The 125,375-nt window shown below is 38.3% G+C and overlaps 4 protein-coding genes across 6 annotated transcripts; all 4 read right to left on the bottom strand.

Annotated features, from left to right (window-relative positions):
* Nucleotides 1–23,735: 23,735 nt before the first annotated feature.
* On the bottom strand, nt 23,736–41,346 carry LOC310965421 (immunoglobulin-like and fibronectin type III domain-containing protein 1). The gene is made up of 25 exons (XM_083939009.1): nt 41,308–41,346; nt 41,115–41,197; nt 38,349–38,432; nt 35,041–35,163; nt 34,798–34,937; nt 34,003–34,102; nt 33,864–33,887; nt 33,461–33,506; nt 33,169–33,364; nt 32,469–32,582; nt 32,200–32,359; nt 31,797–32,069; nt 31,282–31,623; nt 30,434–30,558; nt 30,116–30,257; nt 29,729–30,022; nt 29,332–29,631; nt 28,553–28,729; nt 28,339–28,467; nt 27,870–28,178; nt 26,230–26,315; nt 25,948–26,140; nt 25,559–25,855; nt 24,737–25,063; nt 23,736–24,622 (listed from the first exon to the last, which is right to left on the bottom strand). The coding sequence occupies exons 3-25, from the start codon at nt 38,380–38,382 to the stop codon at nt 24,618–24,620; spliced, it is 3,936 nt and encodes a 1,311-aa protein (XP_083795135.1). The 5' UTR covers nt 38,383–38,432; nt 41,115–41,197; nt 41,308–41,346; the 3' UTR covers nt 23,736–24,617.
* Nucleotides 41,347–42,664: 1,318 nt separating this feature from the next.
* Nucleotides 42,665–64,208, bottom strand: igfn1.4 (immunoglobulin like and fibronectin type III domain containing 1, tandem duplicate 4). Of its 2 annotated transcripts, XM_083939010.1 has the most exons (25): nt 64,144–64,208; nt 58,171–58,261; nt 56,318–56,440; nt 55,817–55,956; nt 54,979–55,078; nt 54,622–54,703; nt 54,348–54,540; nt 54,046–54,159; nt 53,450–53,618; nt 53,003–53,275; nt 52,601–52,867; nt 52,183–52,242; nt 50,214–50,261; nt 50,060–50,122; nt 48,349–48,464; nt 47,289–47,430; nt 46,907–47,200; nt 46,439–46,741; nt 45,959–46,138; nt 45,741–45,869; nt 45,559–45,638; nt 45,208–45,400; nt 44,403–44,699; nt 43,060–43,386; nt 42,665–42,966 (listed from the first exon to the last, which is right to left on the bottom strand). In XM_083939010.1, exons 2-25 carry the CDS (start codon nt 58,214–58,216, stop codon nt 42,962–42,964), a joined length of 3,744 nt encoding a protein of 1,247 aa, XP_083795136.1. In that variant the 5' UTR covers nt 58,217–58,261; nt 64,144–64,208; the 3' UTR covers nt 42,665–42,961. The 2 variants fall into 2 exon arrangements, with proteins under 2 accessions (XP_083795136.1, XP_083795137.1); XM_083939011.1 differs by lacking the exons at nt 50,060–50,122; nt 50,214–50,261.
* A 4,529-nt stretch (nt 64,209–68,737) lies between these two features.
* On the bottom strand, nt 68,738–79,804 carry LOC310965581 (immunoglobulin-like and fibronectin type III domain-containing protein 1). The gene is made up of 24 exons (XM_083939268.1): nt 79,776–79,804; nt 77,121–77,192; nt 76,868–76,990; nt 76,635–76,771; nt 76,384–76,483; nt 76,256–76,297; nt 76,126–76,171; nt 75,849–76,032; nt 75,629–75,742; nt 75,323–75,485; nt 74,898–75,170; nt 74,133–74,786; nt 73,918–74,042; nt 73,656–73,797; nt 73,237–73,530; nt 72,832–73,128; nt 72,542–72,721; nt 72,289–72,417; nt 71,732–72,040; nt 71,553–71,638; nt 71,195–71,387; nt 70,539–70,835; nt 69,279–69,605; nt 68,738–69,173 (listed from the first exon to the last, which is right to left on the bottom strand). Exons 2-24 carry the CDS (start codon nt 77,170–77,172, stop codon nt 69,169–69,171), a joined length of 4,272 nt encoding a protein of 1,423 aa, XP_083795394.1. The 5' UTR covers nt 77,173–77,192; nt 79,776–79,804; the 3' UTR covers nt 68,738–69,168.
* Nucleotides 79,805–80,336: 532 nt separating this feature from the next.
* Nucleotides 80,337–109,629, bottom strand: igfn1.1 (immunoglobulin like and fibronectin type III domain containing 1, tandem duplicate 1). Of its 2 annotated transcripts, XM_083939266.1 has the most exons (25): nt 109,482–109,629; nt 106,185–106,271; nt 100,457–100,576; nt 99,407–99,549; nt 98,776–98,875; nt 98,588–98,635; nt 98,198–98,231; nt 97,459–97,642; nt 94,079–94,192; nt 93,800–93,968; nt 91,984–92,256; nt 90,906–91,820; nt 90,239–90,343; nt 86,792–86,916; nt 86,488–86,629; nt 86,005–86,298; nt 84,720–85,016; nt 84,099–84,278; nt 83,879–84,007; nt 83,475–83,783; nt 83,101–83,186; nt 82,816–83,008; nt 82,439–82,735; nt 81,794–82,120; nt 80,337–81,672 (listed from the first exon to the last, which is right to left on the bottom strand). In XM_083939266.1, the coding sequence occupies exons 2-25, from the start codon at nt 106,231–106,233 to the stop codon at nt 81,668–81,670; spliced, it is 4,638 nt and encodes a 1,545-aa protein (XP_083795392.1). In that variant the 5' UTR covers nt 106,234–106,271; nt 109,482–109,629; the 3' UTR covers nt 80,337–81,667. The 2 variants fall into 2 exon arrangements, with proteins under 2 accessions (XP_083795392.1, XP_083795393.1); XM_083939267.1 differs by lacking the exon at nt 90,239–90,343.
* Between the last annotated feature and the right edge of the window lie 15,746 nt (nt 109,630–125,375).

Genomic DNA, 125,375 nt, shown 5'->3' with positions numbered 1-125,375 from the left:
TTTGGCCCGGTACAGAAGGACAGTGTAAGTGCCCCCTTAGAGTGGGACAGTAGACTTCATGCTTGCTCTCCCTTTTGCTTGCATTTTTTGCTACTATCTGCTACTATTTGCTTCTCCTCAATAAGAAGCAAAGAGCAACAGCTACTGGATACTTACAAAACCAGTGGGATTATATTTCTTTTAGATAACAGAGGCATTTTTCAATATTTTTACGACTTCCTCAACGCTAGGCAGGGAGGCCTAGCATTCATGATAAGCCTGAGCCTGTGCTACAGTGCTACGTAAGATTACCACAAACTACTACAGAAGATTTTACTGTTGGAAACAAAAATGAATCGGTTAAAAGTATATATAGAAGTGAATGGATATTGTGGAAACAACACCACTCTAGCACTGACTGAAAACAGTGGACAGGGGCAGCCAGAACCCGGCTAACTAGCAATGATGAAGCTACGAGGAAACGGGAGCTCCCTGTACAGGGTAATAAATATACCAGCAATAATCCTCCCTGGAACACACTTGGTGCAAAGCCAAAGAGAAGACCACCTCCCTGTGACAAGGTGGAAAGGATAACTAAGAGGACCCAGCACCTCTGATCTGACCGGTTGGCCTGCGCTACCATCTCCATCCAGGCATAGCGCTTCATCAACTCCACTGCCACGTAGGACACAGCAGCGGACAACTGAGAAGAGGAAAAGTACCAAGAAACCTCCCCAGCAAGCAAGTGTTCAACTAAAAAACAGGTTTGCTCCACTGTTGCCGGACAATGGATCCCCCTCTGATTGCCTGAATAACCCACCATCACCATGCAGCAGGGTAAGACATGCTACCTTAAAACCACAGGGAAAGCTAACAAGAGGGCCTGAAAATCTGATTGTCGGTGACTTTTCTGTAAAAGATATGAAAAGCAATAATAACACCAAAGTACTCTGCTTTCCGAAGGATACGGTGTCCGGCTTGAACAAAAGAATCCTGGAAATTGTGGCTGCACACCCAAATGTGAAAAATATCATTCTGCACATTGGTTTTAATGAAATTGAAAAACAACAATCTAGGGAGCTGAGAGAACACTTCAATAAACTCTTTGTAACAGTCAGCGCTGTGAATGCTGAGGTCTTTGTCAGTGGTCCTCTACCCCCGATCAGGAGAGGAGCTGAGAGATTCAGTCGACTTTACTCGCTGAATAAGTTGCTCTCCAGCGCTTTTCTTGCTCGTTCAATGCATTTTATTGACAATTTTAACTTTTTCTGTGACCACAGGCATCTTTTTAAGGCAGACGGACTTTGTCGAAATAAGCTGGGAGCAAAGCTTTTCATGACCAACATGTCTTACTTCCTATGTCATCCATCTATCATCACTGCCAAGGACAAGAGACAAGAGGAACTAATGAAAAAGGAAGACACAACACAGCTTATCATGAACGTCGAAGGAGGACCGCCATTGCAAAAGGAGAGCGCTTACCATGAGAGACACCAGAGCAAAGAGGAGAGGTGTCCATTCCCCTCTACCGCCCCCTTATGCGCGTGAAGATCCCTCCCCCACACACCCCAAGCCTCCATCCAGGTCTCCATCCTTCTCCCTTCCTCAAGTATGCCTTTCTCCCCCCTTCTCTCCCTTGGAGTTCCGGGAGCTACCCCCACCCACTCCCCGCCCTACTCCAATTTAAACCCCACTTGACCGACCTCAGCGATCCCCCCTCAGCGTCATCTAAGTGGCACCCTCCATGAAGGCGTGCTTCACAAACCCTCAGCCCTACTTCGCCCCTCTCACGTCAACCCCCTCCACGCCCTCAACGTCCACCTTCAGTAGTTCGTTCCAGCTCTGACGCTGCTCACTCCTCCTCTCCCTCATGGCCACCCCTGCCCCGCCCTGACAGCAGTCCTGAATATTACTGATACAGAAAAGGGTTCAGCAGTAGACCACATTGTCAGCTGGGCCCAAGGCTGCCTACGTCAAAGCTTGGCACCTTCTACATTCCCGTTGTGACTACCAAGAGAGTGAACATTGGGAAACTTAGACACCCTGCTAACCTAAACAATCTCATTCCTATTCTCTCCAAATCAAAGTCAACATCAAAGCCTGTCAATAACACCATCAGGATTGGTCTGCTCAATGTTAGGTCTCTGAATAACAAATCCTTTTTAGTCAATGATTTTATTACCACTTCCAAACTTGATTTTATGTTTTTAACTGAAACATGGCTGGAGCAATATAACAGTGCAAGCATTCTGATTGAGACAGCACCCCCCAACTATAACTTTATTGATGTATGTAGATCTGGGAAAAAGGGGGGGAGGGGTTGCTGCTATATTTAAAAACATATTTCAGTGCCTAGTTATAATTGGTGGCTTTAATTTTCATATTGATGATTTGAATGACAAGGGTGCAAAGGAACTTTTTACTATTTTAGATACATTTGAACTGTCTCAACATGTGAAAGAGGCTACTCATTGTAAAGGACACACCCTGGACCTGATTATCACAAAAGGTCTCAATGTTTCTGATGTTCTTGTGACTGATCTTTCATTGTCTGATCACTTCTTTGTTTTCTTTAATATTTCTTTAATTCTGGAGACACAAACAGAATCAAAGAATGTCAAAAAGCGCTACATCAATGTACATGCTAATGTACTCTTTAAAAATGCCATCTCCTCGCTACCACTTCTAAACCCAAGCCATGCTGATGATCTTGTAAACAACTTTAATTCCAAAATTGTGAATATCATAGATGTCATTGCACCTGTTACAGTGAAAATGATTTCTGGTAAGCAAAAGGCACCCTGGAGAAAAGCTGCTGTTGTAACAGCCCAGAGAAGAGAGTGCAGGAAGGCTGAACAATCTGGCGAAATACAAAACTTCATATTCACCATGACATCTATAAAGAGAGCCTCCAGGCCTACAATTTACTCTTAAAAAGTGCTAGAGAAACATTCTTCTCCAATATCATAACTGTTGACAGACTGACCAACCCCCCGACACAAATACCAGCCGAACTCCATTCCACACAGAAATGCAATGAGTTTGCATTCTTTTATACTGATAAAATTGAAGGCATCAGACGTGCCATCAATATTTCAAACAAAAAAGTTGGATCACCACCCCGTTTAGGCCAAAATAACACAGCAATGATGGCAAGCTTTAATGCCATAGACTCTAAAACTCTAGTGGAAACAGTGACAGATCTAAAGCCATCCAACTGCTGTCTTGATGCTTTACCTACCAACTTCTTTAAGAATGTTTTTGACTTCCTATCAACAGACGTATTGCAAATAGTTAATAACTCTATACAATCGGACAATTTCCCAAAGGCCTTCAAAACTGCAGTCATTAAACCTCTTCTAAAAAAGCGGAGCCTAGATGCCTCTATTATCAACAGCTACAGACCAATTTCATATCTACCATTCATAAGTAAAATAATTGAGAAAGTTGTACTCCAACAACTAAATCACTTCTTGGCTTTTACTGGCTGCCACATCAACCTCCAGTCAGGATTTCGACCTTTTCATAGCACCGAGACGGCCCTTAGTAATAAATGACATCCGTCTTAACACAGACTCTGGCAAAACTTCAGTATTAATGCAATTGGACCTCAGTGCTGCATTTGACACTGTCGACCACTCAATACTTTTGGACAGGTTGGAAAACTGGGTGGGGCTCTCAGGCACAGTCTTAAACTGGTTCAAGTCATATCAAGGTAGGAACTATTTTGTTTCCATTGGCGACTTTGTATCTGAACAAACCAACGTAACATGTGGAGTACCCAAGGTTCAATCTTGGGGCCGACTTTATTTAACATCTATATGCTCCCACTAGGACAAATCATGCAAAATAATAACACTGACCACCATTGCTATGCCGATGACACCCAAATCGATGTAACGCTATCACCAAATGACTATCGCCCCATAGATCTTCTGTGCCAGTGCATTGAGGAAGTCAAACACTGGATGTGCCAAAATTTCCTTCATCTAAATGAGGATAAAGGTTATTATGGATTCTGATTTACATTTCGACAGTCACATCAAATCAGTAACAAAATCGGCCTACTATCACCTCAAAAATGTAACAAGACTTAGAGGGCTCATGTCAGCTCAAGACTTGTCACTGCCTTTATTACCAGTAGGCTAGACTACTGTAATGGTCTCCTTGCAGGTCTTCCCAAAAACACTGTCAGGCACCTACAGCTTGTTCAGAACGCTGCTGCTAGAGTTCTGACAAAGACCAAAAAATGTGAGCACATTACACCCGTTCTTAAATCATTACACTGGCTTCCTGTATGTCAGAGAATTGATTTCAAAATCCTCCTGCTCACATATAAATCACTACATGGTCTAGGGCCGAAGTATATCACTGATATGCTCCCACTACATAAGCCTTCTAGATCACTAAGATCCTCTGAATCAAGGGAAGGCATCTTTCAGTCATTATGCAACAAACAGCTGGAATAAACTTCCTGAAGATGTACGACTTTCACCCACTCTGACCACTTTTAAAACTAGACTGAAAACTTTTATGTTCACCTTAGCTTTCTGCTAAACCTTTGCACTTTTAACGTCCACAATGTTTTTATTATTGTCTATGTTTTTATTCTCTTTGTCTTTCTGTAATGCATTTTAAATCATGACATGTTGTGCTGTGAAGAACTTTGAGTCTGCCTTGTGTATGAAAAGTGCTATACAAATAAACTTGCCTTGCCTTGCCTTGCCTAGCAGGAATGACCAAATCATGTTCCTAGCTAGCTAGTTACCTGTCAGAACTGCTGGTTATGATGTAGATGCTAGATTAAACTACTGCGATATGTTGCTATGTTATGCTTTTTTTCCATAACAAGCAGCTGGATTAGCTAACACTAATTTGTGCATATAACATTATCTCTTAGCTACCATACATTCATAATAATTTAAATTATCTTTGGACTAGTGAATAATGTTGAGAATTTAACTCAAACAAAGTGTCTTAATGCACCAATGAATTTCCCAGTGACATGAAACCTTGGAAACATAAACATTAGAGGGAGAGCGTATTTACACGTAACTTGGATGTGTTATAGATATTTTATGCTATTGAGAAGTGTTAAATTATTTTCCAGATCATAATGGAATGAAGGGATCAATTTATCAACACAGTTCCGGTGACTAATAACATTAGCAAACAACAAACCTTGATCTTTTTTACCTTTGAAATTACTTCTGCGTAGTCCTCAAAGCAATTTCAGTCAAAAGCAACTGGACTGGTTGTTTGTCTAGGAAGATGTTTCACCTCTCATCCAAGAGGCTTCATCAGTTCGTGTACGCATCTGACCAGGCAGGGACTGGTCCAACTACAACGCTGCTGACACTTTCAACCTCAGCTGTTCAGCCTCAGTTCCATTAAGGTTGTTTTTCTTTATAGACGATTCTGTAGCCATAATCAACTCCACAACGGGTACCTCTTTTGGTGTCATGGCAAGCCCTTGGCTAAGACCTCCTTCTCTGGGTGGGTAAGATCTCTGTCCGACAAATTCTTAACCCATCTGTTTTGTGTTTCTTTCTGTGCTGGTGTGTCAGTTTTTTGCCTCCAAGTGAGTATTTCTGTGTTTTTGCCAATATCCCGGGATTGCAGATTGTGAAATTTCTTTGTTTGTCTTCCTTTGCTCTTGTTGTGCTGAGATAGTTGGGCTTTCTGGGTGAAATCCACAACTCTTTCCATGATAGAAACAGGTAGGATTGATGTCAGTTTCTGTAGTGAGAGGTCCGCTTTCTCTTTAAGTCCTTCAATGGGGAAATTGACCTGTCTTATTTGCTCACCGAGGAGTTGGTTTTGAGCCTTTTCTATAATTTTCTCCACTCTATGCCCTCTCAAAGTGGAATTCCGGCATTGGCTAGTTGGTGTAAGCCTTTGTTGTTTGCATCTCAGACTGAACGGTAGGTGGTTTCTGTAATCTGTAATTTTCCAAGCCAACCTTTCATGTTCCCACACCATTTTAAGGGTTGCCGACCCAAATTCTTGTGCAATAAGCCTGTGAATGTTCTTATTCGTCCAGGTCATCGTTATCCTCAAAACAATTTCAGTCAAAAGCAACTGGACTGGTTGTTTGTCTAGGAAGACGTTTCACCTCTCATCCAAGAGGCTTCATCAGTTCGTACGCATCTGACCAGGCTGGGACTGGTCCAACTAACTGGTGTGAGATCCAGGTATTTAACCTCTCACAAGGCAGATGATGTCACTGAAACCTTTTGTGCTCCAAGTGCCAACGCCCGTCGTTAGAGTGGCAGTCGTTGGTGGGAAGTTGGTTTCAACTTCGTTAGTGCTCTATTGAGTCTGAACGACAGTCATCCCGTGGCTGGGGTATCAGAGAAACTCAGGAGGATCTTCAACAAACACTGCATCCCTGTGTATTTCAAACCCAGTAACACACTCAGACAGAGACTAGTACATCCCAAGGACAGAACACCACACACCCACAAAAGCAATCTGGTTTATGCTGTCCAATGCAACAAGGAATGCAAAGATCTTTACATTGGAGAAACAAAACAACCACTGCATAAATGCATGGCCCAACACTCCGCTGTCCACTTACACCTCAAGGATAAAGCCCACTCATTTGATGACAACAATGTCCAAATCTTGGACAGAGAGGACAGATGGTTTGAAAGAGGAGTAAAAGAAGCCATCTATGTAAAAGTAGAGAAACCATCGCTAAACAGAGGAGGAGGGCTGAGACATAACTTATCTTCAATTTACAATGCTGCCCTTTCATCCCTTCCCAGGAGATTCAACAATATAACCTCAAAGAACAACTGTTCACAAATGGCCTCCTGTGACCCCAACGACTGTCGTTCAGAGCACTAACGAAGTCGAAACCAACTTCCCACCAACGACTGCCACTCTAACAACGGGCGTTGGCACTTGGAGCACAAAAGGTTTCAGTGACATCAACGGCCTTGTGAGAGGTTAAATACCTGGATCTCACACCAGTTAGTTGGACCAGTCCCAGCCTGGTCAGATGCGTACACAAACTGATGAAGCCTCTTGGATGAGAGGTGAAACGTCTTCCTAGACAAACAACCAGTCCAGTTGCTTTTGACTGAAATTGCTTTGAGGATAACGATGACCTGGACGAATGAGAACATTCACAGGCTTACTTCTGCGTAGCCTACTTGTAATTTTACTGTCCATAACTGAACTCAGTATGAGCAGAGCTTTCATTTGAGCCTAATATTAAAACTCTATGAAGATTTTGGAAAATTAACATTTTAAGAGCCAAATATTGGTGCCCATGAATTTCTTGGCCTTATATATGATGCAGCACTGTGGGCAAAACCATTAAAACGATAATTTCCAGCGTGGCTGACAGCATCCATTTTGCACACAGGGCTCTCACAAAATTTCCCCATATTTTTGTGAGGGGCACCCTGCCTCAATTTTTTTTCTTTAACGTTTATAGATGACAAATCAACAAACCTTCACAGAACTTCTATAGATGACCCAATTACAGTGTTCATCTCAACACAAAATATACACATTTCTGACCATGATTTATAACTTTGTGTCTGTCCTTGTCTCTCTCCATCTGTCCATCTTTTCTCTCTTTCTATCTCCCTTTCTTTCTCCCCAACCGGTCAAGACAGATATCCGTCCTCCAAAGAGCTGGGCCTGTCCGACGTTCCTGCCTGTTATAGGGAAGGTTTTCGTTGCCACCGTACTCTTTGGGGGAATTGGTGGGTCTATGTAAATTATAAATAAGCCATAGAGTGTGGTCTTTACCTTCTCTGTAAAGTGTCCTGAGATAACTTTTGTTATGATTTGGCACTATAAATAAAATTGGATTGAATTGAATTGGTTCAAACAGCTATTGATTATTTAGATTGTAGGTGCAACCGATGTAGGAACCCCGATGGGAAGTGCTCTTTTGTGAGTCCTTTGTGTCTGTTTTTCTGCTCAGCGTCACAGTAAGGGAGTGGGAGATAAGACATTTTTATACTTGTTTCAATATGAGATAAGATGTGTTTTACAACCTCAAACCCTCCTAGGGTAATTAAAACCCAGAACTTCAGGACGGAGGACCTTTTATCCTAAATCAAATCTGACCCCAATTTGAACTGGAGGGTCCGTCTCTGTTCTGGAGACAGATGGACGTTCAGTGAAGGAACAGGACTTTGTTTGAAAGTTTGAAAAACAGTTAAAGTTCGATGTTTCATTGCGACTGGCTGTTCAAAGACATTCTTGCAAATGTGTAACAGTATATGCATTATTTGTATCTTGTTGTGATTATGTTTATGTGGTTTCAGAAGTGCAAAGTCTCTGTCTAATTCCTGAAATATTCTGTGTTTTAATAATACTTCCCTTCACTCAGTAGGGTTATCTGTTAAAACTGCCTGCCCAAAGATTTTGGTTAAATTGGATATCAGAAAGATTAATAACGGAAAATCAACCAGAGATAGTTTAATCTTCCCTGTTAGAATTCTGGAATATAAAGCAGTTAATTCGCTCAGAACCAGAGGGTTGGGTTAGGCAAAGAGCCCCCCTTCTCACTCCTCCGGGGAGATAAAGGAAGACAGACGGAGGTGTCTCACTCTCTTCCCCTCTTCATCTTCCCTCTCTTCATTCTTTACTTCATCTTCTCTTCAACTTACTCTCTCTTCTCTGCCCCTCTTCTCCCCCCTTCTGCTTGCTGCGTTTTTGTTTTTGTTTTGTTTCTTTTGTTCAACTTTGTTATCCAAAAACTCGCAAGAGACGTTACTTTATATTTTGCATTCTTACTAAAGTATTTTCGTTTATTAATCTATTTTTATCGCAAAACTTTATACGTTTTCTATCTTTTATAAGTATATTAAAACCCCCTGTGCTGTCTTTACCTTTTTGTCCGGCCGGCAAATTGCATCAAACTCGCGACACCAGTCCACAGAACCGGTCAGAACCTATTTGTCAACCAACAAACAACAGCCAGAGACAAGCCACGTGCAGAGCTGCAGTCACCTGAAGAGCTGAATCCAAGCCGGGACGGGAGCAGACAAGCCCCACCGATCCAACTGCGCAGCTGACCCAATCTACAGACCAGAACTCAGGTCCACCAAACACCGGGACTCTGACCTACGGAACCTGCATCGGTACTGTAAGACTGTTATATCAATGGTGAAGTAAGGTTGGCCTTTTAATACAACTCCTGAAAACGTTGGTGATAATTAAATTCTAATCCGGGTTCTGTTGACAGGCTAATTAGAGCCAGTTTAGGTCCGTCAGTAATATTATAAAGCAGCGTTGTAGGTCTGAATCACTCTGGTCTTAAACTTTTTATATCCACATTTAACCCTTTTTCACTCATCTATTCAGTGTTGCACTATCCTGTATTCTCCTTGCTAGGTAGTCAAATAAATGTTTATAACTTCACGTCGTTGTGAGAATCTTCCCTTCTGTGCAGAACTTGATGGTCACTGATAAGGCTGTGGTACGAACTAACGTGTTCGAGACGAGACTGATAAAATTTAAACCATCAATTACGTTAAATAACTAACAGGTATTAAACCTTCACCAAAGTTTAATAAACACCCTGTCTTATTTTGGTGTGGTGCCCTACTTCAAGGTAAAATAAATCCTAAATTTTAACAAGTCGAGTTAATTCATAATTAATTCAGCGAATAATATACTCTAGCCCAGGGGTGCTCAATACGTCGATCGCAAAGGTAGTATTGGTAGATTGCGTGACATTAAAAAAAATTGACGTCAGCCTATCATCCATCCTGTCTTTTGATTGATATACAGGGCAGCCAGTCAGATGACATCTGAATTTTGTCTGACACTTAGGTCACTGCGCATGAGCAAACAACTGCGCTAAGTGCTAACTAACTAGTAAGCTTGTCAGCGAGTCACCGCCAGTTTTCAGCCTTCAGTTTTTAATCTTAAACCTAAGTAAGGGTATAAAAATGAGTGTGGAAGCTGGACCAAGTAAGAAGAAAAAAACGTATCACTTTCATATGGAATGGGAGGAGGACATGACATTTTCCAAGTGCGTTTGCCTCATCTGTCAGTCTACCATCGCAATACCAAAGAAGGGGAATGTGGAGCGGCATTTTCGGACTGTTCATGGAAAATACGACACCGACTTCCCGCCGAAAAGCGAGCTGAGAAAGAGATAAGTGAAGGAACTGAAATCCCAGTTGTCCGGACAGCAGTCATTTTTCACGCAACAAACTTCGAAAGCGAAAACCGCCACCGAAGCATCGTTCCGAGTGAGTCACATCATCGTTAATAACAAGAAGTCCTTCCAAGACGGAGAGATGGTAAAAGAGGCATTCGTTGAAGCCGCTGACTCATTGTTCCTAGACTTTAAAAATAAGGCAGAAATATTATCTTCGATCAAAGCTCTCCAGCTGTCGAGAAGTACAGTTACACAGCGCTGTGAAGCCATGCCGGAAGATTTAACCCAGCAACTTTGGAAGGACATCGGAGATTGCGAGTGTTTCTCACTGCAGTTGGACGAATCTACGGACGTGAGTGACACAGCCCAGATGTGCGTTTTCATTCGTATGGTGTTTAGTGATATCTCTACAAAAGAAGAGCTATTAACAGTACTGCCCATGAAAGAACAGACGCGAGGGGAGGACATATTTCAGGCTTTTAAAAACTTTGTCGGGAAAACTCAGCTCCCACTGTACAAATTGATGTCCATCACCACGGATGGAGCACCCGCAATGGTTGGCCGCTAAAATGGATTTATTGCAAAGTTCAGGCAGGACGATGCTTTCCCAGACTTCCTAAATTACCATTGCATAATCCACCAACAAGCGTTATGCGCTAAAATGCTCAACATGAAAGAGATCATGGATGTTGCAACGAAGATCGCCTGTTCTATTCGCGCCAGATCTCTTCGCGCCAGATCTCTTCAAAGAAGGCTATTCCGTGCACATCTGGAGAATGCTGACTGCGACCACTCTGAGTTGTTGCTACACACTGACTTCCGATGGCTTTGTCGAGGGAAATTCCTGCAAAGATTTCGAGAGCTTTGTCCGGAGATTAAGGAGTTTTTCCGTGTAGCTGGACATGCAGAATATACGCAACTAAATGACGGTCAGTGGCTGTTAGATTTGGCATTTTTAACCGATCTGACCAACATGTTGAATGACCTTAATCTAGAGCTGCAAGGAAAAGACAAAACCGTGATCAATATGATCAGCTCAGTTAATGCTTTCAAACGAAAAATGCAACATTTCTCCTCAAAGCTGCAGCACCATGATTTGGCAAACTTCCAGAACCTGGCGTCAGAGCTGGAGATGCAAGGGAAGGCCTGTGTGCAACTTGACAGTGCACGCTACACAGAGCAGATTGACAATTGTCTGTCAGAGTTTGACAAACGCTTTCAAGACTTTTCTTTGCTCGAGCCAATTGCTACATTCATGTGCTATCCTTTTCGGGAAGATGCTGAGGTTGATTCACTTGCATCAAAAATTGCATCACTGTTTCACCTGAACTCTTCTGGAGTGGAAGATGAGATTTTGACACTACAAGCCAACATTGAGCTGAAGTCTAGAGCTCATGGACAGTTCTGGAACTTACTCACAGAGGTAAAGTACCCCAACATGAGGAAATGTGCTACCTCAATGACAACATTATTCGGCTCCACTTATTTATGTGAGTCAGCTTTTTCCCACATGAAGATCATAAAGTCCAAGTACCGTTCTGCCATGACTGATGAACATTTGAAAGTGTGCTTGAGGCTGGCTGTCAGTAGTTACTGTCCGGACTATGCATCCCTGGCTGATTCAGTTCAGTGCAAGTCATCAGAGTAAACTCGGGTAATGACAAAAAATGTACATAGTTAATTGTGTTGTGTTGTGTTGTGCAATATTGGCTCATGCGGTTATGCCTGTACATCAACATACATTGTAGATATAAAGAATCCTCATTATATTTATAAATAAATATATGTTTTGCATTTTTGTAGTAGGTAGATCATTTTGACTTGATCATTTTATAAGTAGCTCGTATGCTGAAAAAGTGTGAGCACCCCTGCTCTAGCCATAATACGTGTAGGCTCACTTTCCTACACCAGCATCCCAAAGATGATTGTTCATTTCTGGATGAATGTGAAATTTCAGTTTGATTATGAGAAGGCCTAGGCCAAATCAAACAAAGGAAAAGACTAGGCTCGAAAGCCTGGTAGCCTTTGTCCCTGAGCCCATGGCCATGCAAATCTCCCCCAACAGGTCACACCCAAGTGTGAGTCTGTTAACCCTGAAATGAGGGAAACTCTGAGTTTTCCGTTTCACAAAGGGAGGTAAATTTAAACCAGAGATAGAAGGGTAATTCTAGCCTGTTTCACAGAGAGGTAACTTAACCTCTCGGTCAGTTGATAACATCCTCTATGAACCTAACCTGGTCGGGACCAGCTTTTTCTCAAAAAACCTTGAGTTTCTCTCTGTCTCATCCCTCTTTCAGCCACACACGGTATTTGATTTCCTCATTCATTCTGTCAGCAACCAAGTTTTGGCGTAGTATAGTTCTCCTATAGTTCCGTCTGTTTTTTGAGAAAATCATTGCAAACATCAGTCAGTAGGCCTACATTAGACATTATATTAGGTGGCGACTATTTCCACTACCATGGCATGTCCTTTTGATAATGATCCTGTGGATGAAGGTGCAGCATTACTGTGCAGATAATTAAATATTTGTCAGGAGATGATTATCAGGCCCGCATAGATGCTCTTGCATTTCCAGACAATTATCTTTTTGAGCGGTACCGTTTCACGTCACAGTCCATCATTTACGTACACAACCTCATCCGTCCTTACATTTCCAACATTACCAACCAAAGTCATGCTCTCACATCCCAGCAGATATTGTGTGTTGCGCTGCGTTTTTTGGCAAATGGGAGTTTTTTATACAACGTATAAAACAGCCACTTACGATAATATTTACTTTACAATGAATAACATGCTCAAAATGACATACCCCCATGAGATTGTGCCGAGGTTTTCCTGTTCAGTTCAGTTTATTTTCAGACATTTCAGACAAAGACATTTCATGACAAACAAAAAAATAAATGTATAAAGTCTGAAAAAATTCCTATATATATTATATATTATTCCTAAAAACTTAATTTAATTTACTTGTTCAATCTCTGTATCATTTTTAATTAAATTTGTTTCCACATTGATTGGACGATTTGCAAATATTATAAATTTTGTTTTCTTTAAGTTCAGAGTTAATTTATTTGAGTCGAACCAATGCTTCAATATTTTCAATTCATTTTCTACAACTTCAAATAATGCCTTTAAATCTCTACCACAACAAAGTATGTCTGTATCACCTGCAAATAATATAAAGTGCATTGTTTTTGAAACCAAACATAAATCATTAATGTAAATTATGAACAACAAAGGACTTAACACTGACCCCTGGGGGAGTCCACAGGTCACTGACATGGTCTCTGAGTCGGTGCCATCAAAGTGGACATATTGGGATCTGTTGCTCAAATAACTTTGGATCCAGGAAAGGGCCACACCCCTGATCCCATATCTATTAAGTTTTTTCAGCAAGAGATCATGGTTCACGGTGTGGAAAGCTTTGGAAAGATCCAGGAATAGACCAACAGCATATTGCTTATGTTCTATTGCATTTGTTATATTTTCAACTAGGTCCACCAAAGCTAAGGTTGTGGTTCAATCAGATCTAAAGCCATATTGCTGCTCACAGAGTATGTTATATTTTTCTAAATAATTATATAATCTTATATGGAAAAGGTTCTCCAATATTTTAGAAAATTTAGATAGTATGGAGATAGGTCTATAAATTATGAATGTGTGTATATCACCCTGTAAATCGGGATGACTTTTGCCATCTTCATCCTTTCTGGGAATATCCCTGTTTGCAGGGACAGGTTAAATAAAAAGGTGATTGGAATTATTACATAATCAATTATTTATTTTAATATTGACATGTCCAATCCATCAGAGTCTGATGACTTTTTACTTTTTAACTTTTTCACAATGGAAAGAATTTCATTTTCATCTGTAAGATGTAGGAATATACTGTTTTCCTGCCTTGGAAGTTTGCTGAGGATATCCTCCTCATTTTGGTAGTTTGGTATTTCTTTTTCTAAGGTAGAACCTATTTTACTAGAGTAGTTATTAAATTCATTAGCAAATTCGTTTGGCTGGGTGATCAATGTCCATAATTTATTTCAAAGTGAGAAGGGAAGTGGGACTCCTTATTTCCTCTTTTAATTAATTTCTTCAAAATGCTCCATGTATTTTTTATGTCATTTTTGCTTCTTTCCAAAATATCACTATAATAATCTGTTTTACATGCTCTCATGATGTTTGTTAGTTTGTTCTTATATGTTTTGTAGGTTCTCTCTGCTTCTTCAGTCCTTTTTTTAAGGAATTCTTTATACAGTTTGTTCTTTTTCTTACATGCCTTTTGAACACCCTTTGTTAACCATGGTTTTCCAGAAAATTCGTCAGTGATTACTTTACTAATTAGGGGACAATGTGTGTTATATAGAGTAAAAAATGAGTTCAAAAAGGCTTCATAAGCAGTATTTACATTATCTGAATATACATTGTCCCAGTTTTGTTCCAGTAGAGCATTCTTAAGTCTGTTAATTGCCTCAGTGTTTTTTTGTCTAGTCATTATAACCATTTTCTTTTCTTTATGGGATTTAGTAACCATTTCTATCTTTGTAAAGACTGGAAGGTGATCCGATATATCAGATATTAAAAGTCCACTTGTTATTTCATGTTCAATAATATTAGAAAATATGTTATCAATCAATGTTACACTGTTTCTTGTTATTTGAGATGGTCTCGTTATGGCGGGATATAAACTTAAACTATACATTGTATTTATAAACTCAGTAATTGACGGAAGTTCTAAAGGATTCAGTAAGTCAAGATTAAAGTCACCACATACAAGAAAAAAATTTCTTTCGCATAAACCCTCATATAGATCCATCATCGTTTCCCTAAATGTATCAATGCATGAACCAGGTTTTCTGTATATGCAGCTTACAAAGACATTCCTTGACTTTTCAAGCTCAATTTCTACAGTAACACATTCCATAACTTTATCAATGATTAAGCACTTGTTTCTTATTATTTTAGTTTTTAAGTTTTGGTCAATATATAAAGCTACACCCCCACCTTTTTGACTTGTCCTTCTTCTGAAAAACATGTTATATCCTTCTATCTGGAAGAAGGAACATTGTTCCTTGTCCATCCATGTCTCTGAAATTGCTATTGCAGAAAATGTGTGTTTTGATTGTTTCAAAAAGTCTAGAATTTTAGAGAAATTTGAGTTAAGACTTCTACAATTGAAATGAATAATAGAAAGTGAATCTTTTGTGGTTATGTGCTTCTCAAATTGCTCATGTGTATAATATTCACAATTGTTCTGTATTTTGGCAAGCACATTGTTCTCTGGGTCCAAATCATTCTGTATATCATGCGGTTTAAACTTCTGTGTAATCAAACCTTTTGAGTTGAAGATTTACATGACTAGAGTGATCTCTGTCCTTACTGTGTTTATGGTTGATTTAAGTCTGTCAGGATGCATCATAAAGCCAGTTCATTGTCACTTGTCCGTTTTTCTTTGGGTTCTTAAAGACTTTTTTATTTGTATTGTTCAAGCTCTTTGATATCTTTGATAACCATCACTCTGGCCTGTTCTGGAGATCCATTAAGCTTGATCAGGATTCTACAGTTCCGCGTCCAAGTGTCTTGTATCTTCTTCTATCTTCTCAGAATTCTTGCCTGTCTTGCAATTTCAGCATTTTTCCTGGTAAGGTGCTCATTCACATAAACACCTGTACCCTTCAATTTCCTGCCATTCCTTAGCACCTCCATTTTGTGCTTTCTATTGGCAAAACGAACGATAATATTTGGCTTTTTCCCATTTCTCTGTGGTACTGCGTGACATGCTGCAACATCTTTACTGTCAATAGAGATGTTTTTGCTCTCAAAAGACTTGATTACCTGGTGCTCCAGTGAAGACAAACCAGGACTTGTGGTGGGAATTGCCAAACTTTCTTCTCCTCTGTCCCCAGCTACAGCTTGTGCAAAGGTGCGTTGAATTTCAAGTCCTGAAATCAGAATCCATTCTAGAATATTGTTCCAGATCATCAATCCATTTTTCCAAATGCTCAATTCGCTTGTCCTTTTCTTGAATCAGACTTTTCAGTTGTCTGATCTCATCTGTAAGTCCCATCAAACATGCTTGCCTTTCTGAAACTTTTCCTGTGACAAAAACTGCAAGGACTTCTTTATGTCCTCGACATCTTCTGCCAATTTCTTGTTAGCCATTTTCAGATTGATTTTCCTTGGCTTTGTGTTTCCTTAGGCTGCTTCCTGGAAGTTTAGGCCCCAGGCTCAAGAGGTCACAATAAAGCAGTCATTTTCCAAAATGGTTGTACATCCAAACTCCTTATATCTTCAGATATTGGTAAATTACACTGAAAGTGGTGGATGCCAACCTATTTTTGAGATATTATTAGGATTGTGGAGCAGACTTGCAGTCATCAGCAGTTCTGTTAGGAGTCCCCCATGCCTATATGCTAGAGAATTAAATATTTGTCAGGAGATGATTATCAGGCCGCGCATAGATGCTCTTGCACTTCCAGACAATTATCTTTTTGAGCAGTACCGTTTCACGTCACAGTCCACCATTTACGTACACAACCTCATCGTCCTTACATTTCCAACATTACCAACCAAAGTCATGCTCTCACATCCCAGCAGATATTGTGTGTTGCACTGCATTTTTTTTGCAAATGGGAGTTTTTTATACAACGTATAAAACAGCCACTTACGATAATATTGACTTTACAATGAATAACATAACTCAAAATGACATACCCACATGAGATTGTGCAGAGGTTTTAACTATTTTAACAATGTTTTTATGTTTCATCTTAAGCTGCTGCCAAGTGTGCTTCTCCCCCGCGGGAATGCACCTAAATGAAATAAATGAATAGGCTATCACTCAAGCAGTTTCCCCTGTGATATTATTGTAATTGCAAAGGACTACATTTAAACTTACACACTGACCCGAGCAGCAATGTTTTCCCACGCCGTCCCCCTCTCTTCGGTGTTACTCTTTCGGCGAAAAACATGCTCAAACTCACTGTATGGGAGCATTAATATTTCCAGTTCCAGTGGTAGCGAAGCCCTCCTCTTCCCCCGTTGCCATGGTGACTCGTCGAATCAGGGCTCCCTTGATGTTGTCGGTTTATACTAACTCCAGGTGACTTAAGCGCGTGCACCACAAACTAATACAAATCAGCTGTTCTGGAACCTAAAATTCAGAGTTTCCTATCTCAGAGTAGATCAACTCAGAGTTCAGGGTTAGACTCAGAGTTTGTTGAAACGGACCCCTGATAAGAAAGAACACGCACACACCCACAAACACACTGCTTCACAACACAGCCCATGTGAAGCGAAAGATGTACAGATAAAGAATATTTCAGGAATAGTCAGTAATGTTAAAAGCGTGTATTTTGAACTGAAGAAAATTCAGCTTTTTAATTTTTAAGAGAAAGATTCTGACTTTGAATTCATGAACATTTTTATTGTGAAAATATGAAATTTTTGAATAGCCATACAGTCATGATAGATTTGTCGTGCTTGTTACTTTTTTGTTTTATTGTTTTGTTTGTTTTTTATTACGTTACTGAGTGAGAAAATGTTCTTCTAGATTATACTTGTTTTTTGTTGTTTTCCACATTATACTTGTTTTTAGCATAGAAAATAATGATTATGACTATACAAAACATGAGAAAATACTCAGTTTTTCTCTCTGAGCACCTGATGATTTCAAATTTGATAAGTTGGAAACTCACCCTCATGTCGACTACATCATTATATTACTAGAAGCTCTGGCATTTCACTTATCAGGAAAATAAGGTTTAAGAAAGAAAATAGCTAACCATGAGTGAATAAGTATCCCTCTGAAAGAAAATCCTCTGTGTTTTTTTTGACATTTTCTTTCCTCACCCAGGCAGGGTTTTCTATGTTTTTTATGATAGGTGTTTGTTATGCAGTACTCTTTGAATCCAAACAGTTTACATCAGTCAGCTGTTTCCTTTGTTAAAGGAAAGACGATAAAGCATTATTCCTGTCTGACAAGATCTTTTTGCATATCTCAATTTTGAAAATGTATTAATAAAGAAACTGATATATTCTAAGTGAGTTTATTCAGATATGCCTGTGAATGTTCTCATTTGTCCAGGTCATCGTTATCCCCAAAGAAATTTCAGTCAATAGCAACTGGACTTGGTTGTTTGTCTTGGAAGTCGTTTTACCTCTCATCCAAGAGGCTTTATCAGTTAATTGACGCATCTGACCAGGCTGGGACTGGTCCAACTACCTGGTGTGGAGATCCAGGTATTCAACCTTTGACAAGGCCGATGATGTCACTGGAATCTTACAGTTGTTGGAGTGACAGTCGTTGGTGGGAAGTTAATTTTGACTTCGTTAGTGCTCTACTGGGTTATAACGACAGTTGCTTGAGCCACAGGAGGCTTTTGTAGACAGTTGTTCTTTGTCAAGTCTCCCATGCCACCAACATTGCTGCAACAACCTGATCACGCAGATATATGTTGCGTAGGACCTCCAGAGGAAGTGCTGTTTAAGGAATTATTTGTGTCTGGTTGGTCTGCTTAGTGTCCCAGTAAGGGAGCCGTAGATAAAACCATTTTTATACTGGTTTTGATAGGAGATAAGGTGTTTTACAACCTCAACCCTCCTAGGGTAATAAAAAACCCAAAACTCCAGAATGAAGGACCCCTTTTAACCTATATCAATGTCAAATCTGACTGCAACTGGCTGTTCAAAGAAATTCTTGCAAGTGTGTAACAGTATATGCATTATTTGTATCTTGTTGTGATTATGTTTATGTGGTTTCAGAAGTGCAAAGTCTCTGTCTAACTCCGGAAATATTTTGTGTTTTAATAATAGGCCTGTCACTATATTCAGGAGAGTGTGATGATGTGTAGTATCTGTATCTGTTAAAACTGTCTGCCTAAAGATTTTGGTTAAATTAGATATCAGAAAGCTTAATAATGGAAAATCAACCAAAGATAGTTTAATCTCAGAATTAGAATTCCGGCGTAAAAAGCAGTTGATTCGCTCAGAGCCAAAGGGATAGGTTAAATCAAGACCCCACCTCTTCGTTCAACTGTGAGATAAAGGAACAGACAGAGGTGCCCTTAACTCTCTTCTACATCTCCTCTTCACCCCGGCTCTTTTGACCTCTCTCTCTTCACACCGCTCGCTCTCTGCACCTCCTCTCCTGCATCTCACCCATATCATATCACCCGATACCACAGATACAAGACATGTTAAACAAGGGAAGTTCCTGGTTTTTGGTATTGGACCAAGGAAAGGCCTACCACCAGGGCTTCCTGGAAAAGTCGAGTCGCCCCCTCACTGCATTTATTACACCATGGGGATTATAGTGGGTGAGAATCCCTTTTGGCTTGTCATCTGCTCCTGCGGAGTTCCAGTGATCGATGGAGGAATGTCTTCTGGGACTGCGTGATGAGGTTTGCTTGCTCTATTTGGACGACAACTTGGTTCACTCTCAGACATTTGAGGACCACTTGAGTGATCTGAGGAAAGTCCTGCAGTGTTACCGGAGCCACGGAGTAAAATTAATTAAGTGAGATTCCTGGGAAGGCTTGTTACAGACAGCGGTCATACAATGGACCCTGCAGACATTGCTCCTGTCCAAGCATTAAAACAGTGAAACCCCACCACAATAAAGGACGTGAGGAAGCTTCTGGTATTCATTTCATACTACCGCAACTATATTTCTAACTTTTCACGCATAGCAAAGCCTCTCTATGACCTCCTGTGCAAATATGACGGAAAAACACGACACAAAGGAGGTCAGTTACCATCATCGCACCCGATCGTGTGGTCAACACGGTGCTGAACACCAACAGGTACTCTGTCAACTAATTGATTGTCTCTCCCAGCCACCAGTGTTAGGATGTCCGGACTTTGAACAACCTTTCATCTTACAATGTGATGCATCACAGGAGGGGCTCGGAGCAGTGGTTTATCAGAGGCAACATGGAAAGCTGGTGGTGATTGCATACGGATCCAGGACCCTAACTGCCCCTGAGAAGAATTATCATCTCCACTCAGGCAAGTTGGAGTTTCTTGCCCTGAAGTGGGCCATTTGTGAGCGGTTTAGGGACTATCTCTACTATTCACCACCATTTGTAGCCTACACCGATAATAACCCACTCACATATGTGCTCACTACAGCCAAGCTGAATGCAACCACACACAGGTGGGTAGCTGAACTCGCTGACTTTCAGTTCTCCATCAAGTACCGACCTGGTAGGGCAAACAGGGACACGGATGGCCTTTCACGCATACCCTTGGATATGGAGCAGTACATGGAAGCCTGCACACAAGTAGTGGCACTGGAAGTAATGAACAGTGTCACTCAAGCTCTCACAGTTCAGCTGGAAAGCCGTGAGCCGTGGTTGTGTCCTTTGACCATTTCTACAGTGCTGGCTGAGGAAAGCAAAGAAGTGATGTCAGTGGCACAGATCTCTAAGACAGTGCTGAGAGATGCACAAGCAGAAGACCCTGTGATAGGAGAAGTGCTGAAGTATGTCATCGCTAATCACTGAGCTAAAGGTGGAAAACGGGCGAAATAAGGAAGTAGCTGTGCTGGTGAGAGAAAGACAGAAGCTACACATGGTGATGAGGGTTTACTGTACAGGAAGACCACCAGCCGTTCACAACTAATCCTGCCAAAGAAGTTCCATGAGCTAGTGTATAAAGAGCTGCATGAAGAGATGGGTCACCTGGGTGTTGAGTGGGTTTTGACACTCATCAGAGACCGTTTTTATTGGCCTCACATGCAGAGGGATGTCGAGAATTACATAACACGGGTGTGCAGCTGTCTAAAAAACAAACGTCCCAATAAGCCAACCAGAGCGCCCCTCACCAGCATTGTCACCACCTACGCGTTTGAGCTGGTTTCCATCGATTTCTTACATTTGGAGAAATGTAAGGGAGGGTATGAATATATCCTTGTGGTAATGGATCTCTTTACCCGGTTTGCTCAGGCCTACCCCTGCAGAAATAAAATGGCCAAAACCGCGGCTGAGAAGATATTTGGGGATTTTGTGTTGAGATTCGGCTTTCCCACAAACCTCCACCATGACCAAGCTAAGGAATTTGAAAATAAACTGTTAGCTTAGCTTCAGGAATTCAGTGGAGTTAAAGGTTCCAGGACCACTTGTACCACCCACAGGGGAATGGCCAGGTGGAGGGGTTCAATAGGACTCTGCTGAGCATGCTCAGAAACCTCCCAGAGACAGCTAAGATTGACTGGAAGGCTCGCATGAACGATGCTTACAGGGTGGCCTCAGAGACAGCCGGCAAAGAGAGCAGACGAGGAAAAAACCTCTATGACAGAAAGGTTTATGGTGCAGGGTTATCTCCTGGATGCAGAGTACTTGTCCGTAACCTCAATGAAAAGAGGGGAACTCGGAAGTTGAGATTGTTCTGGGAAGATCAGGTATTTGTGGTGACACAGCGAAAATATCAGGACAGTCCAGTGTATGGCCAGAAAACGGAAAAGGGCGTATTCGAGTCATGCATAGGAATCTCCTGCTGCCATGTGACTTCCTGCCTGTGGAGAAGATCAACATGTTCACGGAACCAAGGAAGTAAAAAAGGAAAAAGAGAAAAGGGCAAGACAAGCAACAAGAACACAGTTCAGGAATCATAGGATTGCAAGCGGAAGGCAGGGATTCAGTGGACAAAAAATCTGGGAGAGGATAATACAGAACAGCCGGAGGGCCAACAAGAAAAGGATACAGGCACACAAGAGGAAGACAATGACACACAAAGAGCTGAGGGAGAACATCAGTCTGCTGAGTCTGCGTGCAGTGACCAGGAAGATGACAACCAGTTACAGAAAATGTATCCTTTGAGACAGAGAAGACAGAGAGCAATTTGTACTTACGATAAGTTGGGGCTGCCTACCATGTCTTATGTATAGGTAACAATAGCGGCTAGATAGGCTAAATATGTGAGTCGAGTTAAAAGACAGTTAAATTCAAGTTGATGTTACTGTTCATTTGAAGAATTTAAGTAAAACTATTATACCGATGTGAATGGAATAAGGATATATGTTTGTGAATATGGACCAAAGTAAAACCACTGTGACTACACTCCACCACACTTTGTACTCGATAGGAAGTTATAGCTATGGTGAAGTGCCTTACTCAGAAAAGATGCAGATACCCATGCTAGTGATGGAAGTGGCAGTGGACTGTTATCGTGCACAATAACACCTGCTGCAAACATATGGCATGAATGGGGGATAAGTGCTATATGGGTTTCTCAAACAGTAATGCATCTTCAGGGACTGTCTGACTCCTACAGGGGCGTAACCTTTCTAAAGGCGAGGCTGCACTACAACATGGGACTTTTTGTATGTCAGTATGTCGGGACAACATACAATTTTTGAGGGGAGAGTGTGAGGACAATGAGTTCAGATGGTGGTTATAAAAGGGACACCCATATTTTTTTGTTATTACATATTAACATGTTATGTTATTTTATCTCAAACAATCACTGTGCTCTAGTTCTTTCATCAGGCAATACAGGGGTGTTGTAGCGTCTTTATGCCACAAGAGGGAGTATCCCCTTAAATGAGCAACTCAGTCAAGGGTAAACACAGCCGATGCACTCAGTGTATATTCTGAATCCGACTGGAAAGAAGCATAACTGTATTGCAATGTGTTTTCTCAGACTGTCCAGTAAAGCATGTGAATAAAGCCACGCTGTGTCTTTATTGACGTGTGCAGCATGTGGAAGGAGGAGGAGTCCATTATAATGATCTGCTCCTCTTCAGTGAAATATGCAGCCCTTGATCTATCCAAAACGTGAGTCAAATGATGCGATACACGCCCTTTTTACACACGCATTGAAAAAAGTGGAAACCCTGGCTTGACAAATGAACTCTTAAGTGAGCTCCATGGTACCGTTTTATCTCTGATTGCGAGTTTTTTATTTGTATCTTATTTCTATAGAAACCCTGAGAATGTTCAGTGGGCTTTGTAGTACACCCCTCGTTTTGCATTCCTATAGTCACTTTTTGGTCATTTTTGGTGTATACTTGTGGTCATTTAATAGCAGAAACATTTTATGAGTCAGGCCCCTGGGCCTGTGCCCGGTAGACCCATTCAGTAATCCATTCATGGTTTGCTTGTGTTTATTCGTAGTGAGGCATTATATTTGATGAGCTTGTATTGCCTGCCACTTATCTGCACTATAGTAAGGCTGTCCGATAAATGTAATGGAGCCAAAATGGCATTAAAATGCAGCGGAGTAGAAAACTAAAACACTCAAAACCTCAAAACTGTACCTATTGAAAGCATCTGAGTAAATTTACTTGTTTACTTTCCACTTCTGATTTACTTCTCATGCCAAGCAGCTTCTGGGAGCTGAATTATTATTTCCAAACCAGTTCATGGCCTTCAACCATTAATTATAAAAGCACCACAACTATAGCCTAAAGTCTGTAAAGTGTTGTTTTTTTTAATGGTGAAATGTGTCACAACAAAACTGTGATAACAACATAGCCAAGTTGAGAACAGAAAATACAAACATCAAGATGAAACAGTGCAGTCTCTTTTTAATCATGTAAGAGTTTACATGAACACACAAAGCCCTGTACTACTTACAGTAATCAAGAACAACATTAAAATGCTAAAAGCACATGTGCTGTGTGTACTCATGCATGAGATACAAACAAAACATTTCCCAATTAGTAAGTTAGCTTGCAAACTATCTTGTATGTGGCAGATACTTGCTTATTCATGTCAAAAACAGTAGCTAACGTAAAAACAGACTTTTATAAATGATTCATAAAATATGAAATATATCCAATGCGATACATACCACTTACATGTGGCTGTGATGGGACATTTTGGTGTTGCTTTTCAAACCACAGTGTAAAGGCAAAGTTGAGCATGCACAGAAGGGAGGGACTGAGAGTCTGCAGCGCGGAGAGCAGGAGTTTGTGTGAGGGCATATAAGTAAAACTGAGTGCGAGGGGTTATTATTGCATGTTAAAATGAATAATTGCAAATATCTTTGAGCACAGAATATATTTTTGCTTGCTCCAATGAAATTATGTTTTGCTTGCATATCATTTCTCTTCAAAATATAATTTATGTGCTTGCAAAATATATTTTTCTGTGCTCAAAATCTTGCATTGCTCTCGCATTGCATTGCTCAAATGTGGCACAAATATAATGCCATAAATAGGGGTGTAGTTGATAATTGTTTAGTCAACTCAGCTATAGGGTGAGACAAATAATGATCTAAATGTTTTCAATTGGTTTATTTCATATAATTTTATAATCATTGAACAGAACTGAAAATTGAAAACTTAAAATTTAACATTTGGCCTAATCTTCATGTGTAAATTGATACACAATGTAATATATATATATCTAATGTTCAATAGCATAACATTTTCCCAAAAGCCTTTTAAAGTTAAGTTTAACTTAAAATGAATTAGTTGTTAGTAATTTATGGTAACTGATTTAACACATAGTAAGACGTCTCTTGGTTCAGCTTCTGTCCAGCAGCTGCAGCTCTTCTTCACTCTGAAAAGAAACATATTCATATTGCAGTTTGTCATATTTTCATACTGCACATTAAAATGTCTGTCTCTTTACGGGGAAATGTACAATTCCTTAAATTTGAACAAGTGTTCATACCTCTGACATTCAGGTTCATTGAGGACTCCGCTGTCCCCAATTTGTTCTCTATGACGACTTTATATTCTCCGGTGTCTCTGGGTCCCACTCTTAGTATGAGCAAGGAGCAGACTCCACATACATTAGTGATGTGGTAGTTGGTGTTTGTGTTAAGGCTGATATTATTGCGGTACCATGTAACACGTGGCGCTGGATCGCCCTTAACTGCACAGCTCATGTAGCATTCGTAACCTTGTGGAGTTGTGCGCATCCTCAGGGGGACGATAAATGATGGAGTTGACTGGAAGTCAAATGATTTTGTCTCTGGCATGTTGACTTTGAACTTACCTGAAACAGAGAAATGCATAAAGTTTAGAGTTTAAAAGAATTGGAGCTGCTGGTCCTTAAACTTCTGTAACTTCTGTAACTTCTGAACATTTGTTCAGTGATCTCTCTGAAAAAGGGATTACCGAGAGAAATGATCTGTATCGACCACAACACTTTTCACAACCTTTTCTCTGACCAGAAATGCAAACAACTTAATAGGCTTCAGCATTGTTTTCATGATATTAAGTTAATTATAATAAGTTTTAAAAACCCCTGTAATTCATGCCATTTAAGGGTGCTAGTTTACACAAGGTCAGTACTTGAGGGCTTACTAGAGTTAATCCGTCCTGAGATCTGGTTCGATTAGCAATGGTTATACATTTTGGAATAGAACTGGTATCTGGAGGCAGCTTTTGCATGAAAAATAAATCCTCAGCATAGAAACCATGTTTGGATGTTGTACAGGAAAGTAAGAATTGATTCAGATGTCTTTGATATTGAATCGGCGGCACAAACCTTTTTCCTTTATGGTTCCAAACACAGGGGATTCAGAAGGTGTTGAAAGACCCATGTCATTTTTAGCAAATACCCTGAAGTTATACTCCCTTCCCGGCAAGATATTGACAACTGTGAACTTATTGTTGAAGAGGTTGTCTGCCACTGTCCTCCAAGTGCGTTTGAAGGAGTCCCGTTTGGATACCATGTAGTGTAGTCTGTCATCCCTCTTCTCATCTGGCGAGGGACTCCAGGACAGAGTCACTGTTCCTGGGATGTTCTGAACCAGCTCCAATGGACCTGGAGGCTTAGGATCATCTAAAACCAGATTTAGAGGCATAAAAACCTAGAGGTATGAGTTACAAAAGTGTGTCTTTCTATACAATAATTAGTACTTGCTACATATTCACCTGTGACTCTGATTTCAACATTGATGCTGGCCTGACCGACAATGTTTTTGACATTAATGGTATAGATGCCAGTGTCTGAGCGTTCAGATGTGGCGATTAACAGTTGAGAGCCTTTATCAGAGTTGGTAAGAGTTACATGTTTGGGCACCGGATTGCCATCTTTTAGCCAAGAGATGTCTGGCAGAGGGGAAGCCTGTAGACATTAAGAGAGATTATTTAAATAAGTTTGTTAATTAAATCAAATACATCCCCCGATTAGCAGGAAAACATCTGGTACAGTACCTCAAAGTTGATATTCAGACGGACTGTGTTTCCAGATCTTACCACCACAAAGGTCTTCATGTTGCGATCTTTAAACTTTGGTTTTACTGTGAGGGTAAATTTAAGAATACATGGTTTAGATTAGCTTATGCAATTTAAACAATATTTTCATTCTCTGCATTAAAAAAAAATGTAGCACTAGGGGAAAGGAAAAATATTCTGGATTCTGTCTCGAAAGATTGTCTCAATGCAGAAAAGTCATTTGTCAGAAAATGAAATTAATTATTTATTTTTATTATGACAATGTCAGGGCTCCAGACTGCGCTCCAATCAAAATTTGAGATTGTACGACTGAATTTCCCATCTAGTTGCCCATGTGCGACCAGATGTCTTGCCATATCAATATGTAAGTGGCCAAACAGCAACAGAGTGACAGATAAGACAGGGACAATACATAAGCACTATGACAGACACCAAAAACTACACATATTCACCAGAGGGTGGCGCTATAATTAAGTTGAACGTGTTTTTGCCTGTAACCTCCATATCCTACCATGCACATCCAAAATTCTTACATTCGGGCCACGCCCATATCCACCCAAAATTGGAAAAAATTAAAAACCTACTTATTCAAACTCCTCCTAGGCTAAGAGTCGAGTCACCACGAAACTTTGCAGGAATTATCCTCTAATTATCCTGATCAAAAGTTATCAAAAGAATTGAAATAGTCCAAAACATGTGTATTTTATGAAGAAACAACTTCCTGTATGTTGTAGTGATAACAGGAAGTATTGTACATCTTCACAATAATTAGTCTGAATAACATCAACATCATCTCGGACTGATAGTTCTCCCTGGAAACTTCAAAGAAAAAAAACAACTTTGTTTCTTCGCCCAGTGCAGCGAGTGAGGCAGCAGGTGACACACAGAGTGATCTGATCGGTCAATGTAGATACGTTCCTATGTTTAAAACACATATACAGCGGGAGAAAACTCGGGAGTGAGTCGATCGACTTAATAAAATGGAAATGTATCTGTTCTGCGAGATGAGCGAGTAACGGTCGTTACACTGCTTCTTCTCTCACCCCTGAGGGTCTCATCACACCCCTTATTCTGAATGTATGGTATATTCGTTAATATTGTACTGTCATAACAGCTATATGATGCATCTTCAAAAGTGCACAGTAAAAATTTTACACTGAATTTGAAATAGCACATTGTAATTTCTGCATCTATTATTGATTTACCATGTGTGCCCCTAAAATTTCTGGTTGCGCTTCTAAAATTTATGGTTGCGCCCCTAAAATTTTCAGTTGGGGGCCACAGTGCTCCAACTGAAAAAAGTTAGTCTGGAGCCCTGAATGTGCGATTATTTGAGTGCCTTAACGTTAAGAGTAATTAGTATGATGAATGAGCCACTGTTCACAAAACGAACAAACAAATGTGCACATTGATTAAACTGACAGAAAACTATGGAACTCAATGAAAAATAAAAATGAAAACTGTGTAAACTTGTTAACTGTTATGTCACATTCTCATTATCAAGATGAGCTATGATTACATAGTATTCAAATTACTCAAAATATAAGGTAAAAAAATGGTTAAGTTTAGTTCTTCATTTCAACATTTAGTTCTTCATTTTAACATTGTAATTTTCTTACCAGGAGGAGGCATGGCAATGAAGTAATTGTCAAAGCCTTGAGGCTCTCCATCCCCTCCATAATTGGTGGCAATTAATCTCACCCAGTAGGTGGCCATTGCCTTCAAGCCAAGCACTGTGTAGGAGGTTAGAGTTATTTGGACGGCATTACAGCGGGTCCATTCAAGGTTTTCTATTGGTCTGATCTCCACGTAGTAGCCTTGGGCTTCATCCTCTTCTCCTTTTATTTCTTTAGGTTTAGTCCAAGCCAGCGAAAAAGTGGTGTAACTCGATGATGTTAACTTCAGGTCTGTCACTTTGCCTGGGGGTTCTGAAATTACAGTATTAAGATTGGCTCAGCATTGTGGTGCTTTTATAATAATCAGAGTCAACAGACAACATTATGTTGAACAGCATGTCACTTCACCATGAAATATTACTCTGTGAAGACAACTGTGCTAGAATATAAGAATCCAATGTGACAGGCTTACTCATTGGATCTCTTGCGATAACTGTGTCACATGGAATACTAGGATCTCCAGCACCAGATAAGTTGATAGCAGACACCCTAAATTCATATGTTGCCCCTTCAAAAACATCATTCACTGCATACTTTGTATCTGTGAAAAAGGGAACATGGGGTTATCCTAACAGACTAGACATGTTAACACTTGGTTATTCTGTATATTCCTGCAGCTTGAATACCTGTAATAGGCCCTCCTTGGTTTACAAGGCTCCAGTAATTAGTGCCTTTCTTGTTCTTTTCCAAATTGTATCCCACTATTTTGGTTCCTCCAGTGTCACATGGAGGACACCATGACAGATTGATACAGTGTTTAAAGGCACTGACCACTTTTGGTGCTGCTGGGGATCCAGGATAACCTGTGGGGTAAAAAGCATGTCACACAATTACAGCATCGCATGCTTCTTTTTTACCAAATTAAATCTAACAGAGAGCTGAAACTGACGAGAGCTGAAAAATATTTGGCGAAGAAACTGAACATGAAGTACTGAAAAAGAGTATCTTAAATTTTAATGGACACACAATGGTGACCCCACTGTGTTTGTTCTAAAAAAAAAGAAATTTAAATTATGATCACCTCCACCAAAGGAGTTGGATGGCATCATGCTACTTCTGATTAATGTAAAACATTTCTCTTGTTTTATTATGGAAAGTTGTTCATAAGTTCAGGCAGAAGTAATTAAAGCCCTGAGGTATAGGATTTGAACATTTTGACCTCTTTTGGTATCAAAACTGACAATCCACAATAATCATAATAATAATAATCCACTTTTAGATATTTAATGGCCCAATGCAAATATTTGAGTATCTAGATTGAATTTTCAAATGATATATGATTTGTTTTAAATACATACAAATAAATGTAATGTTCACCTGCTTCTCAAGAAGTTAAGAGGTTTTCATCAGACCACAGCAAAAATAGCCCTTAAAAGTATAAACAGGGCTCCAACTAAAAACTTACGTAAAACACCAGCTGGTATGTCCTCTGTCTGCAGGTAGTCACTGATGCCCTCTGCGTTCTTGGCTCTGATACGGTAGCAGTACCTCCTCCCAGGGTTGACATCTGAATCTTTGTAACTTGGGTTGCTGCCAGGGATCTCACCGAGATTTAACCATTTATTGCGCCCTATTTGTTGGCGTTCTAGGATATAGTTTGTGACTTGGCATCCACCATTATCTTTTGGCGGTTTCCATTTGAACTCAACAGATGTTACAGCACTTTCCATAATGTCCACAGGTCCCTGTGGTGGTGTGGGTTTGTCTGTTGATCAAAGGAAAATGACTCATACTAACACTAAAAAGCTTTCATCTCCTTACTTAGAGTACAAAGGGGAACACATGGCAAACTTTAAACTCACCTAGTACGATAAGTTTGGAAATTGCTTCTGTCGTACCAAATTCATTTTTTATTTTTATTTTCACCTCTCCAGCATCTTTCCTTTGACAGTTAACAAGACGAAGTTTGCTTTCCGTAGCTGACGTTTCAATCTTCACATTGGGAGCGGGCAAAAGCTCATCATCATCCTTGTACCACTGTATTTTCATGGGTGCCCCACCTGAGAACGGCAGCTTCCATTCTGCATTTTCCCCTGCCTTTATAATGACTGGCTTTGTGAATTTTCCTAGCGCATCAGCGCCAATGTCTGGTGGATCTTCAACGTTAGAGAAAAAAGTTTTTGTCAAAAACCTAAAACCTTTTAACCCATGGGATAATTGATACCAAACCATGTTACTGTTATTCTGACCTTGAATGCTAAGTGTTGCTTCTGATTTACGGCCTTCAGCTTCAAAGCGATACACAGCTGCATCATCTTTTTTACAGCAATCAATTATCAACCTGTGACAGGCTCCATCTTTGATAATTGTTACCCCATCCTGATTAGTTAGCTTGACAGATAAAAAGATTCAGTGTTCATCAGATAAATATTTAGATTAATCAAGGTTTGCAATGCACTATACTATTTTTGACTATGCTTGATCTTTATGGTTTTGCAAGCTATTAAAACAACTATATGCATAGCAGTGTTACCAAACGCATAATTCTCCTTAATAAGTTAACTTACCAGCTTTCCATTTTTATACCAACGCCCCTCAGAGGCCTCACTGCTTAATTTGCAAGACAGCTCTGCCCGTTCACCAATATTAGCAGCAGTATCTGATAGTCCACTGACAAACTGAACACCATGATCTGCATCAGTAAGAACAAAGTAAAAATAATGTATTAGAAAGGACTTTTTTTAGTGTAGCATAAGCAGAAAAAATAATGATAGACATATGAGCATGCTGTTTTCTATAATCCACCATAAGCAATTAAACTCCTTTAGTTATATTCAGGGCAATTGTTTAATTGAACTTTTGGAAAGATTTTACAAAGGTCATTAAAAAATTATACCTTTTAATCTCGAATTGTTTAGATTATAATACAGAATTTTAACACTATGGTTTTACTATTATTATTCAGACCAAAATGGTCGGCTCTATATTAAAACATAGTTATTGTGTTTTGTTTTTTTTCTTAATAATTGGATCTGACCTGTGCCCACTCCACAAAGAACAATTTAAAAAACGTTTCTTTAATTGTATTGGCCAAATTTATCCCACACATCAAATTGGTGCATACTTTGGATACAGTTTTCTCCCTTTACTCACTTTGTTCTCTGGAGTGGAAAGCTTCCTTCTGTAACTGTCTCTCATATTTTACTCTAAGTTGGGACCAACCGTATTTGTAGTCAAACCTCCAGTGCAATATCTAGGATTAATTCTGAGACACTTAATAAATACAGAACCAGATAGCAAAGCTGACAAACAGCATGCAGTAGCAGAGATGCATTTTGACAACTGGAATATAAATCATATAAATCTCTGCAATATAGTGACATTATTCAGTCCTCACAGGATGAAATACTTTTACCTATAACAGTGTCGGGAACCAAAGGACTAGTTCGTACTCGCTTCTTTTTCTTATCATCTGCATCATCTCCTTTATTTTCATCATCTTCATCTGTCAGGAGATTCTTATTTGTGCCATCTGGATCACCCACATCTCCATCAGTCTTTCCCCCAGACCAATCACCAGAACCACCTCTTCCATCTCCTCCATTCTCTGCAGCGTCCCTTGCAGCCTGTGCTCGTCTGGCTGCCTCAAACTCGTCTCTCTGTTTTTGTAACTTGGCCTGCTGTTCCGATGCTAGTTTAATCAGGTCATCTTGATCCCCAGTTTGGGCGCCCTTGCGGCCTTTACCATTTGAATCAGCTGAGTTGCAGCACGCACAAAGAAGCAGGGAGAAGGAGTTGTTTACTTTTCTTACATTTTTTAAATGAGAAAATATTCAAGTGCTCAACTGTGTATCACACCATCAAGATTAGAATGACCTTTTATTTATTAATGTATATATCAATATATATGAAAAAGAAAACATTTCTTACCTTCCACTTTGAGAGAGGCACTGCTGGAGGTTATCCCAGCTATGGCATAATATACTCCATTATCTGCCATTTTGCAGTCTTTAACTTTCAATGTGTGAATTAACTTGTCCAGTGAGACAGTGATCTCATATTTCTCCCCATGTTCAACTGATGAATCCTGATTTGACCAGGTAATTCTGTTGAGGGGTATTGACAAGACGCACTGGAATATGGCGTCCTCACATTCAAAGGCCTTCACATCTTTAACATTGGCTATGAACTCCACAGCAGGCACTGCAATACCAGAAAGGGTGGATGTGGGTTAACTGGTGGATTAACTGACTTCTCATTCCGAAATGTGCCTTGAATTGTCTCGCTAGGACAATCATCCTGTTTTATTCCAGTTGCAGTAGGTACACCTTACCTTGAAAGTCAGTTGTTAGGACATTTGCCTCTTCAACATCAACCTGGTAAAATCCAGCATCTTCTGGCTTAGGATCTTTAATGCTGAAAACATATTTTGTCCCTGCTTTCTCAAGGCTATGCTTTGAATGTTCCTCATTGTATGGAACCAGTGTCCCATCCTTTTTAGAGAAAAGCAATTTGATTAGATTTTTTTTCATTTCTTCTTTATTATTATTTGAGCAGTGAATTGGCTTTAAATTCTGTAGCTTTGAATGTATATTAACTCACCTTATATAAGTTAATCGCACTGTTAGGATCCTGTAGTGTCATGTCGAGGCTAAATTCAGCTGTCCCGTTGGGTTTTACTTCTATTTGTTTCACATTTTCCACTTTCTCTACAACCTACAAAAGAAAGACCAAATATCCTGTGTATGTATCTGTAGATGTGGCTCTGATATTCACTGCCATGGAATATTTAACTTAAGCGGCCTTGAAAAGAGCCGGCTGTTTACTTTTTTAACTGCACTAGGCTAGTGAAGCATCAGGGAAAGCTCAAAACTTTAGAAAATACTTTAAATGTCCTTTTCAATGACCCCCTTAAATGTTGTTTTTCAGACCTCCAGTGGTGTAACTTCTCACCTTGCTACAGTGATGTACAAGTGTACTAAAGGACTCTTCTGTGACATTACTTTTGAGAGCCAAAGTCCCTCCCCTCCCCTCCCAAAACCTATGTATGTTAGTGAACACAGAGGCAGGTTATTTTTTGATCTTGTTTGAATTTTGTGTTGAGTTACTCTTTTACATCCGCAAAAAAACAAGAAAGCTATAACTGGTATTAGCCTCACAATATCCCAGCTTAAAAACTAGAAAATGTTATAAACTTTCACAGATCACGATGCAAGTTTTTGAGATTATTTAAAATCACATTGGCAGGTTTAAATGATCCAGAATACATGTGCAGTTGTCACAGCTGCATAAAGTACTGTACCTTCGCCTGCTCATCTGCCCTTTCCTTTTTCAACTGGTTGAGTCGCTTCAGCAACCAGCGAAAGTCAGTAACACCAAAGTCCGCACAGATTTTTTCATAGTCCCTCTTTGGTGCACTGATAAGCAGTTCCAACAGCTTAGGGTCTATTTCTCCTTCTTTTTTTGGTGGGAGTTGTTTTTTTCTGGTGACAACAACACTGAAAAGAGAAGAGCAGAGTGAAATGTATTTGAAGACCTACAGCATTTCATATTTTATTTTTTGTATAACAACTTTATTTCTGACTTGCACTTACGTTTTCTTAAGCATTTTTCTGAAATCTAGTGGTGCTTGTCCATTTGCTAAAAGACAATGAGATGTGAATTGGAAAAAAGAAAAATTAGATGAGTTGCAGTTTTTTTAAAGGACAAATAATGACATCATATTTGTTTAAATTCTAGATGTGGCTCTAACTAAACATTATAATGTATAAACAAAACATGCTGGATCAAATGAATTCATACATATTTGAATCTTTTTAATTACAGCATCTATACAGTATGTAGGTATTTTATTACCATGTTCAACACACAATATTCTTATTTTGTCTTATATCCAAATTCAAGAAAAAGGGAAAAAACACAAGAAATATTATGCATTGACTAATGATAGAAAGAGAAAACTCTCTGAAAAGTTTTTTTCATAATTCTGTTTGATACCTGTTTGGGATTTCTTGAAGCCAGCTGAAAAAAAACATGAACACAATAGCAAAACAAGAAATGATTAGTGAACATCAAAGCTCCAGTATATTAAGCTTTAAAAATTGATTGATTTACAATTAACATATGGTACATTTACCTTCAATAAATTTGAGAGTTGCTGTGCAAACAGCCTGTCCAAACTCATTGGTGGCAAAGCATTTGTAGGTGTCAGCTTGATCTAGTTTCGCATTAATAATCTGATAAAGCAATATTAACATAGTTAGATTACATCTTTAGTGCAGAATATCAGGTTCTGGCTCAGGAACAGGAACAATGAGCTTGAAGTGAAGGTATTTGATTGAGAACTAAGTACTTATCTTAAGTGTCCCTCATACTTGTAAATAATTATATTAGATTATAAATATTTAATGCAAACAAAGATTCTCTACAGTATACTATAGATAGGGCCAATTAAATGGTATACTCTTCTGGTGTCTGGTTTAAAATTGTAGTGAACGCCATATGGATGGATAAAAGGTCATTATGTGTATAATTTATTTATATTTTATTTAGCTAACATTAGATATATACACAACTTACAGCCATATCAAGCATTACAAAACATATTTATCTTTTGCATTGACGAATGTTAGTTGGCATTAGCGTAGCTGTGTTTGCAGTTTTCGCGAGATTTTGTTGCTGAGACAGACACTGGTCACAAAAGTTAATTTTCTCTTGATCCTTTCGTATGAAAAATTATATTTTAGTGTCAGAATATTCTGGATACACTGTATGCGGCTTGTAAAACAATGGTACAATATTTATGTTAGTAATTATTGGGCTAAGGGATGTTTTATAATTAGTAGGAGAGTGGGTTGTGATACTATAAGTGTAATATTAGTTTGTGTTTTGTGAAGATGTGAAGGATTTAATTTAGATACTGTTTTCTTACCTCAAGAATGTGCTCTTGAGATCTTCCATCATATCTGGTACTGTACAGTTCTGGGTCATCAACCTCACCGTTATTACGCCCCCATGTTACAGTTGGTGTCGGCTCTCCACTAACCATAGCTTTGAAAAATCCTTTTTTACCTGGAAAATCAAAATACAGGCAAACATATAACAGTGATACTGTTGTAGAAAGTGTTTGATAATAATCATCAAGTTTTACTTTTTGGGTTTATTTGTTATTTACCCTCTTGAGCAGTCAAAGACAATGGCTTCCGGGTGAAGTCAGGTGGTGACTTTCCTGCAGGCAGTATCTCAACATACTGCGTGATCATTACCCCAGGAACTCTGGACCTTTTCTTGATAGCCACTGTTAATTAGGATCAGAAAAGCTGTGTTAGACTTTTGAAGCACACAGGATCAAAAGAAAAAAGTGTTCAAAACAGTAATATTATATTTAATATCAATTATATCCAATATTTGTGAGGAAATAACACATATTTCTAATGTTTTTACTTTAGTTGCAGTAATGCTAGAATTTCACAAGAGGTCAGTATTTCCTTTCTCTCTGTCAACCACTGAGGCCACAACATCATGGCAAGAGACCTTTAATTTCTTAAATTTTGCTGATTGAGATGTATTGTAAAATAACACATACATTGCACACTGAAACTCTCTTAAATTATGTAATTTTGTCATTCATGTCTTTTAAATTTAATTTCCTTCCTATAAACGTTTTTGTATCTTTCTATTATTTAATGATAAATTACATCAATGATGACTGGCAGTGCCACAATCTCAACAGCACTAGCACCCTTGGAAGCATTAACAATTTTCTCCTGTGATGGTGGCGATTCAAAAAAAGAGAGATGGGTGATATATATTTCCAGCCGCATTCCTCTCTAGGATTTCAACTGGGTGACTCAGCACACAGCAATACTTTCATCCAACAGCTATTGAAATCGTTACTCCTCTTTGTGCACCAGCATCACACCTCATAATGACTCAGAGATGCTTCATTCACCCTGAGGCTTGAACCTTTAGCATGTCTTTACTGCTGTATAATGCAGATAGGTGAAACAGCTAATTACTGTGTGCAGAATCAAATGGGTCCCACAATTATTGTTGTAAAATCTGGCCCTAAGCCATGTGGAACTATTGTAGTCTTATGATTGTTTCATTTTGTCTTTCTAAACTTTGCAGGAGTTAACTGTGTGGACACCATACCAAAATGTAAATCACATTCAGATAATAAGAACAAAGGCTAGTGTTTTGATTTCCAAAGGGATGTTGCAGAATCTGATGAGTAAGTGGTTACTAACAAGTCAATTTTTTTAAATAAAAGATATTTAAACAAAATATCAGCAATGACCTTATTTCAACAGCTTTTCAAGCTCATCCATCCCAACAGTTGAGCACAATAGACATTTTAAGATTACAAATTCATATGCAGCCATGAAATGAAATCAGTCACTAGAAAGGTTTAATGTAGTCAGATTCAGTTTTAATAAGCCACACAATTAAACAAATTGATATAGAATCAAATCGAAAAGTAAGTCTGCATTTTGTGTACTTGTTACTGACCAGTGACCATTTTTTAAACATTTTAAGGACAGTTGAGTTTTCCACTAATTTTCAAATATAGATATTTCACTACAGTAGTTATACTGTAGTTATATCTACTTGTTTGATTTCCTAGATACCGGCGGTTAGAATATAATACGCTACAGTAAACACACACCTTGGAAGTTGAAATATATTTTGCTGGCAAACCTCCCTATGTCATACTTTTCCTGCACCAGTTTCTGCTGTAGTTGCAGTAGCATAAAATGAATTAAAGTACTTTGACAGCATAAGAATGCAGCAGCAAAGTGATATTTAAAGTCAAACCAGTTCCTCCTATTCTCTGAAAATAGATCACTGGCACCGACATACAGTTAATTCAAGGGTTGACTTATTATGTCACTACTTCCAATGTGAGTTACTTGTAGGTCACCCATTCGTCATCACTTCCCCACTGCAGCCCTTCTCCAGTTAGAGGACATATATTGAATATTCATCAAACTGTGTCATCTCTCAGGGATTGGTTTACGCTCTTACAGTATATCATCTGAATGCAGGCAGGTGTTTCCTCCTCAAGCATTGATTCATACATAATCCAAATCTGGTAGGACAGCAGTCTGTTGTTTGCCTCTGCAATCAGTACGGTGGGAAACTGTTACATTTGGACAACAGCAGACTTCAGGACATCTTTTTTCTCTTAAAATGTTATACTTCCAGACATTTTAAAATATGTAAAAATACTCCTTTTTTAACTTTTTACGTTGGAAAACTATATTACAGGCAGGTGGCCTGCTTGCAAAGGTCTTCAAGCTTGCAATCTTCAACTGTGGTTTCAGCTTCCTAAACCATCTGTCCGTCTTTTCTCTCTTATCTCTCCTTTTCTTCCTCCCCAACCGGTCAAGACGGATGTCCGTCCTCCAAAGAGCTGGGCCTCTCTGACGTTCCTGCCTGGTATAGGGAAGGTTTTCGTTGCCACCGTACTCTACGGGGGAATTGTTGGGTCTATTTTTTATCATAAATAAGTCATAGAGTGTGGTCTTTTACTAGTCTATAAAGTGTCCTGAGAAAACTTTAATTATGATTTGAATGACTATAAACAAAATTTAATTGAATTGAATTGAACCAATCAGGCTTAGATGAGGAGTCTGTTGTGCACTAAAACTGCTGACTAGCAGACTGTATCAGAATATGTACAGTAGTTAGCCCTTTTTTATTTGTTTAGGTCGTTGATCAGATTGTAAATGGCAGTGGCTGACAGCTATGACGGCAGTGTATTTTCTCTCTGTACTGACAGTCTGCTCTGCACTGCAGGTTTCAGATGTCGTTGCCGGTCTTGGGTCGAACCCATTCCCCTGTCAAATAGTGTTTCACATATTAGATGACGGTTGGTTTACGATTTGATACGTACCAACTATAGCATGCCCTGGATACGTTTGAATCTCAGATATCAGGGAAGTGCACAGACATCTCCTCCTTCAGGAGAGGAATGTGAAATTACCTCTCTAGTGACAAACTTTGTATGGATACAAATCAGCCAGGTCAAGATCAGTGATTTTTTCTCCTTGAAGGGAGGGTCCAAAGACAGAGGGTATTGTATTATGTACAGAAAGGTCCCTTGAGGGGAATTTGTAAAATTGGGCTATAAAATTGACTTGACTTAGTTTCTTTATTTTTCTTTTTCTTTATCTGTATTCCTCCTGTGCAGTCGCATTTTACCCACTTTAACAAATCCCTCCTGTAGGTGAACATGAAAAATGTATTTAAGGCTTTGGAAACTCAAAGAAAAGCTCATTCTAATTAGCTGAACAACCAAGTCATAACCTAAGTGTTAATGTGTTAACTGTATGCTCTTATATACATTATATACAAAATATATTTGAATAGGATTTTTGACTTTGTTGATAAGGTTTATGCTGATAACTGAAAACCCTCAATATTTCCATGTACAACAAACAAAACACACAAGAGAGTCCCTTATATTTCCCAACTTACCTGAGGCTGGGCCCTGGTACTTTTTTGAGCTCATTGCAGCGTTGGTTGAATGTTTGTCAACTCAGACTTTTGATCACTTTGTGACTAAAACACAAGGAAAAAGCTATGTCAGTATTCATGAAAAAGCTCTGTCAGTATTCATGAAGGAACAAACATGTAATATTGTTTACAGTTCTCACAAAGTTTACATTGAATCATAATGGAGAACAGTTCCATGTTATTAGGACTCTATTCTTTTTTTCTTTTGTCTAATTCTTTAGTTGTAGTGTTCGAGATTTGTAGGGTTCAATCATTATCTCTTGGACTTAAACATAACTTTGGACATAGCGTCACTAACTTTATGTTCTCCTAAATAGTAAGCTGCATCATTTGGATGGCAGTATGGGAAAGTCAACTGTTTTATTTGTACAAAATAACATTTAAATACAATTAATACATTTTATGAAATGATCACACAGGAAAAATAAGCTCTATTCATCTGCAGTGAAATGTTTGTGGATTTTTATATCATCAGATGGGCCACCGAGTGGTCTTTCTTAACCTGACCACAACGATCTCTTTAGATATTCCTGTCACTGTAAACTAAGTTTATAGCACTTTTCTAAACAAAGTAAAACAAAATAATCAAAACAATGAGATAAGACCAAAAATATATATATATATATATATATATATATATATATATATATATATATATATATTCACAACATCAAATGGGCATGGAATGAAAATTATTATAATCTCAGTGAATTGATTATCACTGAAGGTTCACAAAAAGTAAAAACAAACATCAAACAAAGATATTCAGTTTAAAATCATAGGAGTAATATATTCACATTTTATAATCTGGAATTGGTTAATGGACTACATATTTGTCTGGAAAATGGATTTGATGAAGAATGAATGATGAAAATATCTTTCTATTTGTTTAATAATTACAAACTAATTGTTTCAATTATAATTAAGGAATTTCATTCATTCATGTGCAGCTCCCTCCAGGGTTACAAATACACTCAAAGACACCTGATTCAACTTGACTATTCTGTAACTGCTGGGGTCGTGAGAATCAGCAGACCTAAAAATGGGGTCGAGGGCCAGAAAAGGTTGCAAAACCCTGGCTCAGAGGTTCTCCTCATGTGTCATCTACGTTACCGTATGACATCAGCCTGTCAAAGTGGGGGTTGCCTTGACTCCTGCGTGACTCGTGCAGACACTTTGAGACACGCTGGGACACAGTAAATGGGGAATGTGAAATTCCACCTAGTGGCTGACTCTGCCCAACTGCCTGTGGAGTCAAGTGGCTGTGCCAGCAATTTAACTGCTCAGGATCCAAACATAGACAGGAGCGGAATGTCTGGGAATCAAACTGTTAAGCCAACGCACATATCTGTAAATCTCTTTTATGCTACAGACTCCTAAACATTATGTTTTGCACAGTTAGGTGCCTGGTTGTTAACTACCAGCAAAAGATTAAAAGTAAACTTTAAACTCAAACTGCTTGTCCTTAGCGATCCTATGTGATTAGTTTTGTGTTGTAAGGTGAAAAAACTGCAACTTTGTACTCGATTTGATTGTTTTGAAAAAAAAGAACCTCTCCGGTCCTCTGCTTATAGGCAGTAAATTGGAGGTGACTTTGACCTTCTTTGAATGCCGCCCACAAGAGTGGATGGCAATGACCAAAAAAACTGTTAGTGTATATTCATTTTAATCTTAAAGTTAGTTATTTGAGTATCTTCATTGCTGAAAGGATTTTAATTTGAGCTTAATGGGTTTGTATCAAGATAAAGGCCCTAAGGCCTTCTCACATGGCCCTTTAATTTTACACTGAATAATGTGAAAAAGGATATCTGACCTTGAACATCTCAAAGCCAGCAAAAAAAAAAAAAAGAATGTACGGATTTTATGTGTCACACATCCTCTGTAGTGCAAAGTGATCATATTCTGCTCAATCATTTGTTAGTCATGGGGAGCCAGTTAGGGAGGTTGCATTCCTCGCTGAAATATGGCACACAATAAACATTAGTATTACAGGATGATCTCATGAGCTCCGTTATGGTTTTGTTTCCATTCACAGGGTATCAAAATCCTGTAAGTTCCACTGTTTTAATTCATGTAGTAGGCACCAAAAAGTAAAATTTTAGGGTTTACTTTTGTAGATCTCACTACTGTGTCTGTGGCAGTACAGTATGTTATATTTCGGTGGCTCTTGTTGTCATGGCCCAATCAGGCTAATATACCAGCTACCATAATTTTTAAACTAGATGTCTGCAGGTGATTAAAATAAACAATTTTAATAAAAAGAAACGGTTTTCTTATCTTTTCTTTTTGTCATGATTAGTACAATGTTGCAGCAGCAGAATCAAATTCTTTCACAGCCTATAAAACCAAGTTAATGCTTATCTATGACAAATTCTAGTCTAATCTTTATAGGAAGATGTACAAAAATGATTACATTTATAAACCTGCCTTATCACTTATAGTGCCATATATCTTAAAGTGAGCTAGAGCCATATATTAAACATTTATAGAACTAAATAAAGTACTGTCAGTCCTAATACTGGCCTCTCTTAACAAATGATGCCTTTATGTTGTCCCTTTTGTTTTAACAATCATATAACTGCCTTGACTTGTTCACTGAAACCGACCAGGGCGAAGGTATCAATCAGACCATATAAATGTGGTTGCTGCTTTTGTCTAGTAGATTAATTCAAAGTAAAATAATCAACACGGTTTTCCGAATTTCTTATTTTAAAAAATCGGACTTACTTTAACTTCTTGGTTGTCTACATTCAGTTGTCCGTCTTCAGCTTGAACTCTTCTCACTGTCCGATATTTCTAAGATGACACCCCTTTTTGTTTGGTGATAAAAGTTTGGAGCACATAGAAACCCATACATGGGTAAAATGTAGTTGCTAAAAACCATATTACAACAGTGGTAAAGGGTGGAGGTTCGTCTTACCCATCCCTATGAAAGCGATCACTCTGCAGTTCGTACTGGAAATACATTATGACTGTTCATTCAATCTGGTATTGGACATATCCTGTCAACAGTTTTCCACTATTACTGTTAATAATATAAAAACAACAGCTGCATTATATACCAATATCAAGATTCACATTCTGTCATATTTAAACTATGATGAATTAGTGATGGATATGACTGGTTGATAGTTGAGGTTTTATGATTTATGGCTCCACAATGGTCATGTACAGTGATTTCTCACAGTCAAGAGTCAAAGCATCTAACCCAAAGCTTTCGACTGGCAGCTTCACAAGGTCTTTCGTAATAGGATAACTGTACTATGGGCTTTATTGGCCAATAAACATTAACATGAGACATTTCATTTGGTAAAATAACCTCTGGTTGATATGAATGAATTGGCCTTTCCAATTAGCCTCCTAAAGTATCAACAGAAATTCTCACAGCATGCCTGTGGTTTTCGGTGAGTCATACTCGACCTGTGGTAGCATTATAAAAAGATAGTTGCTCATGGTTTGCACTGAGCTAGTTTTTGGGTTCACATTGTCAGAGGTTAAACAAGCATGACTTATTCCGACAGTTTGAATAGTCACCCCGACCTCATAAAAGAGACTGTGGCGCAAGAAAAGCCTGATGACATGATTCGAGAATAAAGAACAAATATCACCTCTGAGCTGACAAAGGGATAAGGTAAGCACTCTTACATAACGCAACAAAACAGCATTAAATGTTAAAGTAAGAACAGTTATGCATTATTTCACTCTTTTCAGTGAGTATTATGCCATCAAATAAAATAGGCATGTTGGCTGTATATCTTTAGTCAAAAGGTTATTTCCCTCAGTTTATATATATATCACATTATGTACAGCATGGACTTGATATGTGTTTGGTCTTGTAAGAACAGCATTGTAAAATACTGTTTGCAATGAGAATGTATGCATAACTGAATGTTTCCTTTTTATAAGCAGGTAAACACATAATCGTCTCCCTAAGCTCTTCCTTGGTTCCATGGTAACTTTACTGGATAATAACTAATTTAATGTTTGTGGCTAAGAATCTTGTTATAGACAATTTACTGGGGAGCTCAGCTCAGGTAGGTATGTATCAAAATGCAATAAAAATGGGCACACATCAGGGCTTAATGTGGTTCTGTGATATGCAAGTTAAGATATTAGAGCCATGCGCTACTAGAAATATGCCGTAAACATCTTTTCATTTAGCAAAAGCCACTGAACTTGTTAATGTCAGTTAAGTTGGTGAATAATATTTGCAAGTTTATTGATAAAGGCATAATTCAGTGACAAAACAAGACCAAAAAGAACACTGCATAGTTGTCATTTTTTTTATTTACTGCAGTTGCAATTGTACAATAGAAATTTAGACATTTGTCTTTGTACTATAGTTTGTCGCTTCACTTGCTCAATAGTTTTTATTTCTAATGACAGGGTAACAATTGTAAATCAGTCACATTTCAAATAAATTAAATACATTTGTATTTATACCCTTTTATATGCGTTTACCAGCACTTAACAAGCAATTTCACACACTTTCAAGTCAGTCTATTTTGTGAAAACAAAACGTTCCACTCCCTTATTGTCGAGAATATCTCAGACCGCATAGTCTTCATGCCATTTTAATCTGTGGAGAAAGAGCAAAAAAAAAGCAAAAATCATTACCTGAATAAACCAAAACAGGCAATTCTTAAACTTTCGACTCCAAGTTGAACCTTACCTCTAACAATAAGTTTAGTAGAACACTCTGCCTTTCCAAAAGAGTTGACTGCAACAACTTTGTAGTCACCGCTGTCTTTTGAGCGAACTCTAAGAATGTACATGGAGCACACGCCAAATGAGTTGGTGATGTAGTAGTTGTTGTCTGAGTTGATGCAGACGTCGTTCAGGTACCAGGAGACAGAGGGCGTAGGACATCCTCGGACAGCACACGTCATGTAGAGCTGGTAACCTTTCGGGGGTGAGTGGACTTTCAGTGGGACCAAGATGGATGGAGGCCTCTCAAAGCTGAGCGCTGATGAATTCACTCCATTTGAAGATATTGCAACTAGAAGAGAAAAAGGATTGAAAACATGTAGGTCAAATTGCACAATCATATCAAATTTTCTTGTATTACCTTGGCCAGAAATATTAGGGACTGCGCAATGGATCTGTCAGAGATGGAGTGATTATTTTGGTTGTTCTTTGGAGTTGGAAAAATATAAATTGGAAAATTGGAAAATGCACATAAACACAAGACTAATCCCATATCAGATGTGTTTTTTTAAATGCACATGCCACACATCAGAAACGCTCTTAGACTGTAGCTTCCAGGTATGAAAAAAAAAATGGCCAACGCAAAAGTGCCTTAAATCTGCCTTTTTTTTTGTATATATAATTTCCGGCAGGGGGCGACTCCATTTGTCTGTATACAAGTCAATAGTAAAATGACCAAACTTATCACTTGATTTGTTACCTCAGTACAGTAACACTTCCTAATGAGTTTATTGTCTTAATGGCTAGTTTCAAGTGTTCTTCAGTACAACATGAGGTTCATTTTGTAAGTTATGGTCCTATTTAGAGTAAAATAAATGATAAAGCATGGTGTGTTTTATGGCGGGACTAGCATGCGATTGAAAGTTCATCGTGATAGCGACAGGATAGGGGTTTAGTTATGGATATGTACAGCACTTTTACATTAACATAGCCTTAAATTTCTTTTTTGGGTGTTGTCAGTAATAAAGTCTCAGGACTTCGACCCTCTTATAGTGTGTTTTCACTTCATCTAAGTTAACTGTAACTGTAACATCAGCTATCATTGATATCAGCTATCACATAATGGAATCACATTTTACTCCAAAGACCAGAGTCGGCTTTCTTAAACATATTAACGCTAATCAACGATATAATACGGTTGGACAAGAAGATACTATATTCATTTTTTGGTACAGGATTCACAACGTTAAAGTAAAATGCAAAAGATTACACCTGAAATGGCCCGACCACCATGTGCAGTATATGGTTTGGTTTACTGTAATGGCAAAATCATAACATAACTGAAATGGAACAAATATAATAACCCACCTCTGTTGCTGTTGACGCCCCATGTAGGTGACTGAGATGGATCTGAGAGGCCCATATCATTCTTGGCGTAGACCCGGAAATGGTACTCTCTCCCTGGAAGGATGTTGTTGGCTGTGTATGTGTTACTGAAGAGACGGTCTGCTGCAGTCTTCCACACTCTGGTGCTGGAGTCATATTGGGACACCACATAGTATAGGCGGTCGTCGAGCTCCTGGTCCGGAGAAGGGACCCAAGATATCAACACTTTGCCGTGGACTGTTTGCTCCAGCTCCACTGGCCCTGGAATCTTGGGTTCATCTATTAAGAAATACAATAAGATGCAGAGTATGTTACTAAGAGATGACAAAATCAATTGCTCAACATTTGTTTACCCCTTTTTTTGTTAGCAATTTTCCTACATTTCTTTATAACGTTGCAGCTTTTAAACCTTTATTTAATCTTACCGTACTCAAGAGGCATTCAATTCCTTTTTCTGAGTTTTGTCATTCGACAGCCGCTACAGGTTAATCATATCCTATTACTGCATATTAGACAGTATAAATGATGTTTCACATTTCATTTAGAAGAGTTAATTGTTAATTAGAGTTTGACATTGGGTTGCCAGTTTATCGGTGTGTCACTGGCATTTAATTGGTTAAGTATTACCTGAATAATGTTGTGCAGTAATGATAAATATGATATAACTGGCTAGAGGGACAATTCAAGCATTTAAATCAATTCTTCATTTCCAACCATTTAAAGATCAGCCACCAGTTTAAGTTAAGTTTGCTTTTTCTTTTCTGCGCTTATCATAATTTGTCCTTACCTGTGACTCTAACCTCAATGTCAAATGAAGCCTCACCCACAGAGTTTTTGGCTTTGATGGTGTAAATGGCTGAATCAGAGCGCTTTGAAGAGGGAATAACAAGCTGAGACATTCCATCTGTATTGATGATATTAATCCACAGGGATATTGGCTCATCATCCTTCAGCCAAGTGATCTCAGGTGGAGGTTCAGCCTGGAGGTATCGATATCAGATTAATGAGACAATGTGTGAGGCATATGCAGTCATGTCACTCTGTAAACCCATCACTCAAGACTGGAAAAGATAGATTTAGGATGCACACCATGGAAGAACAGCTCAGTATACATCATCAGCTTTTAGGCTTTACATACCTCATAGCAAACTTTGACCCGTGCAGAATTCCCTGCTCTGACAACAATGAAGTCCTCTGGGTCTTTAAAACAAGGTCTCACTGAAAGAAACCACGTAAAACATTAAATGCAGTCTGGAATCAAACATTTGGATAACAAAGTTAAATAATAAATATGCACAACGGAAGAGGTGTAGTTCTTACTGTTGGGATTCTTTGCACACACCATTGCAGAAGGAGGGCTTAGATCTCCTGATCCAGACTCATTTATTGCTGAAACCCTGAACTCATACTCTGCTCCCTCACTGACATCTTTAACCGCATATTTCACATCTAAAAATGAAATGTATAGCATTGCAAGGAGAAAAAATAATGAAGTAAATTGTCTTTTAATTAAAACATAATATGTGTTTCTGACAAACCTTCAATAGGTTCATTAAGTGTGTTCAGGGCAATCCACTGATTTGTATCCTTCTTTCGTTTCTCCAGTTGGTACCCGATAATCGGTACCCCTCTGTCATCCTGTGGGGGGGTCCAGGTCAAGTTGATGCAGCTCTTAGAGGCGCTTAACACTGAGGGGGCACCAGGTGGACCGGAAAGTACTAAGGAAAGACAAGTAGTCTAATCATTTACTTACGCTCATTATTAATAATTAAAAAGTAATTAAAAACATGGCATACATTAAGGAAATCTACATGCTAGGATATTGCAAACTGTTCCTCTTGAAAATTGAGCAGTGATGAAAGGGGGGCTTTCTACAGTGACTAAACAGAGCCGGTGACGAACGATTTGAAGCAATCACTAAACTATCCAGGGGCATTTACATTTATTACAACCTGAGGGAGATTAACATGGGGTTTGCTGAGGAATGCTAAATGAAACTTCTTTTTTACGATGCTTACTCATTATGCCAGCCATAATGCTATCAGCTGTCTCCAGGGTGTCGCTGAGGCCCTCTGGGTTTTCTGCGTAGATGCGGTAGTTATATTTCTTTCCATGAGTCACATTCCTGTCTCTGTAGGAGGTTTTGTCAGCTGAGACATCCCCAAGTTTCGTCCACAGACATTGTCCTGCCTGCTGCCGTTCTGTAATATAATTGGTGACAGCGGAGCCGCCGTCATCTTTGGGGGGGTTCCATTTAATTTCAATCATAGATGAGGTAGTTTCAACAGTCTCCACTGGACCTTCCGGTGGGCCTGGACGATCTGTTTAAAAAGCATGGTGTTACGTTTCAAATGTTGTGATATAAATGTGATGCTTAGTAAGGTAAAAGTTGGTTTATGTTTGAACCTTGTGAATGTAAGGGTACACATACTCGAAATGTCATATTTTTATTTATCACTTTTCTCGTTAGATTACTTTTTTCGTACCAAGCACAATAAGCCTAGATGTGGCCTCCACAGCTCCAAACGGGTTTTTGAGTTGGATCTTTATTTCCCCTGTGTCTGTCCGCAGGCAGTCTCTGAGCAGCAGCCGGCTGTGATTGGGTTCCCTCACGATCTTGACTCCTCCTCCATCTTTGATCACCGTGCCTTCCTTGAACCAAGTGACGACCAAAGACTCTTGAGGAGGAAAGGGCATCTTGAAAGCAGCGTTCTGGCCCACTCTTACAATCACAGGTTTGGAGAACTTGTGGAGGTCGTCTGGGTCAAATTCAGGTACTCCTATAAAACACAAAGTGTAAATCAGTTTAATGCAAGAACTGTTGAGGCATTTAATATATATTCTACAAGAGAAGAGAATAAAATATACCTCCAACAGTGACCTTTCCTTGCGTACTCTGATCTCCTGAAACGAAACGATAAACTCCAGAGTCCTCATCTCTGCAGCTTTCAATTGTCAGCTTGTGAGAGGTTCCATCTTTGGTTATGGTGATCCCAGAACCTGAGTTCAACTATCAAATCAAATGTTAAAGGGAGAAGGTTACACCTTTCTGTGTTATATTATCAAATTTGCACGAAAATTTGTGACTTTACACTTCTTATGGAGGGTTTCCGCCAGCGCTGAATCGCCTCAAACGGCTGCAAAGCACCGGGAAGTACTACTAGCTTCCTTTTGGCGTTAACTAATTATGCTCTTCACATAGGATGCCCCCCAAATGAAGCCCAGCGAATTACTCGCCACCGGGAGTGATAGTGTCAGCATCTGGTCTATTTTTTCTGTCAGCTGTGAGTGAATCTTGCAAGAAAACATACTGATAAACTATCATAATTTATAAGAAAGACAAATTATATATGATATAAACGGTCTGTTAAGTTATAAAATATGCATCCCCTGCTGGCCACCCATTTGATTTTTCTGCCCCCCTCTTTACTGTTCTCCTAGACCAGGGGTCTGCAATCTGAGGCTTTTGGGCAGCATGCGGCTCGTCAGCTCCTTTTCAGTATCTCCCTGTAGCTTTGCAAAAAAATAACATGGGAATAAATAATGTGTTTTTTTGCACAGTGGACAATCTAAAAATGGCTCTTTTGAAAGTTAAGGTTGCAGACCCCTGTCCTAGACTTTCAGTTCTTTCAATTTTGTCATGATGAAATCTCAAAACCTGCTCATCCACTATATTTATTATAACCATGGGAGCACTGCTGTTTGTGAATGCTGACCAGTGCAGAGACATGTGCTCCCAGTGGAAACAGCCAGTGGCTAGTCACTCATGTCTAGACATATTGTGGTGCTTATAGCCCGATTTAAACCCCACTGTTAGTTTGTCATTTCTAATGCTGACAATGTAGGAAAGACAATATGTACTTAATTTTGCTTTGTAAAATCCATGTATTTAAAATATAATGTTAGTATGTTAATTCATGGGCTTTACCTGGTCTCCATCTTTGAACCAGGTGCCGTCACAGTCCAAGCCCATTGTCACCGTTAATTCAGCCGGATTTTCACGAAGAGCATATATATCAGAGAGCCCACAGGTAATTCCAGCCTCTGGGAAATATAGAACTTACTTACTTACACTTACTAAACGTTACTTTGCACTTTGAACTTTGCAAATTTATGTGCAGCAGGTTTCAATTCAGGACTTAATATATACTGAATAAAAGTGCACAAGAATAAATCATACTGTATGATTCTTATCTCTTCTCATTAATATACTTTTTGAGATGTAGTTAGTGAATAATGTTATAGTTGGGCTTTATATTAAAAAAAGGTTAATGTTTTACATGTTATGTTATATAATGTTATAAAGTTTGTTAATAATACCACTGCATAGTGGGGAATTGAAGGGAGCTGTACGGAACATTCAGAAAATTAAAGCTGCAGTCGGTAAGTCTGACAGATTGAGTTAACTCTGTCAAATTTTGAATGTTTAACCCTCACGCCGCTCCCCCTCTACCACCAAGCTTCTCCGCTCACTCTCATTGAGTGCTCGTCAGTGAGTATGCACTAGATTCCCATGAATGTGTCGCCTCTTCTGTCATTGATAAACGGCATGGAGTACATGCTACACAGTGGTAGGCTGGCTATCTTACTCATTCGCAATTGCTAATGTCATTTAGCGTATACCTAGCTTGAGGCGTATGCCTGTGATACTGTGACATGAGCGAGGGGGAATCTGTGGTGTGCACATGAACTGTGCCGGACAGTCAGCTCTCACAAAACCCTGTGCTGAGTGGACAGGATGATACGGGCGCGGTGGATTTTTGCAAAACAAACAGCTCTAGGTGCACATAGAGGGGTGTTTTTGATTTATGTTGTTCTATCAGTGCATAGTGTCGGTTTCAGTGAATATGATCAAAAAAAATTTGCCGACTGCACTTTTAATATAGCAACAAACAAATATTTTCTATGTTAAGATAAAGTGGAGTAATGGCATCCTGAGCAGAACATGAAGTCATTCTCCCTCTGTGTGTGTTATTATCAGAGTTTCTCTCTTGTTTGTTTTTATAGCCGGTATGGCTGAGCATGCATGTTAGGCATGTGGCTGAGAAAAAACGGTGGTATTTTATGTAATGAGCTGAGAGGCACTTAGAGGCAAACCTATCACACATTTTTTTCATTATGTTGCATACAGCTCCTTTAAGAGTGTAATCCCATTTAAACTACAACTACAACCAATGTTTGTACTTAATAAATGCGTGTGCATTCCAATAACTAATACAGTGCTTTGTTCAAATATAAGATAAGTGATAAACATAAGCTACAAAGCAAGATAAGGACATCAATACAATGACAGACAGCAAACATTAAGCTTGGCAAACGTTTACAGGCAGGACGTTCTAAGAAGACATGAACCGTTTGAACAGTGTGAGCTTTTGTATCAGTATTTTATTACAATAGTGTTTTCACATGCTAGTCATATGTCACCTTCTCATTTATGAATTGGAATTGGAATTATAACTATGGTTAATTTACAGAACAAAGGTGCTACAGAGAATATGATAATTTGATTGGATATTGATTTGTTAATTGTTAAACTGTACTGTTACTAATGCCAACAACGTTATTTTATTAGTCTTTTATTAGTCTTTTAACATCTGTGTTACTATTTTATTTCCAGTATTCAACATCTGGCATACCACCTCCTGCATCTGCAAGTGGTGAATCGAGCCTTTCACCACCAACGGTTTCCTCAGCTGAGTGGCCTAACAACAGCAATAACAACAGTAAGTAATTTAAACTTGATTTAGTAAATTACTCCCCCAATTTAATATCCTTCTCCATTGTCTCTCTTACCGCTTCCCACGTCTCCAGCTGGTGCTGTTGATGTTTTGTCTGAATGACCTATCGGCGATCACAGACAGCATGAAAACATTTTAGATTCGTAACTGTTTATCTGTGTTTTATAAATTTGATGACATGAAGGGGTCATAGTCTTGGAAATGTTTTAGTGCATTTTATACAAATCATGTATGCTTACAGGTTGAATAATTAGAATCTTTATTAAAAGTTATATATTTTTTAAAATAATACACCCAGAGGGCATTTTGAGGGGTACAGAATGAAAGTATTGCTTTTCCATGAAAAACATATATTCAGTCAGAATTAATATTGTTAAATGATTTTGACCGGTTTGACAATGACTTTCTGTCACGTTCTGTTTAAATTGTACCAGCCAATAGAGGCCAACATTGCGGGTTGCCAGGGTTGTCTGTTTTTTGGTGCAGCTACTGTAGGCTGGCACTGGGTGAAATGGAGTTTGCCAGTCCTGCAGCTGCTTCGGAGCCTCAGTGAAGGAGGCGTTATTTGTCCCAGCAGCCAAGTGACCAGAGACGGGCAAAGCCATAGTCAGTTTAGGCCAAGCATTCACTCCATGGACTGAGATAAAAGGAGTTCAATGGCATGCCGAAATGTCTGCATTTCTCCTTCTCCATATTCAACCTTTAAGATTACTCCTGACCATTTTCCAAAGCATGCAATAGTGTTGTAGTGTTTTTTTTTCTACATTCAAAAAACGCCATAGCGCTGTGAAGTGAGTGGAGTCTAGGTTTTCTCTATTGTTAATTTGCATTTGAAAGTTTTCTTTTAATGAAAACTTGTTTGGATCTCAGTACTCTCCTGGGTATTTTAGCTGCCAACTGTTAATGTTACAGCCCTTACTGTTGCTGTAATTGCTGCCAGAATCCTGCTGCTTTGCAGTCCAATAATATTGATATTTTTGAAAACACAGAGATGAAACATTATGAAATAGAATCAGCTCCACTCATTCTTTTACTTTATGTGGGTGGTTTGTGTGCTGTGCTGGCTATTTATCTTCTTCAAAACAGCAGTGGTTGAGGGTGGGATATGGTTTGAGACATCTCCATATTATCATATTCATATATTCTCAAAATGCTCAGTGAGGGAGAAGGTGCTAATGCATTTTCAGTACTTTGAACTTTATTTTGTTAAAAAAGCTGTACAAACAAGGATTGAAAGTATTTTCAAAAATGTTTGTGTTTAACAGACATAACTTCAGAGAGGTAATCTATGTAAAGATCATGTCTGTATTATTAAAGGTTCCAATCCTTCTGCCCATACAAAGACAGTAAAACTATGAGTTGAACATGAGACCAGACAATACTGAGAAGGATCAGCTAACACAGGCCTCTATCTCTGCAAGATAGTTTCCATAAAGCAGGAAACTTAATGAGTTATTTTAATGGAGGAAATCAGAATCATAAAATTTTAAAAACTACAGGATGCTTTGAAAAATAATGATTTGTCTTAAAATGGGCTAAAACATGCAGAGACACATATGGCGCCTAATGCAATTTCTTTGTAAATAACAGTCTCTAGAAGTAAATATGAAGTATGAAAGGTGTAGACAAACTGCATTTATTAATTTCCATGTTGCAATATTAAATAAATTGTGAGAGTATTTCAGGACAATATCAAGACTACAAAACTGACATTTAAACAGTCCACAAGGTACAGACCTCAGTACACAGCTGTCTAAGTAGTATCCGAAGAATATTGATTGTGGCAGTATCTCTTAACTAAATACTATCTAGCCAAACCGGACCTCAAAGAGGCATACAATCACATAATGACAAAAACAACATAAAATCAAGCCAAAATATTACAGTGACCTCAGCAGTGGTATAAACAACATTTCTGATTTATTATCAGAATAACTCATTGCTGATTCCAGTATATTTCAGAAAGCTGTCATATTCACTTCAGAATGCATGCTGAGGGTGTCACAAGCAATCAAGTTTCTTACCAGTTCTTACTACCTCCACAACGGGTGGATCTGCCACTGCTGCTGGTTCCTTTACGATTCCTATCGGAGATGACAACTAGTTAGGGGTTGCCAAATTGTAAGGATTATATGCAAATGGATCCAGCAAATGTTTGTTATTGTAATTATCACCTTGCCCCTAAACCATCACAGTTTCTGTATGATTTGAACTTAATTAAATACTAGCAATACTGCTATTGCCTATGCTACAATTTTTGTAATTAATGAAGATGACAAATTAATAACAACATAACCACATAGATAAATATTCATGTCAAGAATTACAGCTTTAATGATCACATTAATATAAACCTCAACTAAAATTCAGTTTCCGCTATGGCCTCCTTGTTTGTGAATTCTACAGCCTGTTTTATAAACCTAGCAGTGTGCTTGTTCTTACTCAGCTCAGGGTCTTTCAGTGCCTCAGGTTGAGCCTTTGTGAATGCAGGAGCTGGAGGGGATTCAGGTGGAGGTGGAGGTGGAGGTGCAGGTGCAGCTGCGGCTGCGGCTTCAGCTACTGCAGCTCTAATCTGTTCTTTCCTTTCCTCTCTCTCCTTCTCTAATTTTACTTGCTGCTCTTGGGCAACCTTCTGCAGATCCATCCCAGATCCTCCTGCCTTTGTTGTTTTCCTTGCCGTTTTTTTACCCTTTATTGCATCTTTATCAGCTGATTTGGGGGAAAAAAGAAGACACATTTGCTGTGAGTGCGCACCTTCAATGTCATATTATGATTTCTACACTATTACCATTAACCATTATTGAAAATTATATAATAATGTTTTGGTGGAGAATATTATCTTACCTTCAACAACAAGCCATGCATTGCACGATTTTATTCCTGCACAGGCAGAATAAATTCCTTTATCTACTATCATGCAGTCTTTGACCACCAGCCTGTGAATGAGCTTGTCTTCTGATACATGGATATCATGTTTATCCCCTTGTTCCAGCGGCAAATTCTTGCCAAACCACAAAATCTTGGAGAAGGGATTTGACAGGACACACTCAAAAACAGCATCTTCTCTCTCTATTGCCTTCACTTCCTGAATTTTCACCAAGAAATCCACCATGGGGACTGAAAAATAATAAGCAATGCAATTAGATTAAAATTGCTTGCATGAACGTTAATTATGAAACCGTATGTTATTTATTTTAATTGCAGCTATTTTGTGTTAGGCATTAATCACATTTTCTTCCTTTGCTTTAATTAGGGATACTAATTTGTAGTGTGCGCATTTATAAAACTTACTTTTAAAGGCAGTGGAGAACATATTCACGTCCTCTACGTCCAACTGATACAGTCCAGCATCGTCTGGCATAAGGTCTCTTAAACTGAAAATATACTTTTTTCCTATTTGTTTAAGGCTGTGCTTCATCTGATCCCCCAACTCCTTTGTATATGGAACCATTACACCATCCTGTGGGGGGAATTTACAATGTCATTTACTTTTTTTTGGATGCTTCAACTTGTGCCTGCAAAATATCAAGAAAATAGCCCAACTCTCATTTGGGTTAGAATGGAAAGCATCTTAGCAGGACTTCATCAAAACATTATCAGACTCATAGCCATAAGCTATTCTATACACTGTATGTTTGTGTTTTTAATCTCCATGCAAAATAATAAGGTATCTCTGAGGTATGACTTTAATAGTACAGTAGATGTGTCTACTGATGTTGATCCATCTTTCTGTGTTCCAGCACAAGATATCATGATGCACAAGTGCTGTCAAATATTCAATAAATGTGTAATCATAGTCCCTAGAGGATAATACCTGTTGATTTATTTCCTTTACTTATTATGTAGTAGGGCTGCTAGGAGAGTTATCATTTTGTTTTCACACTAACCTTGTACAGGAATATGGAGCTGCTTGGTTCAATAAGGTCCATATCAATCTCAAAGGATGCAGTACCATCTGCATTGACCTGAATAGGTTTCAGGTTAGAAATGCTTTTGACGAACTGGAAAAAAAACAGAATAAGAAGTATCAAGCAGAAAGCATGATTAATGTTATTAATGGTTACAGAAGTGCTTTCTGTTACTGGAGTGAACTTTTTAATTTTTTTTAAATTTTATGTATCTAAGCAGCTTCAAATGTAATAATAACAAAAGCAAACAAATCAAAATGCAAATATCACAAATGACAAACCTCAGCTTGTTCTTCCTGCCTTTCTTTCTTCATTTCATTCAGCTTCTTTAGCATCCAGCGGAAATCAGTGATTCCAAATTCTGCACAGATGCTCTCATAGTCTTTCTTGTCAGCACTAAGTAAGAGCTCCCAAAATTTAGGGTCAATCTCTCCCTCTTTTCTTTCAGGTTGTTCAGATTTTGGACGGATCTTACTGGAAATTAAAATTAGGAGAATTTAGCTGAAGACCCACAGAAATCAATGGAAAAGAGAAGCACATGCAACACAACCCCACCTCCTCCTTTTTAGTACAGTCTTAAAATTTCCATCGGCAGCTTCAGCTGCTTGTGGTTGGGCTTTGTTTTTTTTGTATCCAACTGAAAGTAAAAATAAGGGTACTCATATTATTAACACAGTCATAAAAATTAAACAGCATACAAGAGGCACTGCAGAGTGATAAGGACTGAAATGAATGTAATATACTGAACGGTATGAAGTAGTAAAGTGTCAAGTTTGGATCCAAGTGTACTTTATGTAAAATAGTTGAAGAGAGTTGGGAAAACACTTAAGTCTACATGCTGTATGGGATAGTGACTGAATGATATCACTTTAACTTTTTTTGTCAAATCCACACCAAGTATTTGGTCCTTACCTTCAATCACATTCAGAACAACTGTGACCGTGGCCTGTCCATATTCATTTGTGGCAAAGCATTTATAGGTATCAGCTTGATCTGGCTTTACATTTGGCATCTGCAAGATAAAAGACGTGACAACTATAATGGACTCAGTGGATGAAGTATTGCTTTGTCAATAAGTTTTATAGTATACTGCAGTATTTTCCACCATGTTTATCTTTATTTACCCTGCAGCCCTATCTGATCAGCTCAAGGAATGATTGTGGTATATCTATTTGTTTCCAAATAGTTACTACTCCACTACTTCCCAACATTCTTCCCTTGTACCGCCTTGGCAACAGCAGAGAAACCCACCAGTATAGTACCCCTGGATGGTATCCAATACATAGTGATAAAAAAGGTATGATTCCCTTTGTGACATCTTGTACACAACAGAACAGTTTGATTCAAAAACTCTAGAGCAGTCACAGGCTCTGCACACTGACTGATTGGTAGATGGCCTTTCCGATGTGTAATCGCATGGCTTTTATTTCACATTTCTAGTTTCAAACAGTAGTGACTTGACAGTTGATATGTGGGTGGACGTGTCCAGTCCATTTCATGAAACTGGCTTGATGTTGAGTGTGCTCCTCTCAGGGAGCCTGAAATCCCCATATTGTAGAGAAAATAATTGGCAAAGCAAACTGATGGATCAGAACACTAGATGGCATTGACATAATCAAATAGTGACTTATTTTTACCCCCTCTCTCTCTCCTCTCCTATTTATCTATTTTTTCTGCTATTTTTACAGCTTCTTTACATCAGCATGTTGCTGTATAGTATTACTGTGATTTGATAGCCATTATTACTTGCCTCAAATGTATGCTCATTGGAATTGGGATCGTATTTAGTCTGAAATCTTGCCATATCAGACACATCTCCATTATTTCTGCTCCATGTTACAGTCGGCTTTGGGTCTCCAGTGACAATCGCTTTAAAAAAAGCAAATTTGCCTGTAAGAAAAAAAAAAATGCAGACAACGTCACCTCATATTCCTTTTATGGGAAACACAAGAAACAGATACTGACATATTTATTTAAATATTTCTGTGTTCTTTGGTATGATTATTGATTTGTAATATTGTCTTGTACAGAATGATACTAACACATTTTTGATAATCTCCATTAATCTCTCTTTTCCTGATTTTAAATCAAAGTCAGCGTTTGTTTAATTTAATCTGACCGACACAGGAGGCTGAGTATTGAACGACAGGACTCTGCTCCCACTGTCCCATTGCACAGAATCATTGACATTTCACCTTGGGATATTTTGTGATATTAACTTTTTTAATTATTCTTATCCTATCAGTCTTACCCTCTTGGATGGTCAAAGCAATTGGCTTGCGGGTGAAGTCTGGATGGCTCTTTCCCTCTGGCAGCGTCTCGATAAACTGTGTAATCATCACCCCAGGGACCCTAGATTTTTTCTTTATCCCCACTGTTGGCAGTGGAAAAATGAAATGTCAGTGTCAACACATTTGACACTTAAAAAGTGAAGAGAATAAAAAACATGACCTTGATAATATCACATTGTGTATATCTTTTGTTTTGTAATCAAATCATCACCCTCATAGATCATGCTGCACAACGCACAATGTATTAGAATGTTTAATGTTACTCACTGTATCAGTTCATCATTCAGAGCTGTATGTCTGTGCGGCTCTGGTGTAGAAGGCTATCTTGTTTCACGTGTTCAAAACACTTTATAACCCTTTTCTTTGGGAATCCATGCCTTAAATTCAACCCGGGAACAGATATGTAGTGACGCATTGCACCTACATATCTACGTACACAATATATGTACGCTCATACAGTATATTAATAAATCCGTTGCACATCAGTTCTTCATGCCTTTGTGAGCAGTTGGGGGAGAGAAACAGATAGCTGCTGACGGCTTTTCTGCTGTCTGCTAAGCCTACCTTCTTTACCATTCTCTGCTTCAGGATCTGATAAAACACATGTTAAACAGCACATTTCAGCATAGTATGGACATTTGAATTATTTATTCGAGGTAAATATTTCAACTCGTGGTCAGGAAATAACATGCTACTGCATGGTGCAGCACAGTTAACTGTAATGTCTTACGCAGTTTGTTTGATTGTCTATGTCAGATTGCAGCGCTATGCAAAGGGAAATATGCAGTGTAACGTATCAATGCACAAAACACATTCTCACTTTCTGGTGCACTGGAGCTTTAACCCTGTAAAGTTTATATGTTCCTCAGTGTACGGTGTTATGATCAGTCTGCAATGCATGTCTACCTTCTTTATGAGCTCCTGTTGGCCTTTAATAAGCTATTCATGTACTCTTGTAAAGTCTAAATATGGTTGTTGATGGACAAATTGCAGCCTTGAACTTTCTGAATAAAGTCAGCCTGATTGGAGTCGTGTCACATCATGACAGACATAGAAATACACAGTTTACTTGAGATTTATTCACAAATAGATGTCAGCCTAATTTATATAAATTATGTTAGACCCTGATCTGGATGTGACATCTTATTACAGAGGTGAGGATCTCTGTCATGGAGATCAGAACCTCTGTGTTTTTCACTGACTTTCAGAGTTTGGAGAAAAAGAACAAAAGTAAACTTGATTAGACATTCCTCCAGAGAACAGACAAATGTGCCAAACTCATGTTTCATTTATTCTGGTAGATAGGTCTGGTTCTCTCCTGTACAGACATATTTCCAGCAGCTTGACATTGTACAGACTTATCACAACCGTTTATCTCATGTTGGTGTCACAGTCCAGTCTGCAGGTCTGTTCAGTGCAGATCTTCAGGCGCATAATACTCAATATTATTTTCCTGTATTATCTATTTCTCGCATAACAAGTTTTCAGGAACAAATTTTAGTGTGCTGTTAAATTCTAATTTGAGAAAGTTTGTGACCCGGCTTCCGTTGTTTTACACTGACCAAACTTGTAGGTCATGTGTTATGATCTGATTGGTTGTAGGTCATGTTTTATTATCAGATTGGTTGTAGTTCAATTTTTATGATCTGATTGGTTGTAGGTCTACCCAATTGTATCCAGAAGCAGTTTGCTCTTTTTTGCACTGTTGATAACGACCCTTGAACATCAAAAATGAACTGAGAGGCTTCCAGACTAATATGCACGTCAGGCTATGCCAGGCTAGTAGAACATGAGAGCACATTTTAGTGCATACCTTGGCCAGTGCCTGTTCCATCCGTCACTTTTGATCTTTGAAACATCTTGGGTCCTTTGATTCCTGGATTGATTCAGCAAGATTTCCCCAACTGCAATAGATAACAGAGGGAATTTAAGTATAGTATTTATGGTTCTGCTGATCCATTTAAATAGCAGAGAGGCAGAGTTCGTTTTTTCTTATTTTTTTCAGAATACAATGTATAATTAATTTGTATCTTTCAAGTGTCCTTTTGCCATAAATCTTCAGTATTGTGGAAAGAGATTGTTTTAGATAGATTCAGTTTAGGTAGAGGAAGCCCAGCTGGAGAGCCTCAGTTGACGGCAAGAAAGTTTCCTTGACATTGAACACACAAATTAAGACTTTCTTTATTGGATCACTTTATGCAGAAAAGTGAAGTGTTTGGCTGAATTTGCAAATTATCTTCTCCGGTTGTATGCTGAGATATTGTGGAGACAATGCAAAAACTGCAATCCCCTTGAGTAATGATTGATTAGTCAAATTTGTCTTCACTGTTCACAAGAGCACAAGTTCCTGGAGGTCCTGATTATGTAAACAAAATTCAAAAGTAAGAGAGTTCCAGCTTCTCAGAAAACAGGTAACTAGATTATGAATTGAGACAAAAGTAAAACCTTTGATAGCAAATGTTTTGTCTTTTTATTGAAAGAAAAAAAGACGCTCTGCCAAATATTACCTGGTTATGATTTAACTGCATACTGTAAGCATAAAATTAAAGACTCCAAAAATGATCATGTGCTATATGCTGTGTGTGAGTGTTATCAGAGCCCCCTGAATAAAAATCCTCTCAAAATTAGAAGTCACTTAAAAATTAGAGTGTTGAATTTCATCACCCTCATGATGAAATTTCTTGCCACTTTTTATTATTCAAGGGTTTTTGATGTCACTTTAAGCTGCAGCAGGCTGTCGGGATGCTTATAGAATTTACATGTTTTTATGATCTGTCAGATCCAGTCGCATCAGGGATCTCTACTCGTACATACAGCAATCTTTCATTACCTTGAGGTTGCTAAACTTAGATGACACATCACTTAGCAAAAATAGACTGATGGATCATTAATTGTGATGGGGTCACCGTTGCTCTTGTTTAAAGAGATTCCTAGATATATATATATTTTTAGAAAGCCAACTACGTATATGACACATATTAAATATTAAATAATCTGCAATTAGTTTTTAACTGTTTATGATACCAGTCTCAGTTTAATATTAATGTATTTAAAATGACTTACTTGAGCAAACAAGACCATCAACGAGAAGATGGGCTATTTTCATTTTCATTTGACTTAATCCTGCTAATTTAAAGTTAGTCAATGGGAAATTTATTTTCTTCATTTGTACAACGTACAATCATCCAGTACAACATCATCCTGTAATATTTACTGATGTGACAGTCAATTTAATCCAACAAAAGGATGCATTTCTTATGCTGCTCTCAAATGTATCATTGCCAAGTTTTCCAGTATTTCATAATTCCTTGTTTACATAAAATCAGCACAGTAAGTTGTTTTTGCTATGGAGCAATGTGTTTCTGTGTTATTCACCATTTTGGGTTTCAACATTTTAAGAAAAAAATGGTTTATGGTTACAAGTTTAGTTTACCTCCTTCGATGAGTAGCAATAAATATATCCTTGAAAACTTCCACTTCTATTAAATTTGGTCTTGGCTTCCCGAGAAAGTTTAGCTTACAGATTTTGGTAAATGCTAGCTGTTAATGTTTAAACCTGTGTCCTTGCTGCTAGAGTGGCCTGCCTGTTAGTCAATATACACACATATCACAAAATCAGGTAATAGAGAAGGAAATCTTGGGGTAAATTTTCCTTGAAAATCTCATCTTTTCCAGCCATTCTCTGTTGCATGACTCATCTTAATGGCAGTGTAGGTTCAAATGTTAGTTTTGAAATAAGGGTGACTGTGACAACAGGCAGTGCATTGCCTGGAGCTAGAATATGTTTTCTGGTATAGCTTCATGAATTTGTTATTATTTCCTGTAACCTTTGTTGTCCAAGCTCTTTGTTTTATAGCTTTGGTGGAGAGATGTTCATGTTCTCAAATGTTGGTTGTAATTTGCAGCCACCACTTACATCAACGCCACACACAGATATACATATTACATATTTGTATCGATTTTATTGAAAATGTATTAAAACAATCCCATTGCAGACTAAATATGCTCTTGAGTTCATGTGAGACATTGGGATAAATAAACAAACATCCACGATTTGTTCTTATTTTGTTAGCACTCATGGGTTTCCTCTTACCTTAGATAAGAGAACATTTTACGAGTGGTCGAGAGTACTCTTACCAAGATAAGAAAGAATCCTGTTTACACATTCCCCAAATTGTTTGTCTACCTCAAGCAAACATAAGTTTAACCTCATCATCTTTCCATTAGACTGTCACTACCTTATTCTATTACTTACTGTTTTTACAAACAGTTTACATTCTGTTTACTTTAAGTTTAATCATTTGCAAATATTGCCTTCATGAATTTACTTATGTATTCATTTATTTTATTATGTTTATATTTTAGTCCTATAATTCAAATCTAATATTAGTCTTAGATTCTCATTTTGTTTTTACTTGTGTAATTGTCTTTTTCAATACATATTTAATGAGCATTGTCGGAGGGAATGTGAAATCATAGGTTTTTCATGCCAACGACAACTACTTGTGCACTTTTAGACTAAGAGCCTACTCACACTGTCCTTTTGGCCGCGGCCAAAACCTGTTTTTCAGCTAAAGCCTAGTACCTTTAAGCAGTGTGAGTGCACCCGCTCCGCACACAACTGCGGCCAGCGGGCCGTCCACGGCCCGCTTGAAAGAGGTGGGCTTTAGCGGAGCCGTTTGCACATGTACGAGCACGAGCGTGCGCACGTGCATGAGCACGAGCACGAGCCCTACGGCAGTAGCGTTATGTCCGCCTGTTCGGACATGTAAATAGAAGGACGGACCATGCGCGGACATTTAACAACAACAACAATGGCGGTGAAAGGTTCACGTTGGTGTGATGCGGAGGTGGAGTGTTTACTGCAGATTTGGTCGGATGAAAATATTCAAAAACAGTCGACAAGACGCACAAAAACTCAGAGGTCCGTGGAAAGATTTGTAAACAAAGCCACACACACGCGATCAATGCGTGTGACGTGTTACGGCGTGATGGCGTATGGACAGCAAGAAGAATGGGCCGGCCCTGGCAGTGTGAGTACAAACGGGGCTGGGGCGCGGGGGGGAGAGGGAGGGGGGACAAGTACCCTAAAGCCCGGGTCGCGGACCGGGAGGACAGTGTGAGTATGACCTAAGAGCCCTTCACCTTAGTCTGTATACTTTATATGCCCAACTATACCAAACTGGTACACAGTAGAGCTTCGGTAAGGCATGACTGGACTGTGTGCTCTGCATAGGCTGAGCTATGCATTTCTGATCTAATAGCAGAGCAGGGTGAAATTGCAGTACTGCACCCACCTTAAGCTCCTTATACCTCAATGTGAACAGAAGAGACACTTGCACGACATACTGAGAAAGAGGCTGAATGAACAACTGACCAACTGAATGTTAAAGAAGAGCATCCTCTTTGCCAGCTGGTCCTGAAGCTCTGCCCACATACACCAGGGCTTCAGGACAGTTACACACAGTGTTCAGCCACAAATCAATATCAAAACATAAAGAAAATGATATCAAATAGTGGAAGGAAACCAGCAAATCAAAAAGTAAATTAGAATTCTATTTGACCCTAAACAGAGAGGACATGGTGGCATTCAGAGTACCTGACTACCGGGGCTGATGGAAAGTTAACGAAAACATTGACACTGTACAGACTGAGTGGATACAGCCTGGTCATACAGAATTGAGCCATCTCCCCAATCTTCGGAAACTGCCCGATGTATCTTTGCAGGAGAGTGCAATATTAATTGCAAAGTATGTTGACTGTTGTCACGAATTAAGTCACACAAGCTCTATACATGTTTCTTATTATTTGGGCTACATCTGTCAAAGTTTTACATGTTGATTGTTCATGATTATTAATTTTTGTAGGTGTTTGATCTGTCATGCCAATAAAGCTAATTTGAATTTAATAAAACATTGACAGAATTGATTACATGCTACTGTATCTTCCTGCCATGAGTTACTGTACCAGCAAGTGTTATTTCAGAACTTAAACGTGAATTAAAGATGAAGATCTCAATTTTGCATCGTGCCAACATATAGACACATTAATTAATCTGTTTTAATCATGGTCAACCCTGTACAACCCTGTTGTAACTTTGTTTTGAGAAGTATAGTTTATTTTTATTATTAATATAAAATGATTCTACCAGATTATTGCAACCAAAATAAGTTCAGTTAAATGATGGGGCATCAGGTTTATGATTGGGAAAAAGGAGCCTTTTATTGACATACATACTATAGAAGATGAAATTAAAAGTCACAAGATTTATCAGCATTAATTAATGTTCTATGAAACCGTTGCCACAGTTTTTATTTATAAGTAGACACATTCAAATTATTTCTCTTCTCATGTATAGAATCAGTACAAATCTAGCACCACCCAGTATAGGCGCGTGATATTCTTGGCCGTCAATGGACCACGGCTGTTGGAAGATGAGAAAACCGGATCGTCATACGATATGTCACATGCCACATAAAACTGTGAACATCCTATCTCGAACATCTTAATATGCTTTTAAATCACTGTTGACATTATGAGTGAGTCGTAATGTGATGAAACCTGCTCAGTAAAGCAAGTCTGAAGACTGTGTATCACATTATTGAGTCACTATATAATTGATGTTTTAATATATTATTGATTCTTATTACACCCCAGCACTTGACATAGTTTTCAGTTTGCACTTAACTTTGTTCCAATCCAACAACTAAATCAGTCTCTAAATAATTTCACTTCTAAAGTGGTAATGCACATGGAAACATAAATTATGCTGTAACTGTATACCATATTAAATATGATGAACTTATTTTTTGTACATTAAACTGCACTCTTAAATTTTAAATGTAAAAAGGTTGGCTGTTTTCTTTAGATTGTAGATAGATATGGTCCTAAGAGAACAAACTCTTTGCTGTGAGAGCTCCTTGCTTGTTTTTTTTATGGAATTCATGAGGCCTGTGTTGCTGTGAACACTACCAGCTGCTTATGTGACCAGCGCTGAAATACAGCACAGAACTCAAGAGACTGAGCACATCATAAAAATGATTAAAAGCAAGACATTACTAAGGGCATGGTCAGAAAGCATGTGGCTATCTACAGAGTTGACGTTGATGCTAAGCATGTGCAGCTGACAGTGACGGGTTTGCTTAAGTTGGATTATTACCACAATCTCATTTTGCCTTAGTTACAGAGTGATTTTATGGTTTGCAATGTATCTCTTTCAGTAAAAATCAAAACTGGAGAAATAAGAAAAAAATAGCCACAAAGTTGTCAAAGGACTGTAGCCATTATATGTTTATAAATCGATTTTTGAAAATGAATCAATTATTTGATTTGCCATCTGATCACACAAACTAAACCAGTTAAACTGAATTGTTGAACTGAAGTAAGAAACTATTGCTATTGGGGGTGTGCATTAGCAAATATTTGCATTTTGCAAGTTCCTATTAAATGACTCAGATAACTTTTGGACTTCTCGTTAAAATTTGCTCAAACTTTAAACCTACGCAACATTTTGAAAAGTAAACATTCAAGCAGTAACATCTGGAAGCCATTCTACTTTGCTTTTAAATAATGTGAATGATAGGAAACTACAATACTGCACTGTACATGTCAGAGCACTCACTAAAACAAGGCATCTCTATTATGTGTATAGGTAAACACTTTCTACAGTTTGCCACATTAACTCAGTGTTATCTTTGGACTTAAGATTGAATCAGCCCAGGATTATTTCAATACTTGACACCTCCATCTAAGAGAGTGTTGTATGTAAGATGAATGATGAACTTACCTCAGTACTCCTGTGATCCTTTTGAGTGGTGCTGCTTCCCAGTGTGGTATTTGAGTGTTGCCTCCCTGGTCTTTAAGCTATTAAACCCTTACAGGAATGCCAGTGACTCTGCAACAAGCACCCACGTTGTCAGACATGGTGCCTGCCAAGAAAGGGGATTGCTTTTTTGTTTTTGGCATAAATCACAACCTCTAGCAAGGGGGTGGGGAGGAAAGCCAAAGCTACAAGCACGATGTGATGACCATGACTTTGACCGCTTCTGACGAATGCATACGCTTGGTCTGAATGATTTACATTTTCCATCTGCAAAATGGAATCAAGCCAGTTCTTATCATGATATAAAAATGTAAATGAAATTTTACTTTTGAGGTGACTTTATAGTTTTTTTTATAGTTTTTCTTAATGATTGGTATACTGTTCATTTCACAGGATCATTTACAACGTTTGCAGCTGACTACCTAAATTTGGCAAGGCAAACCTAAGCAAGAGAGATGTGGAAGTTAGCTTTATTTTTTTTCAATTAGTGCTTTGTCTTTCCTTTTTGCTGTTAGATTTGTCAGTATATCAGTCAGTGTTATCACACATGGATTGTGAAGCTGCAACTAAGAAAAAGTGTTGACAGCCAAGTATGCTTGTGATGACACTCTAATGAAATTATGACAACAACAAAGTATTATGTTAATATTTAGATGCACTAATGACTCCTATTGACACCAACTAAGAATACCATGTGTTTATTGGGTGTCTAAGAAGTCTTGCATGCAACTGTTAGCATAATACACAGATAACCGCATGAGCCCAGGATCCTTGTGTAATTGTGTACCACAGACTTGTCTTTGGAGATTCAGGCTGTCCTCATTCACTGTTCATACATAAAACTTTTAAAAGAAAGGCAGTGAAATTTGTGTTTAGTCCACGTTTCTGTAACAGTAGAAATTCTGTTCAAAGCAACAAAAGAAATCAGACAATGTAGTATAAGAGCACTTTGCATATGGATGAGAGGCTGGGATGGTGGATGGGTCCCAAAACACAGGACTTTAACCCATGGGACTGGAAGAACTAAGCCACACCACGACATTTTTTCAAATCCTAACCAAGTTGTTTTGATGCTTAACCCGAAACGTCACATTTTGATGCCTAAACATAACTGTCACAGCATTGACAACGTTAAATAGAACCTCATATTTCGTAGGATATCATATGAACCTACTGATGAGAATATGTTGGGAGATTTTTTATTTTTTATTTTTTCTATTGAACCTTTATTTAGACACAGGGTTTCATTCTCGAAGGATATCTGATTGACATACAACAGCAAAACACACAGTTACATATAACAGGACAATCTTATAAAAAGATTAGATCTGATCTTGGAATCAATATATGACTTTATTACTTTTAAAGTAGCTGAGTTTTTGTTTTTTCGTTTATGGATTCTCCATTATGTTTATCCAGGCCTCACAGAAAAATACAGATATATCCATTCATCAAAGTATTGTGTTTGCAGTCTTCCCTGAAATCAATAATTAAAAAAACAGCTAATTGAATATTCAGTTAGCCAACATGTTTTAATCATTATTGTAATCACTAAATACTGTTATCTGCCTATCTATTAAATTTTGTAAGAAATGAATATTAGGATTCATAAGCTTATGGCTTAGGCTTAGCTGAGGGTTTTCTCATATATCTTCTAAAGGTATTTTATTAAAGACCAGCTTCACTGTTGGCATTATACAGTACGGAGAAAAAAATCAGACCACCTCTATATCTACAGATGACAGGTTTCAGGTCCACTAGTATTTAATTTTGGCTCCACGTTGCTGCACAGTCTCAATTTTATTAGTTTGGTAGATATGACCAGCTGTTAGATACATTTTGTTTTTAATAGGTGGCTGAAATAACGCAGCGTGATGTCAGACTTGTGTAAAGATGAGGTGGGCCAACTGTAATTCTGAACACAGCACTATTTTATTAACATTACAGAAAACGATCAGTTGGATGGAATCTCTTCTATTGAGTGCAGTACTGTTTTACTGTACTTTTCAGTAATGTGAAATATGTATATGTTATGCACACAACATGAATCACCTTGAGGATATTAAATTACATGTGAGAAGTCATTCAGATTCCTCATGGAGTCTGGGCTGCTGGCACTTTAAACCACAGCCCAGTTATTGTGATCTTCGTAATAACAGAGCTATGCCTAGTTTGAGCACGATTATGTGTGTGTAGATATTTCAAGCAGTGTAATAAAAGTGTATGTGTGCCCCAAGAACTCTGGCTGTTCTCAGGCATGGGAAGTTGATATGAGAGGCTTGATGTTCTTGAAGGCATTTATTGCACAAGGTCACTGAAGTCAGGAGCCTTGAATTCTATCCTGCAAAACAATGACAAACAACCTGACATTTCACAATGCAACACAACACAACATAGATGTTTGTAACCCCATATGGATGTTGGCAACCTTTTTTTTTTTCATTAACCATTTGTTCATAGAAAAGTCCAATTGTTACAATTAACTACACCATCTGACCAAGTTCTGAAAAAGCAACTGCAGTATCTATCTTTTTACATTATGTTGTCAAAGGAAGGTGTCTTTTAATTTGTCTGATTAAGGGAAACCTCTTCCAAAATGTATGTAAACAACAGCCAATATGTGCAATGTTTTTTCTAAGCGTAACACTACAAGGAATTGTGAAATACTGTTGGCATGGGGTTAGAGGCTTTTAAATGTCAAAGCCTAGTACAATAAACTCCCCATAAAGAGCTGTGTTTGTAGTAACTAGATGCCATGTGGCCACTGATAATATTAGTATCTCCTAGGACTTAACACAGGAAGATGCACAGTTGTTTGCAAGGTTGCACATGCAAATGAAATTTTTATCACTTATGACTGTCAATAATAGACTTGCCATATCCTGTGAAAGCGTTGCAAACACATGCTTGTACTAAAACAGAAATTTGAAGCCATATGACAGTTGGCAAAGAGGAAGTAGGCATTTATTATGCGTTTCCATTTTTTAACTCCACATGCACTAACAGTTTGCCAGGGCCATGTGGCACGCTTGATTATAAGGCACTTCATAGTCAGATGCTTGTATAAGTGTAGCCCAAAAAATATTTAGACAGAATATAAAGAAGAAACTTGAGGTATTTCTGGGGGCGAGCATTTGCTGTTAAAGAATGATGAATGGTTGGATTTTGCCGGAAGGCTAGGATAAATATGGGCAGAGACATGCCAGTGCCTGAGTCCGTTTGATATTTTGGATCATTGTAACCTGGCATGTTTTCGTGTTGTTGTTTTTTAAACCCCGCCAGAGGCATGGCTCTGTGGATGGCTCTGCTCACTTTGGTCCAGACTGAAAATATCATATAACTTTTGCATCGATTGTAACCTTTTGTTTTTTAATGAAATGTCTTGCCAACATCTGTATTGACATTACATTTGTTAAAAACATTCATGGTGCCCAGATGATGAATCCTAATGAATGCGTCGATCCCCTGACCATTCACCTAGCCCCACCATGAGGCTGACATTTGTTGTTCTGAGTGAAATGTCTTGGATGCATTGCAATAACATCTATTACAGACAATAACTTTTCGTCCAGCACCATCATTAGGTCAACATTTTAATTAATATGCGATTAGATCTACATTTTTATGTCAATATTATATTGATACTGTGATATGAGAACATATATTTCTTTTCCTAGTTTTGAAGGCTTTATTTCAGTAAGGTAGAGCCAGGCCAATATATCGGTTTGCTGATAATATCAGCCGGCAATGACCTTTTATAGACATATCAGTATCAGTGTGAATGTTTTCTAACATGTTCCTTTTGTTTTTTACAGAACATATAATGCAGACAGCAATGCTTGAGATGATATTGGAAAGTATTTCATAAAATATTAAGTTTATTTTATTTATTCTTATAGATAATCGGATCTTATTCTTATCGTTCAGAAGTTGACTGATACTGAACATTTTATATATATATTTAATTTCTAGAACTGGTTGAAGTACATGTGTAATGATAGATATTATTATTTAATATTTTATTTTTAAGTTATTTTATTAAGTAAAGCAGCCTTCTGAGTCCCTCAGCAGAGTCATATTGGTACATAGAAAAGGTCTTTATTCATTACAGCCAGCACCATATCGGCTGGAAATGAGTAATCTGTGATTCTTTCCCCTCTGAAATCGACAGTATTTGTCTCAAAAATTCATTATCAGTCCAGCCCTAGTAAAGTGATGTCATTTTACCAGACTATCCACGTAACTGATAATTATTTATCAAAAAACATTTTGTGACGTGCTGTTACTCAACCCTCTAAATAATGTAGCAATATCATTATGTAGGTATATCATCAAAACTATTGTGATATTTTATTTTCTCCATATCGCCTCACAGAGCTGCTAGAGTGTCTGTAGACGCTTCGTCTTGGTATACATCAAGTGACAACCTTGTGATTAAATTAAGATTAAAAGATAAGACGGTTCACTGTTAAACAGGAAGGATTTATTTACATTTTGGCATAATGATTAATGATTCAAACACTTTGCATACAAACACTTAAACATACTCTGTGTTAACAATTTTGTAATTTCAGCAATTTTCCATGAGATCGTAACTTCAGAGAAGCCAGCAGATTTTCTCTTATTTGGAAAACAGGAGAAAAAAACGACTATAATCACAGCTCAGGGGAAAAATAGGTCAGTACATTTGGGTGCAAGATTAGCATATAATTACTTTTGAATCTTGGATATCTCTTGTCAAAGTACTCTTTTCATCCAGTAGATAAGTAAGTTTGAAAAAAAAAACTAAATTAAGTTTGAATCCGTTTGCTGGATAGTTATCAAGAGCTCTTTCTCTCTTTCATCCTTTATTTTCTTCTCCACAGTTTATTCAAACAAAGACAGAGTAATTCACAAAAAAGCAGATTGCAAAACTGAAAAATCCTTTTTATATTCCATTCATTTTAAATGGAAGGGGCATCTTCAGGGGGTCAGGCCCATTGCATCATCCTAATCTGAGGGAGGGAGAGTAGGGAATTGTTAAAACATATAGCCAGAGGAGTAGAATTAAAGATGTAACAGAGCCATTTGAGTATATGTTTTTTTGTTGTCTTTTTTACCTTTAACAACAAGTTTAGTTGAACACTCCACTCTGCCCAGAAGGTTTTCTGCAATGACTGTGTAATCCCCGCAGTCCTTGGGCCCAACTTTGAGTATCACCATGGAGCAGACCCCGCATGTGTTTGTGATGTAGTAGTTGGTGTTAGTGTTGAGGCTGATGTTATTTCTGTACCAGGTAACATGGGGTCTAGGGTTTCCTGTCACTGCACAACTCATGTAGCACTCATAGCTCTCTGGAGTGTTGTGTGTTTTTAGCGGGACAGAGAATGAGGGAGGTGTCTCAAGGCTGCAGTTTTTAGACTCAGGAAGGTTCAAAGAAAAAGTTTCTGAAAGGATACAAGAGAAAGGAAGGAAACGTTAACAGCGTATCATACATAAGGGCAGATACCCTTTTTATTGCTACATTCATTTCATCATCTATTTTTAGATTCATTTATTTACCTTCAGTATCTATAGTTGAATCATGGTATAATACTTCATATGCATAAAGACAAACAAAACTGACATTGTCATAGAGTATGCTCTAGTCCATTTGCATGAAAGAGAGAAAACCTCTCACTTTCAGACTTAGAGTAGAAAGTTGATATTCTTTAATTGTCTTTTGGGAGGAAGACATTTATACATATGTCTAATCACTTATTTCCTGATATATTTGTACACATCTATGATAAATTGATTTCACACTAACAGTCCAAACCCCCTGCATCATTATCATATGACAAAGAAAAACTATGAATGCTAGAGGCTGGAAGCAGCAAATATTCGTAATAAAATGATTAATCGATGATGACGATAATTTTATTTGGCTAAACTACTTGACTTATTGTTTGCAGCTCTTTACTTATTTACTGTATCTATTCAGACCTGGCTTGGTGCCTTTTAAACTGCACTAAGGCTGAAACTAACAGTTATTTTCATAGTTGATAAATGTGTTCTTTACTTTTGCAGTTAATAATTTCAATATTTAGTCTATAAAAAACTGAACAAAATAGTGAAGCATGATTTGAGAGCCCAAAGTGACATCTTCTTGTCTTGTTTTGTCTGACTGACAGTCCAAAACCTGAATACATTTAAGTTCAAATTAAATCGAAAAACAGCAAATCCTCACATTTAAGAAAGTTTGTCATTTTTACTTTGAATTGCTGAAATGATTTATCAGTTATAAAAATTGTAGCCATTTAATTTTCAATGGATCAACTCATTTATTAATGGACTAATATTTTCAGCTGTAAATTTTGCATCACTTTTGATAAACCTGCCTTTTCTTCTCTTCACTTCCCAGATTGGTGACTCAGTGGGTTTGGAAATCCCCATGTCATTCTTGGTGTAGATGCGGAACTTGTACTGTCTGCCCGGCATGATATTGATGACAGTGTACTTGTTATTGAAGAGGTGGTCTGCCACAGTTTGCCAAGTACGCTTGACAGAATCACGCTTGGTGATCATGTAGTGCAGCCTGTCGTCTTTCTTCTCATCTGGAGAGGGAGTCCAAGAGACAGTCACTGTTCCCGACACATTCTCCTCCAGCTCCACAGGGCCAGGAGGCTTGGGGTCATCTGGAAACAAGTAGCAAAGGATTATTAATATATTGCTATGAGTGTTGCTCTCTTTAAAATTTCCCCACCAATCCCTTAAGTCCATAGTGTAGACAAAATATGATATAGACAATATTTTCTATATAGTGTAGGTATGTTTGTTTCATTTATTTAGTAAAGACTACATTTTCTTTACTCCTTACAGGACATAACTATTTTAAAAGTGTATTAATTCTAGAAATAAGAGAAGCATTTTTGCTTCCTCTAAAAACTATTTAAAAAAGATAATGCATATATCACATTGCAAACACACAAACCTTTGGTATTCAATCAACTTTTATTTGCCACAGATTAGTTGACATGTTCTTTTTTTACTGTACCTGTGATTCTTATCTCAACACTAGAGGTCTCCTGACCAACAATGTTCTTGACAATGATCGTGTAGACCCCACTGTCATGGCGCTCTGATGAAGGGATCATTAACTGCGATGATGTGTCTGTGGTGCTCACTGTCACATGCTTGGCAACAGGATGACCGTCCTTGAGCCATTTGATAGCTGGTATTGGAGAGGCCTGCCAACAACAGGAGATACAGGGCTAAGATGTGGGTTTCTACTTTTTCCTTTTTTTTTGTAGAGCAGCAGAGAAGCGTCTAATCTGTCACGTTAAACAGAACATTGAAGAAAACCTTTTTGTGTTTTTATGCTCCTAAGGTTTTGTATGAATATTATACTGAACCTGAAAGTTGAAGTTGACTCGAGCAGAGTTCCCAGCTTTCATTACCATGAAGTTCTTCATTTTCTTGTCAGTGAATTGAGGTCTCACTGTGACAATGTGGGAAGAGTTGTAAGTGATTCAATTAATGTAAAATGTATAAAATTCTGCCTAAAGACAGTTCACAATTTTCACAGACTCACCCGGAGGAGGCATGGCAATGATGTAGTTATTCAACTCCTGAGGCTCACCGTCTCCTCCTTCATTGGTGGCTACAACTCTTACCCAGTACATGGCCATAGACTTCAGACCCATAATGGTATAGGAGTTCATGATGATAGCATTGGAGTTACAGCGACCCCATTCTGGGTTTTCTGCTGGTCTGAGCTCCACAAAGTATCCTTTGGCCTCATCTTGGACCCCCTCCTCCTCTGTTGGTTTGCTCCAGCCCAGAGATAAGGTGGAGTAAGTGGAGTCTGTCACCTTGAAGTCAATAACTTTACCAGGGGGTTCTGAAAGTATAAACATTTAAACAGTTAGATTTGAGCAACATCCCTGCGATAGACTGGAGTCCTGTCCAGGGCGTATCCCGCCTCATGCCCAATGTCAACTGGCATCTGCTCCAGCGACCCCCCACCCCCACCTCCCATCCTACCCCGCGACCCTGATGGAAACAAGCGGTTGAATATGGACACATGGATGGATTTGAGCAACTGCCTTAAGATGACAACAATATAGCTTTTATTGGCTTTTTACTCACTCTTTGGATCTCTTGCAAAGACAAATTCAGAAGGCGCACTTGGCTCTCCAGCACCAGAAATGTTGATAGCTGATACACGGAACTCATACTCAATGCCTTCAACAACATCCTTCACTGCATACTTTTTCTCTGTTGATGTGTGAAAATGTATAGTTAAGACTGTAATATGCACAATACAGTATATTTATTTTCTTTTGCACATTTGCACTTGACAATGCTACATCAGTAATCAAACTCTTGACAAACATTGTACCTCTGATAGGCTCATCCGGTGGGTTGACAAGACCCCACAGATTACTGCCATTCTTGCGTTTCTCAACGTTGTACCCCAAAAGGTTTGTTCCTCCAGTATTAGTGGGTGCAGACCAAGCGAGATTAATGCAGTCTTTGAAAGCACTAATGATTTTTGGTGTAGAAGGAGGTCCAGGGTATGCTGAGAGAGCAACGAAATAGAAAATCACTCACTTTTTAATTGGCTCACACAAAGACTTTTGTATTTGAGACACTGAATCATTTTTTTTGTGTGCTTGAAAGAAGTCTCACCCTTTGTCCCTGCCTGAATGTCATCAGTCTCCATCATTTCACTGATGCCTTGATCAGTTTCCACCCTAATGTGGTAGCAGTACTTTCTGCCATGATCCACATCAGTGTCCCTGTATTTAGGCTCTGGGCCAATCTTGCCCAATTTCTTCCAGCTGTTTCGGCCAATTTGCTGGCGCTCCAGGATGTAGTCTGTGATAGGGGAACCGCCATTGTCTTTGGGAGTTCTCCATTTGAAGTCAATGCAAGTTGAAGAACTTTCAATGATATCCACAGGGCCCAGGGGTGGTGTTGGTTTATCTGCAGCAAGATAAATGAATAAAGAACAAACACACTCATATCCACAATCTTATATTATGTATATAACCTACACATAAATGAAGAAGTTCTCAAGCATACAAACCTTACCTAACACAACGAGCTGCGCGGTGGCCTCAATGGTTCCACATTCATTTTTTATTTTAATTTTAATTTCTCCTGTGATTTTGCGTTGGCATTTGGTAAGCAGCAGGCGGCTGTGTGAGGAAGACTTCTCGATTTTGATATGGGTGTCCTCCAGCAGCTCCTCGCCCTCATTGTACCATTGGATCTTCATGGGTTCCCGGCCAACAAAGGGCAGCTTGAAGGCGGCATCTTTCCCAGTTTTAATTATGACAGGTTTTCTGAACTCGGTGAGGTCATCAGGGTTAATTCTGGGAGGATCTAATTGAAACAAAACACACAGTTTCAAACAAAGACTTTTATGCTGAGCTAAAATAGTGTCCTACAGATTTTCACAGCTGCTGTCCTTTTGTTTGTGTACCTCAAATTAATTATGATTACAGTACCTTCAACGCATAGTGCAGCTTCGGTTTTACGCCCGTCCGCTTCACATCGATACTTTCCAGCATCATCTTCTTTGCAGTTTTTGATCATTAGTTTACGACAAGTCCCATCTTTAACAATACAGATATCATCTGTAGCCATTATCTGAAATGCACACACACACACACACACACACACACACACACACACACACACAACCACACACAGATGTAAACACTCAGAAGGTTGAAGATGAAAGCTTCTCCTTAATCAAATCTTCCTCACCTCTTTCCCATCTTTGTACCAGACTTCGTCACACTCCTCGCTGCTTAGCCTGCAGACCAGTTCTGCATCAGTACCAATGATTGCGGTTACATCTGACAGTCCACCGGTGAAGTATACTCCGGGGTCTAAGTTGAAATACAACCTTATTTTTGAAGCAGGAATATATGGACAACAAAGCGGTACTTAGAATATAATAAATATGTTCTGATGCATACCAATGACTGTATCAGGGACAAGTGGGCCTTCTCTCACTCTCTTTCTTTTCTCTTGAACAGGCTCCTCTTCTTCAGTATCAGCAGCTTCAGCTGGAGCCTCTCCCTCCTTTGCTTGTACTTTCTGCTTGGGTTCTGATGAGGTAGGTTCAGCCGATTCAGACATTTCTTCTTCCAGTCCATCCTCTTCCTCATACTCTTCTTTATCATACTCTTCTTCATCCTCTTCATCCTCTTCCTCCTCTACAGTGGTTGCTTCTGCTTTATCCGTGCCTTCTCCTGCTTCTGCTTCTGCTTTTACCTTTTCCTTTGCCTTTGCCTTTGCCTTTGCCTTTGCCTTTGCCTTTGGCTTGGCTTTAGTTTTGGCTTTGGTTTCAGCTTTGGCATCAGCTTTGACATCAGCTTTGGCTTCAGCTTTGGCTTTGGCCTTTACTTCTGCTTCTGCTTTTGCTTTAGCATCAGCTTCTGCCTTCTCAGCTGCCGCCACAGCAGCTGCTGCTTCTGCCTCTGCCTTTGCCTTTGAAACCAACTCGTCTCTCTCTTTCATTACCTTAGAATGTTGCTCCTGAGCAATCTTCAAAAGTTCAGCTCCTCCGCCACCTGCTCTGGTCGTTTTGCGAGCTTTCTTCTTTCCATGAGAGTTTGGATCCTTGTCAACTAATGAAAATTACACAGTACCAGGCCGAAAATGTTAAATGTTTTATGGGATTTTTTTTTAATATTTGATAAACTTGTGTTGAACAGGAAAGACTGAAAAGATACAATTACCTTCTACTATCAGCCAGGCACTGCAGGACTTTAGTCCCGTCACAGCTGCATAAATTCCTTTGTCCAGTGGCATGCAGTCCTTCACCACCAATGTGTGAATCAGCATGTCCTCTGAGACAATGATGTCATATTTGTCCCCTTGCTCTAGTGTGACATTCTTTCCCATCCAATTTATCTTTTTCAGGGGCTGTGAGAGGACACACTCAAATACAGCATCCTCTCTTTCCTCTGCTTTCACATCTTTGATTGCGACCAAGAAGTCCACAGGAGGAGCTGGACGAAGCACAAAATTAAAATTACCATAACATTGTATTTCAAAACTCCTGTTACAGGACAACTCATAGCTCTTTTTGACTGTTGTATTGGCATTGTGTACATGTTAGTGTGTAAAGTGTGTAGATAATTAATTTGGTGCATCATCTTACGTTTGAATTCAGTTGAGAAGATCTTGACTCCATCCACTTCCACTTGATATAATCCTGCGTCATCTGGGTCAACACCATTAATGCTAAACACAAATTTCTTCCCCACTTGTTTCAGTCCATGTTTTACTTCTGTGTCCAAATCAAAAGGAATCATAACTCCATCCTGTTAAAACATTAGCAGGCAAAAGTGTTGCAGAATATGAATTTGACTGAATGCTTTTATTCAATGTAATCAGTATTGAGATATGAATATGCAGTACATATTAATACAATAAACTTTAAAAAATGCCAAAATAAACATCTCACCTTGAATAAAAAGATTTTGCTTGTAGGGTCTTTAAGTGACATTTCAAGTTCAAACTCTGCATCACCGTCATCCTTCAACTGAATGGGCTTTAGGTTGCATAGCCTTTCAACAACCTGTAGAAATTGGAATTAGAAAAAAACGAAAATACTTTATAGTTTGCACTTGTACTACAGCTGTGTTGGTGCATTACATTTGCATTTAAATGAAGCTGAAACATACCCTTTCCTGCTCCTGCTCCCTTTCTATCTTCCTCTCACTCAGTTTTTTGAGCATCCCACGGAAATCAGTGACACCATACTGAGCACATATGGACTCATAATCCTTCTTGTCTGCACTCATCAACAGATCCCAAAACTTTTCATCGATTTCTGTTTTTTTCTCTTCTTTTGGCTCAAGGTCAACCCTATAAAAGGAAAAAAAGGTAAAACGCTTTAAGGTAATAATCATACATGGCTAGTATAAGACACTTTTACCCATTCGTGAATTTGCTTCTTACCTATTTCTTAAGGCCTTTTTGAAGTCCTCAGCAGTCTGTCGGACAGCTACAACAAAACCAGTAGTAAGTTTACAACTTTGATTAAATGGCTGCCAATGGCCTTATTATTGATTAAAGGTAGGCTGTGTACCTGTTCTTGATTCTTGCATGGCTCTCGTCTTTTTAAAGCCAACTTAAATGGAGGAAAATGGTGAGCCAGATGTATCTTAATAATTACTTTTAATTTAATGTATAATGAGATAAAAGTAAGTAACTTACCCTCAATAACATTAAGTGTAGCAGTTACAACCGCTTTTCCATATTCATTTCTGGCAAAACACTTGTAGGTATCAGCATGATCCACCGTTACAGCAGTCATCTATTAATCAATACATGATTATCAGAATTGTGCAAAAATAGTGCAAGATGGCCTGCTGATCATTTTGATGAATTTGTTGATCCACCAGTCTTTTGTAAATCATTTGTTATTTGAATTAACATTACTTATGACACATGGTCAATGATCTCACCTGTAGTTGGTATTCACCAGAATTTTTTTCTTGGATGATTTTGTATCTTTCTTCATCTATTTCTCCATTATTTCTCACCCAGGTCACAGTCGGTGTTGGCTTGCCAGTAATGACTGCTCTGAATATCGCCACTTTTCCTACATAAATGGCAACAATATTGTACCATGATGTCATTATCAAAACCAGAAAGAACTCAAGTCATGCATGTGATTAGATGTGGTATTTCACTCTACCTTCTTGAATAGTCAGAGCAATGGGTTTCCGAGTGAAATCTGGGGTGCTGGTGCCTTCAGGTAGTTCTTCCACATACTGGGTGATCATAACTCCAGGCACCGCTGACTTCTTTTTAATTTTCACTGTCATTAAATTAGATAGATTGCATGATTTACAAATTTATGAAGAACTTAAATTTAGTTTTAATCACATATCTTATAGTTTGGGAGTAATTTGCAATTAAAGACGCACATTCAGACTCTTGGTACTTACCCTGCCCTGGAGCAGTTGGCTCCTCCTCCTTAGCTTTACGTATTTTAAACATTTTGATTTAGACAACAGCTTCTGTGAATGCAAAAACATTACAATGTGATTTTAAAACACTTAATACTTAAAATTGTACTACGTAAGATTTGAGATATGTTATATCTAGCAGCCTCTTTGGTGGTAAGATTTAATTGCAGGTGAGCCTGTTCTTTCAGAGCCCTCCATCTTTGCATGTTCATGGTCACTATGTGTGTTGATTATTTTTTAATTTTTTGCTCATTTGTAAACTTAATTGAAACACATTCACCTCTACTTCCAGTCCGTCCCCTAAATGTCCCCTTCTTAAATCCACACACACACACACACACACACACACACACACACACACACACACACACACACACACACACACACACACACACACACACACACACAGACTCACACACACACACATACACAGACACACACACAGATGTTCCTACTATACTTCTGCCCGTCCTACAAGCCTGACTCAGAGGATGGAATTTCCTATTTTTGATTAGTGAACGCAGCATAACTGTTGGCGATGATCTGGGCAGGGAGACCAACCGCTGTCAGCAGTGTCACTAATATGGCGGCCTATTTACTAGGAAGGGAATGTCGCCACCAACATGGATATTGCAATATTACAGCAAAAAGGCAAGATAAGTGCTTTCATTAGTGGGTCATATGATCAATTACCATTGTTTTAACTCACTCTTTGATAGATATTAACTTAAAAGGCTATTAAAGAGATGGAAATCTTATGGAGTACAACTTCAATAAGGCAACCTTCAATAAGGCAGCTCACTCATATACCATTTTGATTGGTCTTCACATTGATGGTTGCTTGGATTTTATCATTTTTAAGGGTTATTTTCTAATGTGTCAGTGCCCAATATATCCAACAATCCATATGTGGTCTGAAGCTGTAAGCATTGACCATGTCAGTAAACATGAGAATCTCCATCTGTCTGACAGACCGTTCAGTTCTTCCAGATGTTCTGAATCACTTATTGTTTTAACTAGTGGCAGCATTATGGCCACTTTTACAACATGTTGATGCATTTTTAAGTAAAGCCCATCATTTAAGAGACAGTTAAGATGTAATGGGACACAATTTATTCCTCTCTCCAAAAGTTAAAGATAATAATATGGGATGTGTTGCATTGTGAGTCAGTGTTAAACTATGAGATCTATATTGCAAATAGTATTAGGATACCTGAGTTAGTAACCCTATCTGTGCTATGAATGAAAGGATGCCTGTGTTCACAAAATACTCAACATTCCCTTTGTAGATTCCTGAAAGTGGCTGGCCTTATTTTACAGGCAGTAGGTCACATAACTCATAAAACATCAATCATGACTCAGGAAGTGACGCAAGTGACTGACCATAAATGTAACATGAGTCATATCCATTTTTTTTAATCTTTCACATAGGTTTTGCTTCTTTTTGGCCCTGAATTAACATAATGTAAAAAGATAAAGTAGAAAAGGTAGTGAAACATGCAAAGATTCAAATCTGGGTGCTATTTTTCTTAAACCATAAAATGGGCATTTGATGATCATATGTGACCCTAATCACTTTCAGAATTCATAATTAACTTCTCCAAAAGTGTATAGTTGCTTAGACTCCAGTATTGCTTTGTTGTAGGAGAAGCTTCAGTCAGAGCTTGTCAAAACTTGAACATGTACGTACTTGAAAAGCAAATACTCAGAAACATTTTAGCAACTATGGTAAGATTTTTATTTGAGAGGTAGAATCTAAATGACATTCTTAAGTGTAAATAACACAGGAAAGGCTCAAATATAAACTGATATTAGCAGTCTTTCTTCACCATACTTCTGCTAATCTTCCTTGATTTTTACAGTTAATATTTTATTTTTGCAGTAAATTTTACAGTCACTTAAGCTGTTAATGTTTAATTCAATTAAAATATACCTTGCCAAGTATTGTCAGTTGATGAAGTGTCTGCATATTTAACAGTTTTTCCTCGCTGCACTGCTGTAAAACTATTTTTGTCTGAGAGAGAAAATAACTTTGCCAAGGGTGTGTCCTGATTTATGAATAACCTGTCAGTTCTATGCCCTAATTTCGAGCTGAGTGTAATAGCAGAACCTATACTTTTACTTTGTGGTTTCTTATGTGTTAAAAAAAACGAAGAACAGTATCACATTAAACCTTGGCAACACACTGTATCCCAAATTTTTGTAGCAGCAAAGTGTAGGGACAAGTTTTGAAAGAGTTTTGAGTCTTGCACAATCATTAGTCTAATCATGATCTTTCTTCAACATTTTCCTGTTTTGTATTATTTTTCATAAAGCTTAGATAATTATTTTACCTAAAAAAAACATTCTTCTTTAACAACATTATAACAACTCATCAAATTGGTTCTAATCCTATGAAATTGTAGAGATACTGAAATCAATTAAACTGCTGTCATTCAATTGGACATCTCACTGAGGCTAACCAGTGAGATCTCACTACCATTTATACCTTAGGTTCATTCACAGTAATATACTAGTGACAGACGAGCACATATAACATGTACATATTTACATAAATTTGCATACAGAATGAAGATTTTCATCAAATATCCAACCAAATTATGACTTTTCCCAGTACTTGGTAAATGTACTTACTATTTGTTTTTCCGAGTGAGCTGCAATTCTCTGCTCTCTGTTGCCAACCAGGTTCCAGCTGATTCTTGAGTGTGGGCTCTTGGTTTTGAGAGGCAATAAAGTCTTTCAGAGACACTCATGAGCAACGTAACCCCTGGTGGCTCCTGGGGATAGGTTTACCGACATACAATTTGGCCCTAAAGTGCAATAGGTCATTTAAGGGGGGGGGGGGGGGGGGCACCACCACCACCAGAGGTTCTGCAGGAGTGAAGCTTTCTAATCCCTCCCTCGGAACTGGAATTTCAGTAGCAGGGTGCTTTTGGCTGCTCTTATTAAAAAGGCAAGTCTCATGAGAAGTGTCATGGACTGAGCTTCCTCTCCATTAGCTTAATTTTAGGGCGCCTGATTTTCATGCCAACATTTAACAAGAGGTAAGTGTCAATTAAATTTTGATTCTGATTTGTTTTTGTTTTAAGCTCCTTGCATTAGTTTGTCTTAGTAATGTTTATAAAACATATTTATAAATGTCAGAATTAATGGACCATAATATCACTCAGAAAGTAGATCCCAAAAATGAGACAATTTGCGCGTAAACTTCTTATTTATTTATTGACACTGCTACGGACATAATTGACGAAAAGTCAATAAAACAAGCTGATTTTACTGATATTATCTGTTTCTGATATTAATGAGCCACAAGCATTTGTTTTATTTCTTTATAGACTGGAGCAGAAAATAAATAATTTACATAGTATTTTGACATTGTACTTCACTTTGAAACTGAGAGGTGTCATCCTGCACTGGTTAGACGTGTTGGGCCAGGATGCAACTGTTGACCCTCTCTTCTTCAGTGACTCTAAACTTGGACTAATGTCTGACCTCACAAAAAAATCTGCTCAGAGAGGTAATACAAGAACACTGCACATAAATTATTCACATCAACCTTCATGGAGCTAAACAAGTGGTATGAATTTTGATACTTGCTTGCTATGTCAAGCCTTGAACTGTGGCCACAATATATGCTTAAGTCTACCATCATACAAGTCCATTTTTGAATATTCATACACACTATTAAGTGTTAATAAGTGTTTTTAAATTTGACATGTAGGTCAGATTGAAAATGTCAAGTCACAATAGCAGTATGAAATATTTATTTACACTAAACCCACACAATTTTCATATGAATAATAGACTATCAGTCAGTATCAAATACATTTTTCATGTCAGTATTTTTTGTGATTTAAGTTTCACTTAAGGGAAATATTCTAAATCCACAGTTATGTATATTTTTGCTGTTTAACATGCATATTAAACTAAACTAAAAGATGGCCGAGCCTTTGCAGTTGCTGCTCCACAACTGTGGGGCCAGTTGCCATTTGTTATCAGATGTTCTCCTTCCATCTCTGTTTTTCTAGGCTAAAGAAACATTTTTATTCACTGACCCTTTTTCTATTACCATGTCTAAAATTCTGTTTTGGTACATTACTTTTTATTGTTTGTTTATACAGCACTGTGTGCTTTCTGTACAGCACTTTGGTGTTTAAATGTGCTCTTGAAATAAACTTTACTGTTACCATCGTTAAAATATGCCATTATGCACATTCGTATTTCAAGCTCCCATTTCTATTAAGATTGCACAGTTAAAGTCAAAACAAACAACACTCATTTTTTTTATTTAAGCAAAAATTTGTATGCCTAAGACTTTATTTTGAATAAATTTGAATAAACATCAGTCTGTATATGAATTTGTCAAATAGTTATCTTCTAACGAAAGTATCATTGGCAATGTTAAATGATCATTCACTCTACATTTGACAGGGTGCTGAACTCCAAATATGCTGTACGTAAATTAAAACACTAACATAGTTTCTTTAAGCATTTTAGAGCAATTTTACCATCTTCAGTGTGTTTGATTATTCTGGGGGGGGGGGAAAGAGAGGCAGTTATTAGCAACATATTTCAAAGATCATAACTGCATAACAATGCAGAACATTGTGACAGCTTCTTTAAGAACAAGTTACTCTCTGGTCAAGATTTACCTCTGACTGTCAGTTTAGTGGAGCACTCTGCCCTCCCCAAGGAGTTCTCTGCAACAACTGTGTACTCTCCGGTGTCATTAGGGCCAACCCTCAATATGAGCAGAGAACAGACTCCACAGGTGTTGGAGATGAAGTAGTTAGTGTTGGTGTTCAGACTGATATTGTTGCGGAGCCATGTCACATGAGGTGTCGGATCCCCTTTTACAGCACAGCTCATGTAGCATTCATACCCTTGAGGAGCACTATGCATTTTCAACGGGACAAGGAACCTGGCAGGAGACTGGAGATCACATGTCTTCGTTTCTGGCAGTTTCAGAGAAAACTTTTCTGGGAGAAAGTAGATATGAATTGCACCAAATTATTTATGTGATCATCTAACAGGAAGACATGCCTGATTGACCTGAGTATGATCCTATAGGTACAGAATAATTGGAAATGTACAGGTACAGTGAATTCTGGCCCTATTTATATACTAGTCCATATTGAGGATACACAGACAGCTTTAGTGCTTTAGTGCATTCAAGAGGCAATACAGTATGTACTTAACAAGCCTGTGTCTTGGTGAAAAATGCAATTCCTTCAAATACAGATACAGTATTGGTCTATTTTTTAAGACAAATAGGGGAGTCATTGGCATTTACATACCTTTTTTGCAAGAAATCAGCCACTTTTGGGATTCAGAAGGTTTGGAGGAGCCCATGTCATTCTTTGCATAGACTCTGAACTGGTATTCTCTGCCCGGCATTATGTTGCACGCTGTGAATCTGTTGTTAAAGATGTGATCTGCAATGGTGTGCCATGCTCTTTTACTTGAATCACGCTTGGTCACCATGTAGTGCAGCCTGTCGTCACGTTTCTCATCTGGGGATGCGTCCCATGAAATGGTTACAGTGCCAGGCACGATTTCATCAATCTCCACAGGACCTGGTGGCTTCGGCTCATCTGGGGTTCAGATACAAACAAAATGGAATATGAGGAAATTATTTATACAGTGAGTATGTACAGTATTTTACCAAACTCACCTGTGACCCTAATTTCAATGCTGAATGAGTCTTGGCCGACAATGTTCTTGACAATGATAGTATAGATTCCAGTATCTGAGCGTTCAGCAGAAGCGATCAGAAGCTGGGATGTTCCCTCTGTATTATTGATGTTCACCTTTTTAGACACTGGCCCTCCATCTTTCAGCCAGATGATCTCAGGCCAAGGTGAGGCCTACAAAGAATATCAAAATGTAATCGTTTTGTCAAAGCTGTCAGAGGAAGAAATTACATATAGAAAGTCATCTAAATTACTTCTTAAATTACCTCAAAGTTAATGTGGAATCTTGCAGAATTTCCTGCTCTCACCACCATGAAACTCTTGATTTTGGCATCAGTGAATCGTGGTCTTACTGGGTGAACAGAAGGTTAAGAGTTGGTCATTAATTTTGTTTTGTTTTCAAGGATTAAGGGCAAACCAGAAAAATCATACTTTTTTTATAGTACAATGTATAGTGCTGCTGCAATCATATGTGTTCTACATTTGACCTGGAAAAGGATTTATGACTGACCCAAATCATCATTGCATTTTTTGGATTGTACAAATCAGGCTTCAATGACAAACATGCTTAGGTTTGTGGAGTATATCAATCTCTTAAAAAACTAAAGTCAGGATTTTAACTTTGAAGTGATTTTCTTACCAGGAGGGGGCATAGCAAGGATGTAATTGTCCAGCTCTTGTGCTTCTCCCTCTCCTCCATCATTAGTAGCAATGATTCTCACCCAGTACATGGCCATTGACTTCAAGCCTTTCACTGTATAGAAATTCAGGGTTATCGCGTTTGAGTTGCAGCGATCCCATTGTGTGTTTTCTGCAGGCCTGATCTCCACAAAGTATCCTTTGGCTTTATCCTCAACACCCTCAATCTCCTTGGGTTCGGCCCAACCCAGGGACAGGGTTGTGTAGGTGGAATCTGTTACTTTAAAGTCTATGACTTTACCAGGATGCTCTGTAACACATGATTCATATTGAGTGCTGCAATCTGTAGGCTGTATTAAGTGTTGATGAAATACTGATTGTTAACATCCCTAAATGTTCACCTACTTTTAGGGTCTCTGGCAAACACAAACTCAGATGGTGAACTGTGTTCACCCGCTCCAGAGTTGTTGATTGCTGACACACGGAATTCATACTCCATGCCCTCAATCAAATCTTTAACTCCAAATACCTTACCTGTATGGGGAAAAATGCATATGCAGTATAGGAATTACATCAGTAAACAGACATGCACTTTTGTGACATAATGTATGAATAATAGAGTAACCTTTGATCATCTCATCATGTTTGTTGACTGCGCTCCACAGGTTGCTGCCCTTTTTGCGTTTCTCAAGGTTATATCCAAGAATATTGGTTCCTCCAGTGTCAGATGGAGGAGACCAAGAGAGGGTGATGCATTTCCTGAAGGCAGTTACAACCTTTGGTGCTGATGGAGGTCCAGGGTATGCTGTACACACAAAAGATTGGGATTTGTAAATACATGTTTGCGTACTGTGGGAGAATTGATTGTGATGTTGGAAATGCGAAGGTTTGTTCTCAAGAGTCACAGCTGAAAGTCGGCCTCATCTGTGTGATTTCATGAGATAACTGATGGTAAGGGCTTTGTGATGTCAGGATGATTCTCAAGGCTAGTTGGTGAACTACTGTAGCCGGTGAGAAAATGGCTAATGTGCTAGCGCTTTGCAGTCACAATCACCCTCTGAGCTTCTTTCTGGTCTGTGTAAGGTGACGTTTGTTCCCCCCTGGGATGTTTTCAGGATTGTTTATTTCCCATCGGTGTGATTCATTGAAATTTCAAATTACTGTGAAATTATGTGTGGTGGGACTGGCCTTTACTAAAAAGTGATATTTCTAAGATAACATATATATAATATCTGTCTGAGTTTACCTTTTGTTCCGGCTTGAATGTCCTCTGTTTCCATCAGCTCACTGGTGCCCATTTCAGTCTCCACTCTGATACGATAGCAGTATCTCTTGCCATGGTCTACATCATTGTCCCTGTATTTGGCCTCTGGACCAATGGGCCCCACCTTCTTCCAGGTGTTGCGGCCAACTTGTTGTCGCTCAAGGATATAGTTGCCTATCTTGCAGCCACCGCTGTCTTTTGGGGGCCTCCACTTGAATTCAATAGCTGAGGAGGAGGCTTCAACAATCTCCAGAGGTCCCATTGGAGGAGTGGGTTTATCTGTCAGAAAGAAGTATATATTATATTAATCTGTGGTGAACATGTTTCCTAATAAGAGCATACAAATAGACCTGGGCAATAATTCAATATGATAACTAATCGTCTTTCAATAGAGTCTTATCGTGCTGAAATCAAGATATCGGAATACACCCTACCATTATCCAAATTGACAATAACAAGCACATTAACTGAAACTTTTTAGAAAATTTTATCTGAAATATCTGATCAAATATAATTTGAAAATTGCAGTTTTGGTTCTATAATCAAAATCATCAGATATATATCATCAAAACCATATAAACATGTTCTACAGTACATATTTGCTATATAGTGTATCACTGTTTTAGCTGTGTTACAGCAAAATTTATATCATTTGGATGGCCTTTTACATTCTAATCCTTGCACATTATGTTCATTTTGCCCTAAATTTCTTAACTACCTGAGAGGCAGCCCAACAAGTCCATTACTGAGTTCTATTGTTCCATTGAACATCAATAGAATTGAACTCCATTGCATTTGGTAATCAACTTGTGTGGGCTGCCTCTCAATATAGACGTAGCAAACAGTCTTTTGTTATAAACTCTGGGTTAGCTCACTACATTGTTGGTGCTTTGTTTTTATGTGTAGTGACTGTTTTCATGCTACTGCAGAGGTTTAGTGCTATTATGAGCACTCTGCCCCAAGCTACTCAGTTTAAGCCATGTCTGGCTGCTACGACTGTCCAGGATTTCTCTGTTAAAAGGTAATAACTTACAAACTTGACTCGATGGCTTATTCAATGTATATTCATGCTGAAAAAGACTGTGTGGTCCAATTTTGCCAGAGTTACACTTTAATAGACTATTTATTGAATTACCAGAAAACATACAGTATATTGTGATATATATCGTTATCGAGATATAAAAAGGTTCATATAAGGATAGAAGATTTTGGCCATATTGCCCAGCCCTACCTACAAAAATCTGTAAAATAATATTAGTATACATACCTGTTACAATAAGCTGGCTGAAGGCCTCAACAGTGCCAAACTCATTTTTGAGTTTCATCTTGACTTCACCACTGTCCTTGCGCTGCAGCTTGGTTAGAGTCAGACGGCTGCAACCCTCAGAGTTATCTAACTTGATATGCGATTCTTCTGAAAGCTCTTCACCCTCTAGGTACCATTGAATTTTTATAGGTTCCCGTCCAATGTAAGGTAGTTTAAAGGTAGCTTTTTGTCCTTTTTTCACAGTTACAGGGGTTGTAAATGCTTCCAGGTCCTTAGCAGGAAATCTGGGTGGGTCTAAAATGATTGGTAAAACAATACAGAAAGGTCAAGCAGTGTCATGCTATCTAGTTATGCACTTAAGATAAAATATAGAGTAATATGTATTAAAAACATTTTTCATCACAACCACGGCCCGTGGGAACTCTCTGTGTGATGCAACCCCTTTATACAAGTGAGAAATTTAGCTTTGAAATGTGTTTTTACCTTCAACAATAATCAAGGACTCTGTCTTCCGTCCATCTGCTTCAAATTTATATTTTCCAGCAAATTCCTCAGTGACTTTGTGAATTTTCAGCCTGTGGAAACTTCCGTCTTTTGAAATGGTTATACCCTCAGATGATTTAATCTGGAAAAGACAAACCGATTTACTAACTGTAACACAGCAAATATGAATAAAGTTTCATCTGAAGTTCACATATAATACATGATAATTGACAATTCCTATTTGGCTATATTTCTGCAATCACATCAAAGCCTATAAGCATACACATTAAGACCCTGGGCTTACCTCATTCCCATCTTTGTACCATATTCCCACACATTCTTCACTGCTCACTTTACACTCCAGCTCTGCAGCTTCTCCAACAATGGCTTTGCAGTCAGAAAGTCCAGCATGAAAGTGAACTCCTGGGTCTGAGGATTCATGAACCAGAGTTAGTGAATGTACACAGCCAGCAGCTGACATCTGCATACAAGTTTTTGCTGAGTTGCTTCAACTGTTTGTAATGCATCTATGTATGGGTGTGTACACTTACCTCCAGTCAAACATACACAATTTCTTTCTGCATTTTTGTTGGTATCATGTATTTTATAATGATTAATAAATACATGACAAAATGCAGATGTGATGCCAAAAAATATACTTGAAGACACTATATAAGGGACGTAAGAAGAGCACATTTGGCATTTATTGGAAACTTGATGAAAATGTTTTCTTGATTAGTGCATAGCTTGATTATCTGAGTGGTCTTCTTCAAATAGAAAATCTGCAGTTGAACTCATAAGAATATCATCACCGAACTAAGGCTTTCATTTGCCTCTGTTCACTTAGTTACTCTTGAAAGAATGTCCCACTCGACTGCCATTTCCTTGGTCAGTGGAAGAAATAAGCATTTTGTGTGGTTGATCTGAATTTCGATCTTCAGTGTGGATGAATTGATTTTAGAGCGTGACCATCCTCCAATGTCAGCTTGGGTTGTCTTCAATCTTCAAATAATGAAAGAGTGTCTACACACAAGTGTTGCAGTTGTTGCATCAAGAACATGATCAGTTCTGTGTTCACTCATTTAAATAATTAACCTCAATGCACCGACTCATCCTGAATTAACATTTAAAAAGGCAAGCGACATTGTTAACGCCAAGCACATTTAAACATTATTTACACACACACACGCAAACACATGAATATTGCCTGATGATATCCAACCTGTAGGTCATAGAAATACCATTTTATAACCAATGCCATTCTATTGTATACAAAACATAAGATTAAAGTATGATTCGATTCACTTCACTCACTGTGTGCTATAGACAAAAACCATTAGTACATCAGATTTGATTAGCATTTAAAGGCACTATCTAGATGATATCAACTCCTGCTGAACTCTGATCAATCTAAAAGGTTATTTAACCAATTAGAGATCAAATTTAGCATTTTGCTCTGTAGCCACACACACTTAATACATTAACCCCTCTAAAACCACTGGAAAAGTCATCTGCTCATCAAATGACTTTATTCAGTGACAGTGCTTCCCATGCAGCAGTTAATGTAGCTCCAGTGATCTTACCACTAACCGTCTCCATGATCAATGGGCCTTGCAGTGTACGGCCTGAATGCTTGCCAGCTGCTGCTGGCTCACCATCGCCTGCACCTTCACCATTTTCAGGAGATTCATCACAGCCTGCTGCTGGCCCAGTGCCAATCACCACTGGCACCACTCGGGCCGTTTTTGGTTTGTTTGTTTGTTTGTTTGTTTGTTTGTTTCCGTTTTCGGGGTATCATCGTAATAACCATCAATCCAATGTTTCTCATTTGGTGTTGGATATGCCTTGCAAATAACATTAATGAAAACAGTAACAATAATGTCAACATAGATGAAAACAAGATGAACAGCAACAACATAAATAACAAACAATGACTTCAATACAGAAGAAGAGGGTGGTGGAAAAGGTGATATTCAAGATTGGTTCTATAATTGTGCCACTGTCAAGTGACCACAAATGACCTGTCCTTCAGTTAAACTGAAGTAAATGTAACACTTCAGGTATATGCTATATTGCTTTCTTTTTGATACTGATGAGTAATTTGCACTTTTGTTTTTCTCAGACATAGTGTTTCATTCATGAAAAAGAGATGCTCTCACTGTAGGAAAAACGAGTATGAGCTATCTTACCTGACAGAAGTGATTGAGAGCGCTGGTCAGAGGTTGAGACGTCACAGAGGTGTGGCCTAATTTGTCTACTATTTTTGAGTGAGGAATTGAAATAAAAAAACTTTTTAAAACTCTATGTTTTAAATACAGACCTTTGTATAAATTATCCAGTAAGTTTGTTATTATATTTTGAGTTAATGCGTTTTTTATTTCCCAAAGTATGTTATGACTGGGCTCAAATTAAAAACATCACCTTTTACACCCCTCTCTTACATGACAAACTTGTACATGAATTAAACAAGGTATTTATAACAACAAAAAAGACAAACATGTCTACAAACATGAAAGCACACACATTAGGGTTGGGCAATGTCTACTGAATAGACTGTATGTCAACTTCATCCTTACTGAGGGTAGATTGGGTGGTCACTTAATGGGCCACTTGTATCTTGTATAAAAGTGCTCTAATTTTAATTGATTGAAATGTGATGATGTGTTCCAGTTCAAATATTGATATTGATTAATATTCAGGCATCTTGCTCTCTCTGTAGGCCTATCAGTCTCTCCTCATTACTGCGCTGCTTGACTGAACCCTCATCCAAGCAAGTCATCAAAACTGAAACTCAAATGCAAATCATGTAGACAAGATGAAACACGATGTTGGGCTGTGTTTGATGATACATTCATTTAAATAAAGTATTAGCTGGAGGATAATTCAGAATTCAGTATATATATGTAATTCATATTGTGCTATATGCTGTCTGACTCTAAGAAAAAGGGCGCCTAAACAAACATACATAGATATAGACAAAAAATTGTTTTGGTTGTTGTTATTAATCAATTAATGTTAATTATTGATAAAGCAATAGTTAAAGCCTACAGTTTCTTCTGACTCAGAAGAGCAATTTGAGCAGTTAAATGTCCTGCCACATTGAAACCAAACTGTGCTGTATTTTTTTCGTGGTAACTTTGAACTATGTTTTGAAATTCACCTGGCCCACGTGGAGCTTTTAGCTAACTGTATGGTCAGCAAAGCTAAGCAGTGTAAAGTGTCAGTGCCTGCTGTTTAATTCAGTCAGTGTGTGTAGGATTTAGGGTAATCTAATGGTAGAAATGGAATTAACTATTCATAATTGTGTTTTTATTAGTGTATAATCAGGTGAAACTAGGAATTGTTGTGTTTTTGTTAACTTAGAATCAGCCCTTTATATCTTATACAGAAGGAGCAGGTCCCCCTTTCACAAAGCCTGCGGTGTTGCACCGGCATGTTGCATGCAAGTAGCCCAGAATGAAAAAAAAAAAAACTAGCTCTAGAGAGGGCTTTCGTGTTCTGACAATAACTGAGGGCTACTGTTACTGCTGCTAGACACTTGGAAAGGTAAAGGTGAAAGGAAAGGGTATTCAGTAGGTCGCAACCTCACCACTAGATGCCGCTAATTCCTACACACTGATCCTTTAGTTCAGCTGCAAAGTTAGAAAGTTTAGTTTAGGATTTTCTTCAGTTGTGATGTCAAAGACATTTTCATAAACAAATGACTCTAATAGTCTATTGCCTACAGCATGCAGCCTTTGACATCTCTTACCAACAACAGCATTTTCAACTTCCACATTTTTCTTTTTGGGACGAATCCTTTTTTCCCCAGATTTTTCACCTTGTTGATTATTGGTTTCCTCATCATTATTATCTCCTATTAGTGATAATAAGTAGCAACTTTAATCAGAATTACAGGCATTTTATCATTATAGCAATGTGATAATGACCTGATGAAGACCTGAGTAACATAAATGTCATAAACATACTAGCATTCATTCTGCATGATCTAAGTAAAACCCTTATCATTTCCTTTTTTCAAATAATTTAGTTTCAAAATTCTTTGTAAAAGTATTGTTGATTCAATATTTTTAAGGATATTTAAGATTAATATACTTTTGTAAAGAATCTGAAAGTTATTTAGGAAGAGCAACAGTGTCTTGTTTATTTAACAGTAAGATACAATTTCTAATAAAGAGGATTGTGAAATGCAGACAAAAAAAGAGAGAAGTCTATAAAAATAAATCAGTACATTCTGCTGTTGCCTCTATTATTAATAATATTGACATTTCTTAAATTAAAGCAAGTTTCTCTATAGAGATGTTTATACTGCATCCTCATGAGCATTTAGGAGAATAATGGACACATTTTGGAAGTCATTTTCGTCATTAAGTCTCTCAAAATAAATGTATGTTTTCTGTCGAGTATGAATTTCTTACCTATCACAGTATCAGGAACAAGTGGACCATCTCTCAGACGTTTCTTGCGTTTTTTGCATCCTTCTCCACCCCCTTCTCTTGCCTCTCCTCCCTCTCCTCCATCTGCTCCTTCTCCTCCTCGTCCTGCTCCCTCTCCATCTCCTGCTCCTTCTCCCTCACTTTCTTTATCAGAATCTTCAAATGAATCTTCATCTTCAAAATCTTCTCCAAAACCTTCACCACCAACAACTCCATCTCCATATATGACAGCTCCAGCTCTAGTTCCAGCTCCAGCCCTTGTTCCTTTAGCTCCAGCTCTAGTTCCATCTTTTCCTCCACCTTCACCACCTGCGCCGCCACCGGTACCACTACCACCAGCAGCACCAGCACAACCAGCAGCACCACCAGCAGTACCAGCACCAGTCCCTGTGCCACCATCACCCCCTGCCCCCCCTGCTCCGCCGGACCCACCAGCACCGCCAGCACCTACTGACGCAGCAGCACCACCGGTGCCTCCTGCACCAACGGCACCACCAGGGCCTCCTGCACCATCAGCACCACCAGTGCCAACTGCACCACCAGCGTCTAGACTCCCCTCTGTAGCCCCAGCCACTTTTTTCTTAGTTTTCCTTGCAACTGCGTCCTTGCTGGCTGCTGTCTTCTTTGTCTTTCCAGCAGCCTTAGCTGCAGCCTTGGCCTTGGCTTTTTCTTCAGCAGCTGCCTTTTTAGCTTCTTCAGCCTCTGCTCGGGCAACTTCAGCTGCAGCTGCTTTCTCTGCTTGAGCCTTCTTGGCCTTTTCCATTTTTTCTTCCATTTCTTTTTGATATTTTTCCTGTTGTTCCTTAGCTATTTTCATCAGATCTTCGTCATTACCACCTCCAGCCATAGTAGCTTTGCGAGATGCCTTCTTGCCCTTGTTGGCAGGATCTTTGTCAGCTATAAAAGATAATATAAATATAAATATAGTTATTATTTTTGTTTAATATAAAATTTGGACTAACAATTTGTGGATGTCTGGAAAGTATCTTCAACATATTCTACATGACCATTTAACCTGAATTTGGAGGATTGAAAAGTTGGAAGATAATAATTTTCTCACCTTCAACTATAAGCCACGTGTTGCAGGATTTGATGCCTGCCACAGCAGCATAGATACCACCATCCAAAGGCAAACAGTCCCGCACAATCAACTTGTGGATAAGCTTATCTTCAGATACAATGATTTCATGTTTCTCGCTATTCGTCAGTGTAGCGCTTTTCCCCATCCATTTAATCTCATTCATAGGAGCAGTCAGGACACATTGAAAGAGGGCGTCCTCTCGTTCTGTTGCTTTAACCTCTTGTATTTTGACAGCAAAGTCAACATCAGGCACTGCAGTTTCAGAAAGACACAAAATAGAAAACATAAGCAGTGAGAGAATTTCATCAGGGTGCCTGTGTGGTCTTAAAAAATGTTGAATCAATAAATCAATTGAGAAGTAATTAAGACATAGATATATTTGGCCAGAGAGTGAATTAATGTGATCATTGTTTGGGCATGTATTGGGATTCTGTCCTGCAATCTCTTCACTGGCTCCCTTTCCCACTCAGAATTGTGTACAAGGTCTCTCTCCTCACCCACCAGTGCATTCACAGACATGCCCCCCTATACCTGAAGGAACTCCTTACCCCCTAGACCACTTCACACATCCTCCGTTCAGGTACCTCAAACACCCTCCAAGTCCCAAGAACCAAGCTCTGCAACATGTGTGATCAGGCCTTTTCCTCAGATGCTCTGAGATTATGGAACGCCCTCCCTGACCACCTGAGGGCCCCGCAGACTACATATGTTTTTTTTAAAAACCTTCCTGTTCACCAAAGCATTTTGCTAAATGTCTTTTAGATGTTCTCCTTTTAACTAATAACTTGTTTTTCATTTTACCTTTTATTTTAATATTGTTTCTATTCTGCTCTTTATCACTTTGAGATTGTTGAATGTAAAGTTCAATGCAAATAAAATTTGTTATTATTATTATTATTATTATTATTATTATTATTATTATTATTATTATTAATATTATCATTATTATTATTATTAGCGGTAGTAGTAGTAGTAGTAGTATTTTTATGGAACCCTGCTGGATTTGACATCATCTTACAATACAAGGACAACCACTGACTGAAGGCTGCTTAATAAATCTACACAAAGGTCCTGTTACACCAATATGGTAAGTAGTACTCGGATATTTGTTCGTCTACACTTGTTGCAGCCACTAACTTTTTGCTCTACTACCAACATCAGCTGCTATTTCTCAAATATGTAAGGCTTAAAAGCCGTATAAATGCAGGCTGAAATTCACTGTGCTGTTCATCCTAGCCGCTAATTAATTAACTCCACTGAAACACTGCAGCGCCTTGCCGTCCATATCAGCCAAGAATGGAGACATGTCTGTCAGGTCTGTGTGATTTTACTGTAGCAGACTGGTGTTGTTTTCAGGCAATTTTAGGAAGATCGTCACTGTTTACAGCAACGTAATGCCATTGTGCGCGGATATGACTCTTCCTAGTTCATGCTGCTGCGCCCCCTCCATCCCGAAGACAGCAACAAATATCTGAATATACACTCTTGATTAGTACCGAATATCCAAAACTCAAAAATGGTATTGCTGCAGAATTTGAAAGTGTGATGCTGATGTTTCAGGTTAGAACTTGAAGTGGTCTTTGAATATCTGAAAAAGGTCTTAAAAAAGGTCTTTAAAGACATTAAATTAAACTGCCTGCAAACACCCTGTTTGTTAATCTGTCCCAACTATTTCCTAAATTAACTAATTACACATCTAAAAAGAATATCGTTGGACAGCAATGACATATCAGCAATCATTTGACTGAATTTAGTTAAACCTAATGTAATTTTAATCCCTTGATTAAAGACATACCTTTAAACTCTGTGGAGAATACATTGACACCACCGACATCCACTGAGTAGAGTCCAGCATCTTCTGAACCTAGTTTGCCAATTTTGAATATAAATTTCCTGCCAACTTGTTTCAAACTATGCTTCTGCGAATCACTTTCTTCTAGGGTGAACGGAACCATGACGCCATCCTGCGGAATTTATGGGCATGTTACCATATTGATAAAGGATATTAAAATGCAACAATATTATACTTGAGTTAATAGTTATAGTAGTATAGTGAGTAGTAAAGGCTCCTCACCTTGTACAGGAAAACTTTGCTGGAAGGATCCTTGAGGTCCATGTCCAACTCAATTGTTGCACAGTCGTTGTCATTGACTTCAATATGTTTCAGTGTGCTGATGTGTGAAACAAACTACAGTAAAAATAAAGAGAAAAAAATATATATTTTTAATGAGTCTGGCTGCACCGATTTCAAATTGCAAATAAGAGTCAAAGTCAAAGTCAGCTTTATTGTCAATTCTTCCCATGAACAAGACATACAAGGAATCGAAATTTCGTTTCTCACTTTCCCATGCGTAGACTAGACAAGACAAAGACAAGACAAGACACAATTAGTAAAGTGGCAAGACACAATGGTAAGTGACACAACATAAATGATCTAACTGCTATAGTAACAACAAAACAATACAATAATAATAATAATAAAAAAATAATATGAAAAGGGCCGATGGTGGCATAATAGTGCAAAACATTTGATAGCAGCAGGTCCGTATGTGCCTTTTGCATAGTCATTTTTGGTGTGTCTGTTCAGGATGTCTCTTGGAGGGCGTATTTTTATGTTCCTGACGCTCTGCTGGGTCGGGCTGAGGGTAGAGAGGAGAGAGAGTTCAGCAGCCTGGTGGACAAAGCTGTTATGGAGTCTAGTGGTGCGGGAATGGATGCTCCTGTACCTATTTCCAGAGGGCAGGAGACTGAACAGTTTGTGTGTGGGATGACTTGGGTCACTCAGTATTTTGACCGCTTTCTGGGTGAGGTGCTTGGTGTACAAGTCTTATAGGGATGGGAGTGGGGCACCAATGATTTTCCCTGCTGTATTCACTATGCGCTCTTATGTTGTACTCAGTGAAGGTCCCGCCCCATACAGTAATACAGCTGGAAATGATGCTCTCAATGGTGCCTCTGTAGAATGTTGTCAGGATGGGTGGTGGAGAGCTTAACCTTTTGAGTTTCCGCATTAAGTCGAGGTGCTGTTGTGCCTTCTTTGCCAGTAATGTAGTGTTTGTAGTCCATGACAGGTCCTCACTGATGTGCACCCCAAGGGATTTGGTGCTACTCACTCTCTCCACAGCAGCACCATCGATGGTTATTGGTGGGTGGTCGGTGTGGTCTTTCTGGAACAACTATCTCCTTCGTCTTGCTGACATTTAGCAGGTGGTTGTTGTTCCTACACCACGTGGTCAGAAGGTCTACCTCTTTCCTGTAGTCTGTCTCGTTCCCCGCTTAATGATGAGACCCATCAGAGTTGTGTCGCCCGCAAACTTTATGAGGTGATTGGTGCTGTCAGTTGGTGTGCAGTCGTGCGTCAATAAGATGAAGAGCAGAGGACTGAGCACGCAGCCTTGTGGAGCCCCCGTGCTCAGGGTGATGGTGCTGGAGGTGTTGTTCCCAACACGTACAGCTTGTGGCCTCTCGCTGAGGAAGTCGAGCAGCCAGTTGCTTGCCATAGGCTCCGTGCATTTTTGCTGTTGTTGAAGTGGGATGTTATTCTGTGTGTGTGATCCTGATTTGCTTTTCTGATGCCACGGCAAAGATTGGCTCTTGCTGTTCTCAAGCCAGATTCGTCTCCAGCTCTGAAGGCCTTGTCTCTTGCCCTCAACAGCCTGTGGACGTCCCCCGTCAACCATGGCTTCTAGTTCTGTACTACTCAATGTCTGTGTTGTTCTTATAAGTGGCTTCCTGTTTGAACATCTCCCAGTCTGTAGTGTCAAAGCAGTCTTGAAGAAATGAGGAGGCTCCCTCGGGCCACACACTAATCTGCTTCAGAACCAGTTTGGTGGCTTTCACCTTTTTTTGTTTGTATGCAGGCATTAGCATAACAGTGAGGTTGTCAGATAGGCCAATGTGGGGGAGGGGTGGCTTTGTACGCTCCTTTGTATGTGGTGTAGACCAGATCCAAGGTGTTAACACCCCTTGTTGGAAAGTTAACGTGCTGGTTAAATTTTGGCAGTACAGTCTTGAGATCAGAATGGTTAAAATATCCTGCGAGGATAGTGAAACCATCTGGATATGTTTGTTATTCACTGATGGCTTGGTACAGTTCAATAAGTGCAGCGTTCCTATCACTGCTGTTGTTAGTGGGAGGGATGTAGACTGCCGCTAGTAGAATCACAGTAATTACTCTGGGCAAATAGAAATGACGACACTTTATGATCATAAACTCTCTAAACCAGTGGAGAACAGTGTTGCATACCACCGCCACGTCCCGGCACCACACATCTCGGATGTAAACACAGATCCCTCCGCCACGGGTCTTACCTCCTTCTGCCAAGGCTCTATCCGCTCGGTAGCATGCTAGCTGCTCCAGTTGTACAGCAGAGTCGGTAATGTTGTCATTTAGCCATGTTTCAGTGAATGCAAGCACATAGCAGTAACTCACTTTTCGATTCGCTGATCTCAGTAGTCGGATGTGGTCCATTTTATTGTCCAATGATCGTACATTTGCCAGGAGGATAGATGGAATGGCTGGGCGAGTTAGACTTGCCTCTAGCCTGGCTCGGATACCTCCACGCATGCCCCTCTTTGTTGTCCTCGCACACTGCTTCCGACGCCTCCTTTCTGGTGGAGGGGTAGCAGGCGAGTCCAGTGTGAAAGCAGGCCGTACGAGCAGTCTGAGCTCTTTCAGCGTCTCTGTTGTTGGTTCCAAAACTTTGCAGATCTTGCTTTTTCGAATGTCTAATAAAGACTGTACTTGTATTCCGATGTAGACGACAAGAAAAACGTTCAGACAAACATTCTTTAAATGAACAAAACATTGCATAATCGGGAGAGCGAGAGGTCGCTGCGTCTACACGCGCCGCCATCAAATATTAAATACGTTCAATATTCACGATCTGCTATCCTGTTGTGTTTGGGGAACGCCAAGGACGCAGTCACGTCGGAAAGAATGATAGCATCCACTAACAAACCTTGACATTATATTTACTATTATTAACCTTGAATAATTGCCGTCCCCATGACTTTAACCACATTTTTGTCGTTTCTCTTCGTTAATTGGTTGTACAAGTAGCATAAAAAATTTGCCTGATATCAGAAAGATTTGTCAAACAGTTACACTCCGTTTACATCTTCAGTTAACTCTGTGGAGTGGACGGATTCGCCGCTCAGGACCCTGGCAAGGTAAAGTCAAGTTTGGACCGTTTCAGACCATCACTGGTTGAAGATAAATTAAATATATTAGTGTGTGGCCAAATCGTTTCTCTCCACACACTAGAGGAACTAAACTGTTAGATGTATCATTACATGTCGTTATGTGTTGGGTCTCACATTATCCACTTCTGTTAAGGTTGGAATTTTTTTGTGTGGGTCAAGCATAACAAATACTGCTGAAACAACAAGTGGTATAAAGAGCTTAGTGGTTACACATGCTCAGAAAGAAAGGAGAATCAAAAGGCTACATACCTCTGCAATCTCATCCTCTCTCTCTTTCTTCATTTCAGTGAGTTTCTTCAGCATGTAGCGGAAGTCTGTAATACCATATTCGGCACAGATGCGCTCGTAGTCTTTCTTGTCTGCACTAAGGAGAATTTCCCAGACTTTCTCCTCTTGATCCATTGGCTTTTCCTCACGTGTTCCATCCTCATTGCTGCAGACAGAGACGATTGATTAAGAGGAGACGCCACAGGTGAATAGGGCAACATGTTTTTAATAATAGATATCACCATGAAACGTCCCCAGATGATTGCCTACATTAAAACAAATATGTTTTGTATTACAAGTTTTTTAATATGTTCTTTTTTTTTAAATATACAAATTAGGCATAATCCTATGAAAGATGCTCATTTTCTTACAGTTCAAGAAAGAAATGTGATCGTTGGTTAAAGCCTGGTTCAAATTTCTTGTTTCATTTTGTCAACACATAAAGTCAAAGTTTTTTAAAGATTTTGGATATCTCTTTTTATCCCTCCATGAATGAGAAAATACTGTCAGCAGCCATGAATAATCTTTTCCTCCTGTTTTTAGGAATAATAATGTTCAAATCAGGCTATGAATGATATTTGAAGAACCTCCTCTGCAAAAAGAAAAAAACACCAATGTGTTTCAATGAAATAATTATTATTATACTGTCATAGACAATACACTGTCATACAGAAATTACAATACCATAACAATATTGAGAGACAAAAAATATTTCACTCACCGTTTTTTAAGTTTTTTTCTGAAGTCCTTTGTGTCTGGGAAACCGGAATGAGAAACACCAGTCCATCAGTGAATATTTATGTCAAACTTTGTCTTTTTCAAAGTTGAAAAAGTTCAAAAAGAGCAGGTTCCATTCACAACTATGTGAAAAAGTGTTTGCTTTGCGTCGGGCTAAACAACGCCCCTTAGCTGTGATATAATCCCAACATACATCCTGAGCTATTGCTCAATTGAGTGCTAATTTGTGTCTGATATACGCAAAGACATTGGACATTAGCTCTCTTTCTTGTGACGACTTAAAAACAACAACCTAAAACTACCATATTAAACACAAGTCAAATTTGCAAATCTATTCAGATAAAACTTTAAGGGTCATGTATTTGAACCTCACCTTCTCCTTTCTCTTTCTTTTGAAGCTCCTTGCTCTTAGAGAATCCAACTGAAAGCAAACAATTCCGTCAAATTGCATTCCCTTTATCACATTTCAGTAAAAATGTGCCAGCTTATTAAGAGGATATATGATGCAACTATTACATAACACACTAGAGAGACAGCAGTGATGTACAATAAGGATCCTACCTGAAATAACGTTCAAGACAACAGTGCAAACAGCCTTTCCATATTCATTTGTTGCAAAACATTTGTAGGTGTCTGCATCCTCTGGATCAACCTTAGGGAACTAATGAAATACAAACACAGAGTTAATGTCATTTGTATTGTCACTGAAAGCAGTCTGAGTCTTAAGGCATTGTCACCTTACATTTCCAGTGCATGGAAATTTGCTCCACCTCCCACTCACTTCGTTAGAAGCCTAAACTATGAACGACCACAAGCACGCATTCCCTATTTTGATTGGTCAATCGACGGAAAAATTATCGGCGTCATTTTTTAATTGGTTAATCTTTTAAAATATATTTTCATGCAAAAATGGCATAAAAATGCTGTTTTCAGCCTCTCAAATGGATATTTCTTTAGTATCATATTAACTGAATATCTTTGGATTTTTGACTAATGAAATAAGACATTTGAAGACGTCACCTTGGACTTTGAGAAACTTGGATTTTCACTATTTTCTGACAGAAACATGACATTACTTTCCTTTTCATGGGGCGAGTAAATTTTTTGGTTTGGACACTTAATATGACCATGCATTTAGGGTTTCTTACAGCCTGTCATCTATTATACCTCAATGACTACATATGAGTCTTACCTCAATAGTATGTTCGTGCGATACTTCATCATACTTTTGCAGACACATGTCAGGGTGATAATGTATATCTCCGTTTGCTCTGCTCCATGTTACAGTGGGTGTTGGGTTGCCCACTACTATGGCCTTAAAGACTGCATATTTACCTGGAATATGAAAGAGATAAAGATTTTCTTATTCGTGACAAATCATTAATTGCTTTGTTTTCATTAAATATGGGTAAGTTGCAGATACATGGTACATTGCATGACAAAATAAGTTTAAGATATGTTTGAGAAGACTTTTACCCAGTTGATAAACTATGTATAGGAAGTGTGCACATTTCAAAAGTTGTGTAGATGAATTGAGCCTTTAAAAATAGTGATACACCAAGCCGACAGCCATGCGTCGGTTAAACCTGGACATGCACTAAAAATACAGTGCCCTAGTTTTTGTGTGTGTCCCACACCGTTGACACCAGTCGGCTCTCGTCGACTGTTTTTCGGCCAATTCAGCATGTTGAATTGGTGTCGGAGCCATTCGGCGAGAGAAATGACTCTTGGCGGTTCAGTCAATGCACAAGAAGAGAAGTGAGGAAAATAAAAAAACGACTAAAATTTAAAAGGTTGTAAGTCCAAAACAAACCCTTGTTTTTATCAGGTACAGACTGCTGCCGTCTGCTGGTATGGAGGCTTATTTCCTATCACGAATGGCACAGAATGTACAGTATGTGCTACTTGGTGAGACACAGTTAACAAAAGGCAACACAACAGTTGGCCTGGTGTTGGGTTGGTGTGACTGGGCCTTCAAGCTTGGATACACACCAAATTCCTCGCTGTCACTCTCAAATGACAAAATCTAGGAAGTCTGTTAAATAATATGATCATTGTATTCTCAACATGGAGTAGGGCTGACTGCTACTCCCTTCCTGAAGTCTACATGTTGCTTATGCTATTTGTGATTTAGGTCAAGGTATTTTATTTTATTTTTTTACTATCAGGTTTTAACTAGTATTTTAAATTCAGCCTTAAATTTGATTAATATCAGTCATCTCTCAGAGACATGAAGACTTACCCTCCTGAATAGTCAAAGCAATGGGTTTGCGGGTGAAATCTGGAGTTGACATGCCCTCTGGAAGTTCCTCCATAAACTGGGTTATCATTACCCCAGGCACTTTTGACTTCTTCTTGATTCCTGATAAAGATAAAACAAATAAACAATTAGACAATCTTAATGTAGAGAGGGGGCAAATTAAAGATACAGTATTTGCCATAAACTCATACAAGCATGAAGTTGTTAATGGCTTATTTGAGGAACCACCTCTGTAAATCAGGGAACTTGAATGAATACAGTAGGTACAGTAGTGGATAATAAATGCAATTGTAAAACCCAGAAATTTACCCAGTTAACATTTGTCAGTGTAAACTTCACACAAAGTCACATTTAAATATTTAAAGTGTTTATGTGAAGAATGCAACATATTTAGGGATACAAATGCCACAATAATGGATTAAACCTCTGAAGACTTGCTTGTTTATGTAAACAAGTAGTTGCTGTGATAATTTCCATCGGCTTAATGTTGCATTCACATTTATTCAGGCAAACGGTAGACTGCAAACGGACAACACCTTTTGGACGACACAGGAAAAACAAACAGTCCGACGGTATGGCATCACACCAAAACGAAACATGCATGACAATATAAGGGTGAAAGAATGGTATCAAATAAAATTATTTTGTATTTTTAATTTTAATTATTCTAATAATACATGTAGCTGCTTGTTAGCCTGGCATCACCAGACTAATCACAAATGCATATTAGTCTTGGCCCTCTCAGTCCATTTTCGATTTCCGAGGGGTCCGCTCAGGAACATAAACGTAACCTACAACAAATCACAGCAACGAAATTGCTGTGCTTGCTACATTTGTGGCTGGATTGCAAACTTGTCATGATTCAATCTAAGTTTCGTGAGTCGGATAAAGTGTGATGAACAGACCTGCAGACTGGACGGTGACGCTGTCAGTCATCGTCTTAAACCCGCCCCACATGAGACAAACTCTGTGACTGAGGGAGGAGCCAGATCTATCAACCAGTACAAATGCAACATGAGTTCTTCAGATTCGTCTTCGGCAGGATTTCAACCTCTGATCATATCACTCCAGATGTTGTTGCACCAAAACGAGGCCTATGCCAAGAGCAAAGTGAGTGGAGCAAGGGTGAGCGAGCGGGGAGCATGTGTGGGAAGATTTTATATGGAGCGCAGAGTGGAATTTTTTACTCCTCTCTGTTCAAAATAGTCTCGTTACCGCCACCGATATTCTCTGCAGGCCTCAACTTATTTAACGTCCTTCTTCCGTCCACTTTAAATATATCCAGTCTGCTGTCTACCGTCTGCCAGAATCCATGTTTATGCAGCATAATCCTTTTTATTAATGTTTTTACCTAGCATTTTGTTTTTAATAAACTGAGTAATTGGAAATAGGGAAAACAAAATGAAATGCAAATGTTCTGAACTAAATTAGCATAGCCCTCTCTACCACCTTTAATCTGACTATGGTGATTTCTTGTCCTCAATTTTTGATGAAACTTTTCCACTGTTATTGCAAGCACAGAATCTAATGAAAAGCTTATTCACAACTACACCTACACTCAACGTCTCTTGTGTGTTGACACTAAACCCTTAAAACAGAGTGCTCATGAGGAGCAGAAGATACTGTATGAGCCACATCATGGTCAAAAGCCAACCTTTCCAAAGGGAATGTGACGGTCTAAGTTATGCATCAAGACATTTTTCCAATTTTTAAAACCAAATTTTAAACTTTGTCAAAGATGTACTCAAGTTTTATAATAATGTACTTTTTCTCTCCCACCTCATGGACTTCTTGACATTAGTGGTGAGTGTTTAATCTTCATATAAACATGCACCCCCAAGTGACTTTATTTATATAAATAGCAGGCAACTTATAGTCTTTGTTATAAACAAATCAGTATTCTTGCCATAAACATCATGTTTATGTAACGTTGAAAATGTGAGTGGAAGCATTGAGCTAATGTTAATAATAATATGGGTGGATTCGTATTAAACCTCAAATTTTATTTGATTTACTTGAAGATAGTTGAAAAAACAACATGTAAATCAGTAATTAATTTGTTTTTCAGCTCTCATTTGTAGCTTGCAAATGATATCCTCAGAAAGACAGAAAACACGTAAAGATATAAAGTGTATCTTTAGCCAGTAGCTACTAATTCTTGTCCATCACATTACTGCTTCATTTTGTGTCCACGTGGCACAAGTACATGGTCTACAGAAGGTTGAAGTGTGTAATTAAATAAACACCCAATGTTCGTATTTTAACTATACAGTGTATAATATTATTTTATTCTGGCACAGTTCAGTCTAAATTGTGAGCAGTCAAAACAGGTTTAGTTGGCCAGAAGTTTTCTGTGTGGGGGGAAAAAAGCGCTGCTCTCTAGTGGTCCGGAGGGGACAAATTATGAGTCCAACTTAGCTCGCTTGTATAGCTGTTTTAAACTCTAGAATTCAAGATTCATTCAAGATTCAAGAGGCTTTATTTATCCCGAGGGAAATTATTTTGCAACAGTTCAATACAAAGGTGGGAAAGGGTCAGAGTAACAATAAGCATAAACATAAATCAAATCAAAATAAAACTAACGTAAAATAAATCAAGCAATGAACTAAGTGTGACAGAGTGCAACAGACATCGTGGTTAAGCGTAGGTATATACAATATACAACAATACGCACTGTGCAGTTTAGCAGCAGATTGAAATGAAATAAGTACAAACTAAATAAGTGAGAAGGAGCGATAAGTTATAAGTGTTAAAAATGTTAAAAACGTAGCAGCATTTCCTACAGAACTAAGTGACAGTATGGCACAGTGGAGTGTAGCAGCATTTCGTACTTAAGTAAGTTACAGTAAGTTACAGTAAACCACAGTGAAATGTAGCAGCATGTCCTAAAGCACAGTAAGTGTAGCAGCAGATAGTTACAGTACCATTAAATAAATAAATAAAGTGATGTAGTGGTGATATAAGGTATTGAAGCAGGTTTAAGTGCTTTGAAGAAGTCCCAGAACACCTAATAGTACCAATATGGACTAACCCAAAGCAATCTCAAGGGCGGCATCACTGAATGCTGATCCCGGGGTTTCAGCTTGTCCTGGGATCTTTAATTATTTTCTCCTGGCATGAAAGACCTGTAATAGGCAAATATAAACTATAGAATATGTAGTTAAATGAGCAGGGGGGCATTTTGCAGTCTTAAGCGCATTGGGGGTAAATTGCTTCTGGCAGGAGCTACAGAACAGTATGTACTGTACGTAGCAGATAACAGTACATGACTTGTTGAGCTGATAACAAGCGGGACGTTGGACTATGGAGTCACAATGATGATGCTGACATCGTTAAAAGCAATTGGGTTCCGTGAAAATATTGATCAGTCTATTGTAGAACAGCCCTTAAAAACTGCATGTTTAAGCCGGGCATTGATTTCATGGGTCAATCAGCATAATGTAATTTATGGAGTGGCATATATTTAGCACAGAACGATTCATAATGGTAGTGTTATCCTGAGCATATATATGAAATATATAAGAGCAACATTCACCGATGTCACCAGATTCTTATATCTTGTTTTTCAAGAGATCTTGACAGCTATGGGCCGGCATAAAAAACTGTAGGTAGCTTTCTGAAATGCCTGTGGTTGAAAAGAACTTGCTTCCTCATGTTTCTAAACTTTATACAGTTGGACTAGAGGACATCTTAATGTCCTTTCTCTACTTTTATATTATTTTAATAATGCTTTGGCATAATGTACTGTAGGGTTAAGCGATATGGCTAAAATTGATCCCGATAGCTCATTTCATCTGATATACATATGTTGTTATGACACATATTGACAGCACATGGTTCTCTTAGACCTGCTTTGGACTGCTAGGGTATAAATTGAAATTTGAAAAATCTGTGGCAGTCCTGGTCATCACAGTGAAGCCAAGGAAAGCATGAAGGGTCAGGCATGGAAGGGCCAAAAATTATAAGGGAATACAGAAAGGGTGGTATCTTAAAGGGTTGACTCAGTTTTCCCTGGTGTATGTTTAACTTGTAGTGGGGTTTTTTGTTTGTATTTACTGATCTTGTTTTATATGTACAAGTTATGTTTAAGCATGAAGGTTTATGGGATTTTTTAACGGGGCACTGGGATGGTCAGTCAGATTATTTGGAATTTAGGAGAGATCATAACACCTCTTGGAGACAAATGTCGCTGTGGATCACTTATTGAGACAGAACTGTGCCAGCATACTGTTCAGGGCTAATCAGCATTTGGACATGAATTAAAAAAGTGTCATTTTTCCTTTTAAGTTACAAGACAAAGTTGACACATGGAAATCAACAGCAGTGCCCTCTAGCAATAGCCTTGTGGTAGTAATCATATGGAGGTTGTTTAAAATGTCACAATAAAAATGCATCTGTTGCGACACTGAAAGTTGAACCATCCATTTTGGATGACACCTTTCAAGACGTGATGAAGACCACATCATACATGCAACTCACCCAACGTCATGCACTTACAGAAGGTGAGTCGTTTGTGTAATTTGATTTCTTTTTTGCACGCATACCTTTGTCGTCTGGTTGAACTCCTTCTGAACCGTCGACTAAACACGCAACGTGACAGTAGGGGAGGGAACAGGACAGGTAAATATTAATCCTGACAAAAGCACCATGGCTGGTTGGAGCTTCGACAGGATTATGGACACAAGAAACATAAAACATCACTATATACAGTATAACCCAGGAATGGGAAGCACCAACACGGACACAACTTAGGCAGAACAACATATTCAGAGACACACACAACAAGAAATGGTTAGTCATAGACAAAATATAATACAGTATGTTAGCAATATGTTTATACAACAGCATGTGAATAGTTGCGCTGTGCAGCTGTTGATTAGACTCGCTCAGGCATTTTCAGCTGACATCTCAGGATGATTCCTGCGCAGTGCTTGAGAGAAATTATGCAAATATTTGTGGAAAAGCAACTTGTCGGAAATTAATTTAAAAGATGCCTTCATTTTGTCTTTCACCAAACAAAGGGCATCATTTCACGTTCAATGGTGGCAGCAGCTTGCGAATGATCATCCAGATGCATCATTAGTATTCTTTAATTTGACTATTTTTGTCATGAAGAGACTTTTTCTCTCATTCAGTGATTAACGGCCTATTTGCATCTCATCTTCTGGCATCTGACAGTCGTCTTCATATAATCACATCCTTTTCATCCACTTTCAAACTTGTTGCTACTTTTTTTTTCAGATGTCAAAAGGCTCCCATTGAAAAGTAGCATTTATGTCCTTGTTGACAAAAAAAAAAAATCTTTGCTGTTGAGTTTTCTTGAAAAACCATGAATAATATTGCTTTCACTTGACAAAAGGAAAAACTGAGATGCTTTTCTTCATTTTCTCTCAGTGGATATGATCAGCCCTCAACATAATACAGCAGTTTTCAGATGTCTCGGGGATTCCACGTCTTAAAAAAAAGATGAATTCAATCTTTGACATGATAAGCTTCCCAGGTGTTTTCTTGTCCTGCAGGTTTGTTTTCCTTTCTTCAATGCAATTTCGCATGAATCTTCAATTTGTATAAATATTAGTCAAATGTGTGTAAGTCAAATAAATCCTGTTCATGATCATTCCTCAGATAAGAGGAGATACAGGCCGAGAGAGCTGCAATACAAACCCTTAACTGACCTAAACAGAGAGGTCGTCCACCACCCTGCACTCACCCGCCTGCCCAGCAGCAGTTTGATCGGTCACCTTAGACTTCTTCCACATCTTGGCTTTCCAATTGAGGTCTGCTGATCCAGAAGGCTCTGTGGAAAAAAGACAGAGGATACAGTCCTGATAAATATTATTATTGCTATTTTAAAACACATGCAAGTAAACATAATGTTTTAGGTCGTTCCCAGACATTAGGAAAAAATGCTAAAGATGCAGCTTGCAGCTTTTACCACACATTTCAGCACACCTGCAGTTCTACCTTATCTTGATTGGAAAATACATATCAACTGTATTACCTAACAATACACATTTTCCAAAACAAACTTTGACTAATACTGAGGGTTGGTTCCATTTGGTTTCAATTTTCATAACATATAATTTTAAAGATACCAGAATAGTTTTATATAAAAGTACAATTTGTAATGACAATCACAGCTGACTTACAACTGTAACATGAGACGTGTCTCATCTCTGTTATGAAAGGTCACATCATGAGACACTTTATGCCCTTACTGATTTTTGTTCTCGTAAAATGTGACCTAATGACTCTTAAGTTAAGAGGTCTTAACCATCTCATTGGACATGGACTTAAAGTAGCTGTGGTTATGTACAGGCAATTGATATTATTGTCATTATCACTTTGCAGCTGAACAAAGATTTTGGCAAAATGCTGACATGAAGAGGTGAGTCCTGTCTGAATTCTGCCTTTAGTGCTCAGTGTGAAAAACATGGCACTTTTGTATTTACTTGGATGACCTAATAAGATAATACTGAGGCTTTTCCCCTGGTACGTTGAACAATCAATTATTAGGATTTTAATGCTTGCTATTGTGCACAGCTCACATTGCATGTAAACGGCCTTGTAACTACTGATTACATGATTCTTTATATGGCATTATCACGCCCACCTGCTGTAATAGATACAAACCTACTGTAGTATGCAGCCTCATTTACAAAAAGGCTTTTATTTTTTTTCTAAACATTTGAAGCTTGAATAGTTTATTAGTATTTACTCAAAAACTCAGATCATCTGTGATCATTTAAGACCCAAGAGCTCAGAATGAGAGGCTGTTCAAGAAGAAAGTTAGAAAATGATAAAAAATTTGAAATGTCTATTTGAAATATGAGTCTGGCTTGTATAAAGGGATGACTTTTTTATCTGCAGTGTAATTTCACTAAATACAGATTCTTAAATATTTCACTTCGAATGTTAAATATTTACAGTGTGTCCTGACATTCCACTGAAAATAAAACCTTGCTGTCTTGGAAACTAAGCATTTTATTTTTAGTGGTACTCGTTCTGGGCTCCAGCAGGGGTCTTGGCTGCCGGTGGATCTTGAAAATGAATCACACAACGCATATGGTAAAAGCAAAACAGCCTGAAACAGAAGACATTTTGGCATGAGGCCCTTTGCATTAAAGGAAACCACTCCTCCTCCCTCCCACTGAATAGTATTGCCATTTTAGCTCATTGCATTTATAGTTTAATGTTTGGCTCAGGCTCTCCTCTGATTAAATAAAATCTGACTTGTGTGGGTGGGGACATGGTTGGCCATATAACTGTCTATACAGTCTTGGGCATCTTTCCCACTCAATGTCCATGACATTTTAAAGATTTGTTCTGCATTTCGGTAAAGTTCACAGAATTATTGCATGCAACAAATATGTAGGCAGGCTGGCTGTCACTGCAGGCAACATAACAAGTCACCATGTTTAAAATTAGAGACAGAAATGTTCGACCACTGTAGCAGAAAGAAAATATATCCTTCTAATTTTGCTTGATTCGTTGCAGACATAAACAAAATGATCAGTTATAAGACAAAATACTGTGGGAGAAAACCATTACCACAGGGATATTTCTAATTAAGATACTAACACCACACAGGGTGTCACAAGGACTCTCCTTGTCATTGTGTGTGCAGAATATAACAGAGTGAGTGTTTCAGTAGCCATGCATGGTCAAACCCCTTTGATGCTTGCCTGTAATGTCATCTCGGCATGTGTAAAACACCACATTGCATGAAATTACTTAAAGTTGATCTCTTCTCGAATTAACAGCATGAAACACAGAGACTGTCTTCAGAAGGTGCCTGCAGAGTTCTTTGAAGTTTGAGTGACTGCACAGCAGACAAACAAATTATGCCTAATGTCTGTTGTACGTGACATGTGATTCAGTCAACTCCCGCAGATGACTGCACCACTGACCGCATACTCTTGAAATTGCATCTGGTAGCTTCTCAAATTTCCCTCACTGCATTTCTCCACACATCACTGACTGCAGCTGAGTGTACGAGACAGAAAGTGGCTTCAGCTGTGAACTGGGCATGGTGATAAGGCCTTTTGGTGTCAAATGAGTGCTAATGGCGCTATTTAAACGTCCCAGTGGATTTGTTCAATTGCTATAAGAGGGCTGACAAGTTGATGTATATGTTGTTCAAAAACATGTAAGAGATGCTTAAGCATGTTCTGTGTTTTTTCTCAGTCTGTGTTTATTCTACTATTTTTGCAGTCTTATCTTTGAAATGGATATTGTCCTTTCAGATCTGTGAAGCGTAACTGCATTAAAGATAATTGCTTTTCACAAAAACACAAGCACATAGAGAATGATGACTACATTGTGAATAGTATCAACCACAGTCCCGTTTATTTCTTTTAAGTGAAAAGAAATCCTATTTTCTGCCAAAATACAGCCCAGACCCTTCACGCAGCTCTCTGAATCTCAAGGTACATATCGATTTTATAGCTCCATCTAAAGTAAGTCATCATTGTTTTAAACAATTTCCCCCTGGGATTATTACAGTATTTCTGATTCTGATTCTGATTCTGATCACTCAACAACCTTACAGCTCTGACCTCACTGCAATGATCCAGCTTCCCAGTTTTTAAACCATGAAATTCAAACTGAGAAGCCTGCATGCCCCACTAAAGTGATTTCATGCACCTACAACAATTTTGTGTGTCCTCCTGTGAACCTAAATCCTGTACAATGTTTAATTAATATCTACATTATTATCATGGTTATATACTTTAAAATTTTGAGCAACTGAAATAAGATAGCACATAAAATGGTGCTCGATTTATTGCTCTTTGAGAACAGCAAGTTTTTACGGCACCTGCATCATGTGCACTTGCTCTCAAAATACTGACGTCTTACTGATGCAAACAGTGACGGTTAACATTGTATCTTTCCTACATGGTTCACAGGGGCTGACTTACAAGTAATAGGCTGAATGTAATCCACTTTTGCTCTCTGTTAAGAATATTTCCTCATCCACCCTGCCTTCGTTTTGAGGGCCACCTACCTGCTCACCGTCCTCAGTGTTATCAGCTCTCTTCCCTTTCAGGCAGCAGTCTGGTCACACTGTGCCTTCTCCTAATTTTTTCAGTGTAATAGATCCTTCCAGCAGTGTGTGAGTCTGTGCTTGATGCTCCTCTACTGACTAGACCCAGTGACTGCCAAAAGCTGTTTAGGCTTTTTTGTATTTGTGGTGACTCCAAAGACATTGGAGGTTGGGTGGGCGGTGAAGCACAGTGGGGGCGCAGTGAAGGGTGGATCAGGGAGCAGGGTAAATACCTCCTTAAAGAATAAATTGTTCCCATGAACCAGATGAAGTTTGTTTGTTTACAAGCCTGAAATCTAAATATATTAGAGTTCACAGTGAGCTGTTAATGTTGATGTGATTGTAAGCGTAATGTCCTGATTTATAAATGGTTTATTATGACAATAAATAAGGTAAGAAATTGAGTGCAACCAAACTCCAAGATGCATTTTAAAGGATATGCATATTGACTACATAGGAGATGCAGCCTGTAAGACAGTATGATTAATTACAAATTAGTTGTTACAAAACCCACACTACATAAAAACAAAAAATAAATACATCAACATCAAGTCTGTCTAAACAGTCAGATCAGGTGTATATTTTTAAAGATCAACATTTGTGTGCAGGGATAATGTCAAAAAGCTGTCCAATGCATTTGTGAATCTTATAAGGCTGATTTCCTGTAATCATGTTTAGTGAAAGTGACATATAACAGCAACTGGAACATATTAATAACTATCCTGTCGACTCTAATGAACAAAATAAGGAATTTCTAAAAGGCCAATAATGATTTGACAAACTGGAGTGGAAATATATCATAATGTCCACTGGAGGAAGTTTTATATGTGGGGAAATAATCTACTTTAAGGCGTCTAAAAAACAAGAACAAACAAAAAGTGTAGGAAATGTTTTTTTCTGTATTTCTAGCTCTGAATAAAACTTATAGACGGATACAAGCTCAAGGCTGGAGCCCTTGAATGCTTCTCTCTCTCGTCCTTTATTATAGGCTGGTATTCCAGTTGCATGTCATGTTGAGAATTGTATTATTTTAAGACGCACTGTAAACATTGCCAGCCACTGTCCTTAGAAGCTTAAATAAAGAAGTGATGTAAGTGTGTCCCCTCCCATCCGATGACGTGCCAAACATAGAGCAGCTGTTATGAGTTTGTTTCTATAGACATCTGAAACATAATCAAGATTATCGACAAGTGTTAAAACAAACACATCCTTAATAGAATTACACATACAGTAAACAAGTATAAAAGCGTCCATTCACATATAAAGTACCCATTTATTTATGTATGAAACATAATGACAAACATAATTCCTTACATAAAGTAGTATTCTTACAGTACGTTTGTGTTGTTATTTTTCTCAGCAATTAAAATATACTTTCCAATAATGTACGCTTGGATGACTGGACTGATTTAAATGTAAAACAAGTATTTGCCTATAAATGTTACATGCTTTTTTAATGGATGTTGGCAAAACAACCCAAATGTTTACCAAATAAATTAATATCTAAAAGAGACAGACTTGACATACCTCTTTAAAACATGTTTTTATGACTTTATTGCCCTGGCAGTAAAACCTGTGAACTTAGCCTTCAGCAAACAACAACAACCATAAATCTGTCTCATTTAAAGGCATCATTTTCTAGCAGGTGGTTTTGATTGCATAGTAAATGTACAAGTCATTGCATATCAATGCTAATCTGCTTTCATCTGCTTTATTTTGAAATTATAATAATGTATATATATATATATATATATATATATATATATATATATAAATAGTTTTTTTAATCAATGTATTCTGCTGATGTTCGGTTACTTAGAAGTATATCATGTGATTGCAGAATTGAATACAGTGAGAGGCCAGTAGCTTACATGTTTCTGGATGTCATACATTCATAAGTGTGAAGCACTTAAGCATACATTCATGTTCGCCAACTACTTAACTGGCTTACTGGTTCACTTGCATGGAAAGACGACACCACAAGCATGTTGTGGTTTATTGGCTGGAGGTTTACTCATGTGTCATCTGGTCAGGTCAAGGTCTGGCAAGAGTTGAAGAAGAACATAAACTGTTCCATGCTATCTTTGGGTTAATGTGATGTCGTAAACCACAAATAAAATAGACACCAAGATGCCTTTAAAATAATGTAGTGATTAAAGCTTTGAAAAACAGCGTCATTGTATTATATCTTTAGATCGAAGACTATATTGTATTTATTTAATTTGCTTATGCTAAAGGCATAAACGCTCATTTGCCATTGTATTGACAAATAGCTTAATCAAATGCAATGTTAAATAAACCCCCATCAACCTGATCAGTTTTGCTGTTGAGTTGTAATGCGTCGTTTCTGTTATTTTGTCATGTATATCAATTAGGTTGAACAACAGTATCACATCAAATACTGTATAGAACTTTGGATACAGAAATTAATAAAACCAGCCAATTTGACCGTTTAGACCACTATCATCTACCATTGATATGAGGTGCTATGGCATTATTATAATTCCTAGTTGCCTTAGTAGACTGTTATCATCAGTTGTAATGATAAGCTGGCTCACCTATCAGCATTATTCCAAACTGCTTAACTGTGGATTCTATGATGACGTAGTATGTAGGGAATATTAAAAGACCAATCAGTGAGGAGGACGTTTGGGGTGTAGGATGGCTCAAACACACGCAGGCTACAGGCTGTTATGTACAGCTGGGAAAGAACTTTAAAGTTACAATCCTTTTACCAAAAGTCCTTTTTGTTTCCCCAGAATGTTTCCACCCTGAACTGCTGTGAAGGGAAAGTGACACAAAGAGGGAGTTTGTACTAAAAAGACAGTCTGAGATAGCATGACTGTCCAAGTTCTCCCCTTGTGCATTTCTCAACTTTTTATACTGCTATTTACTGTTTTCCTGATTAAAGATTTCAAGCGTATGAGTACAGTGAGGGCTCAGTATTCTCCAAAGTCCTTGACTTACATGCCTACTGGCTCCTTACAACTGTGTCTGCATCTGTTTCTAATGGTCTTTGTCATAATTCACTCTCAGCCTGGTCTGGCTCCCTTTTACCTCCCTTCCACTTCATTTACCATCCCGATTTACCTATTCTTTGATATTCCAGTCCTTCCTTTGATTCTGCTCCCTCAAGCAATGTCTTATCTACTTTCTTTAATTTCTATCTGTCTCGGTCAGTGTAGCATTTTGCGGCTTCATTATTGTCAAGGTACAGTAGCTGTATTTCATATTTTTCTGTCAAGCATCCATTGGTTTGTTCGTCTGCATTATTTGACATGAACGCTGCTTGAAAAGTTGAGGAATGTAAGTTCTGTGTTTTTTTTCCAAAATAACAGTAACATTGATAGCAGCTAGACTGCAGATGCAACAGTGCACTCCACCAGCTCTCCTCAGGTGTCTGTGGCTGCACTACTTTGATCAGGATCATTTTGATTGTGTGAGAATTAGAAACATTTTTTACAACCGTGGATAATGTTTCAGAGCTTCAGGGAGCGTGCTAAAGCAGTCAGGAAAGGTAATGCCCCTGTTCCTTGTAAGAGGCAAGCAGCTGATGAGGTCACACCATGTGTCTGATTTACTTCTACAGTAGCTTTGCTATGCTGATACAACCTGGTCAGGGTCTCTGCAGCATATATAAATCGGGAGATATCTTTGATACCTTTGGTTATAGAAGTAGTTGTAAAAATGTTCATAGTTTTGCAGAGACCTGTCGGAGGGATTCCTTTTTCTAAGTCCACTTGGGCACTCAAGTGTGTTTTACTTCATTTGTGAAAACTGATAATTACCTCGACTACAAGGAGTTCTTAATCAGTCTCAATTTGAACCAGAAGCCTCTATATCAGACAACAGACTCAGATCCGTAGATGATGACGCAAGTGTACTCAAGTATAGAACAACATACTAACGCTGACCCTGTATCCTTGTTTTCTTTGTTTGGGTTTGTTTTATTATTATTGTGTGAAGTCTTTTTTTTATTTTATCCTTTAGTTCTGTTTTGTTTTTCTCGTGTTTTTTTGTGTACATAATATCATTGAATATATCATACAGTATGGTACAACTTATTAAAAATCACAATAAACAACGTTTGTTTTGTAAAAAATGTATTTGTATGTTATTTTCAAGTTTAATGGTAACAGAAGCACAATAAATACAGTTTTATCTCTGGTTGCAGTTTGTTATTAGGAGTTGGTCTTATCCCACCTCTGATCTGGGATGTTCAATTAAATAAAACCTTTTTAATCTCCTTAAAGCATATCAACCAATGATGTAGAAGTAGCAGCTAAACTTCCTACTTCATTGCCAGAGTAATTCTTACTTTTCACACTTATCTGACTCTAAAGTGGCATCTATCATGTCCCCGTCACAGACTACACAGTGTGGAAAACTCAATTGCTGGCTGAATTATACTTTTTAATGAATACTTTACTGAAAATGTAATAAGATATATTGACCGAAGTTGTCTTCATAGTAAACTGCTTATCACACCCAGAAAACCTGTGGTCTGATGGCAATCAAGAGGAAACGGTATACTATTCATGTGGTATTACCTTCACCTGACTGTCAGTGAGACACATAGAAGGTTAGTGGGTATTTCAGTTGCCATTTTAACATAACTCTGCAGAGTAGTCAGCCTTAAATTGTGTTTCCACTGTGATTAATAGTGCAGTGAGAAACATGCTGTTCAGTACTAGATAGACGTGAAGCTATTGAGTAGCCTTGCAAAATACAAATATGCTAAATATTGCAAAATAAACTACATAAGTCCATCTCTTTATTTCCCTTTTGTGGTAATATAATAAAACGGACAGTGGTTGAAGTACTCTAATCCACACACGCACACACACACACACACACACACACACACACACACACACACACACACACACACACACACACACACACACACACACACACACTATATAGTATATAACTTTTGTGGAACTTTTTGTCATTCACTTAACTTCATTTTACTGTAATGAGGAGACAAGTGTTTGCAGCAGAGATGGAATTATCTCTGGTTGTATGGCCCATACACAGCTCTGGCATGGCACAGTTAACAGATGGTTGAACACGCGTGTGCAGTACCTCGATATGAGAGATGATACTCTCTTCATACATGTTAAATGTCAGTTTTGCAGCAACGTGAAATGGTCACATCTTGGCATATTGCCATAACAAGAGTGGGAGCTGTTGTCAGCCTGTCAACATGGCTGATATTTCCTGAAAGATGAAGTTGAATGTAGTCAAAATTAATTAAGTAAGGTTATGGTTATAAGACGTTTCTTAAAAGGGTAAGGCTATGTTGAAGCTCTAATTCTAGAGATTGATCAGAGCTCAGCCTGCAGTGCCAGGGGTCAGTAAGTGGTAAAATGACTTGTGTCATTTTCTTCATCCATGAGTATTCTCTATCATCACTGCTTCTTTGAATCATGTTGGCTGGCGGAGATGGATGTTTCCTATGTTAAGTATTGGGTAATTTCAGAATTTTAGAGTCGTGATTGTCTGAGATTCTTTGGGGTCGTCAGACTGGCTAGAGTCATGATCAGATGCTCTTTTAGCTTCAAGAGTCTAGGGTCGAGGTCAGCTTGGCCTCCCTGGAATTCAGTGTTCATCATGTGATTCGGCTGCTGAGGGAGTGTTTGGATTAAGTGAGATGTCTCCATTTCCAGCTAAGCAGCGATCTGCTTCAATTCTTCTCACCATAATGAAAAAGCCCTTAAACTCTCATTGCTCATCATCAACGGGAGATTGCCCCCCCCCCCCCAGATGCCGTTTCTTACACCTTACTAAGTCACACTTCTACTGTCTCATCTACTGACATTCAACTCCCCTCGCCCCTCCCTTGCCTGTCTCTCCCCTTGACCATGGTGATAAACCCAAAGCTGTTGCTGTCATGCAAGACTCAGAGCACTCATAAACATGCCACCTGTTGTTGGTGCATGCCAGGACGCTTTACTTGGAATACTGCAAACTCGGCACTACTCAGACATTTACTCCCCTCCCACCCACATATCCGTTTACTGGTGACGTATCCAATTAATGTTGCTCAGTCCACTTCCAACAGAAGCTACATTTGATTCAGACAAGCAAGAGGAACAACACAGTGTATGTCCTATTTGTGAATCTCTTGCAATGTGCAGTCGTGATACTGATGATACGGTAGATTATAGTCAAGATTTAAACAACAATATACACAATATATATATATATATATATATATATATATATATATACAGCAGAGCTTTCATGTGGCACATTTTCATTTTCAGTAATATTATATTCTTCAAATATCTTTTATTGAAGTATTGTGTCATGAACGGTGCGGGGAAATAACACAGAGAGAAGGACACGGGGTAAAAATACAAACAAATATTTAATATAAACAACAGAAACGGGAAATAATTACAGGGGAACAAGAAACTACAGACGAGACGGTCGAGGTTAACAAGAATGGGGCAACGGCGGACGGTCAGGGAACAGGACAAGGAAACAGGAACGCAGGAAACTACGGAAAGAAACAAAGAAACAATGATTAACAAAAAACTATCAACATGGAGCGCAAAACCGGAACGAACGAGAAACGGGAGCCAACCGACGAAGAGTTTACCAAGTAAAGGAGAACAACGGTTCGGCATGCCTGTCACCTCCGGCTTCTTATACCCCTGGAGTTGATCAGCGTAATTCGCTGCAGCTGGAGTGGAACTACGCCTACCCGTTCCTGGACAAACAACACACAGGGGAGAAACATGCAGGGAAAAACAGACAGAGGGAGACTGACTCACACAAAAGGGAGAGAGGAGGAACTGACAGAACCGAATCTTGACATATTGTCAGTCGGGATAGTGATGCATTACATTAATTTCTTTTTTCTTTTCATAACCAATTACCAACTGACACCCTAGGTGCACACATATAAGAGAAAAAAAAAAGTAAATTAAATAAAACAGATAGAGAGACAGAAACAAAAAAGAAAAAAATGCAACACAGGAAAAAAAAGGTACAAATGGAAGGAGAGGGGTGCATACATGTAGTGCATACAGTTACCTATGGCAGACTTGTGTTCTGTTTAGTTGTTTCATGGTATGAGCTTGATAACATCTGAATCAGAGTGGGCTCCTTCCAAACATCCAATAAACTGAGAACAAGTTTTTTTTTAATCTGCCAGCTTCTCTTCTGGGCAAACCTTATTCTCTCCAGGTGGAGAAGGCTTGTTAAGTCATTGATCTAGTGTTTTGTCGAAGGGGTTTCCAGTTTCTTCCAGTACTGCAGCAAGAGCTTCTTCGCTGTTATGAACCATAAGAAATAAAATGTTTCTGAGGGTTCCTCAATGTGTTCAGTCCTTCTGTCTTACCTAAAATAATTTGTTTGGGATCATGTATGAAGTGTTCTACCAGTTACCATGGGGAAGATATTGAAAACATCCTCCCAATATATCAGCAATCTTGAACACCTGACTTTCTGCAGAATTACATGTATCACATTGAGGTGATATTTCTAAAAGAAATACTATAGAGTTTGCTTTTTGAGTAGTACAACCTATGCAGTAACTTAAATTGTATTAAACACTGTCTAGCATTGATAGAGCATATGTGTATGTAATGCAATTTAGCAATTTAGTAGACAATATAAAAACATGTTGGTTCTTTATGTTTACCATGATTGTTTCACAAAAACTACTTTTACTTCTACAAAAACCTGATAAATAACAGTGTTTCTTGTTTGTTCAAATGCCTAATCCTCACACGGACCTATAGCAACCGAGGGAATTATGATTTGTGAAACAAACGAGTAAGGTCACGTTGTTTTTAGAACCACCGAACCTCATAGGTAGGCACTCAGTGTGGATGAATTGGAAAACAAAACTTGTGGCTCAAACATAGAAGAACACAGTTGGTTTCCTGTTTCATACCTTACACCTAGCATTCAACACTGTCTTTTTTTAACCATGACTGCGTCCTTCCACGACCTTAACCAAGCAGTTATTTTAACCATGTCCTCCACTATTTCTAAATAGTAATATTAAATGGAAAATAAAGATCACTTAGTACAAAAAAATATATTATCTGCACATTTTGAGAGCCAAAAATGAGATCAACAGTTTGGCAGGTTACATAAATATAATTGTAACTATTGTTTTGTTGCCTGTATGTTTTGGATGTACTTCACAGATGCGTCTCACCTCCATATTAAGTAAGCTCAGTCTTCATAATACATCTAGACAGCTCTGTCTTAGAGGCTCTAGTGACGCTATGGCTGGGATTTACCAGTGTAATGTTTAAATGCTCAGCAGGCTGGGTCAACTTAACACGGATACTTGAGATTAGATTCTCCTAAATTAGTTTTCAAAAGCTTTTTTACGATGGGGGAGTGAGTTAGGAGTTGAATTTGTATTTCACAGCTGTTGTGAGTTAATTAGATTTATCTTATAGTATTTCTTAAGTAGAAAATCAGTTTACAAATTAAAGAGATCTAAAATGGCTCTCGCAATTTGTCCCCTTGTTCTGTCACATTTGGTACATTTACAAAGTGCGCTTGATGTGACATAGTAAAGTGTAATTGCACGTGAAACTTTAGATCTCTCTTAAAAGAGCCTTAATTGTAAGCTCTGCCACCCAGCCTCAGTGATAATTACAGTACATTCGGTTCTAATCATATATCTGGGATCCACTGACACATAAAAGATAGTAATACAAGCCTTTGCAGAGAAAAGATAACACCCTACTGTTTATAAATACCCGAACGTTCTTTGATAATTAATCAAGCAACACCAGCACCTGTAATAGCTTCCTTGGTGCTAGGAAAGAGATCATCATCTTTAATAAGCTACAGTACGCGCTGTCAGCTGGTATGTTTGTTAAAAAATGTTGTGTCCTTATCACAAAAAACAAACTCAAGTTTGATTTAAAAAGTCCACTTTGTTGCTTTTTTCAGGCTGTTATCTGTAATTCAAAGTCCGAGCTTTATCTGCGTCTCAGTCGTCATTGGTGGATGGATGGTGTTTCTCTCCCATAAACAGAAGAAAAACAACTTTAGCATGTAACATTATTTATTAATATATGACAGTTACTGTTAAGTAGCCAATAATAAAATTATGTGGAACATGTACTCAAAACATCAAAATCTAGAGACGTCATCGTAGAACCATTAGAGCATTGCTCTTTTGTCATTTAGAGCTTAATTAGCCCCTCTAGGAATAGGAAATCATGCAATTACACGAATTGAAGCAAATTCACCCATTTGTGAAACAGTGCCATTTTGTCCAATTATTCTAACGCCTCTCCCCCAAGAGGCCAACAATGTCTGCAGATCTTAACATTCACTGCCCTCTCCACATAAAATGAAGCACCTCACAATCAGTTATCATACAATCAAAGATATGCTTTAACAACCCATTGCAGCTATGTGTGAAATCTGCTTCTAGGCAGTTTTTACCCGGCCCCAACATCCATTTTAATCTTAACCTTAATGCACATTAATGTAACCAGCTCTAATAGTTTCATTCATTGAACTGCTTACTGCAGGAATACCCACAACACTTGTAGTTAGTCGTATTTACCTACAACAATAAAACAGTATGCAGTAATTACACATTACAACAAATTAGATTGTGATCATTGTTGAACTTTTGGTTGTTTTTTCCCCCACTTACCTGCAACTCAGTTATTGAGTGATTAGAGTGACATACCCTGCCCAGAGGATGATGGATGATACACTGATCCAAAGTGTCTGACCCATTTCAACCTGACTCCTCCGCAACAGAAAACAGAGGCGACATTTCACCATTTGAGCCTCTAGCACATTCTTAGATGAACGGCCTCCATTTTTCTTTACTTCCAGTATTTCTTCAAGATACTGCCAGAGAATTTCCAGAAGACTTTGGAGTTAAAGTAATCCCAAATACGTTTCTTTAAAAACATGTACATTTCACTGTTTATGGATGCTGGATGACATCCAATCGATGTCCAGTTCATGAAAGCATTTACATGTGCTGCCCAGCAACTTAAATTAGTTAGAAAGTTATGCACCCATTTCTGCCAGAAGCAACACGATTTTAAATTATTATTATTAATTTTATTTTCATTTAATTTAATATTTAATAGCCAGTGTTGTTGATCAGACAGAAAAGTGCGCGCTTACAGAATCTCAGACTTCATCAACAGGAAATCAATGGAAAAAAAAGTTAAAATACTAGACGGTACAGTGATGATGCTCTCTTGGAAGTGTAAAACAGGACCGCAAAGATCACTTATCTCCACTTCATTTAAGTATGAATTAAATGGTCAAAAACATAACAAAAGCCTGGCCCACTTATTGTGGTATTTTGTGTGTATTATTCTCACAAGCGCATTCTTTCAACAAAAGATGAAGCAGTATTTAGAAATGATTGGAGAAAATCACATATTTATATAGTCACAATCTGTCGTCAATTCAATTAAATTTTATTTATGGTGTTGTTAATTTTATGTGAGAATCGAAGGACATATCCTGAACAAAAATAACACCCAGATTCCTTACCGTGGTGCTGGAGGACAACACAACATCATCCAGAGTAACAATATCTTTAGCTATTGCGTTTTGGAGGCCCTCGGGGCCGAGTTCAATAACTTGAGTGAGTTTAACATCAGAAAATTGCAGGTCATCCAGCTCTTTATTTCCTTAATGCACATTTTAAGTTTATCTAACTGATCGGTTTCTTCTGGTTTGATCGACAAATATAATTGTGTGTCATCAGCAGAACAATGAAAATTTATGGAATGCCTTATAATATTTCCCAATGGAAGCATATACAGTATAAGGTGAATAGAGTCGGTCAAGGACAGAACCCTGTGGGACTCCGTGAGTGACTTAAGTGTGCATGGAGGATTTGTCATTAACATGTACAAACTGAGATCTATCTGATAAATAAGACTTAAACCAGCTAAATGTGGTTCCTTTATGCCAATTAGATGCTCCATTCTCTGTAGCAGGATGCGATGGTCAATAGTGTCGAAGGCAGCACTAAGATCTAGTAAGACAAGTAGAGAGACAAAGACTGGGCTTTTTAAGAAGAGGTTTAATTACAGCTACTTTAAAAGACTGTGGTACATAACCTGTTGATGAAGACATGTTAATCATATCTAATACAGGAGTGCTAACTAAAGGTAACACTTCTTTAAGTAACCTAGTTGGAATAGAGTCTAGGAGACAAGTAGAAGGCTTTGATGCTGAAATAGTAGAGGTTAATTTGTTATGGTCAACTGAAAAAAAACAGTCCAAGAATATATCAGGTTGTACAGTCGTTTCTAAGGTTCCTGGGTTTGAAGGAAAATTGGTCCCAAGCAAGTTTATTTTGTCTCTAATAGTTATAATTTTGTCATTAAAGAAGGTCATGAAGTCGTTACTACTGAGGGTTATAGGAATACAAGGCTCAATAGAGCTGTGGCTGAAAAGAAATCTCTAGAATTGTTCTTATTCTCCTCTATTAAAGATGAGTAATAGGCTGCTCTGGCATTATGGAGGGCCTTCCTAAATGTTTTTAGACTATCTTGCCAAACTAAGCGAGAGTCCTCCAATTTAGTGGAGCGCCATTTACTTTCCAATTTTCGCCATACTTGTTTTGATTCACGGGTTTGTGAGTTATACCACGGAGCTAACTTCCTCTGTTTCATTATCTTCTTTTTTAAAGGAGCAATAGAGTCGAGTGTTGTTCGTAATGAGCCTGCAACACTATCAACAAGTTGATCAATTTCAGAGAAACTAACGTTAGTACAGGAATCTTGAATATTAGGATAAGGCATTAAAGTAAATGCAGATGGAATCGCTTCTTTGAATTTAATTACAGCACTTTCAGATAAACATCTAGTGTAGAAACTTTTTCCCAGAGGTGAGTAGTCATGTAATATGAATTTAAAAGTTATTAAATAATCGTCTGATAAAATAGGATTCTGTGAAAAGACTATTAAGTCGTTGATTTCAACACCATACGCCAAAACAAGGTTGAGGGTGTGATTAAAACAGTGAGTAGGTTTATGTACACTCTGACTAAAACCAATTGAATCTACAGAGAGATAAACGCAGTACTTAGGCTATTAGTATCAATGTCCAAGTGAATATTAAAATCTCCTACAATGATTACTTCATCAGATTTAAGGACTAAATTTGACAGAAATTCTGAGAATTCAAATAGAAATTCAGAGTATGCCCTAGGAGCACGGTACACTATAACAAGTATAATTGGCTGCACAGTTTCCCAGGTTTAATGTGAAAGACTTTCAAATGAATTATAATTTAGTTTAGGTTTAGGGTTTATTAATAGGTCTGAGTCATAAATAGCTGCAACAGCTGCTCCTCGACCACTGCCTCGAGGAATATGAGTATTAATATGACAAGGATGAGTGGATTCATTTAGGTTGACATATTCTTCATGACACAGCCAGGTTTCAGTCAGACAGAGTTAATCAATATGGTTATCGTCCAAATGTAAATAAAATTTGATTATAATACCAACTACAACAAATGTAATTAACAGAATTTGAGCTGTCCATAACTCCCAAACCGACTGGTCTATTAGTTCAGGCACTGATGCTACATACAATTGCAACTTATACTGTAATTAATGTTTTCTGCTGCTGTTAAATGGTTGTCTACATCAGTAATATTATGTTGGTATTATTGTGATCATCAATAAAATTATAAACACTTGTATTTGTTTATCTTTAAAGCCCTGATTGGTAATCTATGCAATCACACTGATGCTGGACTGGAACTTTAGACTTAATGGCACACTCTCATTACTGGCTTACGCTCAAGTTCCCTCAACCAAAGTCTGCCTTTTCAGTCAGTGCTCAATGAGCCACCTAAACAAACCTTGAGTATCGGTGCTGTCCCAACCTATCGGAAAGTTCAGGGCCATGATAATGGGCCATGTTGTATCAGTCAGGCATGTGTCTCAAGCAAGTCCAGAGTTATTTGTTCTTGGTCAGTTAGAGTCAAGCCACAGGTTGTCATGTCCCAAGTCAAGACACTCCCCTTTTCCTCCAAGATACTGCAGTCATAACAGTATTTGATCTTTATAAAGAGAAAATACAAGGCATTAGTAAGATAGGTCAAATTATTTAACCTGTTCAAAAAATATTACAATGAAGTTAATTGATGTTCAGTTACATTTTATGGACCTCAAGATAGGGTTATTGTCTAGATGGTATCCACAGACTTCTGTGGCATCAACACCACCAATGATATCATCCAAAAAAAAAGTTAGTCACACAAGTCACACGTCTTTAACTTCCAAGACAAGTCCAAGTCACCAACTCTGGTGTCAGTGTGTAATTGTAAAAGCTGATTTGAGATTTTTGCACATTTTATCTGTTTCTATCCTTTTATTTCTGTATTCATTTGTTTATCTGGTTTCTATGAGTTTTACATGAAGGTTGATATGATAACTGTCATGCTCTTGAACTATTATTATTATTATTATTATTATTATTATTGTTATATTGCATCTTTCTTTTTTTCTTGTCTCCATGGCTGTGGGACATATCACCTTCTCTTTTTCTAAGAGACCTAATTAGGCAGAAATGCAGACAAATGTATAGATAGGTCAACAGAAAGGTAAACAGATAGAATAACTGAAGAAAAGAAAAGGAAAACAATGCCTGTATTTTCTAAAGAAATAATTGTCATACTAATTCTGCACTGTATAATGGACCGGTATTTTTTTTTGCCACATATTCATTAAGGGGAAAGCAGTGTTGTCATTATCTTCATGTGTTGTAGAGAACAGCACAGATTAACTAGGAAAATGCTTCTGAACTTGAGTCTCTCACATACAGTGCAACTGATCCTGCTGTTACTGTGGGTCAGCAGATGAGTTGAAGAAGACCTCTTTTGACCAGTCAGGATTAGCTCCTACATTTATGAAACCTGGCCTCATCCATCATGTAGTTACATGACCTAAGATAAAAGCTGTTTTAGATATTTCATTAGAGCAACATATATCAGACATGATTAGTTAGTTAGTTTTGTTGCTTTTTATTGCTTCTATCATGAACAAACTCAGTTGCATGGACATGGAGAGGTACAGTCTGTCAGCACCAGACAAGGGCCAGAGGCATGGATGGGCTCTGGTGTCTGTAGCCTGTGTGTGGCCAGCAGGGTTTAAAATAGCTCCTGGGAAACCGATCATCAGTGCTGAGCAGCAGTGAAAACCACATATATCACATTTCTACTCCATATCAGAGTGAGGACAAGACATAAAGGGCCTTATCAGCATTTTAAAACAACACTGTGGATATCTTGTTGAAACTGAGTCATATAATCATGATATATTTATGTGTTCAATGCAGATGTCACCATATAGCCTAACAGGACATGACTTGATTCCTCAAGATGTACCGCTCAGTGATATATTGTGTCTGGTGTTGCCACTAGATGGCATTGTCACACTTTGCATCGCCCTGTGAGGACAGGCCTCAATCAAAGCAGGGGATGATCTTAATACATTAAAAAAAGTTATGGTGTCATTTGGTCAGAATTTATAGATGCTGACTTACAATGCGGGTTGAGGCCATTGTGTTGATAAAGTTGGTGTGACCATGAAGTATTGATTGCATTATGAAATTCACTTAGAGGATAACTGATGTCTTGGAATATGTATATTCATAAACAGAAAGACCTCCATCTCTTAATGGCCATCCATTTCATAGCAGGCAGTGTGTGAAGGAAGAGGTAAAATTGGATTGCATTGCCAAGGGGAAAGTATTTTTCTTTCTTTTGTTCTAAGCCGTCATCAAGTAGAAACCAACACAATTGCTTTGTACATTTTTCAAATATCCAATTAACCATTTCTGGTGAATATCATACTGGATGTGGCATTGAACGATAATGTATGAATTGTCTGTTTGTATAAAATGAAATACAATCTTGGTGAAATGTTCTTATAATGAAGAAAAAGTTAAAAGGGACTCGACATGGCAGAGCCTTTAATTGCTGAAGTAAATCAATGATGCAAGTGTTTTGGTTTTTTTAACTGTTGTAAACCAATTTGTTAATGATTCATGTGTCAACGCTCAAATTATTGCATGGGCTAACAACTCCTTGATGAAATGATTGTATTTCTTTATTTCTTTAGGAAACATTTTGATGCATGACGATTCAAAGCTGAGGGGGTCAGCCTGCAACATGATAGAGGCACAAATAAAAATCATCGTTTTCATGCATTCACCTTATTTGTGATCAAACAATAAGAGTGATTCATGACCGCATCATGAATGACCCTGCAGCACACTTTTAAGAAGATTAGCACATTCATTTTCTAAGAAAATGATTTTAAGCATCAAACACCATAATTGCTTTATCCTAAAATTCAATACAAATAATCAGGATGTATTTCTTCACATCTTAGACAACAGTTTGCTGATTGGTGTTGCATTTTACAGCCAAAGAAAGTACTTGTATAAACTCCTCTGCAGTCTGCTGAATCCTGTCAAATATACCTGACCATCTTTATGCGTTGTATTTGTAAAGCTGTATATGTTTCATTGAAGAACAGATGAAAATCCACATAAACAAATGTACTTATTAGAAAACAAATGGAATTGTGTTTAAAAAAGATTGAATACGTACAGACGCTAAAACTATTTTACATATCATGCCACTATATTGAAATTTTGCTTCAAGAATGCATTTCATATCATTGTGATGACATTTCAAAGCAAAAGCAACACCATTTTGTTTTGGTAGCATGTTCAGTCACAAGATCTCAATCCAAATGATGCATTTCTAGGGCTGTCAATTTATTTTATTGATACTAATGCAGTTATCAAGTCTGCTTATCGGTCTAATAATTTTTGATTCCTGATCAATTTTATGTTT

Source organism: Echiichthys vipera, assembly GCF_963691815.1.
Source record: "Echiichthys vipera genome assembly, chromosome: X".
Lineage (NCBI taxonomy): Eukaryota > Metazoa > Chordata > Actinopteri > Perciformes > Trachinidae > Echiichthys > Echiichthys vipera.
Note: the sequence above shows the minus strand (reverse complement) of the source record. Positions and strands in the feature narration are given on the sequence as shown.

Bases quoted from the DNA above. Each gene is read 5' to 3' on its own strand.
- LOC310965421 (XM_083939009.1), bottom strand. From the start codon at position 38,382: ATGAGCTCAAAAAAGTACCAGGGCCCAGCCTCAG. The intron at 34,938-35,040 runs GTAAATAACAAA...TTGATTTTCCAG, and splicing joins GTCTTTGACTGCTCAAGAGG to GTAAAAAAGGATTTTTCAAA. The intron at 28,179-28,338 runs GTAAGCCTGTCA...CTGTAATTTCAG, and splicing joins TATCGCAAGAGATCCAATGA to AACCCCCAGGCAAAGTGACA.
- igfn1.4 (XM_083939010.1), bottom strand. From the start codon at position 58,216: ATGTTTCAAAGATCAAAAGTGACGGATGGAACAGGCACTGGCCAAG. The intron at 56,441-58,170 runs GTATGCACTAAA...CACTGCCAACAG, and splicing joins TGGAACAGGCACTGGCCAAG to TGGGGATAAAGAAAAAATCT. The intron at 50,123-50,213 runs GTAAGAGAGACA...TGCTGTTGTTAG, and splicing joins AGCTGGAGACGTGGGAAGCG to GCCACTCAGCTGAGGAAACC.
- LOC310965581 (XM_083939268.1), bottom strand. From the start codon at position 77,172: ATGTTTAAAATACGTAAAGCTAAGGAGGAGGAGCCAACTGCTCCAGGG. The intron at 74,043-74,132 runs GTATGCATCAGA...ATTTCAACTTAG, and splicing joins TGTCCCTGATACAGTCATTG to ACCCCGGAGTATACTTCACC. The intron at 70,836-71,194 runs GTACAGTAAAAA...ACTTGTTTCCAG, and splicing joins TGTTGAGATAAGAATCACAG to ATGACCCCAAGCCTCCTGGC.
- igfn1.1 (XM_083939266.1), bottom strand. From the start codon at position 106,233: ATGTGGAAGAAGTCTAAGGTGACCGATCAAACTGCTGCTGGGCAGGCG. The intron at 83,784-83,878 runs GTAGGTGAACAT...CATGTGTTACAG, and splicing joins GTTTGCCAGAGACCCTAAAA to AGCATCCTGGTAAAGTCATA. The intron at 82,121-82,438 runs GTATGTAAATGC...ACTTTCTCCCAG, and splicing joins GCTGATTTCTTGCAAAAAAG to AAAAGTTTTCTCTGAAACTG.